Source organism: Phyllostomus hastatus, unplaced genomic scaffold (assembly GCF_019186645.2).
Source record: "Phyllostomus hastatus isolate PE091 unplaced genomic scaffold, TTU_PhHast_1.1 phas_contig_210, whole genome shotgun sequence".
Classification (NCBI taxonomy): Eukaryota; Metazoa; Chordata; class Mammalia; order Chiroptera; family Phyllostomidae; genus Phyllostomus; species Phyllostomus hastatus.
This window is the reverse complement of record NW_025333737.1, coordinates 28,167,126-28,305,721: the sequence shown is the minus strand read 5'-3', so window position 1 is coordinate 28,305,721 and position 138,596 is coordinate 28,167,126. Positions and strand designations below refer to the sequence as shown.

Here is a 138,596-nt window from a genome sequence, read left to right as displayed (position 1 = left end):
GATGAAGCCACTGCCACCGCCCCCTGAGCCACCACCGCTGCCTCCCCCTGCTCCTCCGCCTCCCCCGCTGCTGTGCCGGGAGGTCTTCTGGGGAGAGAATTAGGAGGGGTTGCCAGATTCTCCTCTCATTAGCTTAGCGAAAGGTTCTCGAAGAAAGTGATCTTGGGGGCCAGTCCCCCTGTCCTGCCTGTCACTGAGAGGACCTTGTGTTCTGAACAATGCTCTGCCCCATGGAAGGGGACTCCCTCAGTGTCCCCCAGCTTGTCCAGGGCACAGGCTTGGCGACAGAGGTCTAGAAGAGACGGGACTGTTTTGGCGACAGCCGAGCACACTGGAGGTGGGACCGGGCCTTGGTCCTTGCTCTCCACCCACCTCTTCGCACGGTGCCCTCTGGGCCCGCGGCAGGCAGCCTGAGGTGCGGCCTGGGGTGGAGGATGTGCAGGGAACCCCTATAGGAGCCCTGTCCCCTCTGCACTCCACACTCCATCCTCCCCTCCAGACACCTCACCCCAGCCCTCAGCTCTCCTCCCTCGTTCCTGCGCCCCCTGCCCCCAAACACAGTGGTCCCACAGGACGGCCGCCCTCAAGAAGGGGCAAGCAATCATCCACAGGGAAAACCCAGGTGACCCTCACGCTGCCTCTCCTCCCAGCCAGGGCCTGCTCTTCCTCCCCTTCACCACTAACAGGCTCCCCCCGGCCCAGTCTGCGGCTCCCCCATCCCAGACCTGCAGCTGCTCCCTCTAAGGTCACCCACTGCCTCCCAACTGCCAAACCCAAGGACTCGTTTCGGACCTTGTCTGACCCAGTCTCGCCCCGGGCACTGCTTGCCACACCTGGCTCTTAAGACTCTCCGGTTCACGATTCCCTTCACAGCCGGTCCCACCCCACCCTGGTGGGCACCTGGGGATTCTAGCCCCAGCCTTATATACCTGAGACTGGCACTGTCACCCTGCCCAGGGGGTCCGACAGCCACCAAACCTAAACTTTCCCACTTGGCACCTTCTACAAACCAAACCGAGCTCCCTACTCTGTCCTAAGTCGTCCGCAAACCCTGAAGCCAAGGTGACCATATAACCTGATCTGCATCGGGACACAGTTGGAGGTGAGAGGGGGAACTGTGAACAATGACACCAGGACGACAGACACACATCCCCCTGGATGGTCCCAGCATCCAGAGTAGCCTGCCACACCCCTGTCCACGGTGGCCCCAGGTGCACAGGCCCCGTCCCCCCGGCACTGAGAGCTCGGATCTGATACACTGCCCTCAGCCACTCCTTGTCAGCTACCCCCACACAGGCAAGCCTACCTAGCTGCGGTCTCGAGTCTAGCCTCATCCCTCCATCCCCTCCCCACCCCACCTTCTGCAGCTGTTCCCTGGTCGCCAGCCTCAGGATCCAGCTTCCCAGTGCCTGCCAGGGTCATCTTCCCTAAAAACAAATCTGATCATGTTACCCTCCCGCTCACAAGCAGCCGGACAAGCCCGCGGCTGGGAGGTGAGGTCCACGCTGCCACCCCTGTCGGGCAGCAGCCCGCCTTTCCAGGACACCCCACAGCTTCTGGAGCACGCAGGGCTCCCCACGTGCACGAGGGAGCACCCCTCCTCCTCGGCTCCCTGAAGCCTGGGTGCGAGGCAGCCAGCTCTGGCCCTGCCTGAGCATCTCCTGCCTCATCCCCACAACACGCACTGTCCTGCTGCTCCCAGGATTCGCTCTCTCCTCTCAGGACGTGGCCCCTTCTGGTCCCTCCGCCTGGGCTTCCTTGCCCTCTGTCCTTGCTCGGCAGGCTCCTGCAGAGCCTGCAACCAAACTGCCTGTTCTGAACTTCACAGATGCTGTAAGATGAGTTACATACCGGGGTGGGTCTTACTTTACTCATCTGTAAAATGGGAAAACACAGCACACCAGTTCTTAGGGTTGTTGAGAAGATCATGCAAAATAATCCATGTGAAGAACTTGGTACAGAGGCCAGGGCACAGTGACCTCATCCCCCATCACATGTTGGCTCTTACTGTTCCCGCCTCCATCAGCTCCTGTGCCACCTCTTCCCTGAAGCCTCCCAGACTGACAGGCAGGGTCTGAGCTCTGTCTTCTGGGACGGACTGTTTGGTCTAACTCTGATTTGCCATCCTCAGGCTACACTTTGATTTATTCTTCATTCTGTGATGAGCTCCTTGAGGGCAGGGACCGGGTTCCTTCCACCCCCCCCCCCATCTTCTCTGCAGGAGGCAGCAGCCTGGCCCAGAGCCCACACCCTCTACACCACACCTGGCTGCCCCGCTCACGCCCTGGCAGGTGAGACTCACCATCTTGCTGAAGTGGTATTTGCAGTAGCCGCAGTACTTGACGTTGTCCACCTCCAGCACTTCTTCCTCACAGAGCAGGCCTGCCATTTGGGCACTAACCGAGAGAGGGCAGCCTGAGCAGGGTGCGGCCACGAGCCAGACCAGCCTCCTCCCTCAGACCCTCCTGGACCCTGCCAGGGCAAAGCCAAGACCATCCAAGGACGGCACTGGCAGGACAGCTGAAGGCAGAGCAGCCAGGACGAGCCCACCCGGCTGCCCGCCCTGGCCGACCTTGGAGGGGGTTGGTACAGCGGGCCCGGGGCCCCAGACAGCTCTGCAGCGGGAGGCGTGGGGGCGGGCAGGGCTCTCACCAGGTGACGTGGAAAGCCTGTCGACATCCGTGGCGGTTACAAGTCATGCAGGCTCCCGAGGCTGCCTTGCTCTCCCGGCCCTGCTCCTCGCAGATGTAACACGTCTGTGGGACACAGCACAATGGTCCCCTCCTCCCTCCCACCCGGGGGACCCCTTGCTCCCATCCTCTCCCTATTAACCTGGGTCAGTGCTAGCCAACAGAACTTCCCGCGATGATGAGAATGTCCCACACTGCGCTGTCCAGCACAGCAGCCACAAGCCACATGGGCTACTGGGCACTTGAGCTGTGGCTGAGGAACTGAATTTTAAGTAGTATTTAATTTTAACTAATTTACACAGCCACATGTGGCTGATGGCTACCATGACAGAGAGCACAGTCCATGCACAGTGAGCCCCGCGAGGCCAAGTCCCGTGCCCGCCTCACTCACTCTTCTGGCCTCCGACTAGAACCTGGAGACAGGTTCCCTCCTCCAGCCTGGCTCCTCCTCCCCCAGACCCTGCCTAAAGATGTCCCTTTCCTTCCCCACCGCATTTAAGGAAAGCCCCCCACGAGGCACTCCTTATTTCAGTGCCTTGTTTTTTCCACAGCCTTACCACAAACTTTATTCACTTTATTTGCCTGTTTATTGGCCATTACAGTTTCCCCACACGAGAGTGTGAGTTCCACGGGGTAGGAAGAACACCCGTCTTGATCACTGCTGAACGCGGTGAGCTTGGTGGCCCCTCACCCCAGGTGTGACACCTGGTAGGTGCCTGGTAGCACCTCGCCCCGGGTGCAGCACATAGTAGGCACTCTGTAAAGTGTGTTTAGGGCGAGAACGAATGGACTGCTCGCCAAGGTCTGCCCTCTGGCAGTACTTGAATCCCAGACCGTGAGTGTGCCTGTCAGTGAAAGGTGCCTGCTCACCTCCCGAGCAGCCTGACACTGTCCGCTGGACAGCATCGAATTACACGGGGTGAAGAGAGAGGTGGAGGGACCCGGCTAGGGAGGGGCTGGGGGGCGGGCACAGCAGGGGGGGCGCTGACCTTGTTGAAGCGGTCGTGAGGCACGTACTGCAGCACGATGGGCTCCATGGTGAGCACGTTGGCAAACTGCACCTCGGGGATGTAGAGGGCACACACCACGTGGGCCCAACCTGGGGCGGGGCAGGCGGGGGCTGCGACGGCGAGCTGAGCCAGAGACCCCGACCCGCACTGCCCCACACAGCAGACAGTCTCCTCCTCCATGGCATTCCCATCAGACTCCAGTGCCAGCTGGGAAAGGGAGATGAAACACCCCCCCACACACACACCAACACACACGCACTCCAACACACGCGCACTCCTGCCTCCCCGGACCCTGCTCAGGGGACCTTGCTGACCTCAGCAGATGAGGCCTGGAGCTCAGGGCCCGCTCACCTCCATTGTCGGTCCTCTTCAATGCCCCGTCTTTGTGTGGGCACAGCTCACACCTCTGCCAAGGCAAGGGGCACAGGGATGGAGGGGAGCCTTCTCAAAAGGGGGTGGGGATCTGCCGCTCTGCCCTGCCCGACACATTCAAAGGGCCCCAGGAGGAAACAGCTGTCTGTGGGGCAATGAGCTGTGTGCAGAGGGAGCAGGACGAGCTGGTAAGCATTGAGCACGGGTGATGGGAACGTCAGGTTCCTTGTCGTGTTCCCTCTACTTCCACACAGGCCGGAAATTTTCCGTAATAAAAAGTTCAAACAAACCAGCAAACAAAAATAAAAGGTCCCTTGGCTGAGGTGGGGCAGAGACGAGGGTGAGATGGGGTTGGTGATAGCGTGCAGGAAACAGGAAGTCCTGTGTGACAGTCCCACCCAGTCTCCGGCTCAGAGTCCCCTAGCCTACCCAGGGGAGATGCTCAGGTGTATGGGCAGGAGAGGGGAGGGGAGGCTCAAACTCACCACCCTGGCTGCTCGCTCCTGAGATTCACATTTCCGGCAGAACCAGGGTCCCGTTGGCACCTGGACGATGCCATAGCAAGCTGGGGGTGGGGGGAGGAGAGTCAGGGAGCAAACCTGTCAACAGTGGCTTTTCCCAGAGTAACCGGGGAAGGGCAGTGACTCTAAAGGACTAGAGCCACTTCCAGTAGGGGGGGCTGCTCCCCTGTCTGGGGGCTCACTCACTAGCCAGCAGGACCACAAAGAATACCCAACAGCGCACAAGCCAGCCTTCAACCACACAACCAAACACTCTGAGCAGGGGCAGGAAGTCTGAGTCCTTGACCTTAAACTCTACAAGACCCGCCCCGATGCCCTTTCAGGACCTGCTTCCCAACTTCTGCTGGGGACCGTCAGAACAGAGAAAACTAGAGGGACATTACAACAGTCAAACACGTTTTTTGTTGTTATTGGGGGGGGGGCATTTCTTAAAGGGCCAGTAAGGGAAGAAGCGGAAAAGTTGGGGGTCCAAGGACCACATCTTCAGCCTCTAACTCTAACAGGGCAGGTCAAAAGTTAAGGCTGAGGACAGGTGCAGTACAGGTAACCTATAGGAGAGTGGCGGGAAGAGCCGACACAGACAACATTAAGGGCTGTCCCAGGAAGGGGTGGGGGCAGCTGGCTGTGCCAGACAGGCGGGAGATGCCAGCCTGCACCCTCGGCAAGATTCCTCAAGGAGTTAACTCCCGAACCATGTGCTGCTGGGGGAAACTCCAAACCTCCCTCTTTTCGATTCCGGCCCCCTGCACAATCTCTCTCCTATCGGCAGCTCTTCCTCGGAGGATTTTAGGAGTCCCCTCTCCCCTGGGACCCTTCTACTCTCTTCCCAATACGCTCCTCCCAGTATCCGGAAGCGGGAGGGGGGATGACTCCCCCTTGACCTCTCCCTCTGGGGGCCGGGACCAAAATAACCGGGCAGGAGGGGACACCTCTAAGGTAAACATTCTCCTAACAGCCCCGACACTGACGGTGCGGGGCTCGGATAGTGCACTCATTGCCACCTAGACTGTCTCCAAACTCCCTCAAGTTGGGGTGGGGGGCGCGGAACTGGAACAATAGGCAAGAAAACAATGCCTGACCTGGTCCTCCAGGACAGGGCGGGGGGAGCCCCGACGCCTCCCAGCCCTTCAGGTGGGGTGGGGGAGGGGCGCCCGAGCCCCAGGAGGTCTCCGGAGGGCGCGGCCGAGGGCGCCCTGCGCGCGCCGCCCCTGGGGTCCCGCCGCCCCCCGCGGGCCACCCCCGTACCTTGGTGGACAGCCACGCTGCACGCGTGCCCATCACAGTAGACCAGCGGGTTCTCGGCCCAGCCCCTCTCGTCCGAACATACGCAGCAGCCTCCTACCATCTCCTTCATACTCCCATGAGCTCCCTCCGGGGCTGGGGCGGGTAGCCGGCCGGCGGGGGTCGGGGGTCAGGGGGGGAGGGAGGGAGCGGGGGGCCGCGCGCCTCCTCGCTCCCTCCTCCTCCTCCTCCGCCGCCGCGGCTTCTTTTCTTTGCCTCCTCCTTCCTCCTCCTCGGCGTCCTCCTCCTCCTCCTCCTCTTCGCTCGCTTGGTCTGGCCGCCCCCCCCGCCGTGCTCTCGCCCTCATGCCCCGACGGGCCCCCCCCGCCCCCCAACAATGAGACCCGAGCACCGGGCTCACCCCCTCCGCGCCGCGCGCCCAGCTACCAGGGCCGCCCTGCCGCCGCGCAGCCCGGGCCGGGCGGGGGAGGCGCCGAACGGCACATCGCGGGCGCCCGCCCCGAGCAGCCCGCTCACGCACCGCCCCCCCGGCCTCCCTGCCCCGCCGCGGCAGCCATGGCCGCGCGCCTCCGCTCGCTCGCTCCCGGCCCGCCCGCCGCCCGCCGCCCGCCGCCGGGTAAAGTCTTAGGTTCAGGGAACAAAGCCTGGCTTGGTAGGGAGCTTTTCGCTCGCTCGCTCGCTCGCTCCACGCGAATTTTCCCTCATTCTTTCTCTTTCGGTAGTTCTTAGTTGGCGCTCCTGAGCCCTCCCCCTGCCAGTCCTTCGCTCTCGGCCCCGGGTCCGATTCTCCCGACTCCTCCAGGTCTTCGTTTCTGCGGCTGTTCTTCAACCCCAAGGAAACTTGGGAGTGGAGAGCAGGGGCAGGGGCGCTAGAAGCAGCTGGCGCGACGTGAGTCGCTCACCCCCTCCGTGTCTGGGGGCTCTTTGGATGGCCGCCTGTGCGCTCTCTCCCCGGAGGTCATTCTGGAGGGTAGACATTCTAACACGCACACGCGAACATTTGTTCATTCAACAAGTGTTTATTGAATGCTGACTTTGTGCTGCCTCTGGGGAGAGCGGTGAACAAAACAGGTATTCCTGCCCTCGGGGAGCTTCTGGTCCAGCTCACAGACACACACATCCGGACGCACACGGACTCGTATAACCCTTAGAGCCACACCAAGGCACTCAGACACACTAATTCCCAGCCTCATCCAGCCACACCACCTGCCCCTCCCAGGGAGATAAAAACCCCAGGTCCAACCCAGCAGGCGCGCTTAGAGACCCACGCGAGTTAGAGACTCACCCCTACGGACGTAGTCACAGACAATTTACACTTGACCTCTAGGCATGCACACAAACAAAACACAAAGTCACACACATAGCACCCCCCCCCCAATGAAAGTCCTTGAAATTGAGTTTGGGAAGAAGTGAGGGGGGTGTCAGACCAAAGGCTTCATCCCCAAGATCCGTGTGGGCAAGGGGGACGAAATCTGAACCCCCCGCCCAACTTCCTAAAAAGGGGTGGACGCCTGCAGGGACCAAAGGTCACACTCCCTCATTGGGAGGTGGTGTGGCGGAGGAGAGAAGGCAGTTCGGAGAGGCTTCAGCGACACTTCAAAGACCTCTCGGCCGGGGACGCTTCCTGCGGGGGAGGGGCAGACGCACTGTAGAGGGGAAGACCCGCAGGGTACAGAGGATGGAAGAGGTTGCCCCCCCTTCCGCGCACTGCCCCCTTGGCTGACTCTTCCGCCGGGACCGCCTCCTTTTCACTAGCACCTGTTCAACCGGAACATCAAGGGGCCCGGGCCCGCCACCACCCCTCCCTTCGCGTCTATTTAGTACCTTTCATCCGGGAAGGGGTGGGGTGGGTGAATCCCCGCCCTGGAGTGGGGAGTAGGGCGGGGGAGAACTTGTCCTTGACCTGGTCTGTGGCGTAGGGATTTACTCCCTTAATCCCGGCAAAGCTGGAGTTTAAGACGGTTGGGGAAGCCGGGTTCTGGGCTGCGGCCACCACCTTCCTGTGCTCCTGCAGGGACTCGGGAATTCCGGAGGGCTGCCAGGATGAAGAGGTTCTGTCTAAACGAGAGGGGCAGGAGGAGGCCTGTCTCTGCCGCCTCCGTGCTTAGGGGAGGGGGCCGAAAGCCAGGGGGTTGCCGGAGGCGGGTCCGAAGTTTGGGATCGTTGCAACGACTGCCACGCGCGAGTATGGTCCGCTTTGTGAACTTCGCTCATACGAAAAGTTAAACAAGGCACAGACGGGAAGTCTCAAGAAATTACCTTTACTGACAGGAATAAAACTTAAAGAAAATTAATCGCAAAAATCTCATTCCTAGCCATTCGCCAGTTTCGGAATATTTGAATATTTGCTTTCGGGACCGACGGCGGCAGAGGTGGCCGCAGTTTCGGGGTTTCGTGGGATGAGGGTCACTCGAAAGCGCGTTGGTCCCTGAGTCTAGGCGAGGGCGCCCTGGGGACTGGGACAGAGGAGCCTTTTCTAGGGTCCTCGCCCGGTGCGTATGCACCGCCTGAAACTTGTGGAATGAACGCGCTACGATACTTGTGCGTTTAGTAAGTATTAGGAACACCTTTTCGTTTAATGTTCTTCACAACCCTTTGGGTTGGGTGTTAATATCTCCATTTTATAGATGGAAGTACCAAGTTTCCAGCGGATGAAGCGATTTGCCCAAAGTCACACATCCTGAAAGAGCCGGTATTTGAATCCAGTCTGTCCTCCGCTAGGGCTGGGGCTCCGCCAGCACTTGTTCGCCGAATTCCTGTGTCGAAATCAGACGTCCGCCCTCCCATCGCAAAAGTTCCTTTCCGAGGTCCCGGGGGAACCCGGCGTTACGCGCGATGAGCTGGGTTCGCGGCGAGCACTCCCAAGGCTGAACTGTCAAACTTATTCTCCGGCTTCCAATATTTTTCCGAGCACTTATTATGTGCCTGCCCCCCCCGCACGCGCGCGCGCGCGCACACACACACACACACACAGGCAAGAGCAGGACTTAGCCAACAAGTGGTTCAAATTCACCGTGCTTCGTGTAACTGAGCGCTTATTTGGGGGGTCACGCTGATCCCAGGTGTGCAGTTTTGGGCCAGTGAGTGACTACTTTTCCGAGGTTAAGCTTGTCCCTTTTAAATGTGGGCATTAAAGGCTTCTTGAAAGAGCTGTAGGAAAGATTTAACGAAAATCCTTTTGTAAAGGGCTAAAGCATACAGTAGGCGCTCCATCCGTGCTCACCCCCCCTCCGCCCCTCTAAGCATGCCAGGACATCGCGTTCCCGCTCCCTCTTCCCGCCTCCGATATCTCGATGTCCCGCGCGACCCGCGGCTAAGGGACTGGGGCAGAGAGGACCAAACAGAAAATTATTTCCGCCCGCTCGGCCCGCCCCGCCCCGCCCCGCCCCGCCCCGCCCCGCCCGTCCCCGGAGCCAGAAGGGGATTGTGGGGCCGCCGCGGCAGCCGCCGAAGCCGAGTGGGGCGGAAGCGCGCCTCGCGCTGCTTCTCGGGCCCGACCGCGCCGCCCCCTGAACCTCCCGGCCCGGTCCTGCGGGCTGTAGTCGGGGAGGCCCCGGAGCTCGAGGCAGCTGCCGCGGTGCGCGTTTCCACGAAGTCTGGCCCGCGGGTTCCCAGAACAGAGCGGGGGAGGCTGGAGGATGTTGAGGTTTCGCTTCTGCTGGCGGCCCGGGCGCTCGGTTTCGCAGGTCTTCAGAGCCGGAGACGCACCCTCTCATTAGAAAGCCCCGCGCTCCAGGGAAGGGCTGCGCTGACGCCCGTGGATTTTTGTTTCGTTTGCACGCCGATTTCTTCAATAAAAGCAAAGCTTCTGACCTTGGGGGTGTCCACTGAGGTTAAGTTACTTCCTTGAAGCAAACCCAGCCAGTAGGAGGCTTCAGGTAGTTTACCTGACCGCTGGGAGAGCCTGGCGTGACCTAATAGGAAGAGGGGGCGGTCGAGTCAGAACGACCTCCGTTTGAGACCCATCCTCGCCACTTACTGGCTTTGACCATGAGTTAGTAATGCTTTACCCGGGACCCTCGATTTCTCCGTCTCAATGCGGACGGTAGTACCAAACTCAGGGATGATGTGAGCAGTGACACCGTCAAGTGTCAAGCACGGGAAAGGGTGAGGGTGATTTCCCCGACAAAGGTTATGACTCGGAGGTGGTCTCTCCAGCAGGTGTAGTTGGGGTGCGAGGGTGGGTGTACTGGTTCTTTCCTATGCAAGAGGAGGGATGTTAACTTAAAGAGGAACTAGTGGGAGTGAGGGGATTCCCAGGCATCAGGAGGCCAATCGTCATGATTATTGTAAATAGTGACTCGGCAGCGCTGGGAAGAAGCACACAGTAGTGCCAAGTCCTGCCTGTGTCATTAGCTAGCAGTGTGACACCCAGTCTTGCTGCCTTGGTTTGCCAACCTGTAAAATGGGAGTCATTGGATCCCCTCCCCCACTCTACAGGGCTTTGGCAACTCCAGCCAGCCAAGGTCCCAGCAGGTGCTTTAAGAGCCGAGAGTAACCCCAGGTAGTCCTTTCAGGGGGTTAAGATGGGTAGAAAGGGACGCCGTTCATGATGTGAGGTAGCCATCTACTCCAACCTTTTCCAGAGCCACCTGGTGCCTAGTTCCAGCCCTGTTCCTAGCCAGCTCTGCGACCTTAGGCAAAGCGATTGTCCTCTCTGGCATTTGGCTGGGTGACCAGGTCTTGAAATTCCCCTTGGAGTAAACGTTCTGTGGTTGATGACCCCGCTCTCGGGGAAGTTACCAGGCTGAGGGATGACAGATGAATAGCATATTTGCCCTGCTGTGTTCCTCTTTTCCACCAGTTCCTCCTGAAGTCTAATCTTTATGCCCCTTGTTATAGTTACCATCAGGACAACAATAGAAAAAGTTGAATTATTTAGTCTTCAGCAAACCCTTCAATGAATCACCATGGACAGGCCGTAGGGGACAGATACACGGCTACAGCATGTGGGACTGTGGGAGTGATGGACACATAGAGAAATAACTTCAAGATGATAGTTCTGTGATAGTTCTAAGAACAATGCTGACACAGGCAAGAAGGAAGTGACGGTGTTTATGGGGTCAGGGAAGGCCTGAGCTGGAAATAAGTGGGTGAAGGAGGGTCTGCAGGCAAATAAGGAACAGAAGAGCACCCTTGGGGGGCGGGGAGGTGGACAGCATGTTCAAAGGCGGGGAGGTAGGAAACAGCAAAATGTGTGTTGAAGTTAAATAAGAAGAAAGGCGTAACACAAGCTTCGTAAGTGCATAGGTGAGTGATACGGCCACACCCCTTACATCCTGCGGCAGGAGCACTGTAACTCTCACTGCTCTAACACCGTGTTGTATTTCATCTAGCTGTATGTATCTGTGATGAAGGGAAATAAGACCAGAAACAGCCTTCAGAAAGGTCTTGAGCATTGTGTCAGCTACGTGGTGGTACGTGGATAGGGGAGCGGGGTGGGCTGGTGAGAGGATGGCTAGCTGTAAGGCAAAAACCAGATTAAGGGGAACTTGGATACTGTGCTCAGGAGTTTGGACTTATGAGGTCTGTCCAGAAAGTATCCAGCCATGCTCTATGAAAAAGAGACTTTTATTGAAGAAGATACAAGAGACATTGTACATAGGACAATGATGCTTCAGTCCCCTTCAAAGTAGACACCTTGAGACCTCACACAGTTCTCCCAATCACCATCTGCTGTCTGCCGTACTTTCCTGAATTTCGTGGATGGTCTGAAATCTCTTCCCTTTCAAAGGTGCTTTTAGTTTTGGGAAAAGCCTGAAGTCACAGGGCACCAAATCTGGGCTGTAGCGGGGCTGAGTCACTTGGGTGATTTGATGTTTTACCTAAGAACTCTGCATGAGACGTGATACAGAGCAGGCGCATTGTCATGATAAAGCTGCCAATCACCATTGCCCATAGCTGTGGCCTTCTGAATCATCTGAACAGTTTCCACAGAGGAATGTTCAAGCTTAATGTAAAATTTGATGCACATTTGTTGCTCTACTTGCTCAGTCATTTTGAATGTGACAGCCACACAATCCACACGTTCACTCAGCCGTGTCTACCACCCCCACTGACTAGTACAGTAAAGTTGTCATTGTTCACGCATGCGCATTCCAGCCCACTCTCCCTGGTTGCCAGGTTACATCAACGTCGTGCAAACCATTCTCATTATATTAACAATGGTTGGACTTTTTCTGGACAGACCTCGTAATCCTGAGGGCAGTAGAAGACTAAGGCCTGTTCAGGGTTTTTCAATATTTTTAATCCTTCCCCAAGGATATTTTATTATTGATTTCAGAGAGAGAGGGAGAAAGAGAGCGAGAGAGGGAAACATCGATGTGAGAGAGAGATATTGATCAGTTGCTTCCTGTATGCTCCCAACCAGGGATCGAACCCATGACCTTTAGTGGTACTGGGTGATGCTCCAGCCAACTGAACCACCCAGGCAGGGCCTAAGGTCATTTAAGTAAGCAGTGCATAGCCATATTTGCACATTGATCGTTAAGTATGGGATTGGTTAGGGTTGGGAAGAGGCTAGGGATTGGGAGATTGGTTAGGACAGCAATTCTCAACTTTTAGTGTGCACGAGAATGCCCTGGGGTTCCTGTTAAAATGCAGATTCTGCCCCAACTGTTGTGGCTCAGTGGGTTGAGCAGCACCCCAGGAACCTAAAGGTTGCCAGTTTGATTCCCAGTCCAGGTACATGCGTGGGTTGCAGGCCAGGTCCCTGGTTGGGGGTGTGCAAGAAGCAGCTGACTGATGTTTCTCTCCCTCTCTTTTTCTCTCCCTCCCTCTCTCTCTAAAAGTAAATAAAAATGCAGATTCTGATTCACTAAGTCTGAGTGGGGGTCTGAGATCGAGTTTTTTAAACAAGCTCTGCTTGAATAGCTAGTGGTCAGAGATTTGTAAGGGTGCAGTTGGGAGATGAGTTTGGCAGAGCAGCGGGGATGAGAGGAAGGCTGGGTAGGAGGATGTCAAGAAGTTGGGATGTTGGCCCTGGCCAGGCACTCAGTTGGTTAGAGCATCATCTTGATACTCTAAGGTTGTGGGTTTGATCCCCAGTCAGGGCACATATAAGAATAAACCAATGAATGCAAAAATAAGTGGGACAAATCAATGTTTCTCTCTGTGTGTGTCTGTCTCCCTTCCTTTCTCTGTCTCTCTAAAATCAATCAATAAAAAAATTTTCTAAATGGAATGTTAAGAACAGGACCCAGAGGGACAGCATGAGGGATCTGGTGGACGGGCTAATCTGTCCACTCACCAGCAGAATCCAGGAGTGGGTGGTGGAGGCGGTAATGAACCACTTTGGACAGGCGGACATCAGGCGTCTGTGGAGCAGCGGGTGGGAATGCTCAGGAGGCAGTCCATCGTGTGAGTCCGCATCAGCAGGGAGTCTGAGTTGGAGAGGTCCAGAGCGACGGGGCCAGAAGCTGTCCCGAAAAGCAGGAGAGGTCATGTCATGGAAATCAGAAAGGATGTTTAAGGAGGAGAAAGAGATGCTAGGATCACATGCCTTTGAGAGGTCAAGGGAGGAAAGGATTCTGCAAGGAGGAGGTCCTGGGTGACCTCAGCCTGGAAAGTTCCAGGCACGGTTGGGCTGGAGGTAACCAAGTGGGACAAGCAGGGACTGGGAGATGAGAAGGGAGGAGGAAAGAGTGGAGAGTGGCACCAGGGGGATGCAAGGGTCAGGGGGCAAAGATGGCCGCCAGTCTTGGGTAGGATGATGATGACAATAGTGATGTAACAACCCACTTTTTTTTTAAATCCTCACCTGAGGACATTTTTTTTTTTCATTGCTTTTAGAGAGAGAGGAAGGGAGAGCAAAAAAACATCGATTGTTTGCCTCCTGTACATGCCCGGACCAGGGACTGGTGCCCAGACCAGGGTGAGCGGCACCTGGCAAGGAGTAGATATTTCACTGGCATTTGCAAGATGGATGAAGTGTCTGGCATAACTCCTTGCATGTAGTTGATGGCCCCATTTGCTACTTGTTCTTTTTAAATATATTTACTGATTTTAGAGAGAGCGAAAAATTGATGTGAGAGAAACATCAACTGGTTGCCTCACATACGCATCCCGACTGGGGTTTGAACCCACAACCTAGGAATGTGCCCTAGCCGGATCTCGAACCCACAACCTTTGGGTAAGGGAACGATGCTCCAGCCATCTGAGCTACACTGGCCAGGGAAGATAACGGCTCACTTTTAATGAGATCAATATGCCAGGGACTCTGCTTAGCATCCACCCTTCTCCTTGCAACAACACTGAGATGGGTTCAATTCTGGTTCCCATTTATACAAGGGAGGAAACGAGCTCAGAGAACGCAGCTAGTAGGTGCAGAAGCAGGATCTGGACCTTGCCTTTAACCGCAAGGTCAGTCCAGATACTGGGGGCTGGTCCAGGGCTAGTTCAGAACTCATTATCCCCGTCTCCCCGAGCCTCTCCCCTTCTGACGATACTGCAAATTCACTGTTGTTTATTTAATCCACCACCATTAGTTGACCTCTACTACCAGCGAGATAATGGGCCAGGCACTCGTGATACAGAATGAGTCAAAGTGGCTGCAGCCCTGCAGGCACTCGGGGTGGAGAGGAAAAGCGGGCTGGTGGGCAGGCAAACGGCACCATGCAGTGTGACATGTGTTACAACGGGGGATGGACCTCGTGCAGAGGGAGCCCTGGAGAAGGAGCTCCAGAGTCCGCCTGGTGAGGCAAGAGCAGATGGGAGGGGAGGGAGCAGGGTACCTCTCACGTGGCCCAGGCTTGACCCCAGGCTCATGAGGTTTGGCGGAAGATGCTGAGTAGATGAAGATGTTGCAAAGTTCTCCGTGGCTGCAGGGGAGTTGGCAGTCGGAGGAGTTAAGGTGGAATACAGAGGAGAGCGACTTCTGAAATTATTGCAAGTGCCAGAGACAGGAGTTTTTCTGTGCTGTGTTCGCTGATGTATCTCAAGCACTGGAATCAGTGTCTGGCCCAGAGTTGGCGCTCAGTTAACACTTAGTGAATGAATGAATGAATGAATGAATGAATTGGGTGAATGTTTGAACTTCTCTGGGAGAGACACAGGGGACCCGGATGGAGTGTCAGTGGGGATGGGGAGGGGAATGAGGAGGGGCTGAAATCAAGAGAAGGGGTAGTGGACAGTTGGTGGTCATGGAGTAGGAGGGCGACCCCCAAGTTTCTGTCTTAAATGAGTTTCTGACTCCTGAAGAAAGGAGAACAGGATTGGGAGAGAGCTGACGAGTTCGGGTTGGGGCGTGCTGAACCTGAAGTCCAGCGGGCGGTCCCAGAGGAGGGTGGATATGTGTATCACTTTAAAAATTGTAAAATGCTTTTGAAACATACATAATAGTCTGTCCACCTCTTCTTCCATCTCCTTGATACTCTGAAAAAGTATCCAGAGCCATCTTTGGGCGTCGTCAGCGGTCGAGGGTGGCTGAAGCCCTGGCGTGAACCCGACCACGCTGAGTGGCCCGCCCGTGTGGAGAGCAGAAGGCCGAGGCCCAAGGCCCAGGGAGCACCTGCGTTGAAGAGCGGGCAGAGGAGAGGAGCCAGGGCAGGGGCGTGGGAAGGAGTGTCTAGAGCTGGGGCGGGGGGAGCCCCAGGAAAAGCGGTGTCATGGAAACCACAGGCGGAGAGGAGGACAGCGAGAGTTTAGACAGCCGTCCTCGGGCCTGGGTAGTCAGCTAGAGGGAGACAGGAGAGCAGGGGCGGAGAGGGCAAGGCCACAGGGAGGCGGCCCAGGTTTTTAGGACAGCCTCCAGCACCAGGGCTTGGGCAGACCGGAGGGGACCATTCTCCTTCCCCCAGAGAGAAGGGAGGAGGTGAAGGATGGATGTATGTGTGTGTGTGTGTGTGTGTGTGTGTGCGCGCGCGCGCGTGTGTAGGACTTCTTTGCTTGAGAGTGTGTATTTTCTCTTTAAGTTTTTTTTTAGTTCTCAATCTTTCCAGTTTTTTTAAATATCCTAAATTGTTTATTAAGTAAGAATGTTGCAAACACAGCACATATTAGTGGTAATGGTGGAGCTGGAGAGTGTTGCGCCCCCTTCACGCTGCACCGCGAGAACCACCAGCAGTGGGAGGAACTGGTGGCCCTTTCCAAGGCCGAGGGCGGCTCTTGCGGCCCGCAGATGTCAGCCGTTGAACCTCCCCGTGCTTGTGGACGGGTCTGGTGACCCACTGGGCGTCAGGATTCCTTCTGACAGCCTCATGGGATGGATCAATGAGGACGACCTCAAAGAGTTTGTACGTGGAATCTTCCCCCACCCAGTAAGAACTCAGGACTCGTAGAGCACGCGGTGGCGCCCAGCTCCCTCCTCAGCAAAGGACCGAAGGCTTCGGACAAACTTCGTCTGGTTAACACCGCGATGGACAGGCTTGTCGTAGGTCTAGCCCTTAGGAACCGGGCGTTTGCGGCCACCACAGCGCACATGAATCTGATATATGACATAACCTTGCCTGACTTTGTATCCCAGCCTGCACGCTTTATCGGGCCTGGTGGTGCAGTGTAGGGGGTCCCTGGGGTGTGCAGAGAGCTGGCGGTACTGCCAGCAGCGACCCCTGAGAAGGAAGCACGTCACATGGGGCTGCTTCTTCCTCCACAGCTTCTGGAGGTGCCCGTAAGCGCCCACCGTGGCTTACCGGATGGCTGCGGCCAGACGGGAACGAAGAGCCTTCTCCCACAATCCCTTTGGGCTCCTCTGTTTTTCCAGTTTTATTGGGATATAACTGACATGCAGCATTGCATTAGTTTGAGGTGTACAACATGATGATTGGATATGTGTACAAGTGCTTAGTGAGATAAGCTAACATCTGTCATCTTTTAAAAAAACTTTTTAATGGCATTATTTGCACATAATAAAATGTACGTATTTTAAGTGAGCAAGTGATGAGTTTTTAAAAAAGATTTTATTTTTTTTTAGAGAGAGAGGGGAAGTGAGGGAAAAAGAGAGAAAGAGAAAAATCAATCGGTTGCCTCTCATGGGCGCCCACACTCTGACCAGGGACCAAACCTGCAACTCAGGGGTGTGCCCTGCTCTGGATTTGAACTGGCAACCTTTCACTTTGTGGGACACTGCCCAACCAACTGAGCCACACTGGTCAGGGCACAGGTGATGACTTTTTTTTTTTTTAAGATTTTACTTATTCATTTCCAGAGAGCGGGGAAGGGAAGGAGAAAGAGAGGGAGAGATACATCAGTGTGTGGCTGCCTTCTGCACCCTCCAGCCCCGGCCCCCAACCCAGGCATGTGCCCTGACTGGGAATGAACCGATAACCTTTAGTTCACAGGCCCGCACTCAATCCACTGAGCCACACCAGCCAGGGCGACTTTTGATAAATATATCAGTCATGTAACCACCATCCCAATAAAGACATAGAACATTTCCATCTCTCCAGAAAGTTCCTTCGTACCCCACTGCATTGCCCCAGCCCCAGGTGACACTGACCTGGTTTCTGTTACTACAGATTAGGATAGATTCATTTTGCTGGTTCTAGAACTTCAAAAAAGTGCAACCTTACAATGTCTTTCTTTCTGTTTGACTTCTCTCACTCAGCACTGCATTTTCTTTCTGAAACAGGAAGCAAAGCCATTGCTGAGTGGGGGGCCCAGGTGCAGAGCAGGAGAGGGAGCCACTCAGGGCTGGTGGCTAGAGGGGCTGGGCGGGGTGGGGGACAGCCGGGGATGGGTGTCTCCCAACTGTGGTCTGCGGCAGAAGCAGGGAAAGCAGCCATGTGGGTTGGGACTCAGGTATGAGGCTGTGCTCAGAGCTCTGAGGATTCTGGGACGCAGCAGACCTTGGTCATGGCAGGGGCGGGGTGGGGGCTGAGGGCTGGAGCGTGGTGGGAAGATGAGAAAACCTGGACTCGGAGGTCCACATGGAAGGCCCTCAGGATGATGGTGGGAGCTGGGATGCAACATTCTGGGGTCATGCCCGACTCCCTCTTCTCGCCCGATGTCAGTGCCACCACCTCTCCTGTCAAACCATGTCTGGAATTCTTCCCTCTGTTCACTTGGAGCTGGAACCTGAGCTTCCCTAGGCCAGTCCTCAGCTGGGACCCATCTCTCCTCCCTTGTGTGGATTTTCTTTATCCCGATCAGCACCCTTTCCCTCACTTGCCTCTTTCCCCTCAGTTTCCAAAGGGGCCCAGGCCACCTCCGCACACAAGGCCATCTCCCCTCGCCCTGGCCTGGTGGCTCAGTTGGTTAGAACGTCTTCCCATACACCAAAAGCTTACTCTCCATCCAACCCCTTTCTCCCCGCTGCTCGCCCATGCCGCGTGCCCCACCCACAGCCTTCTCCGTCTCAACTCATGGCAACTCCATCTTTCTAGTTGTTCAACCCCAAATCTGGGAACGTTTCTGATTCCTCTCCTGCATCACTCTGTCAGCGAGTCCTGCCAGTTCTACCTTCATAAATCACGCAGAATCTGATGACTCCCTACCATTGCCACCATCATTCTCTCCCCTGGATTATTGTGGGAGCCTCCTAACTGGCCTCCGCGCCTCCATCCTTGCCCCTGCCATGCATTCCCCATGCAGTGGCCGAAGAGATCCCATTAAACTGCAGCATGGTCGGGTCACCCCGGGGTCCGAGACCTCCTGGAGTCCCCACTGCACTCATCGGGAAGCCTGAGTCCTCATAGGGTTCTACGAGGTTCCGTCCATCTGCTGCCCTGATCCCTCCCTCCGGCCCGATCTCTCCCCCTGGCTCCTGCGCTGCAGCCGGACCAGCTTCCTCGCTGTTTCCTGCTCACACAGGGCTCGCCCCTGCTTCCCCGTTAGGCTCTCCCCGGCCACACTGTGTAAAATCGCAGCCTGTGCCCTTCCCGCCCCCTCCTTACACTTTCCCAATCTTCCTTCTCCTTTTTCTTTGTCCTATTAACCTTCTACATTACTCACACAGTTGTGTCTGTTGTTTACTGTCAGGCTTTCCCCTCTAATGACAGGGCCATGAAGACTAGGATCTCTGTGGATTTTGTCACTGTTTTCAAGGGCCTAGACCTGCGCCTGGCGCGTACTAGATGCTCAGTGAATACTGAAAGAACTGAAGGGAGGAATTCAGAGCCTCTGTTGTTTCTTTGCTCTGGGCACTGAGGTGTGGGCATGTGATCCGAGTCTTGCCAGTCTGATGCCCTCCAGTTCCGCTCTGAGGACTCAGCAGAACAGAGGCGGGTGGGGCCCCTCTTGGCCTTGCCTGTGGTGCCGGGGGCTGTCGTGTCTGGTGCCACGTCCTGCTAAGAGACAGCTGTGCCTTTTGCTTCTTCATCTCCACCTCCAGGTGATCTCTGCCATTTCTCTGCTTTTGCTAAAAAGCTAGAGTCAGTTTCCCAGACCCCTGACTGGCTCATTCAGAATCACCAAGGCCAATAACTTGTCAGTCATTGTCCTACTTAACCTATCCAGGGCACGTGATCCTATGGCCTCCCTGCACACCTCACTCTCCCACATTTCTCAGCTGCTTTTGCTGGGGTCCTGTTCCCTGACCACCCCAGAGGGGTCTTTGGGGTCCACATGACTCTCCCTGGCAGAGCTCGTGCACACCTGAAATTTCTGTCTTGATCAGTGTGCCTTGGACTTGGTCTTGACTGCTCTCTAGTCCCAGACCCCCTTTTCCACATCTCCTCAGGCCACACCCACTTAGATTTGGCTCATTGAGCCCCGAACTATACTCACCATCTCCCCGTCCCGGGACCTGCCCTCCTGCAGAAGGTTCTCACCTTAGTTAATAGCTCCCACTCTCTCCCGAGACAAAACCTGAGGGTCCGTCTCAGATCTTTATCTCCTCACTCCTCACCCCTTCGCTGGATCAGCCACCAAGTCTCATAACACCTGCCTTGCCTACACCTCTTAAGTAAAAAAGTTTCCCTGATTCCTTTAAACACAGTCGTCTTTCAGCCCTAAGCATCCTTGTAGCTGACCTTGGCGGCTGCCTCCCAGGTGACCATCTTCCTTGTCACTGTATCCTCCGCCGATGTGGCTCCCGGGACCCAGCTCTCAACCACACTCCTGCTGGGCACTGACTGGGCAGGTTTCAGGGCTCCACCCCCTGGCAGCTCCCTATCTGAGGGGGAGCCCACATGCCAGGGATGGACAGACTCTAACTGAGAGGACAGACAGCCCACCCACCCTATGCCTGCAGTCTCTGGCCCCCTTGAGCCGAGAGAGAGCCCACACAGCTCCAGGTTCACACGAACCTTCTCACACAGAAAACAGGCCTCATCAGAATGAATGCACGCGCGTCCTTGCTTTGAACGGAATGCCAGGGAGGGATCACTTAAGCCAATTATCGAGTCTTGCCGGAAGCCAAATTATAGACATTGTCATGTTATAAACATCATTTCTCAAGAGAGCAGCTTGGAGACATCTGGGCAGCTGGGAGCCTGAGCTCGTTATTTTCCCCTCCAACCTGCTGGTCCCCTCCTGCATCCCACCCAGGAGTCAGCTCCAGCCCGGGCTGCTGCTTCCCCTCCTCCCCACGGCCACTTGCTTTCGAGTGCTGCTGATTCTGCCTCAAACTCCCGTCCATACGTGTGGCCGCTGCCTTCCTGAGGTCTTCACCATCTTTTGCCGCGACCCCGGATGAGTGACTGAAAGAGTCTGAGCCTCCATTCCCTCATCTGTATGCTGGGATTTTTCTTTTAAATACAGGGGAAGTTTCACTGCGGTCGAATGTGCCAGACACTGAGCAGAGAGCTGGGCTCAGGCTGAGCGTTCAGGAAATGCTCGTTCCCTGTTCTCCTCCTGCTTCCCCACCCCTCGCCCTTGCCAAGTGTGGTCACGTGATTTCCTCTGCATAAAAGTGGCCTGTAATTCCCCGTCCTGCAGGATAACGTCCACATTTCTTATCAAGGCCTTTGACCCTTCGAGTTCCGGTTTCTGCCCTTCGTCCTCACCACTGCTCGGCCACACTGACCTACTCCATTCATTGATTAAAAACATGGTCACCTCGAAGTGCGGTCCCACAGGTTACCCTGCTGGTCCCGAAGGAAGAAACTTCTCAGGAAAGGGACCTGCTGTCATCCAGGGGGCCTACGCACCCGCGTTCCACCACTAACGGGGGAGCGCAGGCACGGAGGAAGCAGCAGCAGCCATGAAGTGTGTTTGCCAGTCAATCTGAATTTAATCAAGCCTGTAGATCTAATTTCCAGTTTACAGGAAATACAGGATAAACAACACAACTAGGAAGCAATCAGAGAAATCTAGAAGGTGGGACTCGATGTCTGCAATTTACTTAAAATACTTCAGCAATTCAACGACTCAGTGGCGTAGGGGAAAAAGTTATTCTAGATTTAAGTGAGACTTAAGATGTATAACCAAATGCAATGTGTGGACCTTATTTAAAGCCTGGTTGAAACAAACCAAATGCACAAGAAGCGTTTTGGGGAGACAATTAGGGAAATTTGACTATGAGCTGGCTATTAGATGATTTTAAGGAATTATTGCTAATTTTGTAATGTGTGATTGTAAGAAAGATTGGAAGTATAAGGAAGTTTGCAGTAAGAAAACTTCCTGAAGGCCCTGGCTGGCGTAGCTCCGTGGATTGAGTGCGGGCTGCGAACCATGTCATCGCAGGTTCGATTCCCAGTCAGGGCACATGCCTGGGTTGCAGGCCATGACCCCCAGCAACCGCACACTGATGTTTCTCTCCTCTCTCTCTTTCTCCCTCCCTTCCTTCTCTAAAAATAAATAAATAAAATCTTTAAAAAAAGAAAAAGAAAACTTCTTGAAGTAACTAGGAGATAACAGTCATGAAGATGCTAAATCACTTGACAATATTTCAGTAAAAATGATAAAAGTGATAAAATGTTAATAATTACCCACCTAGGTAATGGGCATATGGGGTTCATTTCACTATTCTCTACTTCTTTTTTGGTTTGAAATGTACATAATAAAAAAAGATTTAAAAATATTATTTATTGACTGATTTTAGAGAGAAACATTGATATGTTTTTCCATTTATTTATGCAATTCATACATTCATTGGTTGCTCCTTGTGTGTGCCCTGACCAGGGATCGAACCCATAACCTTGGCCCCGTGGGATGATGCTCTAACCCACTGAGCTATCCGGCCAGGCCTTAAAATCTTTTCTTAAATATGGATTTGAGTTCCAACCATGTATTCATCGCTGAACTAAGGCAAACTCTAATGTTGTCCTTGCCTCCATGAAACACAGAGTGTGGTAAGGGAGAGGTGAGTCGTTGATTAGTTGCACTAATAGATGAACAGTGACAAGTGAATGAAAATGCTTTGAAGGAAGGTTCTCAGGCCTTGGGGGCAGATAATGATGGCAGCCGGCCCAGCCACATTCGGGAGGGTTGGGAGAAGTTCTCTCCAAGGCAGGGATGGCTCGGTGGAGCTCCTAAGAGGTCCTGGCCAGGCACAGGAAAGGGAAGTGGGGAAAGTTCACGGTCGTGTGCAATAGTACGTGCTCAGCCAGGGAGAGGAGGGACTGTGTTGCTTTAGGCACTAAAAGAGGTCGTGGTGGCTGCAGGAGAGAGGGCAGCACAGGGGAGGGGGAGGGGAGGGGCCAGTTCCCTCTTTCCAGGAGGATTGTGGGCAAGGCGGTCAGACTCACCTGTGAGCCAAGTTAATGCTTTCACTCTTTATCCTGAAAGCGATAGGAAACCATTAAAAGGTTTTTTTATGTTTTTTTTAAAGATTTTATTTATTTATTTTTAGAGAGGGAAGCGGGGGGAGAAAGAGAGAGAGAGAGAGAAACATCAATGTGCGGTTGCCGGGGCCGTGGCCTGCAACCCAGGAATGTGCCCTGACTGGGAATTGAACCTGCGATGCTTTGGTTCACAGTCCGCGCTCAATCCACCGAGCCACACCAGCCAGGGCCGTTAAAAGGTTTTGAACAGGGGCTAACACAATCCTATTCACTTAGAAAGGTAATTTCTGTCTCTGTAAAGGGCGTGGCGGGCTGCGGGGGTGCTGCCGGGTGGGCTGGAATGGCGGTGGAGCCGCAGACGTGGAGTGTAATGCTGAGGCATTGACTGGGAGGTGCCAGGATGGCATCTGGGTTTCTGGCTGTGGAAGTGGGTGGATGCAGGAGCCATACGTTGGGCCAGGCTTCCTTGGAAGTGGTCGGTGTCTTCCTTGGAAGGATGTTCCTTGGAAGACAGAGGAGGAGGGTCACTGAAGGTCTGGAACAGGCTGAGTTTGCTGGGCTTTGGAGACGTCCCAGGTAGGAGCTGAGTGGCAGCGAGGTGTCTCGGTCGGAGCTGAGAGGAAAGGTGTGGGCTGAGCCCCTCGGTGGCCAGATGGTGATTGCGGAGCGGGCACAGGAGAATGCCCAGACAGACACGGGATACGTTCCGGACTGAGCCTTGAGGAGCCTCGCAGTCTGGGCTGAGAAGGGGAGATGAGCCCGCGCCGAAGACCAAGGGGCAGCAGAGGGAGGCAGGAGGATGCCGGGAAAGCAAGGTGCCTGGAAGGCGGGGGACTAGGGAGTTTCTGGAAAGAGGAAGTGGCCAGTCATGTGGGATGCTGTCGAGAGGTCAAGGCCGGAGGGCTGACAAGAGCCTGCTGGTTTTAATGAGATGGAAGCCACAGGGACCTCAGCAGGAGCTATTTCAGGGGCGGTGGAGGTGGAAGCAGATGGAAGTGGGTTGAGGAGGACGTGGGAAGTGAGAAAAGGAAGACAGTGTGTAGACAGCTCTTGTGGGAAGCTTGGCTGTGAAGGGGAGGAAGGATGGGGGCTGGAGCCTATGGGGTCAAGGGAAGATTTGGCTTTCTCTTTTAAATCCTCACCCGAGGATATACTTATTGATTTTTTTTTGAGAGAGAGAGAGAAACACTGATATGAGAGAGAAACACTGATTGGTTGCCTCCTGTACACACCCCCACCCAGGATGGAACCTGAAACCTAGCTACGTGCCTTGACCAGGAATTGAACCCCCAACCTTTTAGTGTATGGGATGACCCTCCAACCAACTGAGCCACACGGCCAGGGCATGGTTTGGCTTTTTAATAGGAGAGACAGGAAAGAGACACAAGGGATGCCTCTGGGAGGACAGACGGGACAGGACTAATGCCGGGGCATCCTCTCTCCCTAACGAGAGTGGCGGCCATTGACGTCTGGTAGTTGGTGGCAATAGGACAGGCGCTTGCTTGCCTGTCTTCCCGGCCCACACCGTGTCCCCAGCGGCCATTCTCCTCTCATGCCACCTTTGCGTGCTCCCGCTCATCTTTAGAACCTCGGTGGAGGATCACTCTCTCTGAAAGGACTTCCTTCCTCCACGGCGCCCTGCCTGGACCGCGGCCGCTCCTCTGCTGCTGCTTCTCAGATGAGCTGCAGCGCCCGACCTCTCCCACCCCCCGGACTCTGTCGCCGTCATTTCCGGTAGTCAGAAATGTGGATACCGACTACATGACGATGTTAAAGGATGACTGTTCCTTCTTTTTTAGGTTTGATAATAGCATTGAAGTTATATTTATTTTTAGAGCCTTTGTCTTGTAGAAATACGTATTGAAGTAGTTAGGACTGAAATGATGTGATGTCTGGGATTTGTTTCAAGAGAATATGGGTCATATTCTGTATCTTCACTGCGGTGGTTACAGGGGTGCATTCAGTTGGGAAAACTATTTGAACTGTGCACTTAAACTGGACGTTTGTTACATTGAAATCGTGCATCAGTAAAATTGATTTTTTAAAAAGTGGAGCAGAGGACAAAAAGTGGGTAGGGGGTTAGAGTAAACAAGGTTGGCCAGGAGTTGGTAAGTGTTGAAGCTGGGGGTTGGGTATGTGAAGGTTCATTGTACTCCTCTACTTACTTTTGAATAGGTTTGAAAATTTCCATAATAGCATGTTTTTTAAAAGGAACTTTAAATTTTATTTCTCAGTCACAGTTTACATTCAGTGTTGTTTTGTATCAGTTTCAGGTGTACAGCATAGTGGTTAGACAATCATATACCTTAGGAAGTGTTCCTCCAGTATCTCCAGCATGCCCCTGACACCGTAAGTAGTTATTTGCTATACATAATAAGACGTTTTAATTGCAAGAAGGAAGATGCAAGTTCTGGTTTCCAGATGAGGACACTAAAGCAGAAGTTAAGGAACTGGCCCTTACAGCACACAGCTGGTGAAGCGATGACTCAGGAGTATGAACAGACCCGTCTGAATCCAGAATGTGAGCTGTTAACCCTGGGCGCCAGTTTCCAGAAGGGCAAAGTGTGGGGGTGGTTAAGGGGCGATGCGGTCCCGCTGGTCAGAACAGGGTCTGGGGTAGGGAACTGTAGAAGCTAGACAGGCAAAGATGGCGGCGGCTGCAGTGTGGTAGGGCAAGAAGTGGCTCCCCTCTCAGATTCATTGTCATGGGGTATACTTTTGGTTATGACCATGGACTTGGGACCTGGGGTTGAGTCCAGGCTCTGACCTTGCTAGCAGTGTGACCTTGGGCAAATCACTTAGTGTCTCTGTCCCTCACTTCCCTCATTTATCACATGGATATTAATGGAAATGTAAAATGGGATAGTCAGTTTAGAAAACAGTTTGGTGGAGCCCTGGCTGGCGTAGCTCAGTGGATTGAGCGCGGGCTGTGAACCAAAGTGTCGCAGGTTCGATTCCCAGTCAGGCCACATACCTGGTTTGCAGGCCACGGCCCCCAGCAACTGCACATTGATGTTTCTCTCTCTCTCTCTCTCTCCCTCCCTCCCTTCCCTCTCTAAAAATAAATAAATAAAATCTTAAAAATAAATAAATAAATAAAAAAGAAAACAGAGACTATAATTCCAAAATAACAATAAATCATTAAAAAAAAGAAAACAGTTTGGTGGTTTCTTCAAAAGTTAAACATAAATTTACCGTGTGAACTGGAAATTCCACTTTTAACGTGAAGACATATGTCCACATAGAGCCTTGTATGCAAATGTCCATGAGAGTATTACTTACAGTAACTGCAAAGTGGAAACAACCCGAATGTGACTGGATAAACAAATGGTGGTATACCCAGACCGCAGGTGGTACTCACAGTAAACGGGGACAGACCACCAGTACGTGCCACAGCACGAACGGACCTGGAAAACATTACGCTGTTGTGAAAGAAGTCAGATGCAACAGACCACACACATATATGCGATTCCACTTCTATGGCGTGCCCAGTGAAGGCAGACCTAGAGGGCAGAAAGTAGATTAGTCCCTGGGGGCTGCTGGGGGGGAATTCGGAATCAATGCTAGGAGCGATGAGGAGTCTCTTAGGGAATGTTCTAAAATCACATTGTGGTGATCATCACTTAACTGTAAATGTAATAAAAATCACTGAATTGGGCACTGAAATTGAGTTATACATGGTATGTAAAATTTTTAAAAAATATAGTATCTATCTTGTACAATTGTTTTGAGGATTAAATAACATAAAGTTCTTAAGCCAGAGACTGGAATGCAGTCAGTGCCGTGGACGTTGTTATTGGGCTGGACCTCTGGGGCCAGTGCACCGCTGCGCCTGCCTCCAGGGAAAGGGCAGCTGGGCAGGTCCTCTGCTCCCAGGTTGGTGAACACGGGTCTTCGGGTGAGACTCAGATGGGCCAGGACGTGGAAGGGTTGGCTTTCAGGTCCCTGGGGGCCTGTCCTGTGTGCCTTACTCCCGAGGCGTCCGTCCGTTGGAGCCCAGCATTCAGCCTTGTCCCTTTTTCTCCTGCGGGGAGTGGGCTTCCTGAGAAGGGTGCTGTTTGCATTCTCCTCCCACTGGCTGAGGACGGGATCGAGTGTCCTCTACCGTAGGTAACGGGAATTGCAACGGAGGGGCCGGCCGGCTCTCATGTTTCCACCCTCCTGACAATGTTATGAGGCAGCTACTGTTGTCCCCTTTTCACTGATAGGGACATTGTGCTTCAGAGTGTCCAGGTGACCTGCTCAGGATGGCGCCGCTGGTACACCAAATCTAAGTGCTCTGAAAACTGAGGCTTGAATACTCAAGGTCCTTTCAGGGGAGAGTACGCTAATTCCTACTGTTTGCAAAGTGCTTCCATGCCACAGGGGGCTTTGCCTGATTCAAGGAAGGGAAAGAAAGGAAAGTGGAGGTGGAGGGAATTCCTCCTCCAGGGAAGGCCTCTCAATAGTAACAGTCCCCGACAAAGCCCCTAAACTGGTGGCTTTTGGAGTAAGAGAAGGAGGAGGTTATTGACCTGCGTCGCCCAGGTTTCTGCAGGTGGGGCCCAAGCCCCTGCCCCAGATGTGGTAGCTGCAAAGAGGCCGCAGGAGAGCTGGATTGAAGCAGATGCCCCTCTGCCCCACCAGCAGAAGAAAGCAGGCACTGCTGTCCCAGAATAAGAGTTCTCAGTGTTGCCCCCCAGGAGAGACGGCCGTGAAGATCATTCTTCCAGAAGCAAGATAGGCAAAGATGGTGGCGGCTACAGTGTGGTAAGGTAAGAGATGGCTTCCCTCTCAGATTCATTGTCATGGGGTAGACTTTTGGTTATGACCATGGACTTGGGACCTGGGGTTGAGTCCAGGCTCTGACCTTGCTAGCAGTGTGACCTTGGGCAAATCACTTAGCGTCTCTGTCCTTCACTTCCCTCATTTATCACATGGCTATTAATGGAAATGTAAAATAGGATAGCCAGTTTAGAAAAAGGTTGGCAGTTTCTTCAAAAGTTAAACATAAATTTACCGTGTGAACTGGAAATTCCACTTTTAACATGAAGACATATGTCCACATAGAGCCTTGTATGCAAATGTTCATAACAGTGTTACTTATAACTGAAACTTTCCTCCTGTGTGGGGAGGGGATGGGGGTCAGTGTTTGGGGGCACTTAGGAACCCTGACGTCTAGACCAACAGGACCCTGGGAGCTCCCCTCATGACAGCGGCCCTGGAAACCTGTACAAGATGCTAACAGGTGAGAGTTTTGAGCAACAGAACCCTCCCCTCTCCCCTTTGTTAAACTCTAGCTCCACCTTGGAGCCTTTACCTCTGGTCTCTGCAAAGGGAGGTGGGGAGGCCGACCTTCCTGATTCCTTTCCTCCCAGATGGTGTTTGATGACTTTGTAGGGGAAAAAAATGTTTCTGTTGTCACAGCCAGGAGAGCCAGGATGCAAACTATATGACTTGTCCCCTTACAGGAAGCTTCTCTGACCCCAGGTGCAGAGTGCGATATTTCTCTCTCTGACTTCCCTCCAGCATCCTTGCACACTCTTACTCCAAGCCATCACACCCAACTCTTTATATTCTGAGGACTGGAGGAAGCCATATCCCAATAACCTAATTTTTATCGATAGAGACATATTCTGGGGGTTCATTCATTCACTTACAAATACAGGGTCTGGCAGAAGTAACACCTGCTTGAGTGTGGTCGGTAGGGTAATAATATGGGTATAATAACTTATTGTTTTAATTTGAACATTTCACCTAAAATGTCATGTGCTATGCTTAAGTGTGATATTGCTATGTTATGGAGTTACAGGCTTATGGTTTTATAATAAAAAGGGGCGTTATTTGTGCCGGACCCTGTATTTATTGAGCACCTATTACGTCTGCGCATGATTCTAGACAGTGAAAATGAAGTCCTGATCAAGACCAAGTTCTCATCAGCTCATTTCCAGAAAATAAAGAATAAATACGTTCAGGTCTTCATATCGCACTACGCTATACAGAAACTAAAGCAGCATAAGGAAATAGATCATGCTGCAGGGAGGATTTGGGGGATTTTTATTGGGGATTCACTTTTTCTTTGTTTTACTTGTGGGGGGGAGCTCAGAGTGAGGGTCTGTGTGTCCCTTTCTCTGACCTTCTCAACCCGTTTTCGCAGCTCAGGACTCAGAGGGCAGAGGCTTGGGATTCAAGGGTGTCTGCCGAGCCAGCCCCTTGGAATTCCGTTGAGAGGTCGTTTAGAAACTGCATCAGAGAAATGAAAACAGGTACTGAGAAAGTCTGTCATCTTCTGTGGTGTAATAATACCTCTCTCCGAATTTGTTTTCCTTTTCCCACCTGGCACACGCTTACTCAATTCCTAACTACTCATTCAACATTTTTTTTTTTTTGAGCCCACTGCGTACCAGCCACTGTTCTAAGGGACTGGGACACAGAGGTAGGGCACATTCTCTGCTCGCAGGAGTCCCTGCCATGCAAAGCTTTCAAGCCACCATCGCCTCATTTCATCTTTTCCCTCAAACATTGTTTTTGAGATTCATCTATTTTCATTCAAGGAGCCCCAAGAGAGGGTAGATAATGAATATTCCCATTTTACAGATGCGAAAATCATGACTTTTAACAGGAAAACATGAGTTGCTTTGCGACGACCGATTGCCAGGACGTCACCCGGCCACGTGCAGCGTCGCATTTCGCCCCTCGCAGTCCCACCGGCGCACGCTCCCTCTCCTCCGTCCCCTCCCTGCGGCGGCCGCGCCAGGTCCACGTGTGTGTGTCTGTGTGCGGAATGGGGACGGGGGCGGTGCCGCCGAAGGGGTGGGGTCCCGGCCGACGTCACAGGCGGTGCCGCCCAATCAGCGGCAGGCTCGCGGCCCCGGCGCTGGTATTGGGGCAGCGAGGGGGCAGTTCTCTATAACGCGGTCTCCGGGAGCCAGCGGGGAAGAAAGAAGCCGAGCGGGCGGAAGGCGCCTTCCCCGCCGCCTGGGCCCGGGCACCGGGTGCCGGGCGCCGAGTCCTTCCCGCTTCCCGCGGTCGCCGGTCGCTTTGTTTCCCCCGCCTCTGCGCTCCGGGCTACTCGAGAGGGGCTCCCGCCGGCTCTGCCTAGGGAACGCGGCGGCAGGAAGGGCGGCGGAACGCGCAGGGACTCGCAGGGACCCAGGAGTCCGGCCGCCGGGAGGGCCGCGTGACGAGATCGAGGCGGGAGTCAGAGCTTCGCGGCCCACGGGTGCGGGCCGGGGGCGCCCGTGAGCGGAGACCTCCCCGTCGAGGGGGGGCGATGTTCCCCTCGTCCGTGGGTTCTTCGGGCAGCCAGGGCATCCCGCCGCTGGGACCAGGGCCCCCTCAGTGGGCACCCCCCTAGGAGGTTCCATGGAGACTCTGTGCCCCGCGCCCCGCCTTGCAGTGCCGGCGTCCCCGCGAGGGTCGCCCTGCGCCCCCACACCTAGGAAGCCGCGTCTGGGGACCCAGGAGTTCTCTCCGCTGTGCCTGCGTGCCCTCGCCTTTTGCGCCCTTGCCAAACCCCGGGCGTCCTCTTTGGGCCTGGGGCCTGGGGAGCCGGCGCCGCGGGCTCCGTTGCTGCTCGGCCCTCGCGCCTCCCTGTGCACCGGCGGCTGGGCCCCGGATGGCCTGAAACACCTCGCGGGACAGGCCGGGCGGTCCAGCGTTCCGAGCTCCCCGGCCGGCCAGGATGCCGACGCCGCAGTGTGCCGGGGCCGCGGTGAAGAGGAAGAGGGCGGAGGCAGTTTCCCGCACTTAGGCGCTCGCTCTGGCGGACCTCCCGGCCGCTGCCCGGCGCCCCGGAGCCCTCGGGAATCTCTGACCAGCTCCGCCCCGGCTCCGCCTCGGCCAGCCCCGGGTCTTGATTCTCAGCTTGGCTCCGCCGCCGCCAGCCCACATCGGGAGCCCGATTCCCGGCCTTCTCCGCCACCTGCGAGCTTCTCCTTCGAGCCCGCGGGGCCTGGGACCGTGCCGGAGCCGCCTCTGCCGGGCCGGACGGCTGCAGTCGACGGAGCCCCCACGCAGGCCGCCCCCGAGGCACCCGCCGCCAGCCCCTCGACGGCCAGCGGAGCTCCGACCGCGCCCGGCAATCTCCGCCAGGAACATTTCGATCGTCTGATCCGCCGGTCGAAACTTTGGTGTTACGCGAAGGGCTTCGCCCTCGACACTCCGAGTTTGCGCAGGGGGCCCGAACGGCCGCCCGCAAAAGGGCCCTCCCGGGGAGCCGCCAAGAAACGCCGACGGCCGGCGCCCCCCCCGCGCAACGTGCAGCTCCGCCGCCCTGCACCGACGCTTCCCACCACCAGCACCTTCAGCCTCCTCGACTGCTTCCCCTGCCCCCCGGCCCTGGTCGTGGGCGAGGACGGAGATTTAGGGCCAGCTTCCTCGCTTCGCCTCCAGGGAGGCGCTAAGCCCCCTCCTGCCCACCCCCTGTGGAGGTGGCAAATTGGGGGTCCCGCTGTCCCTGAGCCCCCTGGCGTCAAATTCTGGGGGATCAACCTGGAGGAACTCTGAGCGTGATAACCTCTTCTGCCAAGAGGGAAAAGTTGGGGTCACAGCCCAACTGCTGGCTGGTTTCTCCCATTTGCCTGACCTGTTTATGTTTTATGGGCTGTGGACAGAGGGACCTCCAGTGACAGTGATCTTCAAGCACCTAACTGGTTGGGGTGACACCCCCTCCCCCTCATCCTTTCGAGACCAACTGAGGGCTGCAGTCAGGAGAAGATTTAACGGAAAAGGACCCAATGACACAGATCCAGCCCCTCCCCTCCGCCTTCTCGGATCGCTGGGGGCAGTGCCTTCACCCCAGGGGGAGTAAAGGAGGTTGCTGCTGGAAGACAAGGCAAAATGGAGAGAGAGACCTTGGTGATGGACAAACCGGTTGTTTCTGTGGGCGAGCCCGGGGACGAGGGGGTTGTGGTGGGGGTGGGGAGGTGATTGGCAGCTCTCTGGGGGCATCCCCCACCCCCACCATCTAGGCCTTTAACCCTCCCCTCCCCTCAGGCCTTCCCCTGCACTCCCAGCACTACGGAGCCTTCATGGGGGATGGGGCAGCTTGAGCAAGGGGACTATCACTCCCTTCCTAGGGGCCTCCAAGAACCCTGATTGGCGAGATCTTCAGTCTCAGCCACCAACTTTTCCCTTTTGTCCAGTTTTGGAGTTTCCTTCTTCAGTTTTCCTGTTTGCTTTCAGTTTATAAGGTCTGATGGGTAAAAGAGGACGCCCCTCGATAAACGCACCCCTCCCCCAGTTTACTTCTCGTAGGAGGAGGGGCAGGGTGGAGGGAACTCCTCCCCTCCTAAAGTGCAGGCTTTGCCTGGGGAAGGGGCCGGAGACCGTCCCAGGGAAAGTAATGGAAGGTGGAAGAAATCAACAAAACCAGACCAAACAAGCTGCCTTTCGAGGTCCTCTCCAGCATTTATGGACGTAGAGGCGAGGCTTGGGTCCATTTTTGGACACCAAACTCAGCCCCCTTAACGGGTAGGCACAAGACAAGCTGCTTTTGGGGGGGAGGGGGGTAAATGTAAGGGCTCCGGGTCTGACCACAAGGTCCCGTGAGGTCTGAAGGGGCAAAGTTTGGGTTTGGATGGGAGCTGGGCTGAGGTACCGTCAACTTCCCTCTGTTACTCGAGGCATTTGGGGAGTTGTCAGGGCCCTGATGGATCCCAAGGGGGCAGGGCCAGGGGATTAGTTTGGAGGTCAGAGGTTCTGTTTTCCGGGAGGGGTTGGGGGAGAGCTGGGCCTGGACCACGCCCTCAGGGTGGGAGGATCCCCTAGAGTCAGGGAGGGGTGGAGTCGATTTCTCCGCCACCCAGGTGAGGTCAGGGCAGGTTAGCTCTTGGGGAGATTCCAAGTTTAGGTGTGAGGGGGACCTGAGGGTGGAGGATCTGCCCAAGAACATAGGGACCCAGTGACCCTTCTGACCACACCAGTGAATAATGCCCCTCTTTCCCCCAAAACAGGGTGAGGGAAGAAACAATTCCCACATGCGAAGCTGGGGAAGGACTTGTCTCCTTTTCTGTGAAAATGCTTTGTAAAAAGTTATTGTTTGCACAGAGCAGATTTTTGTGAAAAACTGTTTAGAACCATCAAAATTTTGTTCGTTTTAAAACCTGTGTCTTTTAATTTTTTTCCTCTGGGGGTGAGGGTGGGGGCGGGGTGGTGGGCGTGGGGTGGGCACTGCGCTTTCTCCTCAACATCTGGCCTTTGTGAACCCTGCTGACCTCCCCTCCCCCTTCCAGCTGTGTCGGGGCAGGACCGTGGGAGGGCGGGAGATTGCCTTCCCTTCTGAGCTTTGGGGTATCCATCCCTCTTGCCCCCCAAGACTGGGAAAGGCAGAGGAAGAAGACAGATGTGAGGGGTGGGGAGGGAGTTGCTGTGAAGAGGAGGGGGCGGTGTTTGCAAGGACAAATTCAGAAGGGCCAGGTCCTGTTTTTTAAAAAGCCCCTTGCATTTAGTAAGGTGGTCTGGGTCCGCTTTGGCCCTTTTGAGCAGCCTGGGCAGGATGGTGTGAGCCTTGGGCGAAGGCGGAAGAGGTGGTGGGTCATGAAATACTCTTTCGGCGTCTCCTTTCCTGAGCAGTGGGAGGTGGGCCCTTCATTAGGCTTCCCTCCTCCTTGCTCAAGTGAAAGTATAAACCTCAACCTGGAAAGGGGGTGGCACTGTGAGTTAAAAAAAAACAACAAACAAACACCTTTTGGCCAGACCTGGAACCCCCCCTCCTTGCCGGAAAGGTTTAATTTGGAGAATCTTGAGGCTGGACGCATCCCTAGGAACTTTCTAGTCATTTTACATAACAGAGGACTGTATTAGTTTCCCAGGACTGCTGGAACAGGCTGCCGCAGACTTGGTGGCTTCGAACGGTAGAAATTTATTCTTGCACAGTCTGGAGGCCAGAAGTCCGAAATGAAGCTGTTGGCAGGGCCGAGGTCTGAAGGTTCCAGGGGAGAATTCCTTCCTTGCCTCTTCCAGCCTCTGGAGAGCCCAGGCGTTCCTCCCGCTGTGGCCGCATCACCCCCGTCTTCTCTGCTTGCACCCTCGCGGGGCCTTCCCCTCTCCTGTATCTTAAGGGTGCCTGTCGTTGGCTTTAGGGCCTGTCTGGGTAACCCAGCTTGACGTTATTTCGACATCCTTCGTTTAATTACATCTGCAAAGACCCTTGTTCCCAATAAGTTCACACTCACATCTGGAGGGCAGGGAGCGAGGACACGGACACAGCTTTCTGGGCGCCACCGTGCTGCCCACTGCAGCAACCGAGTCCTGGGAAAGAGGCCCTTGCCCGGACCTTTTGGAAGAAAATGTGTTCGGGGTTGGTGTGGGGTGCCGCGGCTCTCAGCTGGGGCCACAAGGCTCGCTGAAGTGGAGCAGCCTGGGGGAAAGGGTAGAGTAGGATTCTTTGATTTTCCCAGGCTGACCCCGAGGATGCCGGGATTCCCCTCCCCCCCAGTACTCACCAACGGGGACGTGGGGAAGCCCTCCCTCCCTCCCTCTCTCCCTCCCTCCCTCCATCCCTGGCTTCCTGGCTGCTCCAGGTCGGGTGTCCCTAGCCCCTGTTCCCAGCTGGTCCGTGTGACTCCTTCCTTCCACCTGCCCCTCTCCCATCCCTTGTGTCCTCTGAAGTTCAAGGCTCTGCCACTGATCACAATGTGTTCTGTGGGATATGGAGACTGAGGGTCTTAGCTTCTGTCTGGGTCTCTAAGTTCTCTCACTGGGTCCCTCTCAGAGGGTCTCTTTGTGGGCCTCTCTCTCTTGACGGCTCTGTGGCCTGTGTCTGCCCCTCTTTATCAGGGCCACCTGAGCAATCCTGAGAGTAAAATCTTGTCCCCAGGGTGTCTTGGGGCCAACCCAGCCCTGCTCGCCACCACCTCCCTCCTTGGAGCTTCCGCTGCCCCCACTCACTCTGCCTCTTGCCTCCTGAATCTCTGGTTTGACTTCTACCCCCTGAAACCACGTTCTCAAGGGTCACGCATGACAACCCCCAACCGCAAATCCGGTGGTTGCCTCCCTGCCGTTCTGACCCCTGGATCTGTTCATGTTCTGATCCCCGGATGTCTCCATGACGTACGACAGACACTGCTTGTGCTCACCAAGTTCTCCCAGGTTTCTCCAGGGTCCCTTTCCTGTCTTCTGTGCCTCTCCTTCCTCCTCTGTCCTCAGGAAGCGTTAATAAAAAGGAGCCCGTGATGTCCGGGGCGTGTCTGTCCTCTGACCTCACGTCTCCCCTGGTGATTCCTTTTGTCTTCCTCTCCCAAATCTTCAGCTTGCACCCGCATAGGTAAGTGACTCCCAGATGGCTGTCCCCGCCTCCTCATCCTCCGGCCCAGCCCCTCTCCCGAGCTCTGGTCCCATACGTCCGTGTGGATACTGGCAGCTTGTGTCTCCACTGCCTGCCTACGCCAGTCCCCCTGGTCACGTCTGCGTTCTGGTCACAGCTCTGCCTTTCTCCCCAAGTCTCAGCACCTTGAATTCTCACCCGGGGCTCCCATTTGACCTACTGCTATTTCTGAACCTCCCCCTGCTTCTCTCTCTCTCTCTCCCTCTCTCTCTCTCTCTCTCCCCCTGGCTGGGTACAGTGAACTTTACTGATGATGCATGACAAAGTAGGGCTCCCTAAGTCCCTGCCCTTCTTCAGAGGCTCAGAGATACCAGGAAATGAGCTCAACAAAGTGGTCATTGAGGGCAACGCCAGCCCCAGCATGGAAGGTGGAAGCGTGGGCGCCACTGTTCAAGCTGCAGAAGACAAGCTGGTCCTCACTGTGGCCCAGGCTGACTGCGAGGGGCCCTAGATACCTGCTTCGCCATCTTCTTGAGGTATTTCCTTGCCAGTATCTTCTTGAGGTACTTCTTGCCAGTATCTCCTGGATCCTCTCCCTCACAGCGCAGCTCACACGAGAGGCTAGTTTGGACTCTCGCAGTTGCTCGGTCTCTGTTTTCTTGGTCCCTTCAGGTCAGATGACCTTCTTACTCAGTGGGTCCTCCTTGGCCTGTCATTTAGAGCCCTCTGTGCTGTGGCCCTGGCTCTCCTGTCCAACCCATCCCCCATCCCTGTTATTTCACTTTCTATACCATGTGGCCCCTCACACTGGAAGGCTTTTCCTTCCCCACCCACCCACCCCTTTCTCTGCCTTCATTCTCCAAAACCTCTTTGAAATGCCATCTCTTCCACGAAGTATTCTTTGATTTCACTGTTGGATGTGATCATGCCACCTCCAGACCCTCTTTACTCTTTGAGAAGCCCTCTAGACCTCTTCGTTCTGGGGGAGGGGCGGTGGAGTGTGGTGGGAGAATGCGGGCTTTGGGGCAAACACTCCTGCCCCCCTCCCCCGCCCCTTCATGGAGAGCCCAGGGAGCTAAGTCAGGCTACTCTGGGGGAATCCCCTTTCTGACCTAAGCTTTCATTTCGTGGCTTTGGCCTTAACTGAGTCATTGACATCAATGGTTGTCAATGGTTTCAAAATCACACTTGAAATTGTGAAAACGTCCCAAGAAGACACTGTCCAGTGCTCCAAGTCCTTCTACATGGTGTTTATATTTTCTTTAAGATAAAAAATTAGGGTATTGATCTGGCTGGCATAGCTCAGTGGATTGAGCACGGGCTGTGAACCAAAGCATCGCAGGTTCGACTCCCAGTCAGGGCACATGCCTGGGTTGCAGGCCACGGCCCCCAGCAACTGCACATTGATGTTTCTCTCTCTCTCTTTCACCCTCCCTTCCCTCTCTAAACATAAATAAATAAAAAAATCTTTTAAAAATATAAGAAAACCCCTCAGTATTCTATAAAAAAACCCTCTCTTCCTTTAAAAAAATAGGGTATTGATGATAATTGCTTGCATTTTTCCTTGCACCCCTTCAAGTCATCTTGTATACCCCCATTTTATTCAGGTCCTGGACCCGTATCCTGTCAGAGCAGGCCCCTAACCAACACTTGTGCGATGCAGAGTGCTTCTTTTAAAGGGCTTATTTAAAGGACTGCACAGGCGCTTGGCCAGTAGCACTCGGCTAAATGCAGTTCCAGAGCTGTCCACTAGATGATGCTCTCTGCTAGCACTAGAAGGAGGATGCTAGGCAGGCGAAGGGTGGGTGGGGAAGGGATTAATGCTTTCAAGCTATTGAGCGTTCCCCAGTGCTGGGTTTGGTGAGAAGGATGTGTAAGCCATGCTCCTTGCACACAAGGACTTAGTCAGGTGCTTTGCATGTATTATTTTGCCTTAATTACAATAGATAATTATTGTTGTCTCTGTTTGATAGATGAGGACATGGAGGTTCAGAGAGGTTAATAGATTTGCCTGAGGTCTCCCAGCCAGTGGAGGAGCAGAGTTTAACTCCGGTCTGAGTTTCCCCCTAGTAACACTTATCATAGTAAACACCTACGTGGCACCCTGTTGGAGCCAGGTGCTGTTCTAGGTGCTTTATTATGCCTAGTTACTCATCAAGTCCTCAGAGCAATATTAGGAAAAAGGTACCATTATAATCCCCGTTTGTAGATAAGGAATCCGACACACAGAGACATTCCACCAGCGCAGCTACAGAACAGCAGCTACAGAGTTGGTGCTCTCGGTGACGACACGGCTGCCACGTTTCACCCACCCGGCAGCGATCCGTCGCAAACCGGAGGTGGTGCCCCAATATTTGGAGGTCACAGAGCTCTGTGCCAGAGACACAGAGACAAAGAGACACAGAGACACAGAGAGCTCGCCCTAGAGGAGCCTCTAGTTGCATGGGAAAAGCAGGACATGCAGTCCTCTCCTTAGGGTGTGGACTTTCCACAGATGCACCAGCTGACGAGCGGAGTGGCTTACCCACTCTGGACTGCAATATCACTAGCTAAACTCAGGGGACTGTGCAGCAGGAGGCGACTCTCAGACACAGGAAGATTGCTAGCCATGCTTGACTGATTTATTATTTAAAAAAAAAACCCATCCGAGGATATATTTATTGATTTTAGAGAGACGAGAAGAGAGAGAGAAACATTGGTCAGTTGCCTCCCGAGCTCGCCCTGACGAGGGATCAAACGTGCACCCTATGTAAGTGCCCTGAGCAGGAGTAGAACCTGCAGTGTTTTGGTGTGCAGGACTGTGCTCCAACCAGCTGAGCCACCCAGCCAAGGCCCATGATGATTTATTACAAAAATTATAGCATTCAAAAAATAGAGGTGGCATTATCTACTTTAAAGTGCACAAGAAGCCCAGCTTGATTACTGTCTACACAGGCACAGCCTGCGTGGCCACCACGCAGGTGTGGGTAGCCGGGCCTCTGGGAGGCTCACTCCCCCTCGCTCCCTCTGGCCTGGCCACCGTGCTGGCTTCTGTCACCACAGGTTCGTCCTGCCTGTTTTTGACCTTTGTGTACATAGAAGCTATTTTCCTGGGTCTGGCTTCTTTTGTTCCACCTTATGGATGTGGATTTATTACACTGTTGAGGGTAACAGTAGTTTATTCTTTTCATTACCATGCAGTGTTTCATTTTATGAATAATCTGCCATTTACGTGGTCTGCTGATTGATGGTTGGGTCATTTCCAGGTGTCAGCTTTATGTATGAAGCTGCGTGGCCCAGTTTTAAAGGAAGGGGGAGGAGCCGTGAAGAGAGTTAACATTTACTCCCACGTTCACTGTTCTGGACAATGGGCTGAGGGCTGGAGATGGGACATGGCTAAAACCCCGTACGTCTGTCCCCAAAGCTCACATCACAGCTTCACAAGGGAGACAGACCAGGGGACAAAGGGTCACAGGACAGCATGACAAGTGCAGATAGGGATCAGGAGGCTGCGAGAACCATGGGGCACGTGGGAGGAGCAAGGGGGGCAGTCAGGGAGGACTTCCCAGAGGAGGAGGTACCTGAGTTGAGTCTTGAAGGGTAGTCAGGAGGTGCTGAGGGCAGAGAGGGCAGAGCCAAGGCCCTGAGGCATGAGTGAGTAGGCCTCTTAAACGCGTCATATTGCCTGAGGCACGGGGTGTGTGTGACAAGAAATGAGGTAGACAGAGGCCCGGTCACAGGGGGTCTTGTATATCAGTATAAGGAGTTTATTCTGAAGGCAGTGAGGTGGTCCCAAGGGACGACTCAGTCAGACCGTGGTGGCCATAGACTTTACTTATTATTTGTTCAATAAATGTGAATGGTGTCCCTACTATGTGCTGGGCCTTGTGCAGGCACTGAGAGACAATGGTGAGCAAAACAGGCAGGGTCCTGGCCCTCTGGAGCTAGCAGGGTGTGTGTGTGTGTGTGTGTGTGTGGTGATGGTAATCAATGATCATGCAGCGGAAACAGTGCTGGGAAGCAGTGCAAGGGCCTGGGGGCTGGGCCAGGAGCATCTGGCCTAGGCGGGGAGAGCGGAAGAGACCTCTCGGGGTTTGAGAATAGCTTGGAATGATGACTAGGAATCAACGACCAGGAAGGGGCAGGAGGAATGTTCCAGGGAGAGGGGAGAGTGGGGAAAAGGGGCCTGGCACTGGAGGGGGAGCAAGGCGCATCAAAGAGCTGAGCGTGGCCGGAGCCTGGAGTCGTGGGGAGAGGGTGGGCCGGGGCAGGGCCTCTTGTTCCCACAGCACTGGTTCTAGGCAGCGCTGTGACAATCAGATTTGTGTTTGGAGAGGATCACTGTGGCATCAGTGTGGACAATGGGGACAAAGGCGGATGTGGGGAAATCCATAAGGAGGCGACCAGGCAAGAGATGCTGGTGGCCTTTGTTGGGAGTGTGGGTGCAGGTGGGGGTGCAGCCGTGGAGTGCAGTGGGTTGCAGGTACAGACGGCCAGACATGGCGAGGGCTCGGTCCGGGGGAGGAGTTCAAAGGAGGGGGCAGGCGTAAGTAAGTCTTGGGACTCTGGCTTTAGACACCGGGTTGACAATGAGACAGGAAACTCTGTGCTGAGGTTGGGATGCGGGGAGCATCTTGAGTTCAGACTTGGGCGTGTGCCGTCTGAGGGGCCTTTGTGGCATCCAAGTACACGTTTGGGTGTGATGCTCAGAGACGAGGGAGAACCAGGGACACACTCGTGCGAGTTACCGGGATGTCCCTGGGGGTGGAGGTTGGGAGGCCGGATGTGGGGCTCAGGGAGATATTGAAAGGGAAGAGGAGAGGAGGGCTCAGGACTGGTCCTTGAACCCCTACATTTCACCAGAGCTTGGTGGGAAGTACTGGGGGGTGGGCGGGGCTGGAAGCTCAGTTTGGATTCTGTGGGAAAGGACCAGGGGGTCTCTGGGAGAAGGAGAGGAGAGGCCTTTGTAAGGCAGAATTGCCAGCCTTGGAGTCTGGCGTGGATCTCAGCTTCTGGCCCGGAGTCTGCGGCCTGAGGGCAGCCTAGGCTGAGGTAGAATGCTGGGAGTCATCAGCACATGAATGGACAGGAAGGACCAGGGGCTGTGTGTGGGAGGGAGAAGAGGCCCAAGAATAGAGCCCTGAGTGACAGTAACCAAGGTGAGAGGAATGGCCAGGAGGCAGGAGGGACTCAGTGGCACTCTGGTGACAACTGCTGGTTGTACACCAAAGTCTGTGTTGCCCTGGCTGCCCAGGTAGACTTGGGTCCCTGCTTCCCTCGCAGTCGGGGAAGCCAAAGGGCTTTCCTGCCCACTAGTCGGCTGCCCAGGAGAAGAGGGGTGGGCGCATTCTGCCTTGGCCTTGAGACCCTAAGCCTCCCCGAGGTGCACTGCCTCTTCCCGGCCTGCGGCTGGAGCCCTGCTTGTCCCCAGGTGCAGCCTGAAATCACGGAGAATGCCCCAGGGGGCAGCACAGCACAGCAGGGACCCGGGCCTTCCAATGAGTGCAAGCAGAGTTCACCCCTGACCTGGGGTGTTCACTGGGCACGTGAGAGAGAATGAGACCTCACACCCAAGGACATGCACATTGATTTTTAGAGAAAGAGGGAGGAGCGGGGAGAGTGAGAGAGAGAAATATCTATCGGTTGCCTCCCACAAGCAGCTAACCCGCCCATATGAGTTCAGACAGGGGATTGAACCAGAAACCTAGGTATGTGCCCTGACTGGGACTCGAACCTGCAACCCGAACCTTTTGGTGTTCGGGATGACACCTCAACCAACTAAGCCACTGGCCAGGGCTGAAACCTTACATCCTTTAAGTTGCTATTGTACTTGGATCTCTTGTTACAGGAGTTCAGCTTATCTAACACAACTTTGCTGCATAACCCAATTCATGTAACTAACCAGTTTAACAAAAATTATTAGCCTAACTAGTACAATATGAAATTAAAATACAATAGAATAAAAATTAGCCTAACTAGTGTCGCTGGCCAACGATGAGGAGAACCAAGGGAAGAGAGCACGTGAAGGCAGATAAAGTGCGGAGCGGCACTGACGTTGCACAAAGGTCGGTGCAATAGGGACCAAGCGGGTCCCGTGGCCTTGGCAGCTGGGAGGTCACTGGAGTCCCCTTCAGGGGCGTGGGGTGAAACAGGAGGTAAAGGCGTAGACACAGCCAACTCGCAGGCATCTCTTTTGAGGAACTTGGGTGTGAAGGGAGAAGCGGAGAAGGATCTGGAAGGGGACTCAGGATGAGTCCAGAGGAAAAAGGAAGAGAGAGGGAGTGAGGCCTGTGTGGAGGCGCAGGGCTGGGCCCAGGTGGACAGGGAGGAACGTGTGTGTCCACAAACATGCTCCGACTCACACACGTGTGCACACACACATGCGACACAGGAGAGAGAGGGGGACAGGCGGGTTGGCAGCTGGGGGATCTGGGAGTAGGAGTGCTTTCTAGCGAACTTCCATGTCCTCTGAGAAGGGGGGACGAGGGGAGGGGTACAGCGGGGGAGGGGAGAGGCTGGGTGTGGGACTGAGGAGCTCAGGGAACCTGGACGGATGACTATACACAGACGGAAGCCGGGAACCGGTAGAGGCAGCCAGCTTCCTGGGTGTGGGGGCTCTTCCCAGCTGCGCTTAGCCGCTGGGGTCCAGGAGTGCGGCAGGCAGGTGGGTGGGGGCCCTGCGTGCAGGGGAAGTCAAGGACCACGAGATGAGGGTATGAAGCGTGGGTCCAGGGGAGCAAGTGGAAGCCAGGGGCGAGGTGAGGGGGTGGAGGGGGTGGGGAGGGTGCAGAGCGGCTGCGGTGGAAGAAGCGAGGCAAGACCCGGGGGAGGGAGGGTGGTCGGTGGAGGCTGCCCAGCTTTGCTGTGTTGCTGGGACTCCACGGCTACCCAGGATGGCAGCAGGACTTAGCTTGGAAGGACCGTTCTGGGGGTCCAGAGCCAGAGTCTGAAATAGGAGGGGCGTGGGTGGGGCGGCTGGTGACCGTAGCCTCCCCTGGGTGACTCCCTGCAGCATAGGGTGGGCTGCTGGGAGGCAGAGGCCAGGGCGCCCCTCTGCCCACCACATGGACATCAACAGGCAGAATAAACAACGACCTTTTACATTTTCGGCCTGAAGGTTGACCATCAAAAGCCTTTCCTATTCCCTACCCGTCCAATCAAGTATCTGTTTTAACGGAGGAACCGCGGAGAGGGATTCAGATAAAATGCTCAAGGTCCCAGGGTTTGGGCTCGTCACCCCACCTCCTGTCACCACCACAGACCAAGGTCACGTGGCTTTGAGTTTGGTGCCAGGGCCCCGCACCGCCCTGCCTCCAGCTTCCCACTTCCTCCTCAGTCTGAGCTGTTGCAGCAGCAGCCGCACCTTCTCTCTCAACACCTTCCAACCCAGGGCCCAGCCAAGCACCACTCAGCCCACGGCGCACAGCCTCGGAGCTGGCAGCTCAGGGCTCCCGCCCGCCCCTCTGCAGCCTGCTCGGGTCCCTCCCTTCCTGTCTTTCGAATCCCGGAGAGCCCACGGGGAGCCTCCGCCGTGTCTGGGGTCCACGCTGCAGGCCTTCTTTGGGTCGGGGGCCTTGTGTTGCGTGCCACATCAGCCCGAGTCCTGGGAACGCCGAGTCACCCTGGGCCAAAGGGGGTGTCACCTTAGTCCTGGGTGGGTTCCAAGTCAGTCCTGACCCCTGTGGCCACTGTGGGCTCTACCTCACTCTAGGTCAAAGTGGGCTCTAACTCCTTGTGGGCTCCGAGATACTCCGAAGCAATGTGGCTCCGTACTAGTTCATTCAAGCTCTGCCTCCCGCCAGCCTCCGTGGCATTCCAGGCCTGTGAGCTGTGGTCGGTCTGCAGCCCTGTGGACTCTCGTGCTGGGCTGCTGTGGGAGCAGGACACTCTGGGCTGGGAGTTCCACGTCAGCGTGGGCCCGGGAGGGGCCATGTGGCCCTAATTCCTTGACCCATCTTCCTCAGCACCCTGGGCCCCTGGGGACGCCGGTGAGTTCTGTGTCCATCGAGCCCACGAGAGCTCCACCTTGCTCTGAATAACTCCCGGTAGACCACGGCTGCCCGATGGGGGCCGGTGGACCGGCAGCACTGGTGTTCGCCTGAGACTCGCTAGAAATGCAGACCCTCAGGCCCCACGCAGCTCTCCCGGGTCAGATCTCCCTGCACTGCTGACGAGCCCCTCGTGACGCACACGCACGCTGAGGTTTGAACGACACCCTCGTCAGCGAACGTCAGTCTGGATCAAGGTGGGGCTACCCCTCGCCATTGCCGTGGGAGCTCCACGACACCCAGGCCCACGTGGGCGCCTGTTCAAGATCCTCCAGCGCCCCGTGGGAGTCCAAGTGCTGTCCCCGCGACTCCCCAGCCTCTGCCTCCTCCTCGCTCACCTTTCTCTGCTTCCTCCCTGAGGCCTTGCCTCTACCCAGCTTTCTCCTCCAAAACGCCCAGTCCCCTGCCCTGAGCCACTGGCCCCCTCCACCCAGAGCCCAAGCACAAAGGGCCTTTGTCATCCCCCACTCTGAGCTCTCTGCTTTGGGGATCCTCCTGACCAGCCCTCCCCCAGCCTCTGCCGGCCTCAGGCCACCCCAGCTGGGAGGCTGCTGTGGTAGTTTTCCATCCCTGCTGTTCCCTGCCTCAGACACACGTTGCACGGGTAGATCCGAGTCTATATCTATATATACTTCTCACCTCCCCGCCCCCGGACGGCGTGCGTCTCCTTTGCCAGGCTGTGGTCGTGCAGTCTGTCGCTCGTTAAGGCTCTGTCTCAGATCCGCGTGTTTAATATTTCATCCAGGAAGCGCTCCTGGCTGGGGCCCGGGGGGGTGGTGTGAATCTGACAGAATGTCAGGCCCCAGAATGGCTGCTCAGGGGTGGCAGCGATGGGACTGGAGATAGGGGACGGTGACGCCGGTTCCTGTGCTTGTCTGGCTCTAGCACTGGGGTGGGGGTGGGGGGCACGGATCAGGGACCAGCACCCCCAGCGTGCACAGAGAGCCGCCCTTCCTTGGCACACGCGCAGCCATCAGGAGGGTGAACTCCGGCTTGAACTTGTGTGTTCGATTCAGTGGCTCCTCCGGGTCTTGGTCATTTCAGTGTCGGGGATTTTCCAGTGGGAAGAAGCCCTCGGCTCTGTAAGGAGCTGGCGGGTCACCCCACACCCAGGGCAAACCGTGGAGGAGGACAGAGTGGGAGGGAGGAGATGGGCGGGACAGTGGGTCTGGCTGGTGCTCCGTGACCTTGGGGTGTCATTGAGCTCTCCGGTTTCCTGTGAGTGACATGGGAGGGTCATTAGCATCTTCCCCCCTCTCAGGCAGGCTGGAGACCTGAGTAGTGGCTTTAGTACTGAGCATCGAAGTGCTCTCTTCTCTTCCAGATATCTGGAAAGAACTTGGGGGGCAGGAGGGGAAAGGAGGGGGAAGATGAGGCTCTGGCGGGGGCTGGGGGGGGCAGATGGAAAATGTGAAGATGGGAGTGGGGGAGGGGAGTGCAGACAGACACAGGCCTTTCATTCTGACCCTCGGGAGGCATGAAATGCCTGATTGTGCCTGCGTCCAGAGGGCTCCACGGGGCCTGGAGGTTAGAGGGAGAGGGGCGAGCCTGCTCCATCTCCAGGTCCCTTGGGAACAAGGCTCCCACACAGGGCACTGCTGCCCGGCAAGGCTGGGACAGAAAGCACTTCTCAGGGACGGCAGGATGGGGCACGGCCCTGGTGCTGCTCCCCACCGTTTGCCAAGTCTCAGGGCCCGGAGAGGTTTATCCGAGCTGCGCTGTACCCCGAGGTGAGGGGCAGAGGCCGGTGTATGTGTGTGTGGGGGGCCGTGTGCTGGGATCATCCCTCTGCCTGCGACAGGGGAAGCCTCCCGCCCCAACGCCGCCTGCTCCACTGCAGCTCCCAGCGGCTCCTCCCCCGGCACCAAACTGGGAAGTTCTTCCTGCTGTCTCATCTCAGGACTTTCTGCTGCTGCTTCAGGGCAGTTACTCTCTGCTCTGCTGTGTGGGTGGATGAGGGGCAGCTCTCCCGTCCTGGGGTCCACTGCCTTTTCTTCCCAGGAAGAGATGTGGGTTCCGAGTCAGAACCCTGGGGGCCGGGCCTGCCTCAGGGGGTCTGTTCGTCTGCCCCCATGCAGTGGCCCTCTGCTGTGGGCATCCCTGGCACCCCACCCCCCGAGCCGTAAGGAGCGGGGGTGAAGCTTAAAGGGCCTCTAGGCCACCGTGGTCGATAGCACCAGGCTGTGCAGTGCAGCGTGGCACAGATACTTCAGGTGCTGGAGTGGGGGAGCCCTCTGCTCTCCACAATGCACCCCCACCGCCATCCAAGTCAGCAGGTTATAAACGCCTTGTACCCTCGAGACTGTTTGTCCAAAGGCTATCATGCAGAAGCAGAGCAAAACAAACCCGAGAAAAGTCCAGCTGCTCTGGTGGAGGACACGGTGGGGGCCAGGGAGACACGCCTGCTTTCTTCCTCCGGCCCCTGGGGAGCCTCTCCCGCCCCTCCCGCCCCTCCCGCCGTCCCCCAGGGGTTCCTGAAGGACTCCCAGTGCTTGGCAGAGCGGAGTGAGAAAAACCCTGATCTGCAAAATCTAGTTTCTTAACTCCTGAAGCTGCCAATCAAAGGCAACGGGCAAGGGCAGAGAGAGGAGCGTGAATGACAGTCCCGCGGATGACAGCCCGATGACAAGGGAAGAGGAGGTGGAATGTGGAAAAGAGCGCACAGGCAAACGAAGGGCTCAAGGCTGGGCCATTCAGTTTGGGGGTGACCTTGATTGCTCCTCAAGAATCTCTGGGGGCAAAACTGAGTAACAACCTGTGCCCAGAGTGGAGGCCTGGGCCGGGCGGAGGGGGAGGAGTTACGTAGAAAGGAGTTAAGTGAGAAATTTCAGAAAGACAGCCGCCCGCCCGCAATGGCCAAACTACGGAAGCCTGGGAGGACTCGAGGTTCTGGAGATCAGCGCGCTGACTTGCCCAGGGAGCCTGTTCTCATCCCGGGTGCTTTTGGCCCCCTCACCCCCACCTCAGGGACATTTGGTTGTTGTTACAGTGGAGGGGGTGCGCCTGGCATCTAATGGACAAAGACCAGGGACGCCGATAACCACCCTACAACGCACAGGACGGTCCCCCTCCACAATGTCAATAGCGCAGCGCTGGGGCCCAGAAACCTTGGTCTAGAGTGCAGACGAGGCCACCGGTTTTACTGTATCTGTTTATTTCCCCCACTGAAATATGTTCCCAGAAATTGCAAGTAATGAGTCTCCTACTTGTCTACTTCTTCTGCCTCTAGTCACTTGACAAATATTTGTCAGACCGATGTGTGATTAGATGACTCACCTGGACATGGCAGGCGGCGCCCTCCTTCCCGTCCAGAGCCCGGTCTGCCTTGCGGGGAGGCACCTGCTACTTCTCCGTTCAGTCGGTAGACACGCAAGGGATCTTGATCCCGGGCAACCCTGGGAGAAAGCCGAGGAGGGCCCACCCAACAGTGCCTGAGCAGTTGACCAAAAATAACAGATGCTCATTCACAAATCAATTGGCACCTCATTTGCATGTTTCTTTGAATCTAATTTGCATGTTGCTCCTTTAAAGTCAAAGGCACAGATTCCCCCTCCCCTGCCTTTTCCACCTCTGCCTCTCTCCCCTCTCTTTGCACAGTCTCTGGGGGAACGCCCACCTGTCGGGCCCATAGTAGCTTAGTTACTTTCCCCAGGACCTACACAAAACTTAGGAGACCTATTCATAGAGAGATGCAAAAAAAAAAAAAAAAAAAAAGCAGTCCCCTTGCATTCTGCCCCTCCTTTGATGCCTTCTGGTCAAGATCAAGGCTTTTGGTGTCTCACGTGAATTTCAACATGGCCTCTGCCATTCCACAAGCTACATAATCTTGAGCAAGTTATTTAATCTCTCTGTCCCTCAGTCCCCTCATCTGTGAAATGGGGGCAATGATACTTACCTCATGGAATTACTGTGATGACTCAGCTAGAAAATCTGTTCAAGTGCCAGGCAGTTGGTAAGCACCCGAGAAAGGGTAACTGGGAGCTCAGTGTCGTGCGCGGTGTCTCTGAAGTAGCTGTCGCCACGCAGCACCGCCCGCCCTCCCGGACTTCTCGCCCTGCTGCCCGCTGCTCCCTCTTCCCCCTTGAAGCTCTCTTCTGGCCTTGGACTTGCCACTATTTTCTGGTTTTCCCCCCACCTTGCTGGCCACTCCTTAGTCTGATTCCTTCTCTGTCCTACTTCTAAAGTTTGGGGAGCCCCAGGGCTTGGCACCAAAACCCCTCATCTTTTTGTCTTGGGTGTCTATGGCTCTCATCCATTTCTCCAGCTAGGAGACTTATAATAACACCTACGTGATATCTCTCTCCACGTGGATATCTATAAGGCATCTCAAAATCAACCTTGTGATTTCAAATCCTCTTCCTCCCCCAGACTTCCTTACTGCAGTAAATGATACTGTGATGTATCCAGTTGCTTAAGTCCAAAAATCCAGAGGAAGTCTTTGACTCCTCTCTCCCTCACCCCCTGTATTAGTCATCCATTGCTGCGCAACATATTGCTCCCAACACTTAGCGTCTTGAAATAATAAGCATTGATAACCCCACTAATACTCGCTTATTCTTTGAGTCAGGAATCCAGAAATGATGTGACTGGGCTCAGGGCCTCTCATTAGGTTGCAGTCAAGATGTCACTGAGGGTGCTGTCACTTAAAAGGCTGGCCTGGGCGGGAAGGTCTGCTTCCAGGGGGCCCCTTTCACAGGCCTGTTAGATTCGTGCGGATGGTTGGCGGGAAGCCTGAGTTCCTCGCCACGTGGATGTCATAGAGCTCTTGAGTGTCCTCATAGTATGGCAGCTGGCTTCCCCTGGAGTGAGAGATCTGAGAGAGAGAGAGGGAGAGGGAGAGCCAGGAGGGAGCTGCGATGCCTTTTCTGATCTTGCACTGAAAGTCACACACTGTTAACTTCTGTTGGATTCTACTCCTTAGAAATGAGTCACTAAGCCCAGCCTGCATGCAGGGGGAGGAAAATCAAGTTCCATATTTTGAAGGGAGGAATCTCAAAGAATGTGTGGTCATATTTAAAAACCATTGCCTAAACATGGCTTGCATTATCTGTTTCTCGTCACCTCCACCGCCACCATCCCAGCCGTCGTCACCCTCATCACCACCTGTGCTCTGGCCGCGGCCTCTGGACTGTCCTGTGCTGACTCCTGCCTGTCTGCAATCCGCTCTCCACGGAGCAGCCGGGATGGCCCTGGGTCCGTGAAAGTCAGGGTGGGAGCTTCTTGTGAAGGGTGATGAATGGCATCTCCTTTTTCTTTTCAGGTCCTGCTAACGTGTTAGTAAAGAAAGAAGAAAGGCAGCCCTGGCTGGCGTAGCTCAGTGGATTGAGCACGGGCTGCGAACCAAAGTGTCACAGGTTCGATTCCCAGCCAGGGTACGTGCCTGGGTTGAAAAAAAAAAAAAGAAAGAAAGAAGAAAGGCATAAATCCACCAGCACAGAGGAAAGGACATTTCAGCAGCTAAAGGATTTCAGGAATGTTTTGGAAGATTGGCAGTGGACTTAGCTACCAGGACAGAGGAAGGTAGATGATGACAAGGGGACGGGATTTGGAGGCACCAGAGGGGCAGAGGGGCAGAGGTGAGGCCTGGCATGGAAGAATAGTTGACCCCTCCACCACTGCCCTGCACAGAAAGGCAGAAACCAGGTTCCTAATTACTCCAGGCAGAAGACCAGAAGTTTCCTATCTGGAGAAATGGAGAGGCTCCAAAGAAAAATTCCATGTACTAACATTTGGAGAGTTTCCAGTGAAACAGCTGGCTCTTCGCCCGATGACTAAAAAGCAAAATCCACCAATCAAAAAAGCCTCACTCGTGCCTATGGAACCTCCAGTCAGCTTTTGAAGGCTTTTCCCTTAAATACAAATGGCTGAGCAGGGACCACCTGACAAAGGGGGAAAACTGCTGTGTCAGTTCTGGCCCCTGGGAAACACTCACCAAGTGAAGTAGGAGGGCCTGAGGTTTCTCGGGGGCAATGCTTGGGAAGCGTAAAGAGAAGGGGGAGCAGGAGGGGACAGGGAAAGTCTTCGACTTTCAACCAGATGGTAGATTTACACCCAACCATGTGAATGGTCCCAGCCAACACACAGGGTCTAGACCAGCCAGATAGAAGGCAGATGTGTGGAATTTAATGAACAAAATAAACCAGTGGAGCCCTGGCTGGCGTAGCTCAGTGGATTGAGCGCGGGCTGCAAACCAAAGTGTTGCAGGTTCGATTCCCAGTCAGGGTACATACCTGGGTTGTAGGCCATGACCCCCAGCAACCGCACATTGATGTTTCCCTCTCTCTCTCTTTCTCCCTCCCTTCCCTCTCTAAAAATAAATAAATAAACTCTTAAAAAAATAAACCAATGGAGGAAATAGAGCCAGAGGCAGGGATACATATCACATGTCGGGGGGTGGGGGTGGGAGGTCTGGATAAACGAAGGCAAAGGGATTAGCGGGAGAACCTGTGTGCGTGACCCACGGACGCAGACAAGAGTGTGCTGATGGCCAGGGGAAGGGGGGTGGGGGCTGGGTGGAGGTGGGCCAAGGCGGGGAGAATGGGGGACATCTGTACTAGTGTCAACAATAAAATGTTTATACGAAGGCAGATAAAAAGGGAAGACCCCACCAGAGGCTGTCTGCAAGAAGCCCGCTTTCTTTTTCTTTAAACATCAGCTGCTTACTTTTCCTTTAAATAAAAAAAAAAATGCAATCAGTGTGAGCCCATTTAAAGTGTAAAAGTTCTCATGGACCGATGCAGTCGCATTTTGCTGGGCCAGGCCGGAGAGCAGTTTCTTCACCTTGGCCTCAGGCTGGCTCCTTCTGCCTGGGACCGCCCTGTGCATTGCAGGGTGTTCAACAGCAGCCCTGGCTCTTGACCCCCTAGATCCCAACTGTACCCTCTCCTGGTCCCAACAACCAAAAATGTCCCCAGATATTCCCTGGGTCCAGATCTCGCCCCCCCTCTCCCCCCAGGGTAAGAACGGCTGCCAGGCAGGATTCTTACATGGTCTGCAGGAAAAACAAGGCCAACCACTGGCAGTCTCATGCAGTTCTGACATTGCTGGATTTTGGTCACATCACCAAAATTATTTTCTGCAGCATCAGCCCTGCACCAGCTCCCCCCAGGGGAGGGCTGCCCGGAGAGTCCTCGGATGCACCCATCTTCCCCTCTCACAGAGCTCAGGCCACCAGGGCCGGGCCTCCAGCTCAGAGACGACCCTTGGCTTAAATCAAACAGGAAGTCCATGCTCAAGATAAAGACATGAGTAGTTAGAAGAAAAAACATATGCCATGCTAATACAAATCAAAAGAGTGCTGGAATGGTTATATTAATATGGGCTATGTTATGCTAACACTGGTCAAAAGGGCTCTATTAATATCAGATAAAATGGCCCTGACCGGGGTGGCCCAGTGGTTTGGGCATCATCCCAAGAAGTGAAAGGTTATTGGTTTGATTCCCGGTCAAGGCATACACCTAGGTTGCAGGCCAGGTCCCTGGCTGGGTGTGGATGAGGAGCAACTGATCAATGTTTTTCTCCCTCTCTTTCTCCTTCCCCCTCTCCCTAAAAATAAAAGTGTGTGTATGTGTGTGTGTGTATATATATATATATATATATATATATATATATATATATATATCAGACAAAATAGATTTCAGAGCAAAGATTATTACAAAGGATAAAGAGGGCCATTTCATAATGATAAAGGGTCGTTTCAAAGAGGACATAATTCTAAAGGTCTATTTGCCTAATAACAAAGCATCAAAATATGTAAAGCTAAAACTGAGAACTGCCAGGAGAAATAGGCGTATTTATAAGTATAGTCAGAGATTTTAACGCCCCTCTCTCAGTAAGTGATAAAAGAAGTGGACAGAAAATCAGTGAGAGTATAGAAGATTTGACCAAAACTATTAACAACATTTATATAAATGTAACTTTAACTATACATAACTATTAACTATATTTATATTATATATTTTTCTATGGACAGTTGTATTATCTGTGAATGATGATGATGTTGTTTTTTTTTAAATCCTGTATCTGTTATATAATTTTCTTGCTTTATTACATTGACTAGAATTTCTAGTCCAGTGTTAAATGGTAGTAATGGAGACATCCTTGTCTTGGTTTCTATCTCAGAGGAAAGCTTTCAATATTCTGGAATTTATTCAATTAAGGAAATTTTCTTCTCCTCCTACTTTGCTAAGAGTTTTCTTTTTTAAAAGTTAGGAATTGGTGTAAAATTTTTTTCAAATTCTCCTACATCTACTGAGATAATCATATGGGCTTTGTGCTTGATTCTAGTGAAGAGATGAATAACATTGTTTGATTTTCTAATGTTAAATCAATTTTGCCTCCCTGGAATAAACCCAATTTTGTAGTCATGTTTTTTTAATACATACTATTGTATTAGATTTGTTGATGTTTTGTTTAGATTGCTTCCATTTTTGGTACATGAGAGAGACTGACTTATAATTTTCTTTGTAATATCCTTACCCGATTTCAATATCAATGTTATAATGGCCTCATACAATGAACTGGGGAGAGTTTATTGTATGAGTTTTGTATCTCATTCTTAAATAGTTGGAAGAATTTACTAGTGAAGCCATCTGGGCCTGGAGTTTTCTTTGTAAATAGGCTTTCAATTACTGATTCAATTTCCTTAATGGATATGGCACTAGTCAGATTTTTAATTTACTCCTGTGTCCGTTTTGGTAAGTTGTGCTTTTACGAGAACTTCCCCACTTCTAAATCCACAGGTTTATTCATATATAGTAATTAATATCATCCTTATTATTTTCAAAAAACACTTTAATGAAGATATAACATGCATAATTGTAAAGTATCCAAATCTTACAGCTTGATGAATTTTTCCATGGTTATATAGTGTGACCACTCCCAGATTAAGATGTAGAATATTGCTGGTCCCCAGGAACTCACCCCATGGAAACATGCAGGTAATCGTGTTTCTGGCTTTATCACCATAGATTTGTTTTGTCTGTTTTTTTCTAATTATCGAACTCCATATTAATGGAATGATGTGGTCCATATTCTTTTGTATCTGGTTTCTGTCACTCAACATCATGTCTGTGAGATTCATCCCTATTGTTACAGCAGGAGTATTTCATTCATTTTCATTGTTGTACAGAATTCCATTTGTGTGACTATTACATAATGATGTATCCATTTTACTGTTGATGGACATCTGGTTTGTTCCAGTTTTCGGTGGGACATTATTTTTTTGCCATGAAGTACACAGTTGTATTTCTTGTGTGTGTACCTAGGAAAGGAGTTGTTAGATCACAAGGTGGGCTCTATTTATCTTCCAAAGAAACTGTCAAAGAGTTTTTCGGAGTGACTATACCAATTTACACTCCCATCAGCAATTTTCAGTTTTAAAAATTTTAGCTGTATTTGTAGATGGGCATTTGTATCTCAGTGTGGTTATTCTTTGCATTTTCCTGATGTCTAGTGATTTGAGCACTTCTTCATATGTATTTGCTGGATATTTGGATACCCTCTTTCGGAAAATGTGTTGAAGCCTTTTGCTGATATTTTTAAAAATTAGATTTATGGCCTATTTTTATGAGTTAGTAGTAGCTGTTTATGTATTCTATGATTTGCTTTTTCAGCTTTATGGCATCTCTTGATGAACAGAAGTTTTTTAATTTGAATGAATCAAATACATCAATCCTTTACTTTGCATTTAGTGCTTATTGTGTCTGGATTCAGAAATCTTTTTCTACCCTGAGACCATGCAAATATCCTTCTGTGACTTTTTCTAGAAGCTTTGTTTTTGTCTTTCACACTTAAGTCTGTGATCCATCTCAAATTAGTTTTGGGGTAGGAGCTGAGATTCCATTATTTTCTATATGGATATCCAATTATTCTACACCATCACCTCCCCGCCGAGTTGCATCTTTACTGCCAATTCGGTGACGGTGCGTGCGCAGGCCCGTTTCTGGATTCCAATCCACGCGCACGGTCTGACTGCCTCTCCGTGAGCTGCGGTAGGTGTGCGTGTGTTACATGTGCACAGCCTCCGGAAAAGGCTTGTTCTCCCGGAGTGCGAGTCTTCCCCTTCGCTCTTTTTTCAAGGTTTTCTTGGATAATCTAGTTCCTTTGAATTTTCACGTAAATTTTAGACACAGTTTGTCAATTTCTATGAGAAACTTTCCAGAATTTTTATTGATATCGCACTCAATTTATTAAAAATTAGAATTGACAACTTAACAATATTAAATCTCCTAATTTATTAACATGATATTGCTCTTTATTTGTCTTATTTATACAATTTAAAAATTTAGGTCGTCTTTAATTTCTCTCAGACTGGGTTTCTAGTTTTCAGTGTAGAAGTTTTACACATCTTTTGTTATTTGTATTCTTAGGTATTTGATTTTTTTCTGTTCTTGCATGTGGTGCTTTTTGTTAATCCTAATTTTCTAATCATTTATTGCTTAATATGTAGAAAAATAATTAATTTTGAATATTGATCTTGTATCCAAAGAGCACATTAATTTTACTTATTAATTCTAATCATTTATCTGCAGATTCTATTGTATTTTTAATGTACAAAATCATGCCATTTTCAAATGATTACAGTTTTGCCTTTTCCATTTCAATATTCCTATTCTTTTATTGCCTAATCGCATTGGCTGAAACCAGTGCATTGTGAACTTTCTCGTCTTGTTCTTAGTCTAAGAGAAGAGCATACAATGTTTTATGACTAAGTATAATGCTAGCTGTAATTTTTTAGCCAAATGTTTTAATTCTTTAAAACATCCAGTTTATATATAATTGATGTGCTATTTATTAATAATTAAATTTTTATCCCGGTCTAACAGAAGACCATGATAAAAGAAAGAAAACAGAAGAAAGGAGGTATTTGCTGTAGCTTTTCTTTCTTGTAATATCCTTGTCAGGTTTTGGTGTCAAGGTTATTCAGGTCTTATAAAATGAGTTGGGAAACATTCTTTTTTTCTCTCCTCTCTGAGTTTGTGTAAGATAATGTTGTTTCTTCCTCAACCGTTTGGAAGAACTCCCCAGTGAAACCAATGACTGGAATTTTCTCTGAAGGAAGTTTTTAAATGAAGACTTCAGTTTCTCTAACAGATACAGATCTGCCTACTGTGATCTCAAAAGTCAGGACATTCCTGTGACATTTTTGGATATCCCTGCAACATTTTTGATACATTGTATTTTTTAAATGAATTGCCCATATTGTGTAGATTTTCAAATGTTGAAATAAAGTTGTTTGTAATATCCTCTTATGATTCTTTTAACATCTGTAGGATCTGTAGTAATGCTTCCACTTTTATTCTTGCTGTTAATTATTTGTTCATTCTCTCTCTCTCTCTCATCTTCCTTGCTAGCTTTCTTTTTTTTTTAAACAATCTTTAGTGGTCTTCCCAAAGAACCAGTTTTTGGCTTTGTTGACATTGTTGAATGTTGATTTTCTATTTTGTTGATTTCTACTCAGGTCTTTAATGTTTCCCTCTTTCTGCTTCTTTGGGGAGGAAAGGTTTAATTGCTGTTTTTGTTTTTTAAAGTTTCTTTAAATGGATGCTTGAATAATTGATTTGTATCCATTCTTCTTTTCTAGTATATGAATTTATATCCATACATTTCTCTTTAAGCATGGTTTTAGTTGTATTCCGTTATCATTCAGTTCAAAATATTTTATAATTTTTACTGTGGTTTCTTCTTTGCCCTCATGAGTTAGATAGAGGCTTATTATTTAATTTCTAAACATTTGGGGGGATTTTTCAAAAATTTTATTTATTTATTTTTAGAGAGAGGGGAAAGGAGGGAGCAAGAGAGGAAGAGAAACATCCATGTGTGGTTGCCTCTCACGTGGCCCCACTGAGGACCAGGCCTGTAACCTAGACATGTGCCCTAACTGGGAATTGAACTGGTGACCCTTTGGTTCACAGCCCGTGCTCAGTCCACTAAGCTATACCACCGAGGGTCATTTGGGGGGGGTTTAAGTTACCTTTTAGTTGCTGATTTCTAGCTCAGTTCAATGAATGCAGAGAGCACGCTGCACGATTTTCATGATTTAAACTGAACTTTGTTAAGACTTGTTTTATGGCCCAGCATATGGTCAGCTTTGCGAAGTGTCAAAATCGATACTTGAGAAGAATGTCCCTTCTGTGGTTGCTGGTTTTCTCATGTTTTTTTTTTTTTTTAAACAGTATTCTATAATTGTCAGTTCGGAAAATCGGTTAATTATGTTGTTCAAATCCTCTATTTCGCCACTTGTTCTATCAGTTACTGAAAGAGATGTGTTAAAAACATCCAGCTATGATTGGAGATATGTCTGTTTCTCCTTTAATTCTGTCAGTTTTTGCTTTATATATTTTGAGGTTATATTATTAAATGGCTATAAACCTGGAACTGTTGTGTCTTCCTATTGGGTAAACCCTTGTATCAGCACAGAACGTCCCTTTTTGTTTTTAGTAATACTTTTTGACATAAAGTTTATTTTGTCTGGTAGAGCTGCACCAACTTCATTTTGGCTAGTGCTTGCACTGTATCTTTTTTCACCCTTGAATTTTAACTTTTCTGTGTTCTCTATAGTATGTGTTCCTTGTAAGCAGCATATCATTGGATGTTTAATAGTCTAACATCTTTCTCTTTTAACTGGTGCTTTTAGCCTACTAACATTTCATGTAAATACTAATACAGTTAGGTTTAAATCTACCATGTTCTATTTGTTTCCTGTTTGTTCCAATATTCCCACTGGGGCAAAGGCCTTTGATTGCAGTGTGAAGATTTGGCTGAAGGAACAGGTTGAAGGGACAGTTTTTGCTAGGACATCAAAGAAACATGCAGCCTTATGTTATCCTGATGGAAGATTATGCGTTTTCTGTTGACTAATTATGGACGCTTTCGTCAAGTGCTGCTTTCAGCTTGTTTAACTGGGAGTGGTACTTGGAGTTAATCACTGGTTTTCTGGGAGGAGCTCATAATAGAAGCCTCCCTTCCATCCCACCCTATACGCAACGTCACCTTCTGTGGCTGACGGCCTTCGGTGTGGTTGGTAATGGGTCATTTCAGTTGCCCCACGCTCTCCTCCGTTCCACATTATCGTCAAGTATCCACTTTTCATTGCCTGTCACACTTGGTTTTAAAAACGGAATGTTTTCCTTACGTTTAAGTAGAGAAGCGCCTGTGGAAATATGGCAAGAGTTTTTTTTTTTTCACTTAACTTATGTGGAACTCAAACATCAAACCAATGAACATAACTAAGCTGGTGCAAATGATTTTCACCTCTTGGTTTGGATATATCGAGTGTGCTGGCCGTCTCCTGCGTGGTAGAACATTGATTGTTCTCAATTAATGTCTCAGTTTGATCGCTGTCAACTTCAACCGGTCTACCAGACTGTGGAGCATCGTCCAGCGGGAACTCTCCAGCACGAAACTTCGAGAACCGCTTTTGGCAGATTTGACCTGTGACTACAGCACCTTCTCCATTCCCTGCGCGAATCTTGTTTTTGCGTTTCAGTTGCATTTTTATACCTTTCTTGAAATAATAAAGCATAGTGTGTGGAAAATGTTGCTTATTTTCTCCCATCTTTAATATTAAAATGGCTATACAAAAATCCACCAATGTTGATGTTTTAAAAAATGCACGCTTTATATGGCAGTTGCCACAATGCAATCTAACAAGATTGTTTCAAATGAAGTTAAAGATAACGAAGAGCTACTAGAGCCCATCTTATGGAAAAAAAACAAATGAACTTTTTGGCCTGGAGATACTCATGTGGAAACTGGTAGAATGTGGTGGTAATTAAAGCCGTAGGAATGTTAGGGAGTGAGAGGAGAAGCAGACCTGGAACAAGTACCTGGGGAACGTTTTATAGGTGGGTTGAGCCAAGGAGGTTGAGAAAAAGTGGTTAAAGAAGCAGTAAGAGGAAAACCAAGAAAGTACAGTGTCCTAGAAGCTGGGAGGAGAGCCTGTGTTAAGAAGGGGGAGCTGGGCAAGCAAGGTAAGCGGCTGAGAGGTCAGATTCCATAAGGGCTGAAACAGTTGTGCCTCGGCTTGAGGAAGAGAAGTCGGCATGGGGTGGAGGGGAGGCGAGGTGTGGCACCAGGGTGAAGTAGATTGTGGAGTGGGAGGTGGGGAAAGAAGACACATTTCGACCACTACACCAGCCGGGGGAGGCTCGGTTTCGCTACTATGGCAACCATCCACACTCAGATCACAGTGGGTCAGAGCAGGGATTGGCAAACTTTTCCCGTAAAGGGTCAACTAGGAAATATTTCAGGCTTTGTGGGCTGCAGCTATGGTTGCAACTGCAACTCGGCCGTTGTTGTGTAGAAACAGCCAGAGACAACAAGTCAATAAAAGGGTGCGGCTATGTTGCAACAAAACTGTGTTTACAAAAGCAGGCAACAGGTTGGATGTGGCCGGGAGGCCGCAGTTCGCCGATGACCCCTGGGTTAAAGAGCTCTGGGGGCCGTGAAATGTGCTGCTCAGATAGATTCCTTCGAGGAAGCCTGCCGCGTGGAGCACAGCTGATGGACAGCCCCAGCTGCCGCCCCTCAGAACCCTTCCCTGTGTCCGTGTTCAGGACTTTTTTCTGCAGGGCTGCCCCCTGCCAGTGGCTGAGCGTGGCTGGGGCACTGGTGCTGGCCGGTCCCTGAGGGACTCTGTACTCTTCCAACGGGCAATTTTAACTTGGGGGCTCTCTCCATTGGCCTGTCTGAAAGCTCCTTAGAAGTGCTCTGCTGCCTGGGACTCTTTCTGCCCAATCCTCCTTCCTTCTTTCTTGGCTCCCAAGGTATTAGACTGGTATTGTCTAACGATTTCCTAAAAACCATCCCAGCCCTGGCTGGTGTAGCTCAGTGGATTGAGTGTGGGCTGTGGAGCAAAGGGTTGTCAGTTCGATTCCCAGTTAGGGCACATGCCTGGGTTGCAGGCCAGGTCCCCAGTGGGGGCCACATGAGAGGCAACCACACATTGATGTGTCTCTCCTTCTCCTTCTCCCGCCCTTCCTCTCTCTCTCTAAAAAAATAAAATAAATAAAATCTTAAAAAAATAAAAATCATCCTAAATTATAAAAAGCATCTGTGTATATTTCCTTTCTTTTAAAAAATATTTTACTTATTTATTTTTAGAGAGAAGGGAAGGGAGAAAGAGGGAAACATCAATGTGTGGTTGCCTCTTGAGCTCCCCCTACTGGGGACCTGGCCTGCAACCCAGGCATATGCTCTGACTGGGAATCAAACCAGTGACCCTTTGGTTCACAGGCCCATGCTCAATCCACTGAGCTACACCAGCCAGGGTGTATTTCTTTCTGGTTCTTTTTTAGTGTAACTCTATACTTAGATATTTAATCTATCTGAAGGGCATTTTTATATATGTATTTAACTTAATTTCTTTTCCATAGATAGATAGCCATTTATCCCAGCACTGTCTCTTTTCTTTGCTAGTTTGAAATGCTATTTTTTAATTTTTAAAAACTTTTTATTGATTTAATTTTATTGTTTTGAAAGATTTTATTTATTTATTTTTAGAGAGGGAAGGGAGGGAGAAAGAGAGAGAGAGAGAGAGAGAGAGAGAAACATCAATGTGGGGTTGCTGGGGGCCGTGGCCTGCAACCCAGGCATGTGCTCTGACTGGGAATCGAACCTGCGATGCTTTGGTTTGCAGCCTGTGCTCAATCCACTGAGCTATGCCAGCCAGGTTATTTTTTTTAAAGAGAGAGAGAGAGAGAGATCTATTTGTTGTTCCACTTATTTATGCATTCATTGGTTGATTCTGTGCCCTGTATGTGCCCTGACCGGGGATTGAACCTCTGGTATCAGACCCACAAACTTGATGATTCTCTAGCCAGCTGAACTACCCAGCCAGGGCTTGAAGTGATGTTTTTGTTGTACACTACGTTCCCACTTGATGGGAGATGGAGATGAGAGACACCTTAAAAGGTAAAACTGAACGAGAGAGTGAGGGGGAGAAAAGGATCCAGGGTGACCCCCTGTCTTGTTTGGGTGACTATGTGGAACTGTGAGGATGAAAGGGGAGCATGAATAGGGGAGAGGGGTCTGGAGTTGGGGGGGTGGAAATGGTTAGGTCAGTCTGAGGCAGATTTGGGACTTCGATGTGCTTATGGACACCAAGAACATACTTAATAGAAATACATGGAAAGCCTTTATATTACAATATTCACTATATGAAAAGGTTTTTGAGACTGCTTCTGGACCATTTGTTCTATTGATCTGTCTGCCTATTCATTTACTCGGTGGCCCTGCAAGGTGTGTTACGTACTGACTAGGTGTCAGGACAAATCTTATTCTCACTGTAATGCCAACTCCTGTATGGTACGCATCAGTGGTAATGCAAGCAATTTCCACCCAGCCCGTTCTTATTTTTTAAAACCTTTTTTTTTCTTTTGCCCTGACTTATGCAGCTCAGTGGGTTGAGTACCACCAGCCTGTGAACCAGAGGGATGCTGGTTCAATTCCCCGTCAGGGCACATGCCTGGGTTGTGGGCAGGTGGCCAGTGGCAGGTACACAGCAGGCAACCACACAATGATGTTTCTCTTTGTCTTCCCCCCTTCCCCTCTTTCTAAAAATAAATAATTACATCTTTAAAAAACTTTAAATTTAAAAAAACACATTTTTTCCATATGGTACTCATTTACTCTTCCAGGTGAATTTTAGAATTATCTTTTCTAGTTTCAGTTAAAGAATTCCATTGGAATTTTAAATGAGTCAGATTTATAACATAATTTGGAAAGGATTAACAGCTTTACCAAAGCATTCTTCCATTGTTGTAAAATGGCATGCGTTTCTCTGTTTAGTCAGGGCTGCCTGTATATCCTAGGTGCAATTTACTCCTGTGTATTTCAGAGCTTCAATTGCTGGTATGAATTAAATAACATTTTTCCAACACTTAAAAATTGGATTTTGTTGCTAAAAAAGACAGCTATTGATTTATCTATGTTTTTATTTTAACCAGCCATTTTATTAAACTGGCTGATAGGATCTATGAGGCTTCAGTTGAACCTCTGACTTTTCTAAGTAGATAATAATATAATCTTCATGTAGTGGTGATTTTGCTGCTTTTTCCAATATCGGTGTCTCATTTCTTTTTCCAGATTACGTCTTTCGTTTTATTTGAGTATCGCTTCCTTTTGTTTCCCGTTGTAAGAGCTTTGTGGACTAATTGACAAGACACATACTACACACGTCTGACATGTACAAGCTGAGAAGTCCTCACATGTGAATACACGCATGAACCCACCGCTGGGTCAGGTAAGGAACCTGCCCACAGCCCCACAGTCTCCTCCTGTCGTTCATGGCTTGCTCCACCCCCTCCCCTCATCGCTAAGCAACCACCAAGGGGTTGTTGTCTTTTACTCAGGATAGGTTTGCATTTTTAATAGATATTACATAGAGAGAGAGAAAACCATACAGTGCACACTCTTTCTTTTTTTCAATGTTCAGATGTTAATTTAATGTGACACATGTAGTGTGCTGAAAACAAATCAATCGTGCTGAAGCCAGGGACAAAAAGACTGTCCTTCTTGGCCATTTCTAGATTCAATCTGTATTTGTATTTTAACTATATGACTTTGGGCTTGTATTTAGGTCTGGGATTCACCTCGAGTTAATTTTTGTATATGGCGTGAGGTATTTTATTTTATTGCGTATCTGGATGTTTATTTATTCCAGGGTCATTTGTTGAAAAGACTACCTTCTCACTAGACTGATTTTATATCTTTGTTGAAAATCAGTTGTGTGTGGGTCTACTATAGACTTTCTGTTCTCTTCCCTTGGTCTGTTTGCCAACAGACTATGTCTTGATTGCTGTAGCTTTCTAATAGTCTTGAAGTTGGGTAGGGTAAATCGCCCGACGTGGTCCTCTCTCGCTCTTTCTGAATGAGGCAATTCATTAATCCAGCATTTGTTCTAAGGCTTCTCATTGTCAGTTGCCAGCTGTCTGGGGAGTCTGTCCAAATCTTCCTGTCCCTGCGGTGTGGCAGCTGCCATCCTGGTCCTTGTCCACCATCTTCAGCCACTCTAGCACTTGGAGGACCTTGTGGACCATGCTCTCGGAGCCTTCACTGAAGTGGCTGAGTGTGACGCTGTTTCCCTTGTGTCCCCCCTACGCCTCCGTCATGGGAAGCACAGTGCCCGCCTGTGGAATCAGCTCAGGTGCAGAACCAGCTCTCGTTGCAGGGAGCAAGCTCCTTACGCGTGGCCACCTTGGGAAGCCAAGTGCTTAGGGAAGGACGAGGCAGAGTGATCAGGCGGTCTGAACCCTGTGTCCATCCTTAATTAGCCTCGCGTCCTTGGGCAAGTCACTTCACTTCGCCGAGCCTCCGCTCTCTCACCTGAGCTTGGCGGTCTCGGGGGTTGGCGTGGGGCCCTGGAGGCCTGGTCCAGGGCGGAGGCAGTGAGAGGGAGTGAAGGCTGGGCCGCCGTTTCTCTGGCACTGGAGCCCGGGCCCTGATCTGCGAGGTGGTGACAGATGAAGGCGACAGGCTCTGGGGCAGACGGGCCTGAATTCCTACCTGACTCACAAGCCGTGGGACCTTAGGGAAGGGACCCACACTTCCCTTTATGTCTCTAGCACTGAAACTTCACTTTCCACGTCGATAAAAAGGGGAAAATCATGCCTACTTCTAGGGCTTGTGGTGTGGACTAAGTGAGGCTGAGGTATAAAATACCCCTAATCGGTGCTTAGTAAACACAACGTCCAGTTGTCTCCTGTACCAGTCTTTCCAGGAGAGTCCTGTCCTGTGCAGCCCCCAGCCCAGCCTCGGGCCCTTCAGGCTGGCAAGTCTCCAACACCTCTGCAAGGAATGCATTTCTCCTGTTGGCCCACCCTCCCCCAACCAGGAGAGGTGCCCGGCCAGCAAACCAGAAGAGGCTGTGGTCAGGGTGGCTGGTGGCTCCAGGAGGACTCTCACTCCCCCACCCAGGGTAACCCCTCCCTGCCCACTGCTGCATGTTCTCTCTGAGCCATGGCCCTTAGCCTCCATAGGCACTTGCACCCCAAGCTTCGTAGCTGGGTGTTCACCATTGACAGCTCCTTCGCCAATGCTAGCCTGACCCTGCCCTGCCTGCTGGCTGCCCTTCCCTTGTCAGCCCTCTACCCTGCCTGGCGCACTGGTTGCCGCGTACCCAAAGCACATCTCTGGGCTAAGGACACCCTCCCCCGTCTTCCACACCCAGCACAGTCCTGCTTCCCATTCAAGCCCCAACTCAGATGTCAGCCGCCTCTTCCATAAAGCTTTCCTGGACCCCTTTCCCCACAGACTAATTGCTCTTTCCTTGGAGAGTTCCATCCCAGGTTAGTGGAGGCTGGAACGGTGTCCACAGGTCATAGCTGTTCTGCTCCTGCTCCTCTGGGAAGGGGACAGACACTGCTGATCTCCGGTCCTGCCTTGCCCAGGCTGCCGGACACTTGCCTGGTGCCGTCCAGGGTTCCCCGCCCCCCATCCCCCGGTGCGTCTCCAGCCTCCGCGTCTGGGCTCTGAGCCCCAGAGGTAGCAGGTGCGCCCCTCGCTCGGCAGGAAGGCGCTGGCTCCACCCCACGTGGCGGTGTGCAGAGCTCTAGTACAGATGGGGATGTCGAAAATATCCGTGACATATTCCAAACTGGCCTACTTTCCTATCACGAGAGAGTCTGAGACTGAGACGGGCGAGGACAAGTGAGATGGGGGTTTGGGACCTGTTCCCACCTCCGTCTTCCTCCTTCCGCTCGGTTGTTAGACAGAAGAGGGATTTGCCGCCTCTCCCGGCAGCCTCCACCCTGTTTTGGGGCTGTGGGTGGGGTGTTGGTCGGGAGCGGTGGGGTGTAGAGGGCCTGGGAAAGCCGGTGGTAGAACCAAGGATGGAGACCTCGGTCCTGCCTTGGGAAGTTCCAGCCCCAGGAGGCAGGGCATTGGAGGTCATCTCACTGGACTTGGAGGCTAAAGGCTTGGGATCAAGTTCTGGTTCAGCTGTGAAGCCTTGGCCAAGTTTCTTCACTTCTCTGGGCTTTAGTGTTCCCATCAGCAAAACGGGCTGCTCATAATCCTTGCTTACCTGCCTCAAAAGCTTGATGATGGGATTACTTTGAAGACAGTAAAGCTCTGGGCCCTGCCTTATTAATCCAATTCTCTGCCCTTCCACCTGGGCTAGGATGTGCCCTCCCACGGCTAAATGGTCACCCGTGCCAGTCCTCTGCCCCCAGCAGGCTGGGTGGGTCCTCTGCCTTTAATCCCAGCTTAATGATCTCCGTGTAGGGAGTCACCCACAGTCTTTCCCTGGAGCCAGGCCTTTGTCATCCCTCCTATACTAGCAGGAAGTTCGCACTGGAGCTAACTTCAGTCTCTCTTGCTGCCACGGAACCTTTGGGTGTTCTCGGCTTGTCTCCTCATTCCCACACGAAGTGATCATTATTTCAGTTTCTCCCTTTTCGGGCCAGACAGTCCCTCCTTCCCTCTGTTTCCTGAAGCGGGCAAGATCTTTGGGGGCATTTTTCTCATCGACAAAGCTGGGCTTATTCTTGCTTTCAGGGTCCTTTACCCGATTTTGTATTTTTCCAGGGGCAGGTGGGCAGTGTCTCTGCCTCAGTTTCCCCAGCTGGCACACCACAGGAAATGAATTGGCCCAAGGGAAAAATAGTTTGCTGTGGATTCGCTAATCGGGGAGAAAACAGAAAGGATGGTTCGTATGGCAGACACGTATGCAGATGCCCTTTATCCAGCTATTTCACTCCTGGGAATTTATTCTGTGGATGTGCTCACGCTGTGTGGAAATAAAGTTACCCCCAGGCTCTCTCTTGCCCTGGAAACAGCCTAAACACCCACCAACAGACCTTTCTGTGTGCGGAGACAGAACGGTCTCCGGTTCATGTTGTGAGGGGTGCGCTCTGGCTGCCGTGTGGGTAAGAGGACACGAAGAACGTGCTCACGGGCACAGGGGCCAGCCTGAACGACCCCAGAGCCTGGGAATGGGGGGTGCTTCCGGGGCCGGACCTGGCGGGCTGGGGACAGAAGCAGGGGTGGGGAAACTGACTTTCCACAGTTCGAATAGCCCCGCCCTAGGGATCCTAGAATTAGCTGAAGAGGTCAGGGGGCTCACAGATTCTCATAGATGGTCATGTGTATTCATTTGTCTAGGGAGAGGGTGCAAAGTTTTTGTTGGGACCATAAAGGGTTCGGGGTTCCCAAAGGACGCGGCCTCGATTGTAGGGCGCTGTCATCAAAGGTCCCTGAGTGGAGGGTGTGGTGGGGCTTCAGAGCCCTGGGGAGCAGCACAGGTACCTGACCCACCCTGGGGGCCAGCCCACGGCCGAGCCCGAGGAGAGGGGATCGTGGGGAGGAAGAGATTCCAGAGAGCCGGGGGTCCACTTAAGGGGTGATGAAAATAACCTAGGGGAAGGAAAACCAGAGGGCTTTTTAAAAACCACGTTTGAAGAAAGATCGGTGTGAGGGGGAGGACCTGCCCTGGGGCAGGCTGCGGGTGTTGGCTGGGATGGGAGGTGAGCGCCTCGCTGCCCACCAGAGTGCGCACGCATCTGTTGTTGGCTTGGGAAGCAGAAACCTGAAAGGGAGCCTCCCTTGGGCTGGAAGCCAGGCGGAGGAGGAGGCTGCAGGGTTGTAGCATGGGTCCAGACAACCGCACTCTGGGGTTCTGTGGGCATCTTCCCGGTCTTCTGAGCAGGCGCCCAGGGCCGCAGGGCATCCGGAAAGGCCTCCTCGACTCATGCAGGAGCCAGCTCCCAGCTCTGAAACCTGTGGTTGACTCGATGAACTCCCTGGAAAACAACTACTTTCTTACTACTTTTAATTTCTTAGTATTTTTATTAAAAAAAATTATGGAACGCATCACGAATTTGCACGTCATCCTTATGCAGGGGCCGCGCTCGTCTTCCCTGTCCTGTTCCGGTGTTCACGTCCATGCTGCTGAAGCCATCGCTCACTGTCACTTTAAAAAATTGGGGTGGCCCTGCCTGGCGTAGTTCAGTGGATTGAGCTCAGGCTGTGGACCAAAGCATCACAGGTTCAATTCCCAGTCAGGGCACAGGCCTGGGTTGCAGGCCACGGCCCCCAGCAACCACACATTGATGTTTCTCTCTCTCTCTCTCTCTCTCCCTTCCCTCTCTAAAAATAAATAAAATCTTTAAAAAAATTGGGGTGAAGTTCACATTACGTAGAATTCAAGTGAACAACTCAGGGGCTGTTAGTGCGTTCGCCCTATGGTGCGACCACCAATCTATCTAGTTCCAAAACAATTTTCACCGCCCCGAAAGGACACCCCATAGGCATGAAGCGGTTGCCCCCCCACTTCCCCTTCCCCCTGACAATTCTTTGCGGATTTGCCTATTCGGAATAATTCCTATAAACGGAACCACACAGTATGTGACCCCGTGGGTCTGGCTCCTTTCACTTACGTCATGTTTTTGAGGTTCGTCCGTGGTAAGCACGCATTGGTACTTCACTTCTTTATATGGACGGACAGTAGTGCATTGTATAGCTATATCACAGACTGCTTATGCATCATCCGCTCGCTGAAGTCTATGTTTAACTCTTTGGAGAACTGCCAAACGGTTTCCCATAGTTGCTGGGCCATTTCCCATTTCCTACCAGCAGTGTACGGGGGGCGGTCCGTCCACTTCTGTTCGTGAGCAGGTGTGACCTTGGGAGGCGAGGAGACGGCTAGCAGGTGCCTGCACGGGTCAAACAGGCCAGGGCAGTGCCTGCTCTGCTCCCCCGGCTGCTGGCTGCAGTGGCAGTGTGTGTGTGTGTGTGTGTGTGTGTGTGTGTGCGCGCACGTGCATGCGTGCACATTCCCTTCCTCCCGGGGCCTGTGGATGGGCCCGTGACATCGAGAGCCTCAGAGCCGAGCTGGGTGCAGCCCTGCAGGCGTGGGGCTTGCGGTGCACCCGGGCCCAGTGGCTCACTGTATACTCTCTCAGGGAGAAATCCGGACTGCCTTCCCCTCCTCCTCCCTGCTCCAGTCCCCTCTCCTCATCTTTCTTCTCTTTTCTTTTCCTTTCTGGGCCTCTCCCTCTCTCCCTCCTTCCTCTGTCCCGCCTCCTCTCTTCTCTTCTTTTCTCCTGTGTTTTTGCCCACCTCTTATTCTCTCTTCTTCCCATTTCTGTCCGCCCTCCTGTCCCTGCCCCTGCCATTTCCACATTCTTGCTCCAGGTCTCCTTGTTCCCGTCCACCCCCACCCGCTGCCCAGAGCACTGAGGCTGAAGGTCCCTGACCAAAGACAATTCTTACACTGAGGGACCGAGTGGAAAGGGAGGGGATAGGGAGCTGCCTGCATGTTCATGGACTGTATCCATGAGCCCCGCTCCCCACTGAGGTCCTGGTGGGCCACCCCCAAATGAGGTGAGGTGTGGGGGAATCTCTCCCTCACCTTTATTCCCTCCTCCTCCCGGGAGAGGAGACCCACTCGCATCTGCAGCGCCCCAGCACAATGGCAAGCAGCTGGGGCCAAGGAGACCCAGGTCTGGTCATCTCTGTGCGTCAGGGGGATGGGACCAACGATGGGCAAGGTCTGGGGAGAAAGCAGTGGTGGAGGTGCTCATGCACTTACAGTGCAGCGAGTGGCCTTGGTGGCCTTGGTCCGAGGAAGGGTGAGGAGAGGCACCTGCATTTGTGCCACAGGGCTCTCCGGGACACTCGCAGCGCTGGGCCTGCCGCGCCGCCCTGGCAGGCCCCGTCCTGAGCCGGGGAGGCAGGAGAAGCCGGCCCCGGCCCCACGGGTCTGGAAGTGCTTTCTGAGCAGCAGCAGCAGCAGCAGCAGCAGCACTGGGGACTTTGTTAGAAACGCAAATTCTCAAGCCTCTCCTCCAACTTACAGCATCAGAAACTTAGGGGGTGGGCCCGACAACCCCAGGTTGAACAGGCCGTCCAGGTGATTCCTATTCTCACTTCTGTGTAGACGCCACCGCCCTGCCCTGGGCCTACTCAGTGCCCCCAGTCTTGGGGGCGACAAGGGACCTTGCTCGCCGTGTGACAGGGAGGACGGACCTTGCGCTGGGAAAATTCCCACTCAGACGGTGGCGTCCAGACTTCTCCCTGCGAGTGCCTCTGCCAGCGCCCCTCCCAGCCAGAAGCGGCAGGATGAGTCTCTTCGGAGGGGAGGGGCCAACTGCAGACAGGACCCCAGAGGCCCGCCCCCTTCCACGTTCTCTCTCCACTCTTCGGAGAGCGAGTTTGATGTGCTGATGAGGGCATCAATTATTGAGCATTATTAGCATTCGTTAGGATGACAAGCAGGGGTGAAGAGGGACTACTGGGAGTGAAGGAGGGTCTTTTGAAACCTACTGCCACTTGCTTCTCTCCGTAGCGTGGGAGGGGGTGTGGGGCGGGGAGGAGGCGAGGCTGTGGGCGGAGAGTGCGGCCTGCAGCCCAGGGAGGCACTGGAGTCCTCCTCAGTGCAGCCCCCCCCACACCAACTTCTGCCCCTGATGCCAGATCACTGTCCTGGCCACTCTCTCCCCAAACAGGGCCACATCCAGTCCCCTTGTCGCCTTCGGGCTGCTCTGGAAGGGGCTCCTGAAACATGCCGCCCTGACGAAAGCCCCGATGGCAGGGTGGGAGGCTCCGGGGTGGCAGGGGGAGCCGTTCAGGGCGTCCAGGCATGATTCCCACACCACCCTCTTCCTCGTGCCTTTCCCCAGCGGCCCATGTGCCCCTTTCTGTCCTCCCCAGTCCCCTGTCCCCCTCTTCTCCCCAGATGTTTGTCCGGGTGCAACCCCTTTTCCAACTACACCCTGGGGAAGGAGAGGCGAGGCTGCGTGTTCTTACCTGGAGGGTGCCCCGCGTCACCTCACTCCTGCAGGCCCCCAGCAGCAGGTGAGGAGGCTGGGTGGAGTGACTGAGGAGGGCAAGGTGGGTGGTGCCAGCTGCCCCCTCCCAGCAGCGAGCAAAGCCTCAGACACAGGGGAGGAGGAGGGCCTGGGGGAGGTTACCTGTTGCACAATGAGAGTGGGGGCGGGGTGGCACCTGAGGCATCTCAGGTGGAGGCAGCTGGCACATTGGTTGTGCTGGGCACCATGCCAGCTTACAGGAGCAATTTTCGTCTCTCGGCTGGAAAACTCATACCTCTGCTGCCCTCGCCCTGATCAGTCTTTTCCCTGCACCAGGAGCCTCTGCTTCTGAGATCTGATGGGACAGGGAGGAGGCACCTATTTTCCCGGGGGGTGGGGTTGGGCAGAGGATCAAGGGGCCCCAGGGGGGACGATGGTGCCAGTTTCTCTGCCCTGTGGCTGCACGGCGGCCTTGGGGTCTTTGATCCTGTTCAAGACCTGTGTCCTTTCTCACCCCTCCTTGGGACCCTTGGAGGCCACTGTCCCGGGTTGGGTGGGTGTGGACAAAGAAGTTAAAGAGAGATCGCAGTCAGATGTACTCAGAGCTCTGCAGAGGACCAGGGATGTTAAGGATTGTCTTTACAAAGTAGGGTACATAAGTAAAAAAATATCACCCGAAACGGATTTAAGCTCCCCACTGTGACAGAGGCCCGCATGACGCAGGAGGTCAGGGTCGAGGGGTGAAAGATGAGCGTTGTCCCGCCGCCACCTCAAAGACTGTTTCTGATCTCTAAGGGCTGATTCATGGAGTCTCTCCCCCTCGGTCCCCGAGGAAGTGGCTTCTTGGCATTTAGGGTAAGGACAGAAAAAGCTCCATGGGACAGGACAAGCATCTTCCCAGTTGTCATCTGGAGGGCAGTGCCCGATTCCTGAACTTTGACATAAGTGTCTGTCTTAACCCCCAGCTGCATTCCAGAGGCCCCCTCTCCCGTCCACCACACGGTCGGGAGACATTCGCCAGAGGCTGGTCCCTGCTTCTGGCAGCCCACAGGGTCAGGAGCCAGCGGTGGTGACAGAGCAGAGGCTGGGAGCCTTGGAGTCAGGCGGGTCTGGGTTTGAATTTCAGCTTCGCTATTCTTTGGTTGGCTACACCTCTCTCAGCCTCAACTCTTGCCTCTGACACGGGGCTGAAAACACCCACTTCTGCAGGGTTGTGGAGGGGAGTAAATTAGAGAACACAGGTGAAGCATCTGCTGATTCCCTTCCTCTTGGGTGCTCACCAAGTAGGGGAAGGGCTCTCCCTTACTTTGTGTCCTGGGGGGCACCCGAGGGAGACGCAAAGGACGGAAGCTTGTGTCGTTGAGGAGCAGCCGTGTGAGTTCCCACTTCAGGCTTTGAGAGTCTTGGGAGGTGGTGTCCATGCAGCGGAGGAGAAGTCACCCCTCCCCTTGCCAACCCTTCCCTCACACAGGGCCTGTGCCTCCCATGCCCGCCCCGGGCAGGCAGCCAGGCAGAGAGCTGGCCAAGCGCCCACTGCGCACTCAGAGGCCAAAAGATGGGCACCGTCCAGTTGGCAGAAGGAGAGGCAGCTGGCCCAGGAGGGGAGAAGTCGGGGTGCCGACTGCTGGGGTCGTGTGCCCAACCGGTGTGTCCAAGAAATGCTCTTGGCTGCCCTCCTGAGCCGTCTGGCTGGAGCTGGGAAGGGCCCTGTTCTCCTCTTGCACTGGCGCTGCCACCTAAATGACTGCAGCTGGAGGTTAATCTCGAAGGGGCATCAGGGACTTGCCCCTAGCCGGGCATGTGGCTGGCTCAGGGGCAGGCATGGGGGCGGGCAGGAAAGTGGGAGAGCCCGGAATAAGGCTGCAACTGGGTAGAACAGGAAGTGGGGAAACCGGTTTGTCGTTTGGGCCTCTTGGGGTGGGGTCTCCTCTGCTGCCTCTCTGCCCGCCTGCCACTCCGCCTGGCCGACTGTAGGGAAGAGATGTAATGTGCCCCTTCCTTGCTCATCTGAGCTGGCTTTGGGGAAACAGAGTAAAGAAAAGGGGCAGGGGACTTAGCCCCCCTTCCCCTCTCCAAGAGAAGTTTGGGAGAGAAGAAACGGGACAGATAACTGCAGGAACAGAGGGAACAAGCAACCAGGACGGGAGGAGGGGTCGGTGCGGGTCTCAGCTGGAGGAGTCTGTGGGTTCCACAGGCCGGCCAAGGTAAGAGTAAGGCGAGACTAAGGGAGGGAGGGGGTGGGAGTAAGGTGGAGGCGGAACAGTGCTGGCCTCTGCAGGCTGAGCTGGTGGTGGCAATGGCGTCGCCAAGCGAAGTGTCAGAGGGGGCAGGAGTTGAAGCGCCCTCCTTTGGGGTCCGGCTTGAGAGGTGACTTTAGACACACCTCACTACTAGCATAGGCCCCTGCAGTTACAGCAGATGCCTGAAGGAGAGGCCGCAACCAGAGCTGGGGGCAAGGAGACAGACCAGCAGGGGGCGCCGGGGGACTGGGTCCCGGCGACAGAACCGTGTCTAACGTGGGGTGGTGGGGGTGGGGGGAGCGTACAAGCAGAAGCGGAGCAGGGTCCAGACTCTCCTTGCATAGGGCGGCTGTGGCTTTCGGAGGTCACCTTGGCTAACGAGTGCCCCCGCCAGTCCCGCCGCCCCGCCTTGCCTCCCTGCCCCGTCCTTTCCCGAATGCTTCTCCATCCCAAGGAGCGCGGGGACCTGGAGACCGAGAAGTCCCCCAGCCCTGGAGGTGCAGCCCCTCCCCCGAGGCCCTTTCGGGGCCTTGGGTATTTGTCTCTATAGCGGCGAGAGGATAGCTTGGGGTGGGAGAAGCAGGTGGAAAGAGGAGGGGAACGTGAGCGCGCCCCTTCCCCCGGCCCCGCCGCTCGCCGCGGGATCGTGCTGCACGAGGGCGCGAGGCGCCGCGCCCCCTCCCCTCCCCGCTCCCGCCACCCCAGGCGGCCCTTTGTACGTTCCGGCCACACGCCCGTGCCCGCGCGGCGCGCGCTCCCGCCCGCAGTGACACACCCGCGCCGGTTCGTGCGCGCGTCCACACACACACACACACACACACACACTCGCTCTCTCACACTCGGTGACACGCCCGCGCGCGCGCGCGCACTCACACGCCCGGCCGCCGGCGCCCTCCCAGCTGGTCCACCCCGGCGGGGCCCGCGCCCCCGGCCTGCCCGCTTGGCACCGCGCTCCGGGGCTGGGGCCGAGCAAGGAGCCCGCGAGGCAGCAAGAGGGCGAGCGCCAGGCAGGCCGGCCCGGGGCCCCCGCCCCCCGCGCCCCGCCCGATGGGGAACGCTCCGTCCCAAGGCATGTCCCTGTCTCTCTCCTCCCTAATGTGCCTCCATGCTTAAGTGGAAGGTATTTCTGTTTTCTTTGTGTGTTTTCCCCTCGGCCGGGGGCGGGGGCGGCGGGTCCGGGAGGCGGCGGCCCGAGGGGCGAGGGATGCTCCGGGCGCAGGTGTGTGGGGGGCAGGGGACCGCGACGTGCCCAGCTTGGGAGAAGGACACCGGCGATCGGAGCGCTGGGACCCGGGAGGGGTTCAGGAATTGGCGAGGCTGGAGACCGGGTTGGGAGGGCCTAGGAAGGCCGGTGGAGCGGGCCCGAGGGGTTAAGATTTAAAGGGGTATGTGTGGAGGGGTGGGGAAAAGAGGAAGGTGGATGGATGGTGAGGACAGTGGGTGAGGGGAGTGGACCATCCGAGGTGGAGGAAGAGAAGGGTGAAGGAGGAGGCGAAGGGGATGGAGAAGTGGGGGGAACATCAAAGGTCTCTCCCACAGGTCCCAGAATGGGGTGCGCGCACTTGGGTGGCGGTGGTAGGCGCTTTGAGCCAGTCCCCCGGGGAAGGAAGAGGATGACTGCATTCTGGGGTTGGCTGTGTTGCCAGGATACAAGTCTGTATTCCCCACCCCACACCCCCATCACCTCGAGGCCTCAGCCCTGGAGACCTCGGAGCCTAGGCAGCAGTTGCAGAAACTGGGGACCCGCTCCCAGCCCAGCTGGTGGGTAGGGAGGGGCCACGAGAGGGAGGGGTTGGGGAGGGGCCATTTGATCTTAAGCCCTCCCCCTGGAGAGGGCAAGGGGAGGGCGCCCCCAGCTGGGCAGAGCGTCTAGGGTTAGTGAAGAGTTAGGGACCGCTGGAGGCTGACGGGCAGAGGGAGGGGCTGGGGACGGGACGCCCCTGGCTCCCTCCCTCCTCCCACGCACCCCCCTGCTACGTCAGAAGCTCCCGGACCAGCTCTGAGTCCTGTCGGTGGGGGCAGCAGGATGCTAGTGGAAGCCGAGGGGGCCGGCCGGGTGCCTCCGCAGCTCGGCTGGCAGAGCCCAGCGCGGTGTGTGCGGCTACTGGTGCGAGCACCCCCGCCCCACCCTTCCCCATGCAGCCCTGGCAGTGCCTCCGGCGCTTTGCCCTGGCCTGGTGGGAGAGGACAGCTGAGGGCAGCTCCCGATCTCCCAGGGAGGAGGCCGGACCAAAGGACCCTGGGGGCCGAAGGGAGCCAGGTGAGCAGGAGCAGGGACTGTGCAAGGAGGGGACCCTGGACTGTTCTTCCCACTCCCAAATGCTATGCAACCAGGTCTTGCAGCCCCCAACTTTAAGGGAAGTGGGTCCCCTGAGCTGAGGTTCCTGGATGAAGCCTTTCAGAAGATGTTGGAGCTACTGTTGTTTTGGAAAACAGATGGAAGGCTGGGAGTGGGGGGCAGCCGACCAGACTTCCAGGCTGGTGGGTCTGACTGTTTCTTGATTTGGGGTTTGAGCCCTTTGGTGGGGGTGGAATTCTGGATATATTGGCCTGTGTGACCTTGAGACAGCTGCTTTGCTGTCTCTGTGCCTCAGTTTCCCTCATTCCCTTCTGTGTCTCTTGCTGGTCTTAAAGAATTGATGATGCATTTGATAGAGACTGTCACTGCGAAAATAATGAGACTGTCATTATTGGTGGCAGCTGTGATGGTGGAGGTTTCTGGCGAGGTTGTGCGTTTGTACATATGTGGAGGGCAGTTATGGTTTACGTGTGAGGGTTTTTGCTGTTTCTGGTCGGTGTTGGGGCCACTGTGGGCAAGGGTCAGGGCCCGACACTCACACAGGGAGGAGGGTTCCGGGCAAGCTGAGAGTTGGGGCAGAGACTTTGCTCATGGGCTGGTGTGCAAGCAAGGGATGGGGGTGAGGGCCGTGGGCATAAGATGGGGGGGTCCCGAGAATAAGATCGCCCCAACCCAGACTGCCTGGCACCCAGGCACCGCTGGCAGCGAGTGTAAAGGCTTTGCTCTGGCTTCCTGCCACCCCGCCTTGGGGACAAGAGGGTCTTTGTCCAGTGCCCCCCTAGCCCTGCTCCTTCCGCCCTGACCATGACCGCCCGTTATCGTGATAACCCTCAGGGCTGGGATGGAGACCCGGTGCCCCATGTGCTCTGGGGATCGGGAAGAAGCAACTGTGGTCCTCAGGCTGTGGCGAGTGGCAAGGGGGGAGCTCTCAGGGGAAGTGGCCCTGGGCATGAGACCTGCCCCCACCCCAGGCTTTCTGCGTGCCTTGTTGCCTAATACGGGCATTCTGGGGTCTTCATGACCTGATTCCCTCTGGGCTGAAGGTTTCCTAGAGATGTGCAGGGAACGGGGCTGGTGCTGGGATGCAGATTCTCAGGTGCTCTTTCTCTCTTTCTCTCCTCCTCTCTCTCTCTCTGGCCAGGGACCCACCCTGGAAAAAGGGTTTAATTAGGACCATTGATTCCTTCTTTGGCTGTGGGCATTGATCTCAGTGATGTGGTCAGAGCCCGCGGAGTGGGGGCGGTGGCATGGCTGCCATCTGCCCAACGCCAGCCCTGGCTTTCTCTGACAAAATCCAAGTTTAGGGGGGAGAGGATTTTTTGAAGTAACAGGTCTGTTTTAGCCCCCCGCCCCGCCACCCCTCACTCCAGGTTAGGTCTTGGGGACAGAAGGCAGATGGGGTTGAGGATTTGAATGGACAGAACTGGAGTGTGAAGATCTTCCTGAGCTGTGGGCCTGGGGCTCAGGAATGGAGGGGCAGCTGTGGTTGGGAGGGGTTGGGTCAGGGGGCGTCAGGAGGCAGTCAATGGGGTCTGTGGGTGCGGGGCAGGCAGAGAATTCAGGGGAGGGATCTGGGGGAAGGATCTAGGGCTTGCCACAAAAGCTTTTCTTTCGAGGAATCCCAAGCACTTATCTCCTCCAAGCCCTGGCAAGGAGATCTCATTTCTTCCTTGGTTTGTGTCCTCGAGACCCAGAGAGGGACAGAGACTGCCTCTGCGGCCCAGCGGCCCTGGGTCCGGCTTTTCAGCCTGGCCTGGCCAAGGGGCCCCTGCCTAGGCACGGGAGGGGGGGCGGGGGGCTGAGGGTGAAGTCCCTGGCAGCCTCAGATCCGGGCTCCGGGCTTGGCAGGAGTTGGGGGCCGCACTGTGCCCCTCAGGCCCTGGCTGCCTGCTGTGGGCGGGCCGGTGCAGGTGCCGGCTTCAGGGAGCCACTGAGATGCTCTTTGAAGATTCCCTTGTTGACTTCCTAGGGCCCATTCGAGCAGAGATAATAAAAATCTGGCCGTCAGCGGGTTTGAGGGCTGCACTTGCTTCCCCTTCTTTCATTCCCAGCTCTGAAAAGCGGAGATGAAGGCTTTGGATTTGGCTAGGAAGCCGGTTTGCTCGCCCCGAGGGAGGGAGGGAGGGAGAAAGGGAGGGAGGGAGGTGAGGAGGGAGGATGGGACGCAGAGGAGGGAGGACTGATTTCCTGGCAGCCTGGGCAGTCGCTGGGGAGGCGGGCAGAGGGGCAGGGGCATGGTCCCCAACTCCTGCCAGACAGCCCCAGGCCTCGGTGGGGTTCCTGTGCCCCACACCCAGGCTCCCGCTTTGTCCTGCGGTGCCTCAGTTCCGGAGAGCCCTCGCCTCTCCCTCTCGGCTCCCCTGCGTCCCTCTGTGCCCTTCCGTCTCCCCCCTCCCTTCCTCGAGACCTCCCCTCGCTCTGCCCCTGCTTCTCCTGCTCTGCCTTTCATGCTCTCTCGCCCTTGTCTCCCCTCCTGCTCTCAGTCTCCTCTGGCCTCTTGCTGTCTGCCCCCTCCCATCTGTCTGTCTTCCTTCCCCCCAGCCCAGGTCCTGCTTTCTAGGACCGTCTGGAAGGTGGAGAAGCCAAGTTGGGGGGCAGGGTGGGGGTGGGAGGGCAGCCTCAGCTGAGGAAGGGACAGGCCTGGGTTTATTATGGTCTGTCAGGTGCCATAGTCATTAGAGTCCCCGCCGAAGGGAGCTGCTGAGCACTTAGGGATGTGCCCGTGCAGTCAGGGCGTCACGCCTCTCCCCGAACCACAGCGGGCACCTTGCCCTGACATTGGGCTTCAGCCACTCCGGCTCTGCCGCCCTCCACTGCCGCTGGACTGCTGGAAAACCATGCCCGGCCCCCGGCCCCTCTGTCCACTGGCCCGGTCATCACTGCCCGCTGTTCCCCTCCCACACACTACACCGTCTCCAGGCTCAGAGGCAGGAAGGCGGGGATTCTGATAGGCCTTCCTGGAACCCCATCTAGGCCCTGTACCCCCTTTGCCATCTGGGAAGCCCCTCATATGAAAGACAAGACAGTTATGGAAAGAACACTGAACTGAGGAAGAACCTCATTAGGCTCCTTGCTCGGTGCCCAAAAGTCCGAATGACCTTGAGCAAGTCCCTTCCTAGGGGGGCCTCTTTTCCTCACCTGCGACAGGAGGAGGTGTGGGCTGGATCATCCCCAAGGTCTCCTCTGGCATTCCACCCATGTTGTGTCTCTCTTCTGGATGATTTGCATATGCTTTGCATATATTAATGATGTCTGCTTGAAGGGGGAGGGTGCCACCCACAGGGATCAGAGTCCCACCCACCATTGCCATTCCCTTTGCCCATTGGCCCACGCTTTCCCTGCGTGAAGCTCCCAACGGGTGGAAGCTGAGGCCTGAGCATTCTCTGGAGAGGTGAGTCCAGCCTCCCCGTGTTCCAGCCATGCTGGAGGCAGGATGGGGGGGAAGCTGTAGTGACAGGGACTCTTGCCCTCATCCCTTTTGCTCCAAAAGGTCCAAACACAGAAGCCAAGTGGTGTGTAAATGCACTGAAGTTGCCCGTGGCTACGTGAAGCTAGCAGAGGGGCTTAGGTGTCCCCTCCTGCACCAGGAGGCCTGGGGACGCCGGGAGCTGGACTAGGTCTAAGAGTTCCTCCTCTGGCTTCAGCTCCCACCACAGCCAGGGCAAGTCCTGCCGCCTTGTGCCCCTGCCGGTTTCTGCTCAGCCCCCCGGGGCTCTGGGAGTGTGTGGTTGGAACTGGGACCTGAGAGATGGTCACTGAAAGAACTAGATCTTTCCATCTCCGGGTTCTGCCTAGTCAACACACTAAAGGTGAGGTCATATGCCCCCTGCAAGGGTCACAGACCTCACCAGGGAGGACCTACCTCCACTGGCCCACCTCCACTGGCCCGGACTGATCTCGTGAGGACGGCCCCGGGGCCTCCCCACACCCGCCACCTGCCATGTGCCCTGTCTACGTCTGGCACAGGCCAGTGCTCTGATCCCAGCCCCTAGTCCCGCCCCAGTTCCCTTCACCCTATAATACCCGTCACACGGGGCAAGACGGGTGAAGGGTGGCACCCGGAGAATATAATGTGGGGCTACTGAGGAATGCTGGGGATTTCTGAAGACGAGCAACAATGCCCTCCACCGCCAAGGAGAGCTGGGCCTGAGGAAATGCAGCAAGAGGGATCAAGGTTAGATTTATCCTGAGGGATGGACTGTCTCAGGGGAGGATTAGTTTCTGGCCATGGAATTGTTGGGAAAATTAAGTGAAGTAATAGATGAAAATGTCCAGCACATCGCCTGGCACACAATAAACACTCCAGAACTCTGAGATTTAGGGCTTCACAGGGGATGAGCGGTTGGAAGGACCATGCCCAGAAGAGCGGTTTCTCCCACACGCAGGCTGCCGCTCCCCCACCACGCCCCTCGCACCCCACGCACGCGCTGGGCTCAGGGCCGAGCCATCCTGGTACACCCTGCCCTCATCCTCCCTGCTGCTGGGCAAACAGAGTGTTTGGAGGCCGGGAAACCTGTTCTCCTCCCCCTCCCCCATCTCTGCACAGGACAGCTGGAGAGAAAGCAGGCCCACGCTGCCGCAGAAGGAATAGAGGTGACAGAGGAAGAGCCTCCTGGTGGTGGTGTGCAGAGGGTGGCCGCGTGAGGGGTGTCCGCTCCGGGGCGGGGAGCTCCGATGGTGTTCTCTGCGTCTTCGACCTCAGTGAGAGGTGTGCGTGAGCGTGAGTGGCTCAGGGGCAGGGAGCTGGTTGGCTGACCTGCGAGATGGCCGGAGGAGCTTGGCAGGTCCAGCTGAACTTCTTGTGGCTGCTGTGGGTTGGCCAAGTTCAGGGGGCCATGATGGAGGGGTTCAGAGCTGCTGGGGGGGGGGTAAAGGGGGGGTGGGAAGTCAATCTTTGATCCCCAAAGGGCAGAGAAGTGAAGGACAATGCAAAGAGAAAGCGCTGGACTGGTGTCGGCTTGTCTACCTCCTCTACTGCTGTGTGACCTGGGGCAAGTTATTTGCCCCCTCTGGTCTTCAAGGCCCTTGATGGGAGGAAAGAGGGTGGAACTAGAGGATCTCTAAGGCCCCTTCCAGCTGCCATAGGCCCTACCCACCTCCTTTCCCCTGAGATAACGCATGCCTGTCCACACAGACGGTGGGAAGGATATTTCTCAGCTCCAGTGAAACCAGGAAAAACAGAGATTTGGCCCAAGAGAATGCTGGCACGCGTGTGCACATGTGAGCACACACACCTTACAGACAGGCCCTCGTGTTCCAAAGGCGTACCTTGTTCGAGTCTGTCCTCTCAGCCTGGAGGATACATGAAGGAGTGGCTGTGGGGTTCAGCTATCATGTAAATCATAAACTCCTTTTCCTCCCACCCCTGCAGAACTACTTTGCCACACTCCATTCCAGCCAGGGATTAGAATCCGGTCCGTGTTTTCTTCCACCGAGGCACCTCCAGCTGGTGGCTCACCATCTCCCGGACAACCTCTCCCTGGTTCCTGGTAGCCTCAGCCACTTGGCCCAGTTGCCTGCATGTCCCGGTGTGGAGTAAGACTGGGAAGCAGTTGGCTTTTCAGATGCCGGCCTTCCACACCTCTGCAAATATCCTCATGCCTGGATACTGGCTTCTTTTTCACCCCAGCCACAGAGCATGCTAGAGGCCCAGACCCATGGACACACAGGGGTGGGGGGAGGGATGGGAGGGCAAACCCAGAGATCCCACAGAGAGGCCCAGGCTAGAGAGGCTTGCACAGAGCATAGGAGGTAGAGTGGGGTGTTCCACACCCCCCAGGACGTGTGATAATTGCAGACACAGGAGGCATCTGTAGCATCACCCCAGGCACCGACATCTGCCTCATTGGGGAAGAATTAACGATCCCAGCTCATTGGGAGGCATTCTGAGGCTCGCTGAAGCCCTTGCAGCCTTGCCCAGCCTCTCTGCCCACTCTCTGGGGCTGGTCCCTGCCCACTCTGTTCCCGCTTCCTGGCCAGGCCGGCCTGATGACCCCCCATTCTTGTCCCAGCCTCCTAAGTCGGAAGGTGGGGCTCTGAGGGGAAGTGGGGGCTCTTAGGACTTTCCAGCACCCCGACTTTTCAGGCTCTGCATAACCTGGGTGTGGAGGGGATTTTCGGATGTTAAAACAAGGACCCCCTGAGGGGCTTCCTGAGCCTCTTCCGTGATGGAGGCGGGGAAGCAGGAAGGCAGCTCCCGGAGAGAGCCGAAGTCTCACGTAAGGATGGCGCTTGGGAAATCCTGGACCCCCTTCTCCGGGACCTAAGAGCTCACCTCCTTCCCCGGGCCCCTCCCGGGTCCGTCAGCAGCTCAGGGTTGGAATCTTTTGCCTCTCACCCCTAGGACGAGGCAGAAAGATACTGAAGCGAAGCCTTCTCTTCCACTTACGGTCCTTACGAAATAGTTTATACTGGAGCATGGGATGGAAAGAGGTTAGACTTTAGGCAGCACTTTCCAGAGGGCACTGAATGGGAAATAGCCAAGACTGGGGAGAACGGGTAGGACGCCCCGTTTTGCTCACTGGCCGAGAGCTCAGGTTCTGGGGTCGGACGGGCCTGGGCTGGCATCCCTGCGTTGACTTGCTGTGTGATTTTGGGCAGATACTTCGCCTCTCTGAAGCTCAGTGTTCTCATCTGTAACTTGGGACTGGTAACAGCGGTGTCCTCACCGGGTGGGTACCAGGATTAAATGGAGTAATACAGGCTGAGTTCCTAGCCCATCATGAGCCTCCGATAAGTAGTCATTTCTTCGTCTTCACCATCCTCTTCTCCAACCAACTGAATGATTGAATGGGAGACCATTCCCTCTGGGGGAAGGGGCTTACATGAGAAACCCTCTTTTGTCATTTTTCACACTCAGATTTGGGTTTTAGATCTCAGCCTCGCTGGGGCTGGGCCCCTGGAGCCACCACTGAAAGCTGGTGGTGGAAAGGAAGCTGGCCCTCCGGGGTCTTCACTGCCCCTACCCTGTGGCCCTCTGTCCACGCCCCAGCCCCCAACCCAGCGCTCCACCCGGGAAGCCCCCTGGGCCAGGCATGGCAGTGAGCCTCCCTGATTTCTCCCCCTGGTCCAAGTCCCAGCATCTGGATGCGGCAGTTGTTTCTCCTTGGGGTGCCTGCGTCGTGGGTAATTGGTGAGAAAACTGGAACCGTGAGACTGGCAGGAGGCTCTGTGAGCGCTTGCAGCCAGACGTGATGTGGGCATGGATGGTTCTGAGCCAGCCAAGGGAGGGCGGTGCCCCGGAGGGTGCCGGGGCCGCAGTGTCTCCGGGCAGGAACGGTCTTGAGGCTGCGTGCCCCAGGATGAAAGGCAACAGACAATAGACCGGTACAGTAGTCCCCCCTTTCCCTATGGGGGATACATCCCGAGATCCCCAATGGATGCCTGAGGCTTCAGATAGTACCAACCCTACATATATTATGTTTTTTTTTCCTACTTATACATACCTATGATAACGTTTCATTGATCATGAGTCACAGTAAGAGATGAACCATAACCACTAATAATAGAACAATATACTGTGATACAAGCTATGTGAGTGACTGTGGGGTCATTATTAAGTAAAATAAGGGTTCCTTGAGCACAAGCACTGTGACACGGTGACAGCGGATCTGATGGGCGAGATGGCCGCTGGCAGGTGGGGCAGTAGAAAAACTGGACAAAGGGATGATTCACGTCTTAGGTGGGACAGAGCAGGAAGGCGCGAGATTCTATCCTGCGACTTAGGACGGCTTGCAGTTTAACGCTCATGAATTGTGTATTTCTGGAATTTTCCACAGAATATTTTTGGGCTGCAGTTGACCAGGGGTAACCAAAACTGCAGAAAATGAAACCATGTATAAAAAAGCGTGGCTCAGGCCCTGGCTGGCGTAGCTCAGTGGATTGAGCGCGGGCTTAGGAACCAAAGTGTCCCAGGTTCCATTCCCAGCCAGGGTACATGCCTGGGTTGCAGGCCATAACCCCCAGCAACCGCACATTATTGTTTCTCTCTCTCTCTCTCTCTCCCTCCCTCCCTCCCTTCCCTCTCTAAAAATAAATAAATAAAATCTTAAAAAAAAAAAAAAGGGTGGCTCCTGCAGCCCCAGGGAGAGAGAGCAGCCCCAGGGAGAGAGAGCACAGTGAGAAGGGCCTCCCTGTGGGGAGGGTGGGTGGAGGAGGCAGCCATGATGGAAGGCTCGGGCAGGTCTGTCTGGCAGTTTGAGGGCCAGTGAGTGCAGAGCAGGAGTGAGACGCAGGGTGCAGGGCGGCAGCTTGGGGCAGGGGCGCCTCCCCTCGCACGGCCCCTGCCACAGTGAGTGTGTGGATGCATGTTGGATGCGGAATGTCTGTTCCCTCTGCTGCAGTCAGGGGAGGGGGCCTTCCTCGGCGGTAGGAGCTGATCACAGGAAACGGGGGTCTCTTGGCTGGAAGAGGGTTGTCAGCAGAGCCACGATGGCAGTCCCCTCTGACTCTGAACTCACCCACCTTCCGGAAATGGGTGACGGGTTCGGGAGGCAGAGGAGCCCTCCGAGGTGCTGTCACTTAGGATCTTGGGTGGGCACCCCAGGAAAGAGTCTGCCCCGTTTCTGGGAAGAGAACCAGGTTTGTAGGCCGTCTGCCCTGGGGACCTCATTCTGGGGACCCCGTGTTTTCTGTGTCGTCCTGCTGTCTGTCCTCCTGTCTGTCTCCCACCAGTGTCTCTGCCCCTTCAGTCCCTGTTCTTCCTCCAACACCCAGTCGCCATCCTGCCTGCCCCCCAGCCCCCAGTGACCGCCCAATGGACAGCTCCTAAGGCTCTGCCTTGCTGTCCCTGTCCCCTCCTCCATGGCCCAAGGCCCCTGCTCAGCCCGGCCCACTTTGGGAGCCCTGCCCCAGCCCCTTCCTCTCTCCAGCTCCTCTTCCCCAGCTCTGGGCATTCATTCACGACTTTCCTCCTTTCCTGTCCCTCACCCAGGGCTCCAGCGTGCAGCGGGAGGGAAGCCTCCAGGACTCTGTTCCCTCTGTTTAAAGTCTCCAGGTTGGTAAGCCAGGAGGGAGGCCTCCCCCGTCATTCCACTCCCACTGCTCCCCAGCCAGATGCCCCTCCCCAGCCTAGAGGGCCACAGATGGGGGAGGGGGCCGTCCCTGGTGGGCCCAGACCTCTGCCAGGGGAGGGGACAGCAGAGATCTGACTCTGGGGAGGGCACCTTGCCTGGCAGAGAATGCGTCTGTCTGCATGGGTGTGCATGTGAGTTAGCGTGCGTGCGCAAGCCCGTGTGCATGTGCGTGTGTGCTGGCGGCACAGCTTCCACGTAACCGGGGAGGGTGGAGGAGACAGGAGCTTTCTGCTGAGGGGTCTGGTGGCCTCGGGGGAAGGGACCCTTCTCATGGGGGGGAAAGAAGTCCATGGTCCAGCTGTGGCGAGAAGGTGGGGGAGGGGAGAAGATGGGACCACATCCAACCTCAATACAGCTTTGTTTATAGACCCTTGTAGACCTGAGACCTCGTTTCATTTATTCAGCCATTTGTTCATTCCTTCATGAATGCATCCACTCTTTCATTCGGAACAGATTTGTTGAGTACCTCCTCCGTGCGGTCTCTGGGCGGGGCTCAGAGTCCGACAGTGACCGAGATGGGTGGACCGGTAGAGCTTAAGGGGTTGTCTGATTCACCAGCTGTGGGGCCTGGGGCTGGGGCCTGGCCAGCTGACTGCAGAGTGCCTGCCAGTCCCAGGGCTGTGCCTCTGTGTCCACCGATGTCCCTACCCGCCACTGCTCTTTCTGTGGGCAGCTGCTCTGTACTTTATGTCCTTGTAGAGTGCCCCTGGGCCCAATGGCACCCTCTCACAGTGTGCTTCCCCAAGCAAGCAGTGACCAAGGCCCCCCTACCAAGTCCCCAGCAACCCTGGGGACTGTGGGAAGCATTGTTGGTCCAGGGCCTCGGGGAGCCCAGGCTGGGGGAGGAAAAATGGGCAGGGTGCCCAGCCCCGGCTTCTCTGCCCCTGACCGGCAGCCTGGGGTTCTGCCTGGAGGGTCAGCCTGACCTGGGTTCCATGCCTCATTTACGCTGCTTCCTAGCTGTGCGGCCGCCAAGGGCAAACCACTTTCCCCTTCTGAGCCCCCATGTTCTTGCAGGCGAGATGGTACGGGAACACCTACCAAGCATGTTGTTAAGTGAAAAGGAAAAGCAGTAGCTGGTCCAGAGCCTGGCCCACAGCAGGGGCTGCCCCACTGCTGGGTCCCTTTCTGTCCCCCCTCCCACCCCTGCCCTGTTCTGGGCGTGAGCAGGGCGTGCCCTGGAGACTGTCTGGGGACTGCCCCTGCCCCTGCCTTGGGAGAGGGGCTGCAGAATCCCCGCCCTGGCTGCTTGGGCCTCCGTGTCCTCCAGCCCTTCTCCAGCTCCCTGAAGGATGCACCAGCCCCAGTCCGGGCCAGCGGCCTGGGGAGGCAGCTCTCTCTGCCACTGTGGCTGCTGCCGCCTTGATGGCTTTTTAATAACTTTGCTCGGAGACAAAATGCAGAGAGCTCGTTTGTCTGCCTCTTAATTACAATTACCGTTTTCCTAAAAGAGCTACGGCACTGCTCCCTCCCCTCCCCCACCCTCCACTGTTGTCAGGAGAAGGCAGGGGTGACCAGAGACCGCAGTCCTTCCCCCCTGCCCTGTCCTGGTCTTGAAGGCCACCTCTGCCCTCCCCACACAGACGGCAAAGGTCCGGGGCACAAGGCTCAGGGGAAGAGAATGGTGGGGCGGGGGCCTGAACCCTCCCCTCTTCCACTCACCCCCTTCTGGAATACTTCCAGAGACAGGGAGCTCAGTATCTTTCAAGACTTACTTTTTACATCAGTAAAGAGGGGGAGCATCCCCAACCTGCTTTAAAACCCAGAGTGGAATGCGACGTGGGTGGGTTTGGAGAAGCGGTGCAGGGTTGTTGGAATGACACCCGGCGTGGGGGTGGGGCGACATCAGGGAGGCGGAGGTGGACGCAGTGGGGCCAGCGCCTCAACGCTCAGCGTTGGCTCCGCTGCGGTTAGAAGAGACCTCTGAGCTCCCTCTGCGGGCTCTGAGAGAGAAGGGCTTGGGGGTGGAGGGCTGGCAAGCCGTTGGGGCCTCCTTTACTTGTTGCTGAGTGTTGGGGGTGGGGGGGAGTCATCCCTGATAATAATGCAACTAGTAACGACCCATACGTCTGAGCCATCTGTGCTGCGTTAAGCTCTGTCCATGTGTTAATTCATTTTATCCTCACGACTCCATGCTCTTGTCTCGTTTCGGGGAGGAGACAGGCCGGAGGGGTGAAGTAACACGCTCAAGGTCACACAGAGGCTCGGTCTGGTCGTGGCAGCCTCAGCCCCTCCCCCTCCTTCTGTTTTGCCTTCCGCCTTCCTGAGGTCGGGTCTCAGTCCCACACGCTGTGTGCAGAGGGGCGCACCTTTGCCTCACTTCGGCGCTCCCACAGGCAGGGTTCCTCTGTGGTTCACGCCCACTCTGAGGTCCATCTCCATCCTCCTCCCTAACCCCATTCCTGGTTCCGCTCAGAGGTGGGGGCGGGGCCGGGAGGGGGCTGGAGGTTGGAGAGTTCCGGCTTGCAGACCTCTTTCCATTCCAGCAGAGTTCCGTTCCACCGGGAAAAGACCCGTGCGGACCGGGAAACGACACGGTGGCTTAGCTGTGACAGCTGCTTGGTTGTGAGACAAGGAGAGGTGGTCTTATAGCATAGCTCCACCAGTGAGACCACCTAGGAAAGCACTCTGGAAGGTTCTGGAGAAGCAGGAGGTGCTGGAGCGTGGGGCCTAGAGGTCTAACATGGGGAGGGACATCCTGAGACATGGCTGACTCCATCAGCTCCCATCAGGCCTGGCCTTTCCCTCCGGGAGCCTCTGCTGCCGTGATTCTTCTTCCGGGGACACCTCCCTTTGTCACCTCCCCGTCCTGCCCTCCCTTCGCCAGCACCTCCCCGAAGCACCCCTCCGGAACTACCCCTGATTGGCCCCTCTGAACTCCCACCCCCCGGTCAAATCTCTCCTGGCCTTGGTTCTGGACAAACAGCCTACTAGTCCACTTTACTCTTAGGGGCAGTGAGCTCGGTGCCTTCAGGAGTAGGACACAGGGAAGTAGTGAGTGAGGCAATAGGGGACGGTGGGGACTGCGGGGAAGAGAAAAGCACGGGGGCTCCTTAAAAGCACTAAAACTGCAAGAGAACAAAACAAAAGAAAACACCTCCTGCCAAACACAATGCCGGTGTCTCAATGCGACCTGTGTGTGATTCTCACGAAACTGTGATTAATGTATCTTGGCATCTTCACAATGCCCAGCACAGAGTGTATATGTACCACTTGTTTGCTGAGTGAATATATGACCGTACATGTGCCAGGCACTGTGCTAGATACTTTACATATTTATTTTTACCCATCTCCCTAAAGCAGACACTGGTTTCCCATTTTGCTGTTAGGAAGCTGTCAGCCAGAGAAGTGAAATGACTTGTTCAAGGTCACCTGTATGAGAAGTGGCCAAGGCAAGATTTGAGCCTTGGCTTGCTGTGTCCTCCCCACTCTGTTTGGTCAGGGGTGTGTGTACATGTGACACATGACACATGCATTCAGTGCACACCCCGAGAAATGGAGGCCAGTGGCCTCGAGGTTCACATGCACCGCAGGCCTTGTGGGGAGGCAGGGTTGAAGGAGATGAGGACTGCAGAGCCAGGGAGGGAGTCGGCACCCCTCCCTCCAGTGCACCCCTCCTCCCTCAGCTTCCGGTCCCATCCCAGCAGCCTGGCGATGGCAGCGCGGTGACAGGTGCCGAGCTGCGGAGATAAGAGCATTGCTGATTCCCCCGTAATTACTGTCTGATGAGACGCCAGAATTAGCCACTGTGCAAGCCTGGGATCCAGACACACAGTTGGGGCACGGTTAGGGGAGCAGCTAGGAGTGGGGGAGCTTCTCATCACAGGCCCGGGGCCCTGTGTCAGCGGGGCAGGGTCAGCGCCGGGAGAAGGAAGTAGGAGGGCAGGGAGGAAGCACTGCGTGGTTAATATGCATCAGATATTATCTTGTGGGCTGTGGTTTTCCAGTATTCAAAGTGTGGCCGGGCTATACCCCTGAGAGGTCTGGCTGCTGGACAGGGCCTCCGGGGCCTCAGGCCACGAACCAGAGAATTACAGGCAAAGCAGCCTGCGCCCTCAGACTCCTGGGCACACCCTTTGGTGCCTGGAGCTTGCATCAGCCTTGCTGGGGCTGTGAGGAAGAGGCTAAGACCTAGAGCAGACGCCTTGAATCTTTGACTCACTTTAGCAGGGTCAGGCACTGAGGGCAGGTGGAAGTGCCTGGAAGAAGCAGACAGATTCCGCTGACCTTGCCAGGAGAGTCACTAGTCCCAGGTGGGAGGAGTCTAGTTGGCCCCGGAGGCCTGAGGTCAGGGGAGGCCCGAGAGTGAGGAGCAGGAGGCACAGAAGGAACGTTCTGGTCCTGGAGGAGGGCTGTGTGTGCCCTGGGTATTTCTTTTCCCTGGCACGTATGCAGGGGCAGGAGGAGGGCTGGTGGGGACGGAAGCTGAAAGGGGTCCTTTGGGCTGCTCGGACCTCATCTGGACCATTGGAGTAGCTCTGAAGGCCACCAACTGAGAGGGGTGGGGATGACGTGGGGCTCACCCAACAGAGGGCAGTGCGGATGGCTGGGGAGGGGCTCACGCAGGCCACACAGAGAATTGCCGAGGTGGCGGGCTCAGGAAAGAGCATTTGAGTTCAGGTCCCTCCGTCCTCCTCCAAAGGAAGAAGTTGCGTCCCTGGGTCCCTGTGAGAGCCATGGACACAGACTCTGGAAGTAAGGAAGCAGGAGACCCACAAGGTGGGCGTCATGAGGTCTGTGTTCTTGGAGGTGCCCAAGCCCTGACGGCATGGCGTTGCTGGAACAGCGAGGACTTGCACTTCTGCCGTCTTGGCACAGCCGGTGGCAGGGGCTGGGAAGACCCTGCACCCAGCGAAGGTGTGAGAAGAGGGCTGGGGGAGGGCAGGTGCCCCAGAGGTTCTTTCAGGGCTGTGCCCCCCCGGCCCCGCCTGGGCTCTGGTGGCCCTGGGGCAGCTCTGCTCCCTGCCTCGCCTCTGGCTTCTCAGCAACGCCCTTGGGAAGAGTCCCTTTCGCTCTTTCAGACCTCGGAGAGGATGGGGTTGAGGGTCTCTGTCTTCTCTGGGGAAGAGAGCCGCGGGATAGATGGAGGAGACGCAAGGGGCTCTGGCCCGATGGCTAGCAGGAACGCTCAGGGATGCCTTGGAGGCAGAGTCAGCATCTTCCTCAGCAGCCGCAGGGTGCAGGGAAAGAAGGGGGATCTGAGCTGAGGACCCCTGCGACTGAGATCAGGCTCAACTTTGACTTTGGACAAGTCACCCCTTCCCGAACTTCCACTTCCTCACCTGTAGAATGAGGGGGGAGCAGCCGCCCAAGGTGACTCAGAACTGAGTGATACCGGCTGTCAGAGCCCTCATTCATAGACTGCCGTGGCTGGGGTGGGGGGAGCGTGGGTCGGGTCTTTTGCAGATAGTTGGAAGGGGAGACTGTGTGTTTCTCCTCTGTGTGTGCCTCCCAGCCTGTGCTCCACCTCCCTGTGTCCTGGGAAGGTTCTGGCTGGACAAGAACAGGGAGAACTTCTGAGAGACGCCCCTGGTATCTGGTCGGGCTTTCCAGGTCAGCCTGCACCCCGTGGTTGGCACAGAGCTCGCTGAGTCTCCTGCCTTCTCCAAGCCCCAGGCTGCCTTCCTTCTGCTTCCTCCAGTCTCTCGTGGTGCTAACCTGGACGTCTACCTTCTTGGTCAGCTTGCTGGAGCAATTAATGCAGGAGAGGGCTGAGCCCTGTCTTTCTTCCTGCAGCAGCAGGGGGAAGCAGGCCAGAGGCCCCCGCCCCTCGCCCTGGTGGAGGAGGCGGAGCACCGGCAGAGGCAGAGGCGGGCTGGGTACCCAGGCCTGACAGGAGCACCTCAGTCCTTGGCGCAGCCTTGTGGTTGAACACTGGTCAGAGTGGAGTGGCCTTGAGGTCACTAGGCCCATCCCTCTGTTTCGAGACAGAATGTAAGCACTTCCGCAAGGAAAGCCTGACGCTGACGAAGCAGGAGAGGGGCCGAGGAAGTCGCCTTCCTGAGCAGGTGCAGCTGGACCCAGGGTGGGCCAGTGGCGTCCCTGCTGTCTTGTACTGTGAGCTGGAGGTGCGCTGACCTGGCACTTGACGGGGTTCCCACGTGCACTGCAGTCTCTCAGGGGGTCTTACATGTACATGACATGCGTGCGTGGGCACAGCACCTTGTCCGTCCTTGCGGCATCTGAGACGGCAGCGTGGCGAGTCAGGGTGGCGTCTGCGCGGCAACCCCAGTCCTCTCAGGCCCAGGCGTGCCCTGTAGATGCCCGTGGGGGCTGCAGGTGAGGCGGTCTGTGGCTGCGCGTATGTGCTGGGCACGTGCCACAGTGCCCAAGTGTGACGATGGAAGTGTGAGCGAGCAGAAGTATGAGCCACTGAGGGCGCACTTGGACTCTGGGGGCAGCACGACCCCAATCGTGCTGGTGGTGGAGGGAGCCGCCTGGGTGCTGGCAGAGGAGACCTCCTAGAGAGAGCCTACGCCATGCGGGGTGGCGGCGCTGAGGAGGCTGTGGAGGGGACTCGCCCGGCGGAGGCCCTGGGTGATTACTGGGCAGTGACAACTCCCCCTGCGGTGAGGCGGGGTGATGGGTGGGGCTTCTCCCCCTCGCTTCCAGCAGATTGGGGTCTCTTCTCATGGGAACCAGATGCCTCCCTTTGGGCAGGCTTTAGGGGCACGGTAAAGGCCCCTTGCCCACACCCACTGCCCTGGCCTTAGCACCCTTAGGCTGGACCCCCCCCGGGGAGAGAAGTCTCTCTGGCAGCCTCACTGGAGTGGGGGCAGGGCTGGGAGCACGGACAGGCGTCTGCCGGCCGCTCTGCCCACCCCTGTGTTTGCACCCCTCCTTCCTCCGGGCCTGCGTTCCCCTCTGCGGCCTCTGCAAGGAGGTGTGCCGCTGACAGGACACCACCCCCAGGCATGTGACGGTGGGCATTTCCTGCGGGAGTCTGCCTGTTAACGCGGGGGCACCGTCTGGGCACATGAACCACTTCCAGCTTTCCCAGCAAAGGCTTGGGGCCTTGGGGTCTGACAGGGTCCCCTCTGCATTAGCCAGATTAGCCAATTAGCCAGATCTTCCTTAGTAGCTAAAAATCCAAGCCCCACAGCCCTGGCTCTGAGGACAGCATGCTGACAGTGGAGTGAGAGGCAATCAGGCAGTTGGGGGAGTCAGGGCGGGACTGTGCCCCTCTCACTCCCTGGGCCGGCGCCTCTGCACAGTGCAGGCCCCATGTGCCTGTCTGGGTGTCACAAGCTCTGAAAACAAAAACCAAGACCAAAGGAGCGGCCCGACATGCTCGTCAGCGGCAGAGCTGGGTCTGAACGGAGCTTTCTCACCCCCGATCCAGCGGTTTTTGGTGATGCCATGGCCTTGCTGGGTAGGGGGGCCGGGGTGCGGGGAGAAGAGGGGGTGTCCATCTGAAATTCTGGCCAAGGGGCTGGCGTGTTGGCTATTTTGCAAGGAGAGGGGTTGGGACACCACACAGGGACTCTGATTTCTGAGCGGTGAGCTTCCCCCCACCCCCCGGCTGGGATGGGCGCCTGGGGTGTGGCTGGGCTGTGACACACAGCTCTTCTTCTTTGGGGCCCAAGGGTCCATTTCCCACCTCACTGCTGATTCTTCCTAAGGAGGGTGTTAGGCGGTGCCCTCCGGGGGCCCGCCACCTGGAGGGGGGCTCCCTTGGCAATTGCTTTCTGGGAAGTGGCCTAGGGGGGTGGAAGAATCCTTGTCTCTGGGCGCCGGGACGCCTGGGTTCTGGTTCCGGTTCAGCCTCCAGCTCCTGTATGACCCGGTCAGGTTGGCTCTCCGTGTGTGGGCCTCCTTCCTGTGGAGGGCGTGTAGCTGGAGGGAGAGCAGAGCGTGGCTTTCAAGATGGAGAGAGAGGCGAGTAGAACAGTCTCGAGACATCACTCTTCCCAGCCTCAGGCTCGAGAGCTGAGGGGTTAGAGAGCCGCTGTGCTGTGTGCCCCGGGGACTGGGGAGTTGGGGGGGCGTGGGGTCAGGGGCAGTAGGGACTGCACAGCCATGCAGAGCCAGGGCCGCTGGTGCAGATGGTACTGAGGCCAAGCCTCACTCCTGAGCTGGCCTGTGGGTCTCTGCACCTCTCCCAGATCTGTCCTGTCCTGCAAGCCCCCCCAGTCTGGTTGGGGCGGCACCTCTGTCACCAAAGAGACCCTTGTCTGAGGGAGCTTCCAATCCGATGAGGTAACAGGAGCCCACCCCATGGCCCCTCAGAGAGGAGGTGCAGGCCTAGCCCTGAGCGACTTCCTAGACTTCGGGGGAGACGAGGCTCTGCCCCAGGGGAGCCCTAGTCTGATGGGGGAAGCGTGGGCCCCGCCCTGGGGAGGCTCGCTCTGAGCCAGCGGACGGAATCGGCAGGAGGAGTCAGCCTAGCGTTGGGCGAGGATGAAATGCAGGCGGAGGCGGCATCTGGCCGGGACGGTGTCCGCCCCTCCCCCAGGGCACTCAACACCCACCCCCCTCAAACTCTCTCTCCCTGGGGAAAGCCCCATGAGACCCAGCCCTCCTTCCTGCCGGCCCCCACCCCTGCAGGCCATGCAACAGCTCCTCCCAGGCAGGTGAGCTCTCCCTCCCTCAGCCCTGACAACGTCCTTTAATTAGATTCCAACTCGTTTACCAACTAAGTGGCCTTCTGTGGGTTTTAAATCTGTGCAAATTGGTTTGTATTTTTCTGCCTGCGTGAAGCTGTGACTGGCAGTGCCCTGCGGTCTCCCCTGCCTCCCGGCTCCCTCCGGGCTCTGCTGTCCCAGCCCCTCAGCCCACCTGGGTCTAGATGCCCAGCTTCCCTGGGGGCTGGTGGGCAGCAGGGCTTCCCGGGCATGGGGGTGGGGGAGACCAGAGGGTTGCGGGCCATAGCCCCAGTCTCCCTCTTCTCCTGGCACTAACCTCCCTAGACTCAGTTTCCCTGGCTGTCCCTCGGGGAGAATCAGCCTGCCCCAGGCCCTTCACGGTGGCTCTGTAGATTAGTGCTGGGTGCTGGTGAGGGGGCATCACACGTGTCACCAGCCAAGGCTCACCCTGCTTCTGGCACCCTTTTGCCTTGCCCGCTGCCCCCCACCCCACTACTGCAGCGCCCAGGTAGTGGTCCCTCTTGGGGGAGATGGGTTCCATCTGGCCTCTTCCCACTTCTCTGCCCTCCCTCTCACACTCGGGGGGGGAAGGGAGCTGGCCTTGCCTGGGGACCCAGTGGTGACAACTTGCCTGGCCTTGCCCCTGCCTCTTCAGTGTCTCTGCTGTCAGTTACCAGGAAGTCACCCTTATTATCTAACCATCTTCTCCATGCTTTTCAGTCAGCTCCCTTTCCTCCCAGGCCTCCCTGCCACGGGTTCCCCTCCCGCGTCCTTTCTATCTTCCCTTCCAGCCCAGGCAGGTTCTCCTGAGGTGGCTGACATTCAGGGGAGGTGGTGCTGGGTTGGTGGGGAATATGCAAACGTGGGGGGCAGGTGTGTGGGGGGGGTCTCTGCCCCGCCCCAGCCAAGAGCTGGACATGAAGCCCCGTCTCCCTAATTCTCAGTCCAGCTGCCTCTTCCTCTCTGATTGCCCTCCCCCACGGCCCGCCCCCACCTCTGCGGCTCTGGCTGGAGTGACAGGGAGGCTCAACAGGGTGCTGGGCATTAGCAATTTGGGGGGATATTACACAGGAATGTTTACAGAAAGGCAATTGCCCGGAAAATGACTTTGGTTGCTGTGGTATGGGGCGGAAAAGATAGTCTTAGCAAAGAGACACACGTGGGCTTCTGGTCCGAGGACCACAGACGGACAGGGGCAGAGGGGCATGGGCACACGGAGCCCAGAACCGGGGGCACCAGCAGGCAGAGAGACCTATGCCTTCACAGGGGGTCGGGCAGGGGATGATCCCCTCACGCGACCCAGGTGCCCCGAGGCTCTGCCAATCTTGACCTTTGGACTCTGGCCTCTGACCTCCCAGGAAGGTACACTTCATGACTGCAGCAGGCGCCCGGCAGGATGAAGTTGTCAGGCACAATCGATGGTGGCAGTCGCCTCGGGGCTCCTCCTGGGTGACTTGGGCTCTGCTTGCTCTGGCTGCAGACGGTGGGACCGGGGGAGCCTCGAGCCGCAAGTGTGTGTGCTCGGGCAGGGCACTGCGGGGTCTGGGGTCTGAGCCGGGCCTCCACCCTTCTGCAGTCCCCCCCTTGCTCTGTCTGTGGCCTAGCCAGGCCCTGTGGGCATCCTGAACTAGTAGTGCCTAGCCCCCACCTGCGCCCAGGTAGGGACACACCTGTGAGGCCTCTCAGCTCCCCAAGGGAGGGACCTTGACCAGCCTCTCAGTCTCCAGGGAGAGGGAGACAGGGACCTGAACCCCAGATCCTGAGCTGCTTGGGGACCTCACAACAGGGGCCCCAGAATCCTTTTCTCTCTCCAGGAGCTTGCGGCTTTGCTGTTCCCTCTCCTTCCTCCCCTCCCTCGCTCTCCTTCCCTCTCCCTCCCCCTCTCTTCTCCACATTCTCTTCCTTTGGAGATGATGTCATGTGTGAACATTGCCCACCGGCAGCCAGAGTAAATGGTGACATCTGGGTAAATACGCCAGGTGGGGATGGGCTTGATGGCTTACCAGACGGTGCCACGGAAACTTAGGGAATCTTAATTCTCATCATGAGTTACAGTGATCTCATGTACAAGAGTGCAGTGGAGGATAAAAATAAACCAGGCTCATAAATAAACGTGGAATTTGGAATTGGTGGAACAAATAACAATGTCGCCCTCTTCCCAAGCATCTGCGCCTTTCTCTGTAGCTGGCCACTGGGGGGAGCCCACCGCCTCCCGGTCACCCCTGCCTGGGCGTTCCCTTCCCCACGGCCCAGGCTGGGAGGGCGGAGCCCAGGGTGACCAGAGCGCCCCTTCCCCACCCTTCCCTTCCCCTTATTCTGAGCTGGGTTTCACCAGTCCCGGGCATCTTCCCTGTAGCTTGAATCTCTGACTCGAAAATTCACGGCTGGCTTTGCACACTGCGGGTCCTTGGAAAGAGGGCCACCCCCCCCAGCCCCAACTTATTTCTCAGGCTGCCCCAGCCCCTGCCCCTCAGAGGCCTTCAGTCTCAACACTCTGCCCCTTCCCCAGTGCACCCCAGCTCTGCTCCCCTTCCAGGGCCTCCCAAACCTTCCCCTTCCCTCAGAGCTCCCTGCCTCTGCCTCTCCACCTGAGCTCTTCGTTCCCCTGTCCCTGCCCCAGCAGAACACAGGAGGCCCCAGTGGAGTCCTGCTTACCCTCTCAAGGCCTCCTTGGCACCCCACCCCACCACACCCCTGCCCGGACACCTCCCTCCCTGCCCCCTGCCATTCAACAGGAAGCATCGATCTGCTCAGGGCAGCTGCTTGCTGGACTGGAATCGATTTCCTGGGCTCTCCACTGGGCTGCTCAGTCCAGGGAGGGTCAGGGAGGCTGTGAGGACTCGGGGGGTGGCTGGAGCGGGATCTGGGGTAATGAAACGGGAAGGCCATTCTGCTAAGGCTCAACAGCTCTGTGCCAGGAATGTCTTTAATTCAAAACCATGTACGTTTCCCTCCATTGTCTTGCCTGCTCCTCACTTGGTGCCCTCGGGCAGGGTTTAGGTTAACACCCCCATTTTACAGATTAGCGCCTTTGGGCTCCCTGAGGGAGAGAACCATCGGCAGACAGGATGAGCGAATGCCTGGCTAACCCAGGGTCCCTCAGGGAAGGAGCTGACTCCACATCCGGGGTGTCCCTGGCCTGGCTTTTTTCCTAGCCGTGCTCTGACTTCTGGTGGCTGGGCCGACTCAACGAGGCAAATTCTCGCCCGAGCCCTGGAGCTCCCATGGGCCTCCTTCTCCTAAGGGTGACAGGGTGGCCCCCCAACCCAGAAGTGCAGGCCCGTGCCCCCAGGCCACTGCAGCCCTGCAGGAGGGAGGGGGAAAGGGAGCTAGGGCCCTGGGCTGTGCGGGCACCTCACCTCCTTCCCAGCCTAGTTTCCGTGTGTGTCAAATAAAGCTGAGGGTCTGAAAGGTTCTTAAACAGACTCTAAAGCTTTTCAAATCAAAGCCCCTCCTTCCCACCCACCCCCCTCAGAGACCACTGTTGTACCCCTGCCTCCTCCCCTCTCTCTGACACTCCCCAGAACCCAGCTTCTGCCTCGTCCCCGACCCTCCCCTCTACCGACGCCTGGGCACCCAGGGGCGAGTCCTGACCTCGAGGAGGCAGGGAGGAGCTCGTCCTTGCTCACTGGCTGCTCAGGCCTGCTCAGCAGCCCCCTCTCCACCGCGGCTGCCCACGTGCCAGTTTTAGGACTGCAGCCACCAACAGGCTGCACGCAAGCACACATCCGCTGTCCCCGCCACCGCCGCTTCCCCTCTGCCCTGCCCACCGCCTGCTCTGGTAGCCCAGACCCCTCCCTACCAGCCCTGCCTCGGCCCCTTTCGTCCGCCTGGGAGAGCCTGGGTGACCCTGGACCTCGCCCCAGTCCCTGACTGTCTCAGGCGGGCACACTGTTTGTCCCACCCCGGACACCCTGAGGTCCCCCGAGGGCGCCAGGGAAGGAAGTGCTGGCAGGGAGGAGACTTGGAGACCAGTCCCAATCAGCGAACCCCTGTGTGTCCAGAGCTCTGGGAGGGGGGGGGCCACAAGCCTGGCTGGCTGGCATGACGGAGAGGTCCCTTGGGCTCGGCGGGGCTGAGCAGGGCTGTAGGGCTCCAGCAGCGGGGCCGTGGGCAGAATCCACCCGTCCTGGGCAGCGAGAGGGCTGCGGAGTGTCCAGGGCCCTTGGCCACAGCTCCTCAAGGGGAGGTGCTGGGTCCCCATGAAGATGGCCCCAGGGTTCCCAGCCTCGCTTGGTCAGGAGCCACCATCGTGAATTTCCTCCCTGTGAGGGAACCTTCACATGGGATTAACGGGGTGTGTGTTTCAGTAGCTCATACTGAACTTATGTAAATGTGTTTGAGTCCTGACTGGTGTGGCTCAGTTGATTTGGACATTGTCCTGCAAAGCAAAAGGTCACCGGTTCGATTCCTAGTCAGGGCATGTGCCTAGGTTGTGGATTCGGGCCTCGGTCGGGGTGCAGAGGAAACGGATCGATATTTCTCTTCTTCTCTTTCTCCCTCCCTTCCCTGTTCTCTAAATGAATGAATGAACGAGTGAATGAATAAATGAATTTACTTGAAAGGAAGCCTTGTCTCTCTGCTACCCCAGTGGATGATGTCTATGAAATCAGTGGTTGGACCTTCAAGTTGAGGTTTTTCTAATCCTTGTGAAAATAAAGATATAACTATTAAACTATTTTAAAAAAAGCTTCTCCCAAAGTGTTCTGTGCACATCAGGACCTCACTTTGGAAGCACAACAGAGGGTGGTGACTGTGATGAGAGGGACAGATGCCTGGGGGGACAGGAGGGAGAGACCCCAGGCCCGGGGCCAGGGGTGGCCGCAGGTAAACAAGGAAGAGTGCCTAGTGGGGTGGGGGGGAGGCAGGGCCCGGGGTGTCAGTGCTCCATCAATAAATGACTGTCGCTTTTCGGAAAAGTGCAGCAGGAGGGGCAGGGGTCAGAGCTGGCCTCCACCCCTCACTGTGGCCTTGGACATGTCACTGGACTTCTCTGACCTTGGTAGCCCCGTCTGGAAATGGGGCCACAGCAGCACGCCCTGACAGGGTTCCCGGGAGGCTCATAGGCCATGACAATGACCTTGAGACAGACCCTCGGCAGCTGCGGAACTCCGTGTGCACAGAAGCGGTTTTTTCCCTTGGTCTTGGTGGGAGGGGCTGGGCCCTCCTGGGCTGCGTCCCCCAGATCTACAGGCCTCAGCTGCAGCCGGGTGTGTGTGTGTGTGTGTGTGTGTGTGTGTGTGTGTGTTGGTCGAGGGGTGGCTTTTCCTGCAAAGTGGCTACGTTTCCACTTCCCCGCTCAGACAGGCAGGAGGTGGCCGTGGCCTGGCAGCCGTGGGTGTGTGCAGAGGGGGCTGACGAGCGGCTGGGCTGCATGGAGCCTGGCTGGGCCGCAGAACCTCAGCCTCCTCCTCTTCTGCCCCAGTTGGCCCTTCGGGTCAGCCCCTGTGTGGGGGAGTGCAGGGGTCTACCGCAGCGCCCGACACCCCCAGACCTACGCTACCTGTGGGGGGTGCTGTTTGAGGACGGTGGACTGTCTGGGGGTGGGGTGGGGGAAGCCTGCGTTTGTCTCCCCGTGGGGGTGACTTCCGGGGATGGGGGAGGGCAATCTGTTCGATGCTTAGGAGCATGGCTGAGGTTAGCCTCAGCAACTCCTGCCGCCCCCTGGAACACCCTAGAGCCACTGTCGCCTGCTGGGCGGTGGGGAGGTCAGCGCTGAGACTGGGGGGTCTAGGGAGCACAGGAGCTCAGGGCCGGCGAGCAGGTCTGTGGGGAAGGGGGGGGGCGTGCAGAGTTCTGCATGGGGACCTCAACCCCCGGCCTTCTCTTTCTTCGCTTCTGTACTGTCCTTTGTCCCCTGTGCGTCCCTCATAGATCTCGAACTCGTGTGTGTGTGTTGGGAGGGGAGACGCCCAGAAAGGACGGAAGGGTCCCAGAAGGAAGGCTTGATCTGTTCTGTCTGCTTTTTTCCTCCTTTGAGTTCGTCCCAAGTCCACCTCTCACTGTTCTCTCTGTGCCCAGCCTTTCTTGTCCGTCCATCTGTCTGTCTCTGGGAAGGGAGGGGAGAAAGGGTCCCACGCCCCGGCCCCTGGGCCTCCATCTCCTTGGGAAGCCCTGACTGTGACCTTCGACTTGTACCCCGCCCCCCACGCATCCTAGTCCCCGCCCTTTCTAAGCCAATCCCCAGCCCTCAGGACCAGAGAGTCCTGAACACGCCAGTCCCAGAGGAGGCTGGGGCCCCGGCCCCTCCTGACAAGATGCTCAGGAAAGGAAGACGGTTTAGGCTCCTTGGTACAGCTTTTAGGAAGCATTTAAAACGGAAACCCACCTCCCCTCACCTAGTCAAACCAGCATCAGGAAGGAGGAAGGGGATGCATGTCTAGATAGGTGTCCAGGACCCCGGCTTCCAAACCCTCTTCGCCCTCAAAGGACAGCACCTCACCTGCAGTCATCCCTGCCAACCCACCCGCAGAAGCGCAAGGAGCTGGACCCTGCCCCTGCTCTCCGCGCTCCGCCGCTCCGGGCTCACTATCCACCCCAGCCCTGCTTCTGCTCCTTATGTCCGCTAGAGGGGGGCGGGCCTCGCCTGCCTCACCCCGGCGCCTCTCCGCTATACCCAGGCCCGGCCCGCCCCTCCCCCAGTGACCCCGACGGGGTTGGGCCGCCCCAGGCCGGGCGCACAGTGACCCCGCCGTGTCCCCTCTCCCCTCTCGCAGATCCGGAGCGGAGCAGCCCCCCCATGCTGTCTGCAGACGATGCGGAGTACCCGCGAGAGTACCGGACCCTGGGGGGGGGGCGGGGGGGCGGCGGGGGGCGGCGGGGGCCGGCGCTTCTCTAACGTGGGGCTGGTGCACACGTCGGAGCGCCGGCACACGGTGATCGCGGCCCAGAGCCTGGAGGCGCTCAGCGGGCTCCAGAAGGCGGACGCCGACCGCAAGCGCGATGCCTTCATGGACCACCTGAAGAGCAAGTACCCGCAGCACGCCCTGGCCCTTCGCGGTCAGCAGGACAGGATGCGGGAGCAGGTGAGTGGGGGCCGGCTGCAGGCTGGGGCTGGGGTGGAGGCGACGGGCGGGCCTGCTGGCAGGGGAGGGGTCTGGCCCACGCTCCCTGGCCCCCAGGCTCATTCGGACTCCGAGAATTCTGAGGATTCTGAGAAGCGTCTGGGGCAGAGAGGGGAGGACTGGAGAGTTGGGCAGTTGCCTTGGTTAGCTTTTTCTGGAGCCTGGGGAGGGAGGGGATGGGGTCTCAGCCTCCAGACCTCCGCCTGCAGTCCTGGAATTTGGAGCTCGGGATTGGGCAGAAAGAGCCCAGCCTCTAATTCAAGCTCTTGAACTGGGCGGAGGGGCAGGAAGGCTGCCTTGGAGGAAGAGGGGCATCTTGAGGACTGGCTGTTCTGACTCTGGGGGTCCATCCAGAGGTGGCGTTGAGACCTTGGGGCTTGTCCCTCCGTGAGGGGCCCCTGTGAGAGCCTCAGCAGACCGGACGTGGTGTGTCCCCAGCTTCTGCAAGGACAGAGCCCTGGACTCTTGGGACCTTTCACCTCCTCCTCTCCCATCCTTCCCCCAAAACTCTCTGTGTAACTAGAACCCACCTCGCTTGTGCCTTGGTTTCTCTCCTGCCATCAGCAAGGCTTAAAGGGGAGTTGGGGCCCCTGCCTCCGGTCCAGGGCCTGTCTTGTCTCCTGCTTTATGGGGGGGGGGGACGCTTCCCTTGTCAACCTCTCCTGGACCCTTGGGTTCCTGGATGCATCTGTCCATCCAAGGATGACTTCTTGTCTGTAGGAAAGTTCCTTCCAGGATCTAGCCTTCTGCTTACAGTCCCTCACTGGGGAGGGGTACCCTGATGGCTGCTGAGACTCAGGTGTCATCTACCCTGGAAGAAGGGACCAAGAGCAGGGTGGGACATCCCATCAGCATCCTTTCCATCGAGTCTCGGGGTGTTGGCCCCTGCTCCCTTGCCTGTCTTGCTCTGTCCCCCCTCCCCAGGTACTGCGGGGTGTGGCTGGGGAAGGGGAAGAGAGTTCCTACCCAGTCCTCACCGCAGGGGATGAGGACGCATTGACTCGTTTCTGGTACCTCATCTGCCCCCTGATGTCACGCCCTGTTATGTCTGGATTTTACCTTATGTCTGGAGGGATAAGGGGGAGCTGAAGGAGATATGGCCCCCACTCTCGGGGAACTGCCCCCCCGTGGGTTCCCTCTGTGTGCTCCGGCTTGGGAGGAGGCAGCAGGGGCAGCTGTGGTCTGGATGGGGTGAAAGATGGTTAAACGCCAATATGAGGAGCCAGCCAGTCGGGAGAGGGTTTGGAGGAGGGGAGAGCAGATGGGCAGGCCTGGTCGGGAAAAGCTTCCTGGAGGAGGAGGTACCTAAACTAGGCTTAGAAGGGTGGAAAAGGACTGCTGAGGCATTGAGAGAGAGAGTGTTGTTGTAGAAGGTGTTGGGAAGGGGAGGGGAGCACAGGCTGGGGCATGGTTCGTTGGGGGCTGGCGCAGAAGGCTGGGGTGAGCGGGAGGTGTGGGGGCAGACTAGAAAGCGGGGCCAGGTGTGGTGGCTAGAAGGGCCGAGCTGGTTCTCCACGCTGAGGAGGAGGGGACGAAAGAGGGGCTAGAGGCAGGAGGAGGAGCAGGAAGGGTGTGCGTCCAGGAGGACTGAGGGGGAAGGCCTGGGCCCTTGGAGGGAAGACGGAACAAGACTTGTTGGCTGCCCAGCACTAAGAGGCGAAGACAGAAAAACCTGGGTGACGAGAGAGTGGGTGCCTTGGGGAGAAAGGAGAGAGCTGGGTGGGAGACAGGAGCATGCGGGAGGAGTGTGAGGAGGGCAAGGGCATTCACAGGATGTCGGTTGCACACCATTTGTACGGTTTGGGCTCTAGAGGGGCCACAGCTTCGGAGAGGGGTTGAGCGCCATCAAATCAGAGTGGAAGTGGGACCTGCTGTGCAAGGGTCAGGAGGGACGGGAGAGGAAAGGCATTGGGACTGGCCAGGATCCGTGGGTCCGTGGGGTCGAGGGCCCGTGTCTCGGGGTGTGGCGAGGTAATGGCCAGTTTCGGAGGAGACTGGAGGCGGGGAGGGAACGGGACCCTTGGCTGCAGACCTGCCTGGGGAGGTTCGGCCAGAAAAAGACCAAGTCGGCCAAGGCGGCGGCCGCAGGGGCAGCAGGGCCAGGAGAGACAACGAGGGCGTGTCTGAGGGCTTCCTCCGTGTCTGGCACGTTCTTCCGCATGGAGTAGGCATCAGTAAATACTCAATAAATGAATCAAAACACAGCCACTCACTATCAAATTCATCTGTTTACTCATCGGCTCACTGGTTCCCTCCCGTCGAGTGTAAGTGGGCAGGACCCACGGCGGGCTCGCTTGCCACGGAATGCTGCGTGCCTAAGTGCAGTGTGGCTCAGTAAATGTTTATGGGACGAGTGGGGATGAGTGCCCGTGAAGGTGCGGGGGGCGGGGGGGGGTAGGGGGGGCCATGGGGAAAAGCCCTGGAGGAGTCGGAAGGCCATGGGCTTGGAGCCTTCGGAGTAGGGTCGCCTTGCGGTGGGAGAGTTGTGTCTTCTGAGATGGCAGGGAAGGACGGTGCAGGGTGGGGGGAAGGGGCACCCCGGGGCGAGGACCCCTCGGATGGTTCTCACCACTGTGAAGCAGGAAGGGATGTCTTCAGTGAGGGGGCAACGAAGAATTGGAGGAGGAGAGAAGGGGGGAGCAGCTCCTGGTGGAGTGTACAGACAGGGGGTTGAGAAATGGAGGAAAGGACCTAGGCGTATCTGGTGGGGAAGCCTTTCCCCTGGGCTCAGCCAGCCCCGAGGCTGGCAGGAGAGAAAACTGTGCAGAAACAGACCAAGGGCTCCAGTTAGAGGCCCAGCCCCCCCAAGGGGCTAGCCAGTGTCCCCAGTCCCTCGGAGGTGTGAAGGAGCCCCCCTCCCTGCCCATCACAGCCCCCCCTCCCCAGCGGCTCCCGCCCGCTCCCCCTAATGGGGTGTCCCCCGCTTCGCACACACAGGTCGGCGGCTGGACCGTGGACCCCGTGTGCCTTCTCAGCTCCCTCTGCTCCCACCTCCACGGCGACTCCGCCCCCTCCGGGGCTGGCCAGCCGGCCCAGGTGAGTCACCCGCCTCCACCCCAACCCCAAACCCTTGTCGGAGTTTGGCTTTGGGGAGGATTATTTTTTGGAGGGGGGATATCCAGGACTTTTATTTTGCATCTCATTTTCATCCCCCTGGTTGCCTAACTCCTACCACTCCCTCCCCAAAGCTGTAGCCAGGTTTGGCTTTGGGGAAGAAATTTTTTGAGGGGGAATACTCAGGTTTTTTTTTTTAAATATTTTTTTTTTTGGTGTGTGTTCTTTTCTCCTTTAAACAGGAGCCCCTCCCCCACCCTCACCCCACTGGTTTTCAGGAGTCTCTTATGCCCTGAACTTAATCCCCACCCCGCTGCAGACCATCTCCCCACCCCCTCCCCACCCCACCCTTCCATTTCCGAGCAGACCCAGCCTCCCCCGATGTCCTACCACTAGGAAGTTCTTCATGATGTCTCTCTCCCATCCTTCTTGCCATGCTCAGGGCTTAGTTTCAAACTTTTAAGAAGACGTTGGCATCTGGCTGTTTGTTCTCAAGTTGTTTCCTGCTTCCCCGTCCAGCTTCATTGTCCCTGATGGGAAGCTGGAGCTTATCTCAGACAGGGGCACACCTGGACGGGGCTTGGGCTCCCAGCTCAGGCCAGGACACTGCCGTGGGAGAACAAGAGACACTCGAGGCCCCAACGGGGAGGCGGGGTCAGGGAGTCAGCGTTACTTGGAGGAAGGGCAGCCCCGAGGGGGCCTCGACTTGGTGGTCAGCTACAGCAGGCTGAGGAGGTGCAGGGTCCAGGCAGCCAGGGGCTAGTTAGTGTGGGTGCCTGCTCCACTTCCTCACACACCTGGCTTCTCCTGGGGAGAGGCAGCAAGGCTTGACCTTTTTTAAGACGTAGGGAAAAAAAAGTGTCAGCCCAGGGAAGGACCCGTCTCCAGAGCACCAGCGCTTCAGCTGAGTGAACTCAAGTCTGGCAACAGATGGGCGTGGCGCAGCATCACTCACAGGGCGCCCCGCCCCCTTCCTTTCCCAGCTTTCTGCCCCATCCATCCTGGCTGAACTTCCGGGAACGAGATGTGTCTGCCCCCAAGACTGGGTGGCAAGTGGGACAGCCTTGTCCCGAGTGGCCAAGTGCACAAGAAGGCCAAAACGGGGCAGGAACGGGGCTGGTGAGGAGGCAGGGGACAGGCGCACTGTGCCTGGGGCACGCAGAGGCCTCTCTGGATGGAGTGTCTTGGGGTTGGATAAGGCTGGGGTGATGAAGAGGAGTGAGGCTGGCCTTGACGAGGGGTTCGAGGCCTGCCCACATCTGCTCTGATGGAGGAAGGAGGAGAGTTTGAAGGGACCCTCGCCTGGAAACCCTGGAATTGTTGAGAGAAGTGGCTGTGCGCAGCACTGGGTCATCACTCCATACTCAGTGCTTACCAAACACTTCCCACTGCCCGTGGCTGAGCGGGAGGCTCCTCTTTGCAAAGTGCAGGACCAGAGATGTTCAGCAAGTACCAAAGTCACACAGCAGAGCAGGGTCGGAAGCCGTCCAGGAAACAGGCGTGCTAGGCCTCCCACACTGGGCTGGGAGTTGAGTCATGGTGGAACCAGTAGGGGGACGGTGCAGAGAGGACTGGTGGGTAGAGGCTGTGAGCTCTCGCAGTGGCGGGTTGGGGGACAAGACACTCTCCTTCCCCCACCCTGCGCCTGATCTTTGGAGAAGGGGGCATGGAGAGGACCCCGGGAAGGGAGCAGAGGCTAGATTCCAAACCGCAGCCCCTCCCCCGCTTCCACTAGGCTGTCTAACCTCCCTCCCTCCTTCTGCAACCCGAGTCCTGGGCTTAGGGCCGGCGTATCGGGTGACCGCGGCGACGCAGCCAGTAGCCTCTGCCGCTCCTCGGCGGGGCTGCGCCCGCGGGGCCGCGCCGGGGGAGGGGGCCGGAGAGAGGATGTGCACGGCGGCGCGCCGCGCTGCGCCGCGCCAGGTGGAGTCGTGGTTACCGAGGCGACCGGGGCCCGGGCCCGCTCGGCGGCGGCTCTCGCATTGCAGCAAAGGGCACCGGCAGCGGCGGCGGCGGCTGCGGAGGTGGCCGGGGGAGGGGAGAGCCCGGGCGGGTGGGAGTTGGGGCCACTCCCCCTCCCCTGCCTGACGCGGGACCTGGGGCTCGGGGGATACACCTGTGGCCGCAGGTAAGGGGGAGCGGAGCGGCTGCGGGGGTCCGGGTCGCGGGCTCAGGCTCTGCGGGGAGCCGGGGCAGGGAGATGGGAGGGCTGCTCAGCGGCTCCGAGGGGTGGGGGTGCGCAGGCCTTTGTGGCTCCAGATCCCTGAGAAACGCCCCCTTCACTCCCACACGGCGTTCGCCGTCTCCCGCGTGGGCTGGACCCCCACCCCGAAATGCGGTGGGTGACCCCTCCTCCAACCTCGGAAAGTCATGACCTTCCGGGGTGCGTTCTCGCCCCCCGCGCCGCTCAGGTCCCGCAGCTCCCCTCCCCCAACACACACACACACTGCGCTGGGAAGGGGTAGGGGCTGAGAGCGCCGGGAAGCACACCTGGGGGAGTCGCGCATGTGCCTCGCGGTGGGAGGTGGCGGCCTCGGGATGCGTTACGTAGCTCCAGCCTAGGAGGGCGGGTGTTTACGTGGACGCGTGTTCACAGGAGTTGAGAGGTGGGTGTGTGTGCTGGTCAACGAGGAGCCGCGGTATGAAGGGGCAGAGGTGCGACCTCCCCGGAGGATGCGTTGTAGCGGCTCGAGGCCAAGAAGGGTCACGCACCTGCCTAGCCTAAGGGGGCGTCTGCCCAGGAAGGGTCGGGACCTCAGCTGTCTAGCTGGGGTCAGGTTCCCAGGGGGCAGAACCTCACCCTCTCAGGGAACAGCCTTGAGAGGGACCAGCTGCAGGGGGTGAGGAAGAACCCCACTAAAGGCCCCTAGAGTGGGGGAGGAAGGGAGTAAACTCCCCAGCCCCCCCGCCCAGGGCAGAGGCTGTTCCCTCTTCTCTCCAGGGAGTTTGAGGACCCTCTGGCCTCTCTTCCTTCGGACTCGGAGTAGCCGCCCCTCCCCCATTTCTGAAAGCCTTTTCCCTGGAGAGTGGACGGAGGGCTTCCATCTCACCCTCTCTGAACTTCTGACATTTTCCCTCGCCCCTGTAAGATTCTTCCCTACAGTGGTTACCCTTTATTTTGCTTTCTCAGTGTCTGCTGGGAAAGGGAGACCCCTTCTTGACTAGAGCGACCAAGACAGCTTTGCCCAGGGACTGGAGGTTTTGGCTTGAGCTGGAGAGCCAGACCCCTCCTGGGCCCTTCCTCACCTCTGCCCTCCTTGATGGGCAGGGCAGGGGAAGGGGAGCGGGGGTGGGGGTTGCTGGGAAATTCTTAGGGAAAGGGCCCAGAAGGCTGAGCAGAGCTGGGTGCCAAGAGATGGAGAGAGCAGTGCTGGCCGAGGGTGTTCAGAGATGTCCCCCTCCTCCCATTTTCTTGGCATTCATTCCTGGTCAAATATTTGTGGAGGGCCTGCCGGGCACCAGGCGCTGTGGGGGGCCTGGCGGGAGGAGCAGACAACCGGGAAAGGGGCGAGGAGGTGGAGGGTGCTGGAGGTTGGACGGGGAGAGCCCCACCTTGGTGAACGAGAGAGGAGCCCTCTGCTCTGTCGCCCACAGCTGTCCCATGGGTTTAACACCCTGGAAATAGGCAGAGACAGCGGGTGGATGGCATCCCCATGGGCCTCTCCCAGGCTTGCTCCTCGAAGGACACTGAGTTGCCAGGAGACGGTCTCATTCCTGGCGGGTCCAACATAACATAGGGTCATTCTTCCCACTTGCCAAAGAGGAGGGTGGGCGGGATTCACGGAGGGCGCTATCCAGGCCAGCACCCGAAGGCCCAGGGCTACGATTGCAGCCTCACTCCAAGTTGGCCAAGCACAAACGAAGCGACCCTCCCATCTAGTGGGACTTGGCTGGCCTTTCCTGTGGCACTAGTGCCCCCCAGTCCTTTGCCCTGGTCCCTGCTTGGAACCCCTCCCTTGCAGGTCTGACTGCCCCATAGATGTGCCAGTCTTGGGACCCCGAGGCAGGCCCATGAGGGCATAGCCAGTACGGCTGTGGACAGGCCCCATCCCTGAACCCCTTCCAGAAGCAGGTGGGCCCCAGCCATCTGCACGTACTGATGGGATGTGTGGGCTTCGGGGGGCTGGATGGGGGTGGGGCATCTTCTGCCACTTTTGAATCAGGGGTGCATCTACCTGACACGTGGTGTCTGGGACATCATGGGCAGGGGATTTTGGCTGAGGTGGCCAGAGGCACGTGCCCTAGCTAGTGCAGCAAAGGAGGGACGAGACCTTCTCTTTGCACGCTTGTCTACTGCGGTGGGTGTTTCTGCATCTAGTGTGTATCTGTGCTCGTACGTGTGAGTGGGTCTCCTTGGCCCTCTGGGTTTCTGGGACTCTCTGGGGGACATTCTCGGGGTGTGACTAGGGCCGGTGCCTCTGCGTCTCTGCCTGGAGTGGCGCCTGCGGCGGGGTGTGTGTGAAGGAGTCAGGGCCCTGTGGGGGCTGCGTGTCTGTGCAGGAGTGGGGGTGGTCCACCTCCGAATATTTCCATCTCCGAGTGTGTTTGTTTCTGGGGTGGTTTCCAGCCGTGGAGGGCTTCTCTCGAAGCGCTTGTGTCCTTTTGTGGGTGTGTTTTGTCACTTTGGGTATGCCTGTGGTGATGTCCCCGTCAAGGATGTCGTGGTGCAGGGGCTGTGGGTGGCCTGAGCATACACAGGGTGATGGTGGCGGTAAATGACAGACAGCCGCCTTCTCTGCAGAGCTGTCCGTCACCACGGGCACTGCAGACATGACTCTCATCATAAACCTGCCAGTGCCCTCTGCCTGGCTCTGCCTGGCCCCCACGTGTCCACTCGCTCTGTCGCCCCTCCCCTTCTCAAGGCAGCTGTGGCAAGAGCCTGTTACTTCAGCCTTGGGCCTCCCCTCCCCTTGGCATTTGTGGGCACCCCTGGCACCCGTGGGGGTGGCACATGTCCATGGACTGTTCCAGGCACTGGCTGGGGCACAGACTTTGCTGTCCCCTTTCCCTGCCTGCAATGTTACAATACTATTTTTTGCATCTCTGAGGTCCAGTGCCAGAGGGAGAGTTGGGGATGGTAGCTTAGACTGGGTAGACAGGAGTGTCCCTGGAGAGTGAACCAATTTACCCCCACCTTGGCCTGGCGTCACCCCCACCCTAAAAGGCCTCCATTCCAGCCCCTGTCCAACTCCTCTTTGTCACTAAAGCATTCAGGTGGCCCAAGACAGCCCAATGTTGGGTTCTCCTCCCAGTGGGGACCCTCAGTGTCCCTCTCCTCTGCCAGTGGCTCTGAGGCTCGGGGAATCTTGTTTGCTGGTGCCAGGCACCCCAGGGCCGGGCCATCTGCTGCCTCTTGTCCTCCCGCCGAGGCTGGCACCGGTCAGCAGGGTGCCCTCGGCTTTGCCAAGAGCCAGTCAGGCCCCCGGGGCCACTCCTTCCTGTCCTCAGCAATCCAAAAGGGCTTTCTGGCCTCCAGGGGAGGCTGTGGATGAGGAGGGCCCTGAACCCCCGCCCTCCCCCCCAGCCCCCCCCCCGTGCTAGGTGTGCAAAGAGCCCCGCCCTCTCCTCTCTCTGGCCGCAGGGTGTGGCCCATGCTCTCACTCTCCCCAAGCCCCTCCGCTGCCCGAGGCTCCCACCCATTGCCCAGGGCTGTGAGGTGGCTGACAGCTGTCCACCTTTCTCTGTGACCCGGGTTTGTCATGCTAACGGGCCTTCCTGCCCTGGCCTTGGTCTCAGGCCTCCCTCTTCCACTGCCTGCCCCGTCAACCCTCCCGGGGTCCAGCTCTAGCCCCTCTGTGCTTCACTCACGTACTTTCTGCTCATCCGACCTGCTAAGTCTACAGAAGTTTGCTCGGCACGGAAGCCCAGTCCTCAGGCCCCAGCCCCCCTTTTGCAGCCTAATCTCCTACTTCCCAGGCCCTGTACCCCAGCCAAATGGGACCATTGACTATTCCCGCTGTACTCACTCCGCTTGTCTGCCCCAGGGCACCTGCCCACGCTTTCCCCTCCACTCGGCTGGCCTTTACCCGCTCCGAGCCGCTCATTTCTCAAGATCTAGCTTAAATGCCACCCCTTCTGGGAAGTTTCTCCTGGCCTGCCACAACCAGATGCCATTTCTCTGACCCCGCAGCTCTGAGTCATTTCTGCCACTGTCTCCTGGGTTCCCCGTACCACCGTCATTGGCGCCTTTCCCCACCCGTACCTTTCTGAGGACAGTTACTGTGACTGGATTGTGTGGCTTGTAAATACCTGGAGTGGATCTCCCCACCCCCACCCCCGGAGCCTGCTCAGGGCCATCCCGGGTCTCAGCAGACCACGGGCTATACCAGGCAGAGCTTCCTTCCTACTCCTCAGAGGGTGGGGGGCCCCTGAGGGTCCTTGTCCCAGGGCCTAGTGCTGAGCCCCAAAGGTCTCTAACCCACCCCTGCCCCTTCACTCCTCACCCAGCCCCTCATAACCATCTCTTCTCTTGTTTCCATCAGCAGCCAAACTACTGGAGTTTCAAGGTCAGTGTGCGCTGCTTCTGCTTCCGTGACAACTGCATGTGCTCTCCTGCCCGACCTCTCCCTGCACACGCTTTGCACAGGGGTGTGCGGCCGCACGGGACCCTCTGGTGCGGGCAGAGGGCCTTGGGGCTGCAGGCTGTGGCTGCTGCTTTGAGAGAGTCTGGGTTTGCCTGCCAGGGGCCTGTGGACCCAGCATGGGAGTTCCGGCCACCCCTGCTGGGGATCCGAGTTGGGGATACTCAGGCTTTCCCAGGCCCCGACTGCTGGCTCTGAGGCAGGGGCCTGGATCCCCTGAGCTTGTTGAGGGCCGTGTTCTCTGAACTCAGATCCTAGAGCTTCATCTTCCAGGGAGGCCTTGGTACTGTGATGGGTCCCTCATCCTGTTGTGACTTCCCACTATGGGGAGCTGGTCAATGCCAGGCAAGAGACTCACAGCTCTGCACCCCTAAACCTGTTGCCTGGGTGGAGGGCTAAGCTAAGCTCAGGGATGGGGGCCTTCCTGCCTCCTCTGCGGAGTCTGAACCATCTATCGCCAAGGAGCTGTGTGCCCCTCAAGGGCATCCTACAGACCCCCCGGGGAAACACCTCCGCCACCTTCCTTAGCACCCGGGCCCAGAGCTGAACCAGGTTAGACTGCCGCTTGTGTGCTGCCCCCTCAGGTCCCAAGCATCATGACGGGGGCTGGGAGGTATCCGTCCCAGACTCCCCAGTGTCATCTTGCAGCAAGCGTCTTGTTTGCATGCACACTCCCAGAGAGCAGACGTCCTCGAATCAGAGAACCACGGCATCAGGCATAGACTTTCCGGGGGAGGCAGTAGCGTGGAGTGGTTTAATTCGAGAGCCACACCACCTGGCGGCGAATTCCAGCCTGCTACTAACTAGCTGGGTGACCTGAGTGAGTTACGTAAGCCCCGGGGCCCGGTTTCTGCTCTGTAGCATGGCATAGCAGTATCTGCACCGTAGAGCTGCTGCAGAGAGGGAAGAAATGAGATGCTGCGTGTCCCAGGCCCTGCGTCCGGCTCTCAGGGAGTCCCCCCATGGCGGCCCCCATCATCCGCCTTTCGAATCACAGAGGCTGACTTGATTCCCACATCAGAATCGTTTTGGGGACTGGTCAGAATCTTGAACCCCATGCCCCACACCCCAGAGATTCTGATTCAGGGACTGTGGGGCCCTGGAAAATATCTTTGAAAGCCCCCACATGATTCTGCCCCGGTCCGTGGAGTGTTTGGGAACCTCCGAGCCCAGGCTGCGGCCCCACTCAAGGTTCCCTCTGTGCGATCTAGACCAGGAGTCATCGGCTCCCTGGAACGCCTCCAGTGACAGGTGCTCGCTGCCGCCCCCGGCCGCCCCTTCCTACCTGCGGGAGGCTCTGCCTGAATCACTGTTTGTTTTCCCGCCAGCTCCCTCCTAATCGGGAAGTCCTCCTACATGTTACGCTTTCCTCTGGTCTGCCCTGTCGTCTCATCCCAGGGATGGAGAGAATTGAAAACAGGCTTTCTCTCTTCTCAAGAGGGTTTCCCACGAAGGCTGTGGGACTAGAAAGGTGGCCAGGATGGAGACAGGGCCACGGGGCCGGGACTGTGGGCATCTCTCCCCCCAGACGCCCCTGGGCAGGGTCCTGCCTTTGCGGGAGTCAGCAGTCCCTGGGACGCCCGCCCGGGGCCCTTCCTTCTGGCCACGGTTCCATCTTCTTACTGGAAGCCCACCCGTGCCCCCCAGGCACTGCGGCCGCCTCCTGCTCTTCATCCCTGCGAGCCGCTCATTCTGCCTTAATTCTGTAGCCCCTCGTCCACATCAGCCGGGCAGCCACTGACCTTCCAGTTGCTTGGCAACCCCATCACCACCAGACCAGACCCGGTTTCCCACATTGCCTCAGGGCTGAGGTGAGAGAGAAGGTCACAGTTTGGCACTGGTGGTGGACCCAGACCTGAGCTGTGCGGCCCAAAGTCTGGGAGCAGGCATCCTCTCGTTCCCCTCACCCCCTAGTTCCTACACCACCTCCCTCCTCCCAAGACCCATGTCCACCCATGGCCAGGGCATTGTACTTGAGGCTGGACACCCCCTGAGGTCCCCAAGTCTGTCCTTCCACATCCCTGAGCCCTTGAGGTCACTTTGGGGACAGCTGGGCACATTGCCCATCAGAGGAAGATGCTCTCTCTTTTCGAGAGTGCTAATCCAGTTGGAACATTTAATTGAGTTAATATGAAGATGGAGATTGATTAGGGGTTAATCAGGATTTGGGGAAGGAGAGAGCCGGGAAGAGAATAAATGTTTCCTTTTTAGAGGTATTTTTACTGTTTTTTTAAACAATTATAAAAGTGACATTCTGATTGTGCAACATTTGCCCAGCAGAAAATGTACAAGGTAAAAAGAGAGTGCTCGCTCCGGCAGCACATATACTAAAATTGGAATGATACAGAGAAGGTTAGCACGCACACTCGTGAAAAAGAGAAGCCGTCTCGACCCTGAGACAACCAATGTTAATGGTTTTGAGTGATTTGCTGTTTAAAACGGGCAATTAACTTTACAGAGAAATAGAATTGGGCAACATGATTTTTCCTGATAATACACGTATGTAATTCTCATATGCATATGCAATCTATATATGTACATAATGTACATAACACAGCATGATGTAGATCTGATTCATAGTCTTTCTCTCTTAAATAAATGAGTCTCTGACGACAACCAGGGTTGCGGGGAGGGGCCGGGGCAGAATGGCAGGAGCTGTGGTTGAGCTGCGCCCCTAGCCTTCAGCCAAAATTAGGCTCTTAAAGTGCAGTGGAAACCCTGGTGACTCCTTCCCCATGGAGAGAGTAACCAAACTGTCCCCAGGGTCGGGAACGGTCACTGGGTGACACCCTTCCCTGGCCCTCAGCTGTAGTTTTGGCACAAGGGGCTGCCATGGCGGGTGCCAGGGCGGTGTTTTGGGAGGCTAGCTCGGTGGCTGTGTGGCGGCATGTGCTTTGCAGGGAGTCGCTAAGGCCTAGCAGTTAATGTCATGTGTACGTGTGGCTCACACCAGGCTTAGCATGTGCATTGCATGTAATAGGCAGGCCATCTGTGTGAAACTGGGGTCCAGCTGGCTCTGAGGGGGTTGGGATGGTTTTCCCAGTTAACCCTAAGTCAAGGGCATCGTGCCCAGCTCTGTGAGGACCCACACCCTACACTGCCAGAGCTGGGATCCTGGGGTCCCTAGCTCTCTTGGCGTTTTCCCTGGGTCTTGCCTCCTGCCCCCAACCCGATCCTCTGAACTCCGTGAAGGATAAATTCGCCGCTCACCAATCTGTCGCTTAATTAATGTCTGGAACTAATGCCCCAATTTGCTCAACGATTCTGCTGCTCACCTCAGTGACAAATTTATGTTGTTGTTCTTTGGAAGCTTAAAATAGCAGGTGTGCCCGTGGCTCCCGCTCAGATGGTTTCTTGTCTGGCTTCCCAGGGTGCCTGAGTCCTTTGCCCACTCCTTACCTGCTGGGTGTCCCAGGGAGGCCAGGGCCTCAAGAGGTTGGGAACTCTCCTGCAGCCACACAGCCAAGTCAGGAATCCGGGAGGCCCTCCTGCGCGTGTGTCTGTTGCTGGCTAGCGGGAGTTCCCAGGGCCCGGATGGCGAGGCCGGCAGAGCGGGCAGAGCGAAGGGCTCGGCTCCATTGCTTCCATCCGCCTTGCCTCTGCAGACCCGCAGCTCGCGCCACACTCAGGGAACCCAGCCCGGGCTGGCAGACCAGGCGGCCAAGCTGTCCTACGCCTCAGCTGAGTCGCTGGAGACCATGTCGGAGGCCGAGCTGCCTCTGGGCTTCAGCAGGATGAACCGCTTCCGACAGAGCCTACCCCTCTCCCGCTCAGCCAGCCAGACCAAGCTGCGCTCCCCAGGTACGGCGGCCCGTCCGCCCTCCTTCTGGCCACTGGCTCCTCCCCCTGCCCTGCTCGCCCTGCAACACTCTCCATCCGCGTCACCATTCCATCTTCTACAGCCATCTTCCTGGAAGCCTCTGCCTCCCCTCCCCATCTCCCACCCCCCAGCAGTCTCCTCCCCGCCCCCAGCCTCTTCCTCCTCCTCCTCAGGCCTCCTCCTTCCCTCTCCCGCTCAGCTCCCCGTCACCTCTTCCACCCCTCTCCCCGTCATCGAGGACTCCCCCCTGAGTTTCTGTCCCACCTGCTCCCGCCCCCAAATCCATTTCCTCACTCGGGCTCCAGCCTGCCTGGGGTCAGGGCGGTGGCTTCAGAGGTCAGCGGCATGAGGAGTTCCTGGGTGCATCTGCACTCGGGAGCAGCGTCGGGGCTCAGACCCTGCCTCTGCGGGACCGGCGCGGCTGCGGAAGCCCCCTCTTGCTCTCCTGGCCAGCGGCGGCAGCGCCGTCGCGGTGGTGGCGGTGGCGGCAGTGGCGGCAGTGGCGGCGGCAATGACCGCGTCTCCTTCGCAGGGGTGCTGTTCCTGCAGTTCGGGGAGGAGACTCGGCGGGTGCACATCACGCACGAGGTCAGCAGCCTGGACACGCTGCACGCCCTCATCGCGCACATGTTCCCGCAGAAGCTCACCATGGGCATGCTGAAGTCGCCGAACACCGCCATCCTCATCAAAGACGAGGCTCGCAACGTCTTCTACGAGCTGGAGGACGTCCGGTGGGCGTGGCCCCGAGGGGGGTGGAAGGGGTGGGCTCTCGTGTACTCCTCCTCTGCGGGGGGCTAGATTATGCCGGCCATTCCCCAGCGCCCTCCGGACCCAAGCCCTGGCCCTTCCTTCCTCTTTCCTCCCGGAGCCCTACCGCCCCGCCCCCTTCCTCGGTCATCGCAGCCCCACCCCCTTCCCTCTAAGTCGTCCTCCCCTGCTGGCCCCGGTAGTCTCGAGCTGACCCGACACTGGCCGTGGGGCCGAGGGAGTGGACATGGTGGAGGCTGCTGGGAGTGCGTGTTGGTGGCAGGTAGCTTGAGGCCCGAGATCCACTGAGCAAGGAGTTAGGCAGGGGTTGGGGCTCCTTGCCCCCTCTTGCCATCCCTCTTCCCTCCACCTGGAGGAGCTGCCCGCTCCTCGACACGGGGCGGGGAGATGGTGACCCTCCGCCCCTCCCCCCGCCCTCCAGGGACATCCAGGACCGCAGCATTATCAAGATCTATAGGAAGGAGCCGCTTTACGCTGCTTTCCCTGGCTCGCACCTCACCAACGGGGACCTCCGGGTATGGCTGGGGGTGCCCAGGGATTGGGGAGGCTGGGCAGATAAGGTCTGGGGGCATAGTAACTTGTCGGCAGGGGCCAGGCCCAACTTGGGAGAAGAAAACTTAGAGGCTGAAGCAGAGGGGCCTCCGTTAGAGGTGGGGTCATGGATTTCTCCAGCACACCTCTAGATAGTCTAGACGACTCTTTCAGGAACCACCCTTTCCCCTTGGGCTTCCCCACCCCCTCGTCGTCGTAGGGTGGGCTGTGGGTTGCCCCTCTGGGCTTCTTCATCTGCCGCCTCTTCCCGCCTTCTGAGAGCCCTGCTGGGAGAGCGGCCCGTGATGCAGCCGGGGCGAGGGGAGGCAGAGAACGGAAGGGAGGTTCTAAGTGTCACGGGGAGGATGCTGGCTCCTCAAGCAAGGGGGACGTCTTTGTGACCAGCCCTGTGGGGACCCGGACCTGTCTTCTGCACAGAGAGAGATGGTGTACGCGTCCAGGGAGTCGTCGCCCACCCGGCGCCTCAACAACCTGTCGCCCGCACCGCACCTGGCGTCCAGCTCGCCGCCGCCGGGGCTGCCGTCCGGGCTGCCGTCCGGGCTGCCGTCGGGGCTGCCGTCAGGCTCCCCGTCGCGCTCGCGCCTCTCCTACGCCGGGGGGCGCCCGCCCTCCTACGCCGGCAGCCCGGTGCACCACGCGGCCGAGCGGCTGGGAGGCGCCCCCGCCGCGCAGGGCGTCAGCCCCAGCCCCAGCGCCATCCTGGAGCGGCGCGACGTGAAGCCGGACGAGGACCTGGCGAACAAGGCGGGCGGCATGGTGCTGGTGAAGGGCGAGGGCCTCTACGCCGACCCCTACGGGCTGCTCCACGAGGGCCGCCTGAGCCTGGCCGCGGCCGCCGGCGACCCGTTCGCCTACCCGGGTGCCGGCGGCCTCTACAAGCGCGGCTCGGTGCGCTCGCTCAGCACCTACTCGGCCGCCGCGCTGCAGTCCGACCTGGAGGACTCCCTGTACAAGGCGGCGGGCGGCGGCCCTCTCTACGGGGACGGCTATGGCTTCCGCCTGCCGCCTTCCTCGCCGCAGAAGCTGGCCGACGTGGCAGCGCCACCCGGAGGCCCCCCGCCGCCTCACAGTCCCTACTCCGGGCCGCCCAGCCGCGGCTCACCGGTGCGCCAATCCTTCCGAAAGGACTCGGGCTCCTCCGTCTTCGCAGAGAGCCCCGGAGGCAAAACCCGCAGTACCGGGGGCTCCTCCACGGCCGGAGTCCCCCCTTCTGAGCTCTTCCCCGGGCCTGGGGAGCGTCCGCTCGTTGGGTTCGGGCCGCCTGTGCCAGCGAAGGACACAGAGACCAGGTGAGGGGCGATCACGAGACCTCAGGGCGCGGGGCGGGGTGTGTTGGAGAGGGGGCACCACAGAGTTTGTGGCAGGGTTGTTGTGTCCTTTGTGGACCCGAAGTAGCCTAGTGGGGTCACCGGGGTATCTTGAATGAGGCAGGCAAGGCAATGGAAAGATGGACATGGTATTTTCCTTCTGTTTGCGAGACCTTAGGGGTGACAAAAGGGCCCCAGACAAGGATTCTGGAAACCTGGGTTTACACCAGTTCCCCGAACCTGTTTCCGTCCCCGAGACCCGGGCTGAACCTCTTTAGTGCCTTTCTCGCCCGGACAGAACTTGCAGCCGAGAGCTGTCCAGCACAGGGCCTGCTGAAGTCCACGGGGCGGGGGTGCTGGTAACAAATAGGGCTGGGGAGAGAGAGAGGCGCATTCACTTAGGTAGCCTCCGCTTTGGGGAGCTCTTGCCCACCATTCAGCTCCTTCCTAAGGATGCAGGGCTGGAAGAGGTGACCAGGGCACTGACCTGCCTCCCCCCACCCCCCGCCCTTGGGCAGTGCTGCTGAGAGGTAAGAAGTGGTTGACATTCACACAGGTCTTCTGTGGGCTGTGTGCCTGGCAGTGCACTGGGCACTGTCAACACCAAGTTGTGCAAACCCGGTGCTGCCCTGTTTAGTGGGGGAGACATGTTAAAAAAATCCCTGTGCTTCCTCTGGGAGGGTGTACAAGGGTCCCTCAAGGCTGCTGGGGGCGCTGGGGTGGCTTCAGAGAAGAGGCAGGGAGGAGGGCAGACCAGGCAAGGGGAAAACGTGCGGCAGCGCTGAGACACAGGGCCGGGGCCCAGTAGGGAGCCAGTGGTGAGGGGTGAGGCTGCAGAGGGAGGGGGTGCCTGTCGGATGGACACGGGCTTATGAGTATTATATGGGGGGGGGGGTGGTCAGCTGTGGACTTGATCCTTAGGTATTGGAGCCCTTTGACCTGTCTGTGTAATGGGGGGCTGGGCAGGAGGATCCAATGCCTAGAAAAGGGTTTGCTCAAAGCCACCGTCCTCCCCAGGGAGCGCATGGAGGCCATGGAGAAGCAGATTGCCAGCCTCACAGGCCTGGTGCAGAGTGCCCTGCTACGAGGTTCGGAGCCCGAGACCCCCAGGTGAGCACTTCCCCCAGCACCAGTCAGGGCCTGTGGCTGGGGCAAGAGGAGGGGAAAGTGGGCCGCGGGAGCCCTGGGCTCAGCTCTGCCAGTGTGACTCTGGGTGCGGGCGCCCTCCCTCCTCTGGGTCTCCGTCCTGAGATCAGGGGGCTGGAGACTCAGGGACCCTCTGAGAGCTATCTTTTCCCTGTGTCACAGCGAGAAGATCGAAGGCTCCAACGGAGCAGCCACGCCCTCTGCACGTGAGTGACCTTTCCCCCCTCCTCCACAGGTCCTCAAACTCTCCAAGCCTCAGATTTCCCAGTCTGTGAAGTGGGGATTAAACAACAGCTATATCGCTGGGCTTGAAAGGATGAATGAGTAGTCACCTCAGCCCAAGATGGCTTTGCCCCGGCCCCCCACAGAAGGGCTGACTACCGTCTGGGGCAGGGAGTCAGAGTCACATGCCTCTGTCACTACTGTATGTGAAGGACCTTGCCCCAACCCTTCCAAGGTTCCTGATTTGTTCTTCTCCCATCCTTGTGGTTCCTCTGCAGCCTGCGGGTCAGGTGGCCGGAGCAGCGGGGCCACCCCAGTGTCCGGCCCTCCCCCACCCTCAGCCAGCAGCACCCCTGCGGGACAGCCCAGTGCCATCAGCCGTCTGCAGATGCAGCTGCACTTGCGTGGCCTCCAGAACAGCACCAGTGACCTGCGCGGCCAGCTTCAGCAATTGCGGAAGCTCCAGGTACCGCTCCCTCCAGGACGTCGCCCCTGCCCCGCCCCCTCAGGACCCACCCACTTGTACCGAAACTTATTCCCACAAGTCCCGCCCCATCCCCTACTCGCTCAACCGAGCCCGGAGCCCTCCACTGGGCCCCTGTCCGAATGCTTTCTCCCCTTTCCCTCTCTCAAGCTCCTGCCCCCCTCGCTGACTTTCTGTGTCCCCTTCACCAAGACCGAACCCTTCGCTGGGGTCCCTGTCACTGAGCCCTCCTTCCCTTTCCCTGAGTCTTCACCGCTCTCCTGGAAACCTGGTTCAGCTCATTGAGCCGCCTCCTCCCGTCAGTACTCAGGGAAATCCCAGTTCCTTCCAGCCCTGCATCCCTTTCCCCTCCCTTGGCGGAAGCCCTTTCCCCAGATCCCGTCAGCTCCCCCGCCCTGCCCCGCCTGGCAGATGGTCCCCCCAGTGAGAATGCTGGCATCACTGTGCCCGCTCCTCCAGAGGGCCCTAGAGCCCGTCAGGTGAGACTAATGAGCAGAGACAGGCTGGAGGGGGGCAGAGAGTTGCCATCTGGGCAACGGATAAGATCTCACCCACACCCACCATTGCCCCAACTTGGCCTTAGAATTGCGTTCGAGGATTAAGTTGGTCTTCTCGTCCCAGCCACGGAAACTCGATCAAACCCCAGAGCTTGAGTCCATCGAAGCCTGCAGGACCCTACACAGGGCCACTCGTTGTCCCCCAAACATCCCGTTCTCCTTGCCTCTCTATTTCCCCAGCATAGTAACCTTGTCCTCCGCCCCCCCACCATCCCACCCCTTCGCTGCTGCTCACTTCACAGTCATGCAGCCGCACCTTCTGCATGGGCCAGCTCAGCACTCTTCCTGCCCTGTCCCCGTGCCGTTCTCCTCCTGCCTCTGTTCCCCAGAACTTAGCTCTTGGCTTCTGCCCCCCCACCATCCCACCCTTTCGCTGCTGCTCACGGCCACAGCCGAGCAGCCGCATCTGCTGTGGAGCACGCCCAGCATGGGGCTGTCCTCTGCCTGCCTCTTCCCGGCCCTTTCCCTGATGCGTGCCTCCATCCCCTCCCACCCCGGTCCATCGGTCCATCTGCATTCGGCAGCTACAAAACCTGGAGTCGCTGCGCGCGCTCCTGAAGGGCACGGAGGCGGAGCTGAGCATGCGCGTGTCAGAGGCAGCACGGCGGCACGAGGACCCGCTGCAGCGACAGCGCACCCTGGTGGAGGAGGAGCGGCTGCGCTACCTCAACGACGAGGAGCTCATTACCCAGCAGCTCAAGTGAGGCTGGGCCCCGCAGCGGAGGGAGGGCTGGGGCTGGGGCTGGGGCTGGGGCTGGGGCTGGGGCTGGGGCTGGGGCTGGGGCTGGGGGTGCGGCCAGAGTGGCGCACAGCCTGGTTTCACTGGGAGGAACAGCTCCTCCCGACCTTCTGAATCACAGGCGACGTTGGTCTGTTCTGAAGCCTGATTTCCTTCTCCTGCGTGGCCTGATTTCTCCGTGACCCACAAACCTTTGACCCTCTGGCACAATTCCTGACTTCTTTTTTTTTTTTCTGGCTTGATGCCTGCGTTTGTTATGGTCTTTCTTCCTAATGGCCCACAGTCTGGAGACTCCGTGGCCTGCAGCCTTACTTTCATGTGGCCAGCTGCCTGATTTCACTCTGCCCTCTCTCTGTCTGTTTTCATTCTGGCCTGTGACCTGTGTAAAACAATCCTCCGGTAGAGTATTCAGGAGGAGAATCCAGGTGCTGCCAGCTTGGTCAGCGTGGTGCTGACTCACGCCCAGATGCTTAGACATGGAAGGGTTAACAGAAGATAGTCCTTTGAACCAAATTTAGCAAATAGCTGTCTGGCCAAGATTCGATTGTCTGGCACCGCTGAAGGAAGAAGCTGCCTTTGAGGGAAAAGCTGCTTCTCACTGTTGGTCCACTGTGTGAACACCCCCCACCCCCACCCCAACTGGAGCCTTCCCTCGTCAGAGACAGAGGCCCTGCTGCTTTCTCCACCCTCCCTCTCTGTGACACAGGGCCTAAGGGGACCTGAGGTCCAGTCCCAGCACTGAGAGGCTGTGTGATCAGGGCAGCTTCTGTCCTCTGTGCTGTGACTTCCTCACCTGTGCCCAGTATTGAGATTTTTGCAGTTCCTCCCAGAGAGGGCTGGGGTTCCACTGGCCAGTGACTCGGGGAGCCAGGAGAGGCTGCTCAGAGGAGCCCAGCTTCCTCACCAAGTCACATTTGATTGCACCTCTTGCAAGGGGTTCCTTGAGAAGTGCCCCTGCTCCTCAGCCTTGGGGCTGCACGGCCTGCTGGTGCATGTGCCAAGATCCCCATGACCCCTCGTAGCTGAGATGAAATAAGGGGTCATTCCAGTTAGAGGAAAGCTGGCTGCAGCTACTCCATCGATCCAGGTGTGAACACATAGTGACAACTCCCGTGAGATCTCCAAGTAGACTGGCAGCTGCCATCCCCCCCACCCAGGGAATTCTATTACCTGATTTTTCTGTCCTCTCCTTGCCCCTTTTCACTTAGCATATAGGAGCTGGGCTGGAATTTTCAAAGGGGACTTTATTGAGACATTAAAGGAAAATAAAAGGAAGTATAAAAACACCGAGGCAGGAGAAATGAAAGGACGGATTTATGCTTTTGTCATGAGAGTGTCTGGTCCTCAGCTTTCCGGGCCCTTGGTTCCCTAGGAACACGCAGACTCACTCCCCCTGCTGTGTTACTCAGAGCGCTCAGTTGAGAGCTTAGGGGACAATAGATTGCTTTTGAAAGGATCTTCCACCCACTTTGAAGGGGGCTCCTGCCTTCTTGAGCGGGGGCCTGGACTGGGCTACACACCAGCCCTGCGGTGGTTCCAGCTTGGCCACGAGGGCCCTCCCTGCCCAGCTCCCATCGCCTCCCGGGCATCAGGTGGCCCAGCAGGCCCTGTCTTACTCTGGCTCATTTGCCCTGCACCTTCTTGCGCTGGCATCTTGCATGAAGTTAAGACCAATGCTCTGCTTCATTCGGCTTGGTTCACTCACCTGTACTTACAGCCAGGCACTTGATCGCTGTGTAGACATTGCCCTTGGGGGCAGCCTCTGCTGACTGAGACCTTTTGGCCTCTGGAGTCTAACTTGTCCTAACCAGGGCTGGCTTTGTATGCACGTGACCAGCGCAGTAACACGGGGCAGGCCCGGTTTAGTGCTATGCTATCACTGTTTCGGAATTCTTAATGTTCTGACTAGGGTTCATTTTGCACGGGGCCCTGCAGATTACACAGCAGGTCTGTCCCTCCTTCCCCTCTTGGCACCTCCAGGAATAAACCTGGGTCTGCAAAGCCTGACCACTTTCTGACCCCAGTTTCTAGACGTGGACTGGTCAGGGACTCACATGCAGAGCCTGCCCAAGTCAGGGCCCCAAAATCAAGGGGGTAATTGAGCCTAAGGTTGTGTGTGGGGGGGTAGTTCCTTCTGCCAAAGAGTTGCAGTGTTGCCTTCTTCTAAAGGCTTTCCCTCATCCTCCTTTACGCCAGGGTCTCTTCCTGCTCACAGCGGCGCGTGGGACTGTTTTACCAACTTGGTGCGCCTAAGCCAATCAGGTGCCACACAAAGCAAAGCGGAGTTATTCTTTCCCAAGTGAATATTGAGGAGCCGCTTTTTGTAAAGTCTCTTTGTAAATTTTATTGATTGATTGATTGAGCTAAGAAAGAGAAACAGCAATTTGTTGTTCCACTTATTTATGCATTCATGTCTTGCTTCTTGTGTGTTCCCTGACCGGGGATCAAACCTACAACCTTGGCCTATTGGGATGACTCTCTGACAAAAACTATCTGGCCAGGACAAGCCTCTTTTTTCTTTTTTCTTTTTCAAGACTTTATTTATTTATTTTTAGAGAGGGGAAGGGAGGGAGAAAGAAAGGGAGAGAAACATCAGTGTGTGGCTGCCTCTCACGCCCCACCCACTGGCACCTGGCCTGCACCCCAGGCATGTGCCCTTATTGGGAATCGAACCAGAGACCCTTTAGTTTCCAGGCTGGTGATCAATCCACTGAGCCACACCAGTCAGGGCTTTTTTTTTAATGCCAAAGCCAGTTGTATTAATTAAGGTGGCTAATAAGTTACTTAGGGTTGCTGCTATAATAAGTTGTATAATGGTTCAAAAATAATAGACATACCTTTCTTTCTCCTGGAACAGCATTGGGTGGGTTTTCAGAATGGCCCTCCTCCATGTAGTCATTCAGGGACCTGGGCTAATGGAGGTTTGGCCATTTTCAGTATGTGCCAGATCGCCCACGGGGTCATTGCCTTTCAACCAATCGGAAGGGGAGAAGAGCATGGAAGAGCTTATGTGGAAGGTTTGCATGGGCCAGGCCTGGAAACAGCATGTACCCCTTTCTTTTTTATATATATTTTATTTATTTTATTTTTAGAGAGGGAAGGGAGGGAAAAAGAGAGAGAAAGAGAGAGGGAGAGAGATATACATGTACAGTTGCTGGGGGCCGTGGCCTGCAACCCAAGCATGTGCTCTGACTGGGAATCGAACCTGCGATGCTTTGGTTCGCAGCCCGCACTCAATCCACTGAGCTACGCCAGACAGGTTACCCCTTTCATTTATATTTCACTGGCCAAACTTCACTCGAATGGCCACTTGGAACCGCTGGGGAGGCTGGGCCGTGCAGTCTGATGTCTGCACTGCTGTCTGTCTGGGTGTGGACTGGAGGTACTAATGGCTCCCTCTCACAGAACTGGTTGTGAGGATTAACCAGGGCAGCGACTTTAGCTGGTGCACCACAAGGGGCACGTTGATGAGCCACAAGAATTTTTAAAACACGCAATAAACTGAACCTTTTCCCCTTAGATTGTCAAATAGAAAATGTCAACATCCAACACAACGATAGCCATCTGATGCGAATGAATCAAAATTAGATCTATTTTTTTTGTTAGACCAGCAAAAAATATATTTTTTGGTGTGCCGCAGAATTTTGGTAATGCGTTCATGTGTGCCGTGAGATGAAAAAGTTGAAAATCGCTGAAATAAAGTCATGAAAGGGAAGGGCTGACTGTGGCACCGGGCGTGCAATACGTACAGGACGTGGGAGCTCTGGCACTGACCGGGCGGAGGCACAGGGTGGTCTCCGTGGCTCGGGTCGGGTCTCTCTACCCGCTGGTTGGATGAAGATGTAGAAGGCATGCGGATGGGATTTGCTGATGACACAGAGCTTTGAGGGGGAGCCAATCTGTTGGATGGTGGAACTGAGCTTCAGAACTTGCTCCCGCCTGGAGGGCTGGGCCGACACCCAGCAGACGGGACCTGACGGGAGTGCATGCGCATGCGTGTGGGTCAGGGACGTCAGGGACTCGAGGACGGAGCTGAGATGACCTCCCCGGGCAGCAGTTCTTGCTTTCTTCCTTTCTGTTTCCTGTTTTCCTTTTTGGAGGGCTCATCGAGATCTGTCTTTCTCTCCATCATTCATTCCACAATTATTTACCAGACAGCTATTCTGCGCCAGGCACGCTGCCAGGTGCTGTGCATCCGAGATGACTCCGGAAGGCCTGGCTCCCGCCTGCGGGCCTGGGGCTGCGCAGTCCTGCAAATGGGAGGGGCCCCAGGGGCTGGCGGGCGGGAAGCAGGCCCCAGCCCCAAGTGTAGGGAGCAGGGGCAGGTTCCCGTGGAGACCTTAGGACGAGTGGGCTAACGAGCACACACATATGAGCATGTGTGTGCATGTATGTGCATGTGTGTGTGTTGAACGGAGTATTCCAGGCAGAGGAAATGGCATTAAAGAGGCCCAGAGAGGGCAGTACACATACAGCCCTCAGAGAAATTCTGGACGGTTCTAAATGGAAGCCAGACAAACGAGGACAGGAGAGGTGGCCGGAGGGAAAATAAGAGCAGCCCTGGGGGCCTTACCTCTGGCTGACCCTTTCCCATTTGCATGAGCTTATTTAATATTCACAGTGGCCCCAGGAGGGAGGAACTCTCACCATCTCCCTATTTTGGGTGAGGAGGTTGAGGCCTGGCGAGAGTAGGTCACTTGCCCGAGGTGTCTCTGCAGGCACGGGCTGAGCTGGGGCTGGAATTTGGATCTGTCTGACCCTGAGTCAGATTTTCAGCTCTCACCCTGTTGCCCTTCGAGATTGCCTGGAAGGGTTTGGATTCGGCCCTCAGAACAATGGGTTCCATATAGGGTTCAACGTAGTGCGGGGTGACTTGGTCTGATTTACATTTTAGAAAGATGTGGGCTCTAAAAACGACACAGGCACATCATAAGACAGTTGAAAATCAAAAGCACTTTTGTCCTCAAAGAAAGAGGCCGAGTGTCTGGACCATTTGAGAAAAGGTAGGTGGACACGGCGGTGTCGCCCTGCAAGAAAAGAGAGCCCTCCGGGGCACGTGCTGCCGCCTCCCGCTCCCTGAAAGGCTGCCAAGTTCTCTGCTGCTCCTTTGGCAGAACGGGAACCAGAAGGTGCAAGTTACAGGGACAGAGATTTGAGCTGACGTGGTTAAAGATCAGAGCTTCAGAAGGGGATCCGGGGCCCCCCCGTTAGGGAACTCTTCTGAAGTCTCCTCTCTGAGGTTTGGCGTTTCTGATTTCACTTGGGCATGTGGCCTGATGGGTGGCTTTTAATTTTGATCTGATGGTGGCCTGATTTCTTTCCAGCTGCCCAATCTCAGGGGGCTGGGCTGGGGCCAGAGGGGCTGAGAGGGTCTCTCTGTGGCTGCAGTGACCTGGAGAAGTCGGTGGAGAAGATCCAGAGGGATGTCTCCCACAACCACCGGCTGGTGCCTGGGCCCGAGCTGGAGGAGAAGGCACTGGTGCTGAAACAGCTCGGGGAGACGCTGACGGAGCTCAAGGGTGAGCCTGGGGGCCAGTGCACGAGGCTCGTGACCCAGGTGGGAGTCCCTGCTGTGCCCCCGCCACCACCCCAGGCGCTGCCCTCTCTGCCGCCCATTCTCCCAGGCCTCTGGGCTGCTCCCCGCTCAGCTCGCTGCTTGTGGTCCCCTCAGCTCACTTCCCAGGCCTGCAGAGCAAGATGCGGGTGGTGCTGCGCGTGGAGGTGGAGGCTGTGAAGTTCCTGAAGGAGGAGCCGCAGCGCCTGGACGGGCTGCTCAAGCGCTGTCGTGGGGTCACGGACATGCTGGCCCAGATCCGAAGGTCATTCTTTCCCTGACCTCTGGTTTTCCCTGGGGTCACGTGCTGGGCCCAGATTGACAGATCAGCCTGACCCCTTCTCCTCACTCCCCTAAAGGTCACTGGCGTGACAACTGGAGTTACACCTCAACTCTGACTTGCTGTAGGCTTGGCTGTCCCTGATGCTGGGGGCCGTTACTCCTGCCCAGGCCCTTGCTTCTGTCCCGCAAGGTCCCAGAGCCCTCCTTCCACCCCGCCTCCCTCAGGCCAGGCTTCCCTTTCTCGGGGCCACCACCCCGCTGGCCTCACAGCTGCTCCTAACTCTTCCAACCCCAGGCAAGTGGACGAGGGGGTGTGGCCACCCCCCAACAACCTCCTGAATCAGTCCCCCAAGAAGGTGACAGCCGAGACCGACTTCAACAAAAGCTTGGACTTTGAACTGCCGCCCCCCAGCCCTCCGCTAAACCTCCATGAGCTGAGCGGGCCGCCCGAGGGAGCCCCTTCCACCCCCAAGGGGGGCAACCCCACCAAAGGCCTGGACGCGCCGGGCAAGAGAAGCGTAGATAAAGCTGTGTGTGTTGAGGTACTGGGCCCAGGGTGGGGGGGTCAGCTGATGCATCATGGGAACTTTTCCCTGAGGGGAGAGAAAGTCTCAGAAACATATTAAGGGTGACATTTGTCCTGCTAGACAGAAAAGCATATTATAAAGTTATAATGCTTGGGGCAATGTGGTGTTTGCATAAGAATAGACTGTGTGGTCAATGAAAGAAAAGAAAATGTCCCCAAACAGGTCTAACTGTACCAAGAGAGCCGTGTATAAAAAGGCGGTATTCCAGACTCATGGAGAAAGCATGTAATATTTAAGAAGTCCCAGGGTCCTCAGGGAGCTGGACCAAATGTGGGGCTTCCTCTACCCCTCCTTGCCTGTGTGGCTGGGGGAAGGGGCTGAGGCCCCAGAGGTCCAGGAGTAGGGTAGCCACTGCAGTCCTGCCTCTCGCCCCCTCCTCCCAAGGCTGCCGAGAGGGACTGGGAGGAGAAGCGGGCAGCGCTGACCCAGTATAGCGCGAAGGACATCAATCGGCTACTGGAGGAGACACAGGCGGAGCTGCTGAAGGCCATCCCGGACCTGGACTGTGCGAGCAAGGCCCACCCAGGCCTGGCCCCCACCCCTGACCACAAGCCCCCGAAAGTCCCCCACGGCCAGAAGGCAGCCCCCCGAGCGGAGCCCAGTGGAAGGAGGGGCTCAGGTAGGGGGGAAGGTAGGGGTGGGTGAGGAGCCCAGGGGAGGGGAGGTGCCCCAGCTACAGGAGCTTTCAGGCTGATGGGTGGGGAACAGGTGCGAGGTCAGGCTGCTGGAGAAGGGAGGTGCCGGGACCTCAGCAGCCTGACCCTCAGCCACCTCGGGGAGACCCAGAAGCTGGGTTAGAGGTGGACTCCGTCAAGGCCTCTTCCCGCCGCCCTGACTGCAGCTGGGACACCCTCGCAGGGAAGAGGGGCAGGTCCAGGCAGAGAGCCATCCTTCCGCATCTCGGACCCAGAACGTGCCCCAAACCCCCTGCCTGTGAGCTCACAGGTCAGGCAGGAATCCGAACCAGAAATGGCAACCTTCCTTCCTTCATTCATTCCTGCCACACATATTGCTAAGCACCTACTGTGCACTGGGTGCTGGGAATAAGGGATAAGACACTGCTTGCTTTTAAGGAGCTTAAAATTTAATGAGGGGGTAATACTAACTTATGTGTTTATCAAGCACTTATGTGACAAGAACTGCCCCAAATGCTTTCTATATATTAATTCTTGCAACTCCATGACCGCCCCAGGAGGCAGTCTCAGCAGTCCTTCCCGTCTCTCAGAGGGCGGCACTGAGCTCGGTGTGGTCATGTGACCCGTCCCAGGCCGTAGCTAGTGTGTAAACCAGAGGTAGGATGAGGTGCTAAATGCCGCGTGGGGGTGCACTTTGCTGTCCAGCAATCCCAGAGGAGGCCCTGGGAGGGCAGGAAGGGCTTCCCATAGGAGGGCACTCTCCACGGGAGTCTTGAAAACGAGTAGGTGCTTCCCTGGGAGAGGAAACAGCATGCGCAGGTGCCTGGAGGTAGGTGTGCGGTGATGCCCAGCCGAGCCCAGGCAAGGGAGTGGCAAGCAGAGCCGAGGCCGAAAGACTGGCAGGCACACAGGGTGCCGGGCCAGGGAGCTTGGATGTATTCTGGGTAACAGAGAGCCACCGAGGATGAAAGGCAGAGGAACGTCGGGTTTGAGTGGCTGTTCTGCAGGTTGCCCTGGGAACAGCCCCAGCTGCCAGGAGAACTGGGGGAAGGGAGCACTTGGTGGGCAGGGTCGTGCTCTTGCAATAGTTACCTTCTCTCTTGATGGGAAAAGGATGCAGATCCACACGAGGGCAGGGGCAGGTAGAAAAGGGGCAGGTAGAAAAGAGATGAATGACAGCGACCTTTCTCAAACTTGAATCTGCCCCCGAAGTCACCTGGGGGATCGGTCAAAATTTGGCTTCTGGTCCAGCAGCTCTGGGTGGGGCCTGAGCTTCTGCATTCCTAACAAGCTCCCAGGAGCTGCCAGTGCTGCTGGCCCACGGCCCACACTTTGAGTGGGAGGGTGAGAGAGTGCTGTAAGGGGCGGAGTGGCGGGGTTTGGGGCTCGACTGCAGGGGGAGGTCAGAGAGAAGGAGGAGGGAGCCTGTGTCCTTCTCCCTGAGCCTTCCCCTCCCCTCCTCCCTGGAAGAGGAAGCAAGGTTTACCCCCTTGGAGTCAGATGTGGCTCCCAGACTCCAGGGTTACAGGTCCCCTGACCTCCAGCTCCTTGGCTGCCTGCAGATGAGCTGACGGTGCCCCGATACCGCACGGAGAAGCCCTCTAAGTCGCCCCCACCACCCCCTCCCCGCCGGAGCTTCCCCTCTTCCCACGGCCTGACCACCACCCGCACTGGAGAGGTTGTGGTCACCAGCAAGAAGGACTCGGCTTTCATCAAGGTACCGCCCCCACCCTGGGCAGGGGGTGGGGAAGTTGAGTTAGGGGGATGCCTGAAGTGACCTCTGCGGATCCTCTGGGCGGTCCTCTCTCTCAGAGGAAGCAGAAGGAGAGAAGGGGGCTGACCAATGGTGGTTCTCGTCTGACTTGGGCCCCCGCCGTGGGAAGGGGCCATTCTGGAAGGATGAGGAGCTAGGGCAGCTGTGAGGCGGTCTGGAACCCAGGGAGCCCAGGAGGCGAGCTGGGTTGAAGGCGGGGCAGAGTCTGGTCCTGACGGGGGCCTGGGCCTTGCAGAAGGCCGAGTCTGAGGAGCTGGAGGTGCAGAAACCCCAAGTGAAGCTGCGCCGGACGGTGTCCGAGGTGGCCCGCCCGGCCTCCACACCACCCATCATGGCCTCTGCCATCAAGGACGAGGACGATGAGGACCGCATCATCGCAGAGCTGGAGGTGGGTCGGGGGTGCGGCTGGCCCCCGAGTCATCAGCCAGACCCGCCTCCCTTTCCCTGCCAAGCGGGGCCCCGGGGCGAGGTGGCTGGACTGGGACACCTGGTTGGCCTCTTGGGCTTCCCGCTATTCAGAGCCCCACCCTTCTCAACTTTTTCTCCACTGTGAAACGGGGGAGGGGTCCTGAAGTCTCTCCTGGCAGGTTTGAGGTCTTTGATTGTAGTCTTTGAGACCCACCCCCAACTGCCTTGAGACCCCGCCATGCTCTGAGACCACCGTCCTCAAGCGCTCTTTGAGCATTTGACGCCCTTGTCCCCAAGGCCCTCATACTCCGGTGTTCTCAGCCCCTCCCCCCGCCCCCCGCAATGGCTGCAGACACTGGGCTTCCAGGGCTTCTGAAGGAGAGACAAAGCGGAGGGCAGGGTGGCCAGTGGCCACTGCGAGGGGCCAAAGCCAAGCCGGGATCCCAGTGCCAGCCCGGGCCACCCCTGCCTGTGGGTGCCTGCGCCGTAGGCCAGCACCCCCATGGTCCTCCCTGTACCCCTCCTCCAAACCTTCCCCCACCTTCTGCTCCCCAGGTGTTTGAGAGAAGCTCAGTGCCTTCCCTCCCCCCTCCACCCCGCCGCCAGCCGATCCCCACCTTGCTGTCCCCCCAGGACCCCGGGCCCCCTGGGGGCTCAGCCCCAGGTCCCACATGGAAGGTAACGGGCTGCCCCCCACCTCTCACGCGCTCTTTCTGCCTGTGCCTCCACAGCTTCCTGTCTCCACCTGTCACGCTACCTTGCTAAAATGCCAGTTACACCCCTGGGTCCCCGCCACTGCCACAGCCTCACCCATGGGGAATCACCCCCCCACCCCCACCCCCGCTCAAGGACAGGCACGCACCCCTGCCTTCTGTTCCTGAGACTTCAGCAGTGTGGTATCCAGCGATCCCTTGGGCCTGCTTTTTCTTTTCTTTTTTTTTAATTTTTAAACATTTTATATATATATATATACTTTTTAAAGATTTTATTTATTCATTTTTAGAGAGGGAAGGGAGGGAGAAGGAGAGAGAGAAACATCAATGTGTGGTTGCTGGGGGCCGTGGCCTGCAACCCAGGCATGTGCCCTGACTGGGAATCAAACCTGCGATGCCTTTGTTCGCAGCCCGCGCTCAATCCACTGAGCTACGCCAGCCAGGGCTGGACCTGCTTTTTCTTACAGGCTTGATCCCGAGCCAGCTCCTGGTGACCTGGGCATTCTGTCCCAATCTGTGGCCCTAGTCTAGGCCTGGCCTGCGATCTGGGTTTCGCCTGGGTCCACGGAGGGGTCTGGGCCTGGCTCACTGGAGGACTCTAGGTCCAACTCAGAATCTTTGTCCTGAGTCCCTGCCTCGTCCCTGCCGTCCCCCTGCTCTGCTGCCTGTGCCAGTCAGGGGCTCCGTTTCTCCCACTAGAATCTAGGCCTGGCACTGGGGGCCAGGACTCACGGCGCGGGGGGCGCTCATCGACAGCCTCCCTCTGACCCATGGCCCCATCGTGCCCCCTTCCTTGGTCAGGGAGCTCAGAATGGAAGAAACTCACACCCTTCCTTGGCTGCTCGTTCCGTATCTCTCGGCACTGGGAAGTCCTCCCTTCTCTCTAACTTCCGTCCTTGCTGCTGTCCTGCTGCATTGGTTTCCTCCTCACTCTTCCTTGGGAACTTGGGGGTGGTGCCGCGGTCTGCACCCCCAGGAGGCCGTGCTTGGGGAAGACGGCCTTGGGTGAGGGGGGGGGGTGGGCGGGGGGTGGTCTGGGAGCCTTTCCCACGGCTCAGTCACCTCAGGACAGGAGGCCCCTGCTCTCTGGGGGTAGCTGCCAATGCACACGCGGGCTCACCTGACCCGTCTGCTTCTCCTCTGCCCACGGTGGGCTCCGTGCGGGCCACCACGTGATTTCTGTTCTGGCTTGAGGCCTGGCGTTGCTCTGTCTTCCTGGCCAGGGGGAGCAGACAGGCACCAGATGGGTGGACAGTGCTGTCTGCTGGGCAGAGGAGGGGCACAGAGCGGTCTGAGGGGCCGTCTGGGATGCGCAGTGCGGAAGGGCTGCCCCCAGCGGGCTGTGCCTTTGGCACCCAGCCCCTGTCCCTTTCTGGCTCTGGGCGCCGATCCTGAAGGGGCCCGGTGGGCAAAGCCCCTCCGCTGGCCTTTGGGGCCTGGCCCACCCTCTGCATCCTGAGGCGCCATCGGGCAGTGGAGTTGGGCAGGTGTGGGTCGCCCTCTCCACCTTCCCAGTCTGCACCGCCACCTCCAGGTAAGCAGGCGGCGGGGCTGGTGGGCTGCCCTGGGAGGGAGGCTGGGAGCCTCTGCTAACACCCCCACAAATTGCCCTATGGCTCCTTTTAGTGGAAAGAGTCTGACTGGACTTGGAGTCAGACTACCTGGGTTCAAATCCTGCCTCTGTCACTAACTCGCTGTGGGTCAATGACCTTGAGTGAATCACATGACACTCCTCACCCTCCATCTCCTCACTGGGAAAGTGGAGACGAGAGCAGCGGCCATTCTGTGGGTCACAGTAAGGGCTGAAGGTGAAGACGGATCTGACAGAGCCTTTTACAGAACTGGTGCTCGGAATTAGGCCAGGGTTCACGCAGTTTGGGGGATCTCTTTGCGCCCCCACCAAAGCCAGAGCGAGGGCGTTCACACAGAAGCAGGGGCCCTAGCTCTGCCCGAGCCTGCCTGCAGTGGAGGGCTTTGTCTGAACTCCTCCCCTCGTGGCGACTGTGAAACCCTTGGAGGAAGTTCCAAAGGTTGGGGGTGGAGGGACCAGGAGCCTCTGGCCTGTGATGAGGATGAGAGCCCCACCCTCCAATGCCAGAGACCGACATCTGGTCTGTACCCACACGGGGCTGCTGGCCCCCACTGTTCAGTGCAATTCAGCGAATAGCCAATACTCACCGAGCACTTACAGTGCGCCAGGCGCTGTTCTGGGCAGGTGCCCACATGAGCTCACTCGATTCTCCGCCCACCCCTCCTATGATTGCCCCATCGCAAGCTCATGGGAGTCCCTGCGAGACCCGCTCCCAGAATGTGGCCTGGGCAACGAGAAGTCAGCGTGTCTGCGCTTCTAGATAAACTGGTGTCTGTGCCAGGAAATGGGAGGCCAGGGGGTGCGGTGGAAAGAAGCGTGAGCTCTGGTCCCAGCCTGGCCTCTATCGCTGGGTTAACTCAGGCCCCTTCCTTGCCTCAGTGTCCCCATCTATGAAAGGAAGGGCTGGGCTCACCTGCTGTCTAACCCCCACCCCAGCTCAGGCGGTTTGGTTTGTAGGGATCACATTCTGCCTTATCTTTCTTTTCCCTGCAGGCTGCCCCAGAGCCCAGGGCCTTCTGTGTGCCCTGCATCGTCTTGACGGAGTGTGCCCCCAACCCTCCGTCCCCGCCAGAGGCCAGGCTTGAAGAGCCCAGTCCCAGAACAACCCCCACCCCGAGACCCCGGACCCTGGTTGGCAGTGGGAGGGACTGGGATGGCCCACAGGCCCCGCCAGGGGTCTTGGCTGAGGCTTCTGGGCCCAGGAGCAACTTGATGCCCGAAAAGGAAGGGACCTCTCTGAAGAGTCTGGGCACAGAGGGCTGCAGTCGAGAAGAGGGAGGGGTCAGGGTTCCCTGTTCTCGGGGACCAGCCCCAGACACGACTCGGGAGCCTTCCACTGCTGAGACCCACCCAGAGGAGACCCCCAAGGACTCTGGACACAACGCCCAGCCTTGCAGGGGGAACTGTAAGGGCCAGCCTGCTGTCGGCTCCGGCTGCACAGTGCGGGGCACCACCACCCAGCGGATGGACAGCCTGGAAGAGTCGCTCCGGGAGCTGGAAGCCACCCTGAGCCAGATGGGCACGGCCCCCTCCGAGGGGCCCCCCGGCAGCCCCCCGCCCCCACCCCCCACTCCCAAGGTGGCCGCCTCCTCCCCTGCCCTCCCCTCCTGTCTTCATGCTGCAGTCTCTCCGTCTTCAGAGCAGGCGGGAGTTGGGGCCTGCAGGAGCACCGACAACCCCTCCTCCCCCCGCCCGCTTCCTCTCACCCTCCTGGGAGCCTGGCGCCCGGTGGGCTTTGCGGGCAGAGCCCGAGGAGGCTGGGAAGCCGGCCTCCCTAGGGGTCAGCCCGTCCAGCCCCGGCAGGGACCAGGACTTCTCCCCTGCTCTGTATCTGTAAACTGACAAATAAAGTTCTCTCCCCCTTTCCTATCCCCACGCCCCCTCCCCTCTCCTGTCTGACTCTCTCTGTCTCTGTTGTTCTCTGCCTGCACCTCTGGATCCCAGAGCCCTTCTGGGCAGGCCTGGTGCCTGGGGTGGTTCGAGGGGGCCAGACCTGTCCGTCTCCAGGGAGACTTGACCCACCTCCTCCCACCGGGAGGAAGCTGTGGGCCTGGGGCTGCCAGTCCTGCTGTCTGCCGTTGTCAAGAACCCCTCCCGCTCCGTCTCGGACATCCCCCCCCCCCCCCCCCCGCCCCCCGGCTCAGGACTGTGTCTCTTGCTGGGAGTGCGGGTGGTACTAGGGACCTTTACTTTGGAAGCGGCTGCCCCTAGGGGTCGCCAGCTGCCTCTGGCTGTTTAAGGAAATCACCCAAGAGCTCCCTCACTTGGGAGCAGAGTGGTTAGGGATCTAGCTGGGGGCTCCGTTACCTTCTCTTCGGGGACACCTTAAACCTGGCCTCAGAGAGTGGGCCTGAGTCCTGGCCGGGGACGTGGAGCTGGGACCGGGCCTCCAGGGCCCACTGAAGAGGTCCCAGACCGGGAGCCGCCCCCCCCCGCCCCCGCCCCGCACCCCGAGTGCCTAGGGTTCCTGTGTGATTTCCCTCCAACTGTAACCCTGTTCCCCTTCCTGCAGAGTGGCGGCGGCAGTGTGCCACCCATGAAGGTGGTGACTCCGGGGGCCTCTCGGCTGAAGGCGGCCCCGGGCCAGCCAGGCAGCCCTGACAAAGGCAAGCACGGCAAGCAGAGGGCCGAGTACATGAGGATCCAGGCCCAGCAGCAGGTAAGGTGGGCGCCTGGGGAACGCGGGGGGCGGGGGGGGGGGAACAGGAGGTGGCCCCATGCAGCCCTGCCCCCACCCCTGCAGTGCTGCGTGCTCCTACTGTGTGCTGGCCCCCTCCTGCCATTGGGCCCACCTTCCCACCCACTGTCCTGAGAGACCCTCCCTGCCAGGGCTGCCCCACCGGCCCCTGGAGCAGTCTCCCCTCTCCTCCCCCCAAGCCCAGGGCTCTGGGTCTGGTTTAGAGCGTGCGTCCTCGACCAGGCCCCTCCCCTTTACAAGGCTCTTCCCCAGTTGCTTCTGCAGGGGTCGGAACCAGTAGACTCCCGTTCCCACCAGCCCCAATAACCGGTCCCTTCGAGGGCCTGGCCTGCCCTGCGGTGGGAGGGGCCTTATATACCTCTTCACCTCCTGCCCTCCCCTCCTCTCCCGGCTTCTCTCCACTCTCAGTCCTGCCTGCTCTTTGGGGCTCTGGTCTCGCGTCAGCTCCTCTCTCAGCTCCCAGGCCGTCTGGCCGCTGAGGGGGAAACCAGCTTGCATCTGCTTCTCAGGCTCGTGTTGGGTGTCAGTGTGTTCCCGCCGACGGTCCATGGGGAGGGCGAGAAACGAGAGAGACTTTGGCCCCCAGATGGGGCGGGAGCAGCGGGAGTGCCTCACCCCCTTTCAGATTTAAGTGGCAGGTTGGGGTACAAAGTTGACCACCTCATCCTGGGTCTTTCCGCCCTGGGGTCAGTGTGTGGCCGGGTCAGAGGTGCAGGGTGGCCCCTGGGCTTAGAGCCTGCGCGACCTTTAGTGCATTTGGTTCAGTGAATATTTCTCAGCAGCTGCTGCATGTCCGGCCCCCGTTCTGAGTGCTGGGGTGGGGTCAGGGCTGTGGCATGTCCAGATGCTGCTCCATGAAGAAGGCTCTCGGCTCAGAGGCAGGAAGTTAGAAAAGAACAAGTCCAGCCGCCTCCTTTGCAGCCCAGGAGACAGCTCGGAGGGGGAAAGGGACTCCCCTCCCCAGGGTGCAGAGCAAAGGGGATCAGAGTGGGGACTGGGACGCGGGCATCCCAAAGCTTCCCAGCACACGGCCTGGGACATCCCTGGGCGTGCAGGTCCCGCCTCCTGCTGGTCCTCTGGAGGATCCGCCCCGCCCACCCCCTGACCAGCCTCTCCTCCCCAGCTTCCCACCAGCCCCCTGTCCTCCTCACGGGTCTCCCAGCACATCTGCGAATCCCATCCCTAGCTCTTTTTCCCGCCACCACCCTGGAAGAGTTCCACTCGTCCTGTCCAGGCCGGTCCCTCCTCTGTGTCCAGAATGGCAGCGGATGCTCGTGGTGTAGTCACTTGTGCCGGACACACGTTATGTCCTTTCACACTCATCAGTCCAAGAGAGGTCCTTACCGTCCCCGTTTGGTAGACGGGGAGACTGAGGCTTTATGTGAGATCACACAGCTGGCAAGTCGTGGAACGGGATTCAAATCCAGACTGCCTGAAACCCTCCCCCAAAATGCATTTGCTGCATCCTCTTCCTCAGGCCCTCCCCCCGCCCCCATGTCATTATGACCCACCGTCTCCTGCCCCGACTCCCAGCTTCCCCAGCGCACGGCTCCTGGCGCATCGCCCTCTCTCCTGCCCACCGTCACCTCCGTGGCCGCCGCACCCTCTCCTTCACTCCGCAGCCCACTCTGCCTCCCCTCCAGCCTCACCCCTGGGCTCGGCTAGGTCTCCAGCGGCCTCCGGCTGTGCCCCCCCCCTCTCTGCAGCAGGAGCAGCATGCTATGCCCCCCTCCCCCCGCAGCACACACCCCGGGGGCTGTGTTGACCCCCCATTCTTTGATGTCTGCTCCTCCTCTTTGGCCCCTTTTCTGCTCACGCCGCATGCACCTCTCCGCATGCACCTCTCCTCGGGCACCAGGTGCCGTCCGTCCCTGCCCGGGGCTCTGTTCTGAGCTCAAGCCTGCCAGCCGCTTTCCCCTCAGGACGTGTCACCCACCCGCAGGTGTGCGCCCACGCCGGGGCGTCTCGGGGAGCCCCTCCTCCCCCCCTCATCTCCCGCATGGACATCGTGCGTGGTTCTCTCTTCACGCTTCCGCCTCTGGTCTTGCTATGGCTTTCGCGTTCCCTTTTCTAGGGCCTTTCTTTAAAGAAGCACTTTCTTTCTAATACATAATACATATTCCGCGTGGAAATTTTTACAGAGGCAGGGAGAGGATTCACCTCAGGCCCCGCCACCCAACTGCAGGCTCTTCTGCATTCTCCCTGTGACTTCTGTCTCCTTCAGCCTGTCTCCCGGCCCCGTGGGGTGGGGGGTGTTTGTAAAATGCAGATGTGGTGACGTCACACCCCCAGCTTGGAAGCCGGTCTTTGGGTAAGGAAATACACAGTCCTCCCCCGCTGCCCGGGGCGCTTCGTGACAGCCGGGCTCCCCCCGCCCACCCGGCTCTCCCTCCCCCCACCCACACCCTCCACTCGCTGGGCCACCCTGGGTCACCTGGCCCTCTGTCCTCTGGGCTGGGCCACCGCTCCATACCCAGTCAGTCTGTGACCTGGGCCCATGTCCTCTGCCCCCTGCACTCTCCTTCCTCGTCTGTACCACGGGGACAAAAACCCAGCAGCAGGTTCCGAGGTCACAGAACTCTGGGTGGGTGTGGGGCAGCGCTTTGAAAGCCACCCAGTGCTCTCCAAAAAGGGAAGGAGTCACCACCGTCGTTGGTCACACTGTGCGTGTGTCAAGGGCAGGGCAGAAGCCTCTTCCCCATCACGTAGTTCAAACCTTGGGCTCCAAGCCGTCTCTGATGGTGATGGGGGAGGGAGACAGAAGTGCCAGGACCGGAGACACAGAAGTCGGGGGCCAAGGACGGGAGCTCTGAGACGGTGCAGCAGCGCCTGGCGCTACAGGCGTGATTGAGAAAAGTCTCCTGGGGCTGTGCTCAGGACCCAAGGGTGGCATGGCAGCTGGGAGACTGGTGGGCGCCTCCTGGGTCTCCTCGGGTGGCTCCGATGGAGGGACCGTAACGAAGGGCCCACCCAGCGAGTCAGGGGAAACTAGGGATGCTGAGGCGCCCAGGGACTGGGGAAAGCAGGAACCCGTGCCTCCGTAGGGAGAGGGGCAGGGAGGCCCAGAGTTCAGGGAGCCCAGTCTGAGCTGGGCAGCGGGAGCTATGGTTACAGAGGGCGGGGCTACTGCCAGCAACTGGACACCAAGGAGGAAGGAGGTAGAGAAGAAACTTCACCCGCTCTCTGTCCACCCTGCCCTAATCCCGGTCACTGGCTGAACCGAACCAGAAGCTAGTCAGCAAAGGCTTGGGGGTGGGGTGGGGGGTCAGCCAGCCAAGGCGCAGGGCAGGACTTGGATTGGGGGGAGGGGGGTCGGAGAGGCAGACAGAAAATAATCAGTACACGTTCCATGCACCAAGTTTACGTGTCTTAATCCTCATAACAACTTATGTGCTGGATCTGATTTGTCGCTGCTAACCCCTCCGCACCTACAGCAGTGGCTGGCCCCCTTGGGCACTCAGTAAACAGTTACTGGGCAGGTGAGTGAATAGATGAAGGAATTCGCCAGGAGTCAGGCCCGAACCAGATGGAAACAGACAAAGCAGACCTGAAGGGTTACAGTGACATGACAATAAGTAATAATTGTTCCGTCTGTCAGGTCCTGGGCGCAGACACTGGCCCCAGGCTCTGTGGTGCATCATCTCGTGTGACTCTGATGCTGCCGGGGCTGTTTTCCCTGCCTTGCTGGTGAGGACAGGAAGGCTCCAGAGACTCTGCTTAGGGTCACACGATGAGGAAGTGGCAGAGCTGGGACTTCAGCCGTAGACTCATCAGGACCCACCCACCGAGCGCTGGGAGAAGCCCCGTCTCTCCTGACAGTCCAGGGCCCGGGTCAGGCAGATAGCAAGAAAGAGGGGCTAGTGGGCGGGGGGTGGGGGGGGAGGTGGCACTGGGCGTGGCCCTGGGGGAGGCGCCAGCAGGGTCTGCCGCGTCGGGAGGATTACACCTGTATGGAAATCTGTGTGTCGTAGTGTGGAGGGACAGGTCAGCACGCTGAGGGCGTAGCGGGGCTGCTAACCTCTGACCCATGGGAAGGGGAAGGATGCTGGGCTCAGCCCTCTGGGCCCCAGCCACGGGTTCCAGTCTCCCCCCTGGCTGAAAGCTGAACATTTGTGAGGTTTCTGCCCCGCCACAAAGGTGACAAAGCTCCGCTTCTCCGAACGTGATTAGGAGCAACAGGAGAGGACTGGCTGGTGAAACGCCAGTGGCAGGAACCTTCAGAGACAGCAGCTGTGTCACCTGAGACTTCTGAGCAGCACAGGGCAGGGTCACAGGCACGGATGGACATGGAGCTCCCCCAGCTTCAGGAAAGTGGGTTTTGGCCATTGCCGCGGCCAGGCTCCTGGGAAGGAAGATGGCCTGAGAGAATTTTACCAAGCAGATGCTCATGGAGTCACCGTAGGAGGTCTCCGGGAAGATGGCGGGTTGGGGGGAGGGGCGCCTGCGGGGACTCCGCCCAGAGCTGATGGTCGCCGGCCTTGGCAGGAGGGGGGCACCACCTGGGTGAGGGCACCTCACCTGAGCAAACGCATGAGTCAGGTGGAGGCCCAAGGGGGGGGGGCAGGTGTTTTAAAGACCAAAGCTCGGAATGGATGGAGGCTTTTAACAAGCGCTCCCGTGAAGGAACAGAAAACGCTTTTAACTAGAGATGGGCTGAGCACAAAGAGGACAGCTGGGAGGGAACCAAACAGCTGGGACGTGAGCTGTGAGGGGCCCCGGGGAGGAAGCAGAGGGGCCTGGACTCTCCCACCTGGCTTTGGGAGAGAGAACTTGGAACAGGAAAGGGTGGAAGGGGAGGGGCAGGGCAGGAGCTTAAGGTAGGGGAGCAAGAGAGCTCTTGGTTGCCTTTTTTTTAAAGATTTTATTTATTTTTAGAGAGGGAAGGGAGAGAGAAAGAGAGAGAGAGAAACATCAATGTGCGGTTGCTGGGGGCTGTGGCCTGTAACCCAGGCATGTACCCTGACTGGGAATCGAACCTGCGATGCTTTGGTTCGCAGCCTGCGCTCAATCCACTGAGCTACACCAGCCAGGCTCTTGGTTGCCTTTAAATGAGTTTTCTTGGGGCGTCAGTACTGGGCCCGGAGAACAGGGACCAAGCCCGGCCGCAGTCAAGAGAGGGGTGGAAGACCCGTGGGGAACTTGCCCTGCTCTTCCTCAAGGGGGCAGTGTAAGCAGCTGCAGTGTGGTGAGCAAACCAGGGGGAGTCTACGGGCAGTGGGGAAGAAGAACTGGCCACCGGCCACAAGGGCAGGTTCAAGTCAGCGGTCAGGCTGCATGCCGGCTCCTTTCCCTTCCCGGCTGCCGGGGCCACGGTCTGGCTTTCCCCCTGCAAAGAGCTGACCCAGCAGCTGGCTGATCGTGTAGGTCGTGGGAAACCGGCCGACCCGGCCCGGACCTCACTGCAGGAGGCCTCTGGCGACGGGCCACAGCATTCTCTTTCCAGTCCTCTTCCTTTCTGTCTTTTTTTTAAAGGTTTTATTTATTTACTTTTAGAGAGAGGAGAAGTGGGGAGAGAAAGAGAGGGAGAGAAATATCAATGTGTGGTTGCCTCTCACGCGCCCCCTACTGGGGAACCTGGCCCGCAACCCAGGCATGTGCCCTGGGAATCCAACCAGCCACCCTCAGTCCACTGAGCCACACCAGCCAGGGCTGTCTTTGTTTTAATCCTCGCCCAATAATATGTCCACTGACTTTCAGAGACAGAGGAAAAGGGGGGGGGGAGACAGACAGACAGACAGACAGACAGACATTGATATGACGGGAAATCAAACCCACAGCCTTTTGGTGTATGGGAAGACACTCCAACCGACTGAGCCACCTGGCCAGGGCCCTTTCTGTCCTTTTTTTTTTTTTTTTTTTTAAATCAATACGGTTCACTTATTGCACTAGTAGCTAAGTAAGGCCAGGAGGGACAGGGAGAAAACCGGGCTGTGCAGCCCTAACCCAGCGGATCTCGAAGTTAAGCGTGCAGCAGGACCACCCGGGACTCCTGCCTAACACGCAGGCTCCTGAGCCCACACCGGAGGTGGATTCTGGAGCGGGCCCGGGAATCTGCATTTGTGACCTGTCATTCCCTTGAGGTGAGGCAGATGGCTCTGGAACGGTGCAGACCTGCAGGGAGGGAGTTGCTGGAGGCGGGAAGGGACTGGACTGTTTGTGACTCTCAGCGCTGCCTGGGCCCCGCGCAAGGCCTGTCACCCCGGGGTGAGGGAGTGAGCTCCCTGACTCACAAGGCCGGGCTGGAGGCTGAAGCAACTGTGACCCGGGCGAGGTGGAGAGGGAGGCTCCATGCAGGGAGCGCCTCTTCCTCCAGGGTGGGGTGGGGGTGGGGAGGTTCAGCAGAGAGGGGCTCCCCGGGAGGACACGCTCACTCCTCCTGGGCCACCACAGAACCTTCCGCTTAGAATCAGCCTCCCGCTGAGTCGGGTAGGAAGGGACCCTGGCTGGGCTGCTGGCCAGCGGGCACAGAGAGCCCACCTACTCCCTCCCTGCTCCGAGGGCACGCACCTCTGTGGTGGCTAATGTTCCATTTCTTCCTTTCCTTTCCTGTCCCCTCCCCCACGCCCCCCCGTCTCCCTGTCCACTGGCCCTGGTGCGTCTCCCTCGTGCTTCTCTGGCCTCTCTCTCCCACCCTCTCTCTGTCCTGTCAGTGACCTCGGACCCACATTCCCACCCTGGCCCCCAGGCCCTCCGGGCCAACTCTGCCCCTGCTGTGGCCCCCTGCCCTGTCTCAGGGGGGCCACTCTCTTCAGCTGCCCCTCTGGTTTCTTCCTTTTGCAGTTAATTTTCTCTTGAATATGTGCAGGTTTTCATTTTTTAAGGCTTCCGCTGGGGGCCAGCATGCAGGCCCTCCCTTCCTCTCTCTGACCCGGGACCGCTGTTTTTTTCCAGGCCACTAAACCGTCTAGGGAGACGAGCGGGTCGAGCGAGACCTCAAGCCCAGTCTCAGAAAAGCCCTCGGCCTCCAGAACCTCTATCCCTGTATTGACTTCGTTTGGGGCGAGGAATTCTTCCATCTCCTTCTAGAAGCCCCCTCACACCTCCACCCAGCCTGACCCCTCCCCGACCCCTGCCATTGATCTCCCTACGCTTCCCTCCACCCCCCCACCCCCCATGCTCCAGACCCCCCCCCACCAAGGGTTGCCACAGGTGTGGGCCTTCTCACCTCTCTCTACTCATTCCCTGTTGGTGGTTTCTCTTTTTTTTAATGATTCACTTTTAATCGTCCTCTTTTTTTTTAACAACAACAACAAAAAGAGCAAAACTGAGAACCAAAACACACCACCTTCCTTTGGTTTCCTGTTCCAAAATGGCCCACTTCTACCACCCTCCCTCCCTTTTCTCTCTCGCCACTCCTCTGTCCAAGTCCATGCTGAAGTTCCTGTGCCCTCCCCCTCCTCTCCCCCCTCCCCTCCCCCCAACTTCCCAAGAGCGCTCCAAACGAACTCTGAGCCACGGAGACTTGGAGCAGCGAGACGCCTCCGCCCCTTCCTCGGGAACCTCCCTGGAGGAAAACCTGGACATTGGACCCACCCCACCATCGGACTGGAACACGGGACGCAGGCAGACTCGGCCCAGCCCCGGAGGCGGCCGACCTGCGTGTTGCAAGCTCGGGACCGACGAGGGAGCGTGGCGGCTGCCTGGCGCCCTCCCACCTGTGCCCTGGAGGGCCTGGAGTTGAGAGTTTGGGGCCCAGAAGGGGCCTTAGAGATTGAGGGGCCTCAGAGGTCTGTGAGCCCTTTGGGTCTGTGTCTTGGTCCTGGGACCCCCTTCCTGTGATGAGGGGCTGCCGGCCCTTTGGGACCACCGCTGGCTGTGGACGGGGGTTGAGCAGACAGCCTGACCCTGGGGACACTGCCCTGGGAGAGGGTAGCCTAGAAGAGGGGTATTTGATACTTTTCGTTTATAATTTAGCACTTTAAATGACATTAACTTATTTAATGGGGGTGGGGCGGGCGAGAATGAAGGGCCTAGATAATTAAACTGTGAGGCCTGGAGGGTGGGCAGGGTGTGGCTGTAAGGGAAATGGGGGCACACAGAGGAGGTTGACAGGTGGCAGCGGCAGTGAGGATGGCTCTGACCCTGGGGCAGGGTGACTTGACCTTCATCCATGCTCTTTTGAGAGTTGAAGGTTTTCAGGGAAGGGGTGAGACACACAGTTTTTAATGAGGAGCTGGCGATCTCTGGGGACATCCTTGCCGGTCCCTGAGGCCTGACGGGTCAGCCAGCGTCCCCGGCCTGGGACGCCGGCCTTGTGGAAGCTGCCCACACCGCGGCTAAGGGCCAGGTCCTGAAATGGGAGGGAGAAACCAGTTCTGGTTCTCAGCCCTGGCCCCCCAGGGGGCAGAGGGGCCAGCAGGGGGATTCCGTGGGTGGGGAAGGAGGAGGAGGATGGCGGGG

The 138,596-nt window shown here is 56.8% G+C and overlaps 3 protein-coding genes, 1 non-coding gene and 1 pseudogene across 9 annotated transcripts in view; 2 read left to right on the top strand and 3 right to left on the bottom strand.

The window, feature by feature from the left end:
- Positions 1-6,011, bottom strand: part of MLLT6 (MLLT6, PHD finger containing) — a 21,896-nt gene extending 15,885 nt beyond the window's left edge. For 3 of the 6 annotated variants that reach the window (XM_045835826.1, XM_045835828.1, XM_045835829.1), the window contains exons 1-7: positions 5,839-6,010; positions 4,558-4,637; positions 4,052-4,106; positions 3,680-3,789; positions 2,653-2,756; positions 2,303-2,396; positions 1-87 (exon numbers count right to left, since the gene is read on the bottom strand). The exon at positions 1-87 is cut by the window's left edge and continues 81 nt beyond it. In XM_045835826.1, coding sequence (XP_045691782.1) covers positions 1-87; positions 2,303-2,396; positions 2,653-2,756; positions 3,680-3,789; positions 4,052-4,106; positions 4,558-4,637; positions 5,839-5,947 — 639 coding nt within the window. In that variant the 5' untranslated portion in view covers positions 5,948-6,010. Of the gene's footprint in view, positions 88-2,302; positions 2,397-2,652; positions 2,757-3,679; positions 3,790-4,051; positions 4,107-4,557; positions 4,638-5,838 lie in introns of all 6 variants that reach the window. The other 3 variants (XM_045835831.1, XM_045835830.1, XM_045835827.1) reach the window with 2 other exon arrangements.
- A 9,819-nt stretch (positions 6,012-15,830) lies between these two features.
- LOC123817179 lies at positions 15,831-18,096 on the bottom strand (annotated as a pseudogene).
- An 11,239-nt stretch (positions 18,097-29,335) lies between these two features.
- On the top strand, positions 29,336-31,257 carry LOC123817158 (elongin BC and polycomb repressive complex 2 associated protein). Its single transcript, XM_045836697.1, has one exon. The coding sequence runs from the start codon at positions 29,781-29,783 to the stop codon at positions 30,921-30,923; it is 1,143 nt and encodes a 380-aa protein (XP_045692653.1). The 5' UTR covers positions 29,336-29,780; the 3' UTR covers positions 30,924-31,257.
- A 33,250-nt stretch (positions 31,258-64,507) lies between these two features.
- Positions 64,508-64,611, bottom strand: LOC123817772. The gene has a single exon (XR_006785487.1). It is a non-coding gene; the product is annotated as a U6 spliceosomal RNA (small nuclear RNA).
- Positions 64,612-71,724: 7,113 nt separating this feature from the next.
- Positions 71,725-137,296, top strand: SRCIN1 (SRC kinase signaling inhibitor 1). Its single transcript, XM_045837152.1, is given in 21 exon segments — positions 71,725-71,962; positions 80,934-80,996; positions 96,377-96,468; positions 96,470-96,685; positions 106,264-106,284; positions 109,965-110,160; positions 110,712-110,910; positions 111,369-111,462; positions 111,917-112,788; positions 113,824-113,916; positions 114,115-114,158; positions 114,453-114,640; positions 115,740-115,915; positions 121,343-121,473; positions 121,626-121,773; positions 122,086-122,332; positions 122,762-122,996; positions 124,575-124,729; positions 125,022-125,174; positions 130,011-130,157; positions 137,088-137,296. Coding segments are annotated over 21 exon segments (3,729 nt in total). The 5' UTR covers positions 71,725-71,838; the 3' UTR covers positions 137,223-137,296.
- The last annotated feature ends 1,300 nt before the right edge of the window (positions 137,297-138,596 follow it).

Coding starts and splice junctions, on each gene's coding strand:
- LOC123817158 (XM_045836697.1), top strand. CDS start 29,781: ATGGAGACTCTGTGCCCCGCGCCCCGCCTTGCAGTGCCGGCGTCCCCG.